This window comes from Neodiprion virginianus, chromosome 2 (genome assembly GCF_021901495.1).
Source record: "Neodiprion virginianus isolate iyNeoVirg1 chromosome 2, iyNeoVirg1.1, whole genome shotgun sequence".
Taxonomy (NCBI): Eukaryota; Metazoa; Arthropoda; class Insecta; order Hymenoptera; family Diprionidae; genus Neodiprion; species Neodiprion virginianus.
Genome location: NC_060878.1, coordinates 16101585 through 16245763, shown reverse-complemented (window position 1 = coordinate 16245763; position 144179 = coordinate 16101585). Strand labels below are relative to the sequence as shown.

Sequence of the window (144179 nt, the reverse complement as noted above, 5' to 3'; positions counted from 1 at the left end):
AACTGTCAACGTGGATTGCTGATTTGAAGACAAGTCAGTCAAAATGTAGTGTAAAAAAAAAAAAAAAAAATGCGGTTTGGCTTTTTGTAAATTTGATGACAATCTTAAACTTCCGAAATCACCACAAAAATTTTTGTATAGTTGTCCCTGTCAGACAAATTTGGTTAATTTTACCATCACCATTTTTTATGATGTATGAACCTGTCTTGTGATTAAAGCTTTCTGTTTTACTTTATGGGACTGATCACTATCGGGCGATTTAATTCAATTATCTCGTATTGAAATTCAAAATAATGCTTTGTTGGACACGGAAATAAAGTTTTTGAAGAATAATAACGGTTCTTATCAGTCTTGAGGCGATAAAAACGAGATCAAACTATGCATTACTCAGGTACGAAAGTTGCGTGGACCGGTAATATTCAGAAATATTTTGTTCTCCTCGAAAAGCCATTCGGGTTCCCAAGAGCTGCTGCACCTGACGGACCCCGACGATTTGATTCAACCCTGTACTTATTCAAGATGTCGACAAGGGTCGAGTGGCGGTCCTCCAGGGAAGGGAGGCCCCTTACCCTCAGTTTTCCTCCTTAGCCTTCACCTTCGCTTGAAATCATAAACAGACACTTCTCGGGTAAGGACCTACTTGTCGCCTGTTATCCTCCGAGATTTTCTGACACTTCCGAGGGCCGAAAGATGTGCTCTTTAGCATAATGAAACGATACGTATGCCGGACACAACGGTGCTCCTGGTATCCAGCAGCGCCCGCCAAATTAGGTGTGTGTATAATATATATATATAGGGCGTTCCACGACACGAATTTCACCAGTTTTATTGTATTCTCTTCTAAGTATGTCGGTGAGTGACACAAAAAGCGATCAGAAATTTTTTAACTTTTGACAAAATCTATTTTCCATTATTCGATTGATAAGTAAATTCATCGATAGCCATAATTAATTTTGATGAAATTTTCACAGTTTTCTTTCCTGGGGATCAAAAACTTCAGATCTGAAATTAGCTCGCGAAATACGAGAAAATGAATTAGAAAAAGCAATGAAATTCGACGCAAAACGAGGGCATTTTATCGAGAGACAAATTAGATCAACAGAAAGAAGAAAAATCTCCAGCGTTGAAATTTTGCGATCTGTATTGAAATCACGATAAGCGATTTCTTGTTGTTAATCTTTGTCTTATCTTTTCAGTCTCATTGGAATATTGTTTATTTCAAATCCATTTGTTCATACCTCTGTAACTAAATCCACGCGTATTTTTGCTGTCGGCTAAAAATTTTCTTCTATTCACCCAGACTTCACGATATGTAAAAATTCAAATTCTGTATGGCGGAGTGTGATTTAGTCAACCTTGCATTTTTAGAGAAGCACATTTTTAGTTATATTCTGTGGATATACTAACAGAAAAAGAATGTTTAATATTAGGCTGGTGTTAGCTACGTAGAAATGGTTTGAGAGTGCCATGTGACTCGGCCAGTTGAATTTTTTGCCCTTCCTCGCGTGTTGAGATCATTTCTGGTTTAACAGTCTCCAACGTAACATATAAAGCAGTAATTTCCTACACATTTGAATTGTAATACCCTCATTCCTAAACGTTTTTGCAGATTCTATCGGTAATTATTTTTTTCACGCATTATATTCAACTTAGGTCTTTGTCCCCGAGAATGTTATCTCTTTCTCACAATCTCCGCAGGGTTAACAGTTTCATGAACTTTATCAGCTGTTACAATTAGTTTTATCATCTAAGAAGAATGTCAATGTTTGAAAAAAAAATCATGTGAATAATCAAATTTGACTTTAAGAATTATAGATGATACGTTTTGGGTCGTTACAGCATTTACTTTGCCATTGTGACAAATTATTTATACATTTACAGCCAATTCAGAACACAGTATTACATGCAGCATTGTTACAGTATTTTTGTACTGCAATTGCATTATACATATATAGATATATTTATATGTAACATGAGGTTAGAAGAATGAAATCAACCGCTTATGGGGCCTTGAAGATAAATTCGTAATGGTTAATAGAATATCATAATAACTAAAGTTTCGTGAACATCAGCCGCAATTTTCTCAATATATCGGAGTGATTAATCATATTTCAGATTAGACTTATACATGGAAGAACAATCACTTAAAGTCATTTCAATTTGCTTGAAATAACTAAGACATTACAAGAATGGCTCCAACTGGGACGAGTCATTTCCGATGATGTATGTTCGTATAATTGTAATTTTTAATTCGCGAAGTACTTATCACGCAGTTATCTGATTTCACATTGGTCAAAGTAGATAAAACTTGATGAGGGTTAAATCATTCTGGTATCCAGGTTCTCGATTTCAATTCATTTGAAGTCATTTCTCTTTGTTTGATCATTCAAATTGGTGGATTCATTTTGGAGTTATCGTCGGATAAAAAAAGGTGCATTTCCAAATAATACAAACAAATTCTTGAATCGAGTTGGCTGAAAAGTCAACCAGTTCTCAGATGGAAAAATCTGTATCGATTATGACCACGATCATCAAAATCCATTTCATCGTTCTTGGGTTATCGTTCCCCAAAAGATTTCCATCTGGTCAAGAGAAGGAAAAAAAAATGGTCAGGGGTGATTTTTGAGATCTCACAGCGTGGAGATCTAATAAAAACATAACGTTATATTTTTGGCATAATTACAATTGTTTTCCTTCTCAAAAGACCTCGAAGTTGAAAATATCGATGCATTCAAATTCGCACTCGGAGCGAAAGGATTATTCTAGTCAAGCGATATTCGTTTGATTGAACCAAATGCTATAGTCAAATGCGGAGAACAATATAACTTAATTCAATAAAATACTTGTGACAACTTAATATAGAATTGAATAAAGCCTTTGAATGATCATGCTGACTCTGAATTTATTCAAGATAACACCGCGCCAGTTTCTTGCGATAATGTGAATTTTGTACGCAGAAAATGCGTGATTAAAACGACTGAAAGTTTGATTGAACGCACCTAAATTATTTTGTTCAAAAAATATGAAATCTTTGTGTCAAAAACAACCTGACTTTGTTTTAATTCCTGTTATGTTGAGTCAAGATTATTAAATAATGGCTGAAGCAGGTTATGAGATTTGTTGTTACAAAAATTTTTGGCATTGACTGAACATTAGTTATTCACGCGCATCAAATTTATTCTTCGAATGATCTTATTCGTAATTCGGTTGACTTGAAATTTTGTGGGATTCACCCGATATTTGATGGGTCAAACCCGTGAAATTATTGTTGTATACGTAGAAGTATAAGTTTTATAGTCAATATCATTTTCAATTTCAGTGACTCGACCTTGATATTGTCTTTTCTTCGGTTAACTTCCCCGTTGGCTACCCGGTTTCATAACTATCTCTGAAGCTATTTCCGTAGCGAGAGAGTTCACCGCCTAGTGGCCGTTTTTAGTACTAGTATACCGATGTTTACGGTGAATATAGTCTTTACTTTTTTCAAAGCATGTGGTGTTTCTTTTACCTGGTGAACAAATTAGTGCAACTGATTCAACCAGTTACGGCAAACAAGCTTCGGTTAGATCAACAAAGCATGGCATTCAATCGGTGTAAATTTTTTGTTGGCTAAATTCATGTACTTATTTTCTTGAAGCTCCTTATTGTTTCTGTCAACGAACATGCGACTTGGAGGAATCAAAACATGCACCTAAAATGTAATGAAGTGATTTAACTCAATTCCGGAAACACTTCAAAAGGTTCACTCGAATCAATATTTCACTTAATCGCGACAAGAAAAGCTTTTGTTCAATCAAGGAATTCGCTTGACCAAATCATTTTGCCAAACTGACTAAACAGAAATAGCTTTATTAATGTTATCGTATTTGGAACAAATGAAGGATACTGTATTGAAGTGAATGGAGTCGAACAAAATCTATTTTGTTGGTTCAAGAATACCTTTCCCTCCGTGCAGCTTATTTTAATAGACTGCCTAATTTTCGTTGTAAGGTTGATATCACAGGTTACTTCTCGATGGCGGAAAAGAGCTCGGAACAATCCTGATTAGCACAAGCTGAAAGACCGTCGGGTGAATAAGACATTTTCTTTCATCACCATCGCTAGCTCTGAAGACACCGGTTGCACTGTGAATATTTCGAACTTGGGAAGAAGGAAATATGAAAGCGGGAAAAATGTTAACATCAACTCGAGTAGTCGAGAGCCGGCAAAGAGATGTCACACAGAAACTCGCGTCTCGCCTCCAGCGTTAGCAGCAAGGACGAGAGAGCACTTCGAGTTATTAGAACCAGAACAATGTGCGTCCCGGGTGAACATAATTCCGGGACTGGAGGTGCTGCAGACGTCCAAACATGAAAGGGTTAAGCGAGCTGCGCGGCAAGTTCGTACCTTCGTTTTCACGTCGAGAGGGGAAACCCGGCTCTCTGTTTCTGCACATCGAGCTTGTCCTGCAGACCCCAAACTTTACAGGATTCCCTTAATTAATTACCCAAATTAGATTGCTGCATGGACACGCAAAATACTCACAAGATGCGTTTTCCATACTAATCAGGTAATTTTATACGTTTCCAGGCGATGCTCTTGCGGATAGTTTTTTCTTCCTTTTATTCTTTTCGACTATTTTCAGACTATTATGAACTAGCCCAGTAGGTCCCCAGAAGCTTTTGGAATCCTATCTTCAACATCGAGAAGAAAATAACAGTCTCGTCATTCTATTCATGCTCCGCAGTCATATAACTGACCCGATAATTGGTGTGGTAGGATTTTTTTTTATATATCTTTTCGGTTTTGCCAGTCTAACTTGAAAATTGAACTGAAACTATGCATTAACTTTTTAGGATCGATCTGCAATTGGATGTTCTACATTAAATCGCATAGTCTAAAACGCAGGCTGAATGTAAAATCTGAGTAAAATCTAAATGCGTCTAACGATCTTCAAGATTCTATTTTTTTTTTCTAGAATCTAGAAGAATTAATATTTCATTTTAAAATTCGGAAACTGTTTGTCTGTTGCAGAGATATCAAAAAGTGATAAAGTGTGCATATCTGGAACGGATAAAGATTTGTTGGATTTTAAAATGCAAATTCAAAAATTCATTCGTCTAGTTTTCAATATTACGAAAAACAAAATCCTGAAAATCGAAAAAGTGCTTAAATTTTACTCTAGTTTTGTATTTGACCGGCTTCTCTTGGCGCCACACTAAACAAGGATAATTGTAAAAAGGAATTAGAAATAGCGACGGCCAATATCTTTTGTTCTGGACTATCGTAGGTACTATTGAGAGTCAGTCGAGGGGATCGAATCGTATCACATCGTGAACAATTGGATGCGCTGCGTATGTGTGGGGAGGTAACGGATGTGACGTCAGCGGGTGCAATTTCCCGCGCAAATAGCAGTTAACCGCCAAACCCGAAATTGTCCTCAAATTGCGCGTGCCCATCTGCCTGCACGAGAACCGAGCAATTCATACCGGATCGATAATATCCGTTTCATTTCTTCTCTGTTTTTGTCTGCGAGTGTTGGATTTTTCTGGGTCAGAATGTGAGAATGGTATTTTTTCGAAGGTGAAAATTCTTGTGAAAGAAGACCTTGGAATGGAACAATGATTTACGATTTTATGTTGCAGAGTTAATTTAATGGAAGACTTGGGTGAAATTTTGGACAAAAAATGGTTCTTTGATTCTTACATAATTAAAAACAGCCGTACAAAAAATCCTTCACACCGATTTTTAGGTCACGGTATTATATGCTTCGAAAAAAGTTTCAACCACCTGCGACGACAATGAATGCGCAAAAAACCTTTCGAAGAAGATTCTGCTCACCACTGCCGAAAATTGCTTGCTCACACGCTTGAAACTTTATTTTCAGGCCTGTATTACCATAATCCGAAAATTAGTTGAAGGATTTTTCTATAGGACTAGTAGTAACGATTTTTAAAATTTAACCCAAGTCTCCTCTTAAGCTTTGTTTAAATCAGAAAGTAAGTGAAAAAAAAATGAATGAGAAATGAATCGAACAAACACGTACTTATTCTCGTTTCCAAGGCAATCAAATCTTGCCTTTGACCTGTTGTTGATTTGAACTGCATTTTTGAACGTCACTCCGCCAAATTGGGATTTTTTCATTCCATTGTAGTTGTTTAGTGTGAATCTGTACGAAGCATAGCCAAATTAAAATTAGTAATTATATATATCACAATTATAAATGACCTAAGAAAAAATTTAATCAGAAATTATTATTATGTTCTGTAACAAGGGTGAAAGAATCACATTTTTATTTAGTATTTATAGCTGAATAAAATAAAAATCATGTTTGTAACTGAAATTTTGGCAATGCATTAATGTTTCTTTAATCGATCCAATTACAATTTTGCAACATCATCATGCTATGTACGAACTTATGCGAGTATAACTACATACATAACGTATCTAGCAAGTATACCCATTACAAATGCAAATTGAATTTATTTTTCACGTCGTCAGCTCAATTACAAAACATAATTGTAAGTGGTATTTAGTTTATTTTGGATTACAAAATGCAAATTACGTTCGTTTAACAATTGCGATTCAAAAATGCAATTTATATTCCACTGCGGTCCGAATATAAATTATACTTGCGATTCGTGATTCGTAATTGACTGATTACAATTTTCCCGATCGCTGGCTCAAATCACAAAAAAAAAAAAAATGCAATATTTGGGACTGAATGTTATCTGGCTAGACAGTGACGTAGCTGGCTTGTGTATTAAACGTTCGGCATTAAATATTTCAGTAATCGGGTAGTACGGTTAACCAAATTTATGGTTACGTAATCACGGCCTCTGGGTCGTCCGTGGTAGAGGCGGAAGAGTCAAGGTGTATAGTCGATGCAGCCGGTGACTTCGATTGATAGCGTAATCCAATATTATAAATGGCCCGAGGAGAGGAGAAGGAGAGAGAAAGTGGATGCAGAGAGAGGAGAGTATAGTGGAGGAACGAAGGAACGAAGGAAAGAAGGAAGCAATTTATCACTCGGTCCTGTCTTACAGGGTTAATCCCTCTCTTATACCAGGAGGCAGTAGGTACTGATTTATTCCTCACTCGATGATTAATTGATTTCTAATGCAATAATATTTTTGACAGCCCATTACTTTTATTACTCTGTATCAACTTCTTTCCCCTCTACCTTCCTGGCTCTGCAGTGTACCTTCAGCTATTTTCGTAAATCTATACAGATATGAATACCGTAGCATTTTTCCTTTTTTTTTTTTTTTTTTCAAGAAGTTATTTTTTTTTTGTTGATTTTCAAGCAGAGCAGTAATTCCAAATACGAACAGTAATATTTTGTCACACTTACGTTGTTGATTGATAAATATTTTTACACTGTTTCTACATTGCAACTTTGCAAAAATATTGTAGCAATATTGCAAGTACGTATAAAAGTATGTTGCGTTTTGTGTACGAAATGCTTTGTACCTTACAAGAGTTACGTTTTCGAAATATTTCAAACATTGGAGAATTATCTTGAAGATTCTTAACTTTTCGAGTCACGCTGCTGCAATGTTTGTGAAATATTTCAAGCTCCGCAATCTAACGTTTCTGAAATATTGTAAACTTTGCAAAATTTATGTTGCTACAATATTTTGAAATATTTTCAACCACGCAAATTAAGTTACGTTTCTGAAATATTTAAAAATTTGCAAATTGAGTTACGTTCCTCAAGTTCGGTAAAATATCCTGTATTTCTAGCTTCCAGGGTCAAGAAATTTGTTTGATCGGGACTGCTGGCTGCAGATCCCTGAGAGGTGCTGACGTCATTATGAGAAACAGCGTTAGGTTAGGCTTTTTTTAGGGGCAGAGGCTTTCCGGATAATAGTGCCTCGTTTTCTTGCATACTTCTTATGTAATGGGGCGAAACGTACGCCCAGCACAGAGGATTTATCGTGAGCCATTTTTCGAGGCCCAAGATTCACCGGAACGACCGAAGCGCGGGAAGCAGCAATGGAATCAGCGCGTTTTTACACCTCCGACAACCTTTGATCTCGAAATTTATAATACGCGTCGTGATGCATGGCCGTGAATTTCTTCATCCAAGAATAATATCCGCCTCTTCAGCTGGGTGCGTCGGAAGCGTCGCGTTGTTATCGTTTTTCACGAGGATAGAAAAATTGCCCCTGCAGAGCAAGAACAAGAGTAAGAGAAAGAGGAAACGGAAGGGAAAAAACGACGACTATGGAACGTTTCGAATTTGTTCTAATGTTCTTTTGACACTGGTGGATAATGTCGCATGAAAATATATTCCATTCCCTGTCATTTGTCCCTGCCCTTACACGAAGCGATTTCTTATTCCCCCAGCTAGGCAGTATCACTCAAACTTTAATTCGCACACACTATGCAGATGGAAACATAACCTCAACATTTTTTCTTCCACCGAGTTGAGCCGCGGTGGTCGCTTCGATCTTACGATGTAATTTAAAAGTCTTGCTTTATGTTTCAGGGTGAAATAGAGACAACGGTTACGGAAACAATGAGGAGAAATTGCCAATGATACATCAGTCAAGAAACACGGAGTCGCGGAGTCTTCACTGGAGATTAAGCAGCTGCAACTCACCATTAGTCTTCATAATTCAAATTCCTCATCCGTAACCCTCCACATTTACATCAGTGCTGGAAGAAAATCTTTGCTCATCTATAACCTTTCAAAGAAGAAACAATCGAAAACCAAATGAAAATTTTAGGCCCCATTCTTCTTCTAGAATGTCCAAAATACTGAAAGTCTTCAACGAATTTGAATCTTAATTACCTTCACTTTTAGATATTGTTAATCTTTCTTCAAAAAATGTCACCGTTTTTAAGCATTTAGAAAAATTCTGCCAAAAATAATCTATATAGCGATTTCGCGTTTTTACTAGTATCACTGGCGTAATTGGTAATTATTATAAATTGCACAGTCTGGGCATTGCAAGATAAAACTGAAGTGTAAAAATCGCTATTACCTTGATTTCTTAGTAAGAGACGCGAAAACAGCTGAGCTCATTCAGAGGGTTCAGAAAGTTTACGAGAAAGTTACGTCGCGCGTCTCCCGTAGATCTTGATGTCCTTGGAGAATCAGGAAGGTCATAAGTTCGTCGATGATGTCATCGGATCGTCTTTAAGGTTGTACCGTGCGAGTTTGGCCCCTGCGATTAGGTTGGGCTAGAGTGAGGTGAGGTTTCCTTATTGCCTGCAGCGTCGTATCGGTATAATGAGTCCTGCAGGACCCTGATGAAACCGTGAAACCGAGTCCGCCTCGCGCCTCATGCATACAGTTTCCCACTTTCGTGCATTATGTATGAAATGAGACGCGGTTGCATAAATCTAAACTTCTTGCATAAACTGATAAGCAACGCCATCTGGAGCCGCGCGCAAAGCGTCTTGGGTAGCTTGCAGTCGGCTGCTGCGATAAAGGCAAGTCGGGGATACCTCGTAATAAGAGTCAGTATTAAACGATGTTGAAAAATCAATCAACCAGGGGATCAGGAAAAAATTCTTACAAATTTCTCAAAGTTTTTTGCTTGCAAGATGTCTCAAAAATATACTCATCGTGTTTCTGAAAAGTTCTGAGCAGCAATCACGTGTCACTTATGTTAACGTTTAAATTATTCTGATTTTCCATGAGAGATTTCTGGGACTTTCTGGAACTTATATTCTTTCGGCAATTTGTTCTGTATGAAAAAACTGAAAAACTCCAGTGAATTAACTTTCTTTCTATTTCTGGTCAAATCGACTGAGGTGCAAATAAAACGTGAAAAGTAGTCGGAAATTTTTCAAAAATGTTAAAATTTTTTCCGTACAATTGTCAAAATTAACTTTCTGCATGAAAATTGAGCTATCGATTTTGTAGGAAATTAGTTGTAATAAACAAAATTTTACGGCCAGTTTCGGAAAGAGAAAGAAAACTGAGATTCCTTCAGCAAAAAAGGTGCTCATCGTCACCGATTCGGTGCCACTGTGTGTTCAACAGTCAGGAATTTCTTCTGCTGATAATTTGCAATGTCGATAATTCATGTATATATCTATGTATACCTTCGTAGGTATATGGGCTAGAATGGCCTGCTGGCAGACGGGATGTGTACAAGGGTGGATTAATGTATCGGAGTGGCGGAATGGATGCACCGTTGAATGCATTAATTGTAATCTCGATGAATTTATCCAGTTGACTTAATGGAATGGTATATCGTGCACTGGATTCAATCCCACACTCAATTATATAGCTGAGTAAACGCGATAGATTTTCATCCCCGACTCAAAACACCATTTTAATATTCCACATTTTGATTGGAAAATAGATTGCAATTCTCGGAATGCTGAATGACGCATAAAAGGTTCAAAAAAGGGAATCCGCCGTTTGCTCAAAATGAAGCTGAAAAATTTAGTGATCGATATGCGGAGAGTAGCCAATGGAAAGCTAGAAAATATATATAAAAAATACGGTTGCATTGATGTTCGAATAAAATTTGAAGCTACATGTCCGAACCTCGGGATAGTAAATCAATCTTGGTCGCAACATTGCCTTCTGCTTCTAGTTTCCTTTAACTTAAGGTGCGTTGAGCGGAGGTGGAGAAAAGGGAATTGCTAGAAAGAAGCTATGGGTTGTTTGCGCTTTGTTGACTTGACAAATATTCCTCGGAGTAATGGAAAAACAGAGGAGCGGAGAACGAGTAGGTGTGCCCTGCAGCACCGGCGACATTTCTGTACTGACCTATAGGTACGGATACCGGATAAGTAACTCGAGGTACACAATAGACGGCAGACAATACGAGTTGCTGGGAAAACACTCTGATATTTTTCTTTCGATGGAAAAAGGTCTCGTATTTCAGCCGGCTTGCTCATCAGAGACGTTACAGTGGCTCATACCTTGTCCAATTAATTGCCTCTTCGTTATGGCTCGAAACAATTCACACGAAATAGGTTTCATTACTTAACTTTACCAAGTTTTCCACTCGGCGTATTTAATTAGCGGATATATTCGCAGGCTATGAACGCTCGAAATAGCGCGAAACTTTTCTCTTAAACAAAATGAAAAAGCAACAAAGCAATTGGGTGCGTAATGACTATATTCAATCTTGAGAGAAAAATTGAATCAGTAGAATCAATTGAAGCAATATTATTCCGATGTTGATCAGGATACATTATATTGACATGTTTTCGATATTCCTCTTGGTATTCGCTCATTTGCCATTGACAGAATTCAAGCTGAGAGGAAGTTAAGCAACCGTGACATTGAAGCCGCAATGTTACATTTGCCGTTCGAATAATCAATCAGTTAGGAAAAAATCTCGTTACCAATAATTCCTTTTCAATTGGAGTGGAAAACTACGTAGTGCTTTTGTGAATTCTGTGATTGTTTCCAGAGGATACTTCAATATAAAACTGTTTTCGCTCATTCAAAGCATCGATTGGTTTACTTGATTCACTTAAGCACCCGAATCATTAGATACAGTCAAACTAGTCAATACGCGACAAGACAAAGAAGAAATGATTCTGATCTAAAGAACGCGAAACGATGTGATTCTTGAGTTTTTGTCATCATTGCAGACGTCTTGCGTAACAATAAAATAGTGGGATTGGTGACAGCGGTGGGATTTCGGTGGCGGCAGTTCTGCCGAACAGAAACGATGTTAATTGAAACTTTAGGAGACGCGTTGAAATTACCGTAATTACGATCTACTGTCAGTGGCGTTGTTCACCAGTTGCGGTTGTATCGAGAGTCCGGGGGGACAGTGAGAAACGCGTGGTTTTGTATTTGCATGTTCCGTTATACCGATCGGTCCCACTGCTGCCACCACTGTGTGCACACCTGCTCATTTATGTTTTATCCGCTCACCAGCGGCGAACATTTATACCGGTGTAAAGTGTCATTTCATGCCAGTTGTGAAAAGTTGGGTGGTGCTCTGGATTAATTCGGACAGTTACTGCGAGTTTACCGGACATTGTAGCTAAAAAGGCCACATGACAGCGATATCAAAAAATAACATCTGACTTAATTGAAGCCATTTTCGTACGACAGTTAACGACTCTGGGCAGCTTCACATTTCTTTTTGTCACCCTCTGAAAGATTTGAGAGACCAACCAAAATTCATCTCGTTGTCGATCGAATGATTGACCTGCCCGTTTTTTATTAGTGATTTCATGAACGCTGAAGTCGTCAGCTGGTTGAATAATCTTCATCCGATTCGCTTGAGAGATCGTGGTAAATGTGAGAACATTGACTGGCGAAAAATAAGACATCATTTAATAATATAACAAATATGAATACTCAATGAACGACTGTCGCATGGTAAAGTTAGTCAAAATGATTAAAAACTTCAAAATTGGTTTTCATTTAAAAATTAAAATTCTCTATTCGTTCTTAGACCCATGATCTATTTCGCAGTTCAGTATACTTGTTATTAAACAAACTGCGAAGATTGTGTGTAAGCGTCGGTTATTTAACCCTAATAGGTCACATCTTAGTAGAATCGCATAACGGTTACACGGGGTGAAATTGACCCTAGCTGCAAAAAAGTGGTATCCTGCTTCAACAATGCAGGATTTTTTTTCTTTATAATCGCTCTAAAGGCTACTGATACCCATAAGCAATTTAAACTAACAAAGTTATAAAGTGAGGATGTCGTTTTTGTGAACGTCGATTATCCAAATTGTCAACTTTTGGAATAATAGGAATAATAATAATAATTTTTGCCAGTTACGTCTCTACGCAATTGTCGTAGTAGATTAGTTTTGCCAAATTCATCAGGACCAAAAAGTTCTATCTACCAGCTTTTAAAATCTTTTGCTTTCAGTCGATGAATTTATACTTGAATCCAAAAAAGTGAACCAAAAAAAAATTTCAGCAGATACGACCTTATCGAATTAATTGACATATATTCTTACGGTTAAAATCAGTAGCAGAAGGTCGTATTTATGTTTGCATACGACTTGTTGCTTTCAATTAAACTGTTATTCAATTTCAAAATTTCTGGCCTTATTTTAAAAATTGCTGTACCCATGCAGTACATGCGTCAAGGACGTGTGATATATGCAGTTAGAACTGATAATTATTCTCTATTTAGTTGGTCAGAATTCATTCAATTTCTATACATATTCAACCATTTGTTTGATTGCAGCATCATGTCTGATGGTGGGTTTACCCATTTGATTCCGCATCCACTTCCTATGGTTTTTGATCGATCAGTCTCTTACCGGAGGTCATCCTTTAAATATGCGTTGCACTTTTAAGTGCAATTTGCGCCACAACTTTTCAACTTTCTTCGTGTTGTTTGAAATAGCTCCCTATATCTGTGAATTTCTTGATGTACAAAACGTGATTGTTATAGCAGCATTCACCATGTTTGGTATGGGTTCCAGTTATACCATCAGTCCCCCTTACATTTTACAAATGACGAGTACCAATATTCGTCAAATTACTTTGGTCCTTCCAATGGCGAGTCAATCACTGAAAGTATTTATTTGAAGATTGTTACATTGATCCAACTTACTCAATTATGAGCTGGTACATTATATGTATTCCAGTCTAACCTTCTTCACCACGACATTACTTTATACTATAATACTAGTGCTGTGCTCTGAGACATCTAACTAATTGAATTGGCGTGGAAGGTACAAGGAAACTGAGCGGTCTCTAACCTTTTACACGGGATCTAATCACGTCAGAATAGCAGAACTGATACTGAAACCCCGTAATGGTTCCCGAATGGTGAGATATGCGCAGGAATGGAAGGATAAACTGAATGCGATCACCGAAATGAAAACTCTCCGAAGTCTAGGAATGATTTTTCGATTAATATTGATAAAATGGAGCTCTGGACAGCAGCGAATGTTATCGACTTATGAGATCTAGTATTCTCGAATTATATATTTGGAAATAGTGATGTTCAGTATCTTTACAATGTTGGTTATCAATCCTTGTCACATAAAAAATATCTCTTTTGGCAGTAATTGTGAACAGTTTCATATCAACTTCAATCAGGGTATGGACAGAATCTTCTGTAATAATTTTAATACTTGTTTTTTTGAAATACTTGGACCAATTTATTTCTACTGGTGTCACGTGGTCTTTTGTAGGAGTTTTATTTTCGATTAATGTCAAGGCTATCACCATTGCTATTGTTGTGGGCTTCGAGCAGGGAGGAAGAGGCAGGGAGACGAAACTCCGTAAAACAAAGTTGGGTCAGATATTGACACAGAGTTATTTCTCTCAAAACACAAAATGGCCTTGTAAAAATGTAAATACACCAACCTGGATGTTCCGGGCTCCCGATCCGTTGATCCCTGGATTCTTCCGGCACTGCCACAGGTTTGACGGATGATTGAAATGTAGGATGAGATAAATTTTTTTTGCGTTGCCAATATTTTTTGGCTGATTATAATATTTTTCAGAATAAGCTATAAAAAATATAGTAGACATAAAAAAAATACAGTATTTTATGGAAGGATTAAAAAAAAAAAGACAAAGGTATGTTCGTCACTTATTTATTCTTGTAAGAACCATATTTTTTTGCACTTCTTGCATCTTTCAACAATCTTTTGTCTACAATGGAAGTGTCATATGCTTTATCACATTCAATTTTTAAATTAATGTAGATCAAAAGCTCATTTTTTACTAATGAGGTATTGGCTCTGTTTCTCTCTTCTCGCCATTACGAATTCATAATTGAAAACATTCTTTTTGTGAATACCGGAGTAGCGGGAACAATCTTTTCCTTTTTTTATTGTCAATCCAGAGCTTCTAATATTGTCTCACAGTCATGAAATGAAATCTCGTATTCTGAATTAAATTTTTTGATTTTGCATAATTTGCAAAATAAAGTATAGATTACAGCTAAGTAAAGAGGAAAAGAGGTCTTAAATACTGATCAGGGAGGAAGAGTACCGATTTAACATCAACGACAACTCAGGCCAGTCATTTAGCCAGCGATCAACTGTCACTTGAACTCAATAATAATAATAATAATATTTTAGAGGACCGAACATCAAGTGCGCTCAGCGCAGTGAAGGCTTGTACTGAATGACTCTCTGCTAATTTCTGGCCCATTTTTGACTGGTAGGCAGGCTTAAGTTTCATCTCCTCATCTCTTTCTTTCTGGCTTCAAGATACTGATAGGTACCACCATGTCCTGGATTGAATATCTGACGTACCAACAAGATCCTAAAAATTATGCATGGTACCACGATGCCCCTTCAGTAAAATCTTACAGCAATATGGGGATTCTCTTTGTCGTTTTCATCTTGTTAGTCTTGATCTTGATTTATCCCAAAAACGATAAAGGTGTATCCTGAAGAAACATTTAAAGATTATACTGCGGCATGATCAGGAGTCTTCCAATTATCGAGGCCTTAGGCGAGAATCGTTAGGCTTGGCTTTTCATGATTCAAGAATATTAAATATTTTGGCACCGAGAGAATTTCGTGAATTCCCCGCATTCAATTTTAGTAAGCCAGAATCATGATTTTATGCACTTCTTACTAAATTGCTATAAAAAAGTCTGGCATGCATCGGTGCAGCTCGTACGCCATTTTGCAGCTGATCGTAACTTTGGTGAATTTATGTCGTAATGTAGGGAAAAATTTTCGATGAAATTTTTTTTTTTTTTTTGTTTTTTTAATTACAGATCACTTCTTTGCAAAGAAACGCTAGTATTGCATAATAAATCCATGTATTCATTATGCGTTGCTCATTACTTTATCCGTCTATCTGAGAATATTTCAAATATCTTCAACACAATTCTAGACTAGCTTCGTATGTTACGGAGGTATTGATAATGAGATATGAAAATCACAACAGTTGAATGATTCGCCAAGCCATTTGTTGCTGTTTCGAAGACTTGAATTTCTATTTCTGACAAATAGAATATCACGAATCGTAGAACTTGTGGATGTTCGCATTTATTTTCTGCTTCGAGTGAGTTATCAGTGAAGGACTAAACCTGATGTAGTATTTTGGACGTTCTGATCGTTTTTCACGTGGCGCTGGTTTTTCGGGTATTCCATCATCCATGCAATAGTATTTCCTTCGCCGCTTTATTTTGCTTCAACTGCACTATTTATTTACTCCAGAAACTTAGGGTTCTTAGTCTGACTGCTTTCGAGCGCATCTCACTTATCCAATGCACTGACTCGACTGGATCGATATAGGATTCTCTGAGAGAAGAAGCGGGGATGTAAACCTGCCAAAGTATTGACCACGCAGGCGCAGAAGGTATAATGTGCTGCGTTCAATGTCAGAAAAGGACTACGTATCTGTCGCAAGCTGGCAAAGTCTGATCATCAAACGAGGACCTTTTTGATTTCTCAACGTCGGGTAGGAGAGACTTCAGGAATTGATCAAGATTCATTTCATCATTGCATGTTCGTGGGGGGAAAAGGAAACTAACTAAGTGGCCAGGTCAGTTGATGTTTCTGTACCTCTTGAAATACGTGTATCATCTATGCCAGACGAATCTTTCGTACTTCATCATTCGCTGGTTTACGGTTTTCAAATCATTCTCAGCATCAATGTCAACCGTGACCTTATTTGCTACGATATTTATTGGTAGCTTATTCCACTTGAAAGGTATTATGAAGATCTCGGAAGCTGATCTAATTCGTATTAAGCCTCCCACAGTCAACTATGGTGGGCGCCATCTTTGTTAGTGGATAGCAGAGTTTACTGGTGGTCAGCGTACGAACTTCTTCCGTCAGGAGCGTATAATGTGTAACATTATTTATGGGACCTATGGGGTTCCAAATGTGCGAATTTCTTCTTTTTTTTTACGACTTCATATGCTGAACATTAGTTCTTCGGTAGCAAAGACTCATTCAGTCGTAGTGAGGTATAGTTTTTTGCTTCTATTTCTGTGAAACTCTCTTCTCTGTAAAACTACTTCATATCTAACAGCACGATTAGTACAAGTAAACAAGTCAATAGCGAACGTGTTGATCATTCATAGTAACATTTGCCTACACATAGATATGTTATTATTCAACATAATATATCGAATAATGGTCTTACATTTCCATTAATATTTTACCATAGAACAGAAGTAGAACAAACTTATGTTTGTATCCAAGTATACAGATTAATTACTGGTTAATTTTTAACTTCCCGTTTCTGTTATCAGAGAAAATAGTAAGTTATTGTAACCACCCCGCAAATGAAAAGCTTAGTTTTCACTTCATCTCGACATTTCGAGATATAGAGAATCACCTCCGACCATTTTCGGATGGACGTCTTTGTGTGTGTACGTATGTACTTATGCATGTGTTCAATTTTTTTGTCCGATCATATCTCGAGAACGAGTTACCGGAATTTAATGATTTCGGTTAAAAATCGTTCAAATCGTTGACCACGAATCCGAATTTGTAGATCGAAATTCGAGTTTGATATTAATATTTTTTTTCTGTGAGCCTGGAACGTTCAGTGTGAGAACGAGAAGTTGGAGGGCTAAAGCCGCTTGTTTTATTCCACTACATTTTTTGTAGAGATCACAGTCTTTTTCATAACTTATTAGTAGAAATAAATTTTACGATCATCGCCATATCATGGTTACAACAAATTTGCGAAAAATGTTTTTACAAATAGTTCAACAAAAATGTTATGAACATTATAGCGTGGTCCTTCAAAATGATCATCTTTAACCGACTCTGGACCTCCCAGAACGGTTCAAATAATAAAAAAATTCTTCGAATATCGGAGATAAACAAAAACACTAAGCAATGATAATCGATCGCTAACTCCAAGTAATGATTAATGCGTTTGAATTGAGAATAACAACTGATCGATTTTCAACTAAATTAGAAATGATTTATCACTGTTCTTATTGTAAATATTCAAAGAATTTTTCTGCCAAGGTTTGAAAGATTCCAGGAGTATCAACGTGCAAAGTTATGATTTCTTCTTCATTCTTCCGCTATAACGCTATTTTTCATCATCAGTGATTATATCATCAGTGTCTTCTGCCCAAATTCGAAACTCACAATTAATTTATGCTCACAGGCACACTACGAGTTGAACTAAAACTCTATAATGTTGAATTAATTTTTTTCTCATTTTTTTTTGTATCCATCTGGGGGGTCCACAGCCAGTTCAAATTCGAAAATGACTTTTTTAAGGACCACCTTAATGATTATATCAAACAATGCTACATGTTTTGCTTCTTATACTATCATGCCGATGGCCCTCTCAAAATTAAACGTGTACCCAAATGCATCAATTGACCTTCAACGTTGGTGGCCATGTAAAATAAGAAACAGTTATCTCGAAAATTGCTTTCCAATATCTCGTATGAGTCATAATTTGGGAAAATGAGATTCAGAAAATCATGCGCATACGTGGTATGTTGAGCTATGTCTACTCATCATCAAGAATGATCACGAAGATCTGTATACTCACTAAATATCATCTTCGTGCCATTTCCATACGTGCACAGTATCATCTTTTGGATTGTAGTTTTCTCACATCATATCATTTTTTAGCTGTTACTGTATACACTCTGGACTGCCTCAAAGAGGTCGCTGTATTCACTTTGTACACTGTTGCAAGACATTGCATTTTCAACTCAGTGCTTTCTTGGAGCCTTTGCTGGATTCATTTTGTGTTTTTTGAACTTCCAAGCTGTGTTGAAGCCATCAAGCGGATAAGCTACAGATTTCAATCATGTTCTGTCTACACCTAGCACAGCAGTCTTTTAAAGATCAAGATAGCTTATCTAGAAAATTAAAAACAATTCTTCATTACACTTCCGTGAAGTACGGCTGTTACGCGCTTACAAGTAATTGTATAGCGCATAACATTTTATTACTCATTACATATAATATATGCAAGTAAACTGTAATATGAACTTTTTTACTTTTATATGTTACTTCAATTCATATCATAATTGGGATAATTAAAAAAATCGCTTGTACTTGCAATTCCGAGCTAGTGCATTTTTGTAAATGCTGATGCTGTAATATTTTCAATAGCAATATGTCCAATAATGATATTAAAATATTTGTCACCAGTTTCTAATGAACAAATATATTTGAGGTACTGAACTTGTCTGATAATGAAGAATCCGCTTCCTACCTGCTGTATATAATCGATTCATACAGCGTCAAATTTGGCTTACACTCGTATGGCTAAGTAAGTGACGTCTCACCTCGTACATTTCCGTAAGTGATCAAGCCCAGCTTTTACACAATATCTTATCTTGTTGCAGATGATGCAAAGCAATTGGTACGAATTTTTTTACACTTTCCTTTTATGGTATGATTTTTTTTTTACTACGCATTTTCACAATATCGCCTGGCTTACAATAAATGTGCATTGATTGCTCGCATCTCCTTCATAAAATTCGTAAATAATAACAAATCGTTATAGGTGACAGAATTAATTATTGCACGATGATGTTTAAAACATCGACATATATGTATTACGTTTCTTAGCATGGTAAATGGTTAAATGAAAGTATGCAATGAATGTGCGACAGTTCTCATTTTTCATGTCCTAATCCCACCTAAGAGTACAAGAGGCAATCAAGTATAAAGTTATTCGAAACTGATACGCATGTTATAAAACAACTAGCATGATGTGAGAAAACCACTATGACGATCTACCAAATGATATGAGAAATATAAATAATTTCACATATTTTGCTGGAGTACTTAGCTGCAGGAACTTACCCGAATACTGTGACATCGATTCTTCGTATCAGCCATACATAAATTGTTTGGCACTGTCGAAGCTTGGAATGGCTCAACGCACTCAAGCTGTGTTTGCGGTGTATTACACGAGCCATGGTGAAAGGAAATAAGGTGTTTTCTTGCGCATTACTGTAGCTTCGTAGCTTCGGCCATTAAGAACTGCCTCCAGATGACGTCATTTATATTTAACTAATCATCTGGGAGCTATCACGTGACTCTGCTATTGCGCAGCTCTGTTTAGAGCACATCTTGTTTCTTTACACGGCTTACACCATGGCACGAGTTGTGCATGGGTATGCGTGTGCACTATAGATAGGCATATAAGATTAGACCCCGAGAGTACGGAGGTGGCCCCTTGGTGAGCGCGAAAGCGCAGCAGAAAAAGAAAGCTGCATATGGGGTCCCCTCTATCTCTATCTAATCACGCATGCGCACTCAGCGTTTGTCTAGTAAGAAATTGAAAATTAAATAGTAAAATGCTATTCATAATTTTTAAGACAATTTTATACAAACATGAATAATACAGACAAGTACATACCGTATTATCATATACTGTAATGAAACGTAAAATATAAGAAACCTGCATTAACAATAGGAATCAATCTATAAGTATGAAATTTTTATGTTAGGACTATGAACTATAAATACAATACTTACATGTAAAAGTGCGTTTGCAAAATGGACTTGGTCGTGCTTAACGTATAAGGCATTTTTTTGTCATTTTGATTGATACTCCATCAATTCAAAATCACATAAAACAACATTTGGTAGCAACATGGACATAAAACTCAACGGCGGAGCAAATACGTGCCTCGCGCATGCGCGTCTATCAGAAGTAGGGGGGGGGGGGGGGGGGGCTGTATGCAACTTTCGTCTTCTCTCTCGCTGCTGACTTCTCAGCTCTGTCGCGCGGTCTGTTGTTATATGTCTGTGATGTGCACGGACGTGGCCCACGGAAATTTGCACTCAACTGTGATTCGGTCTCGCCAGTTCAGACAGCGCCAAGCCGAAAAGTTTATGGTGGCGCCATCTTATATCAACGAATTTTCGCGGTAGAAAATCTCAGTATATGGAGCCTAACCAACAACGGAGTTGCAATTAACCTATTCGTGGTGCTGTTTTGTTGTGGATGAAATAGATTTCAGTGGTACTTAAGTGCCGTGAATCGTTAATCAACCGAAATGCTATCGCAGTCGGATTAGCGGCAGCCATGTTGACATTGTGAGTGTGTGAATACGTATGTGGGTTTTTTATAATAATTTTTTTCAGTACTTTTCACGTAACTGTGATCTGATGCTGCTACTTTACCCACGATACTTTTGAATGAGGCATCATTTCGTCACAAAACATTCGAAAAGTATTCTCCCGTCTTCGAGAATTCATCCTGCGAAAATTATTTGTACACGTGCACATGTGGTACAATAATAAAAATAAAAGACATGCCTAAGATTGACTCTTAAATCACCATGAAGCCATCAAGCAACGCTGACTCGGTGCGACGTTTTGTTCAATCCATTGCAGATCTCTTGACCTTTACGATACCGAACACAGAACTCGAGCAATGATTCTAGAAGTTAATGTGACGACGTGAATTAGTATCATGAAATTTTCGTTCCATTCGATTTTTCATATTGTAATATTTTCAATTATGAGCATGAAAAACAAACTTAAAATAATGTGAAACTTTACATTTTGATGAATATAAATTCCGTTACACACAAGTTCAACACAAAAAAATGAGAAAAATCCTGAAGGCCTGGGAGTAAAGGGGGCAAAAAGAATGGACTGCGTGTCCCAATGACAAGTTCTGGATCATGAAATTTTCATCCCACAAAATTCATCTTGCAAGTTTTCGAACGATATATTCGTACAGTAACATTGAAAATATTTATTTTTCAGACATTCACGTATAAAATGGAATCGAACGGCTTTGTCTTGCTGTCACAGTGGAGGCAGTGTCTGGTAGCTTGTGGTGGGTTTCCAGCAATACGTAAATTGGACATACAACAATTACAGTCCGGGATCTGATCAGTTCGCGCAAATTTCGCATCATCATAAACTCACTCGAATTTCTTGGGATTAAACGAGAATCAAGTAATTGATATCCATTCAATTTTTGAGTACCAAGTACAGGTCAACTCTTTCCTTGTTGCAGCATCAACTTTGACATTGAGTTCACCAATCGGCCTTTTTTTCTGCGACAAAGACTTGACGATGTATCATGGTATCAGCCCCAAGTTAGAAATCGGCCTGATAATAATTGGTGTAATTCTCGGAGGAGTCTATGCCGATGCTAAAGGACGCAGGTGATCTATGATGATGTCATCATTATTCGTGTTATTTCAAATTGCCTGCTATATCTGTGTATACTTCAAAGCAAGAGACGTGACTGCGATAGTGATCATAATTAAAATTGGCCTGGGCTTTACAAGCGTTGTCGTACTTACTTGGATCTCGGAAATCACCACCACCAATATACGGCAAATGGCAATGGTGCTTCCATTGTCAATTTACTCCGTCGCAATATTCAGTTGGACCTTAACACTTGAACAATCGCGACCAAAGTTTCAGACGTTTAATTTTCGATCCGGTGCTTGTGTTTTGATCCTGTTCGCATGTCACACGTGGGTAGTATTAAACTGTCCTGAGACACCCTATTACTTGAACTGGATGGAACGGTATGAGGAAACAGAACAGTCACTGTCATTCTACACAGGATGCAAGCACGTCAGAATAGCAGAAGATATTCCGCAACCATTAAACGATCTACGAGCGCATAGGTATCGCAAACAATGGCGAGGAAAACTCGGAGAAATAGTGAAAATGGAAAATTGTCGAAGTCTGGGAATTATTTTTCTTCTCATAGTAGTCAAATGGGCCACGAAGCAGTCCTACAGTGAGTTACTCCTTGCGGAAGTGGCTAAGAAGATTCCGGTTTCCTTGACCGTCGCTTTACTCTTGCCGTTAGCGGGGTTCAGTATCCTCATGATGCTATCGATCAATCTATTCACAAGGAAAAAATCTTTGTTGGTAGTAACTATAGTAAGCTTGATAGCATCTGTAATTAGCATATTCGTGGATGAGACTTCTCCGGTACTTGTGATACTGATTTTCGTAAAATACTCAATTCACTATATTTTTGTCGGTGTCGTTTTGGCCTACGCAGGAGTATCATTTTCAACTAACATCAAGGTTCTCGCCATTGCTTTAATTATGATCTTTGAGGTGCTCGCAAGGAACACATTCTTCTGGATCGGGTCTCTGATAGAGAGAGAGAACTTATGGATCTATTCTGAAGCAATTACACTTAAAACTTGCATTGACATTGGGACACTTCTTGCTGCTGGTATTTTAATCGTGATCTTCATTCCAAAGACCATTAGGGTGCAGTCCGATGATATGTCGAAAGATTACGCGGTTGCCTCGACGGCAGATTTGGAGTTGTCGAGACAGTAAAGAAAATCTCACCTTGGTTCCCTTGATGTCAAAATATTTTCAAATTTGTTTCACTGAGAGGAGTTTCATGCCTGATTGTTGGATTTCGATGTGCCACCATAGTGTGCTTTTATTGTGAAAAGTTAGCGTGATGACTTGTAGATAGGTTAACTAGCTGGGAATTATTAGTTCAGTCTTTTTTCGAGACGTCTGAAAAGTCGTACTATTCAACGGGACGACATATTGAAAAATGTCCATGACATTTTTCCTCTAACTTTATATGTAACGTATGAAAAGAATTGGCAAATTAATTTTGATTCGACATTTTTTAACTTTAATGTATTCATCGCGTTTAATAAATTCTTCTTCGATCTGAAATGGTCTTCCAGGACACGTTTCACTATGATGTATTTATTTTCACAGTCATAGATAAAATAAGTAAGGTGTCATTACTCACGTCGATCATCCTTACTGAACCAATTACTTTATAAATATTCAAACCTCATTGACAAAAATTCTTCCAGCAATTTTTGCCACTGCTCAAATTGTGTATTACTTGTTAAGAGAATATTGAATTTAAGTTAAATAATAATAGCATTGGATAACGCAACATAAAAATTATTCTTTCTAATTGTAATCTATTTGTATCGAATATTGAACCAGTTTGGGGAATAAAAATATTTTCAGCAGCCTAATACTGAGAATAATCTGATAGTCAGTTATTGTACCTACCGTCTTGGCAAGATTATACTTTCACTGTAAAATTCGTAAATGAAATTAACGTTTTGAAAAAATTATTTTCACAAGAAAGGGGCAGTTAATACCACACAATAGTATGTTCCTTGTTATTATTTTGCCATAAATAATGTTGTCACTCTCATTTTGTTTTATTGATTATCCTTGAACGCCAATTTTCGATTGCCCACCACTACGGATTGGCTTTAACGATCAGTCCGAAATTTAGCAAGTATTGTACTCGGAAAGTTCGTTGAAATGAACCATCACTCGACCCCTCTTGTTACTCAGATTTTCACTTTGCTTCCTTCATTCACCTCTCTCGGTGTGTATACGCTTTGAAACATTGGCCAATCTTTCAAATTGTAGATCGTTTTAGTTCCATAAATTTCTTCCGAATTCCATTTCAGTATTTAAACCCATTCAAAAGTTATTAAGCAGTTCCGTGATTTCGGTCCACTGTGTATACCTGTAAAAGAGAAAAAAAATGAACAATTAGCCTAGTCACTACTCAGAACGTTGCAATAGCCAAATACAAACATGACTCACAAGACACTTAAGGCTATTATTCTTGACCTTACAATTAATCTTACTAACTCGATCGTAGTGCTGCCAAAAATATGCAACGTTTATGATATCAATCTAATATGTGAACACAAAGTATTCAAAGAATGATTAAATTATTATTTAACGAACGAGAGCGGTTCCCATTATCGGATATAATCGTGCGCACGGACAAGCTCACGATAAGTATTTGATTTAAACTGCCAATGATCGTAAAGCACTTTCAGACTAACGCATGACATTACAATATTAAATGCGTAAAACAAAAATTTGAAATGGCTCACATAATGTTATCTAATGCTGTAATATTTTGTTCACTGAATGCATTTATGAAGGGAAAACATTTTCATCGATGTAGGAGATTTGATCGGATAATGTCTGTGCAAGGTTTGCATTTTGATACTTTTGTGAACTATACAAAATTGCAGATTACTGATGGCATTCGATATAAACCTTATTTTTCCAATTAAATCAATCAAATTACGCTCGCTGGCTTGTGAAATATTACGATAATTTGATGTAAGTCACCGACTCACATCCAGGTCTGGAGGAGGATTTTCAGAGAGGATATTTTGGTGTTAAACGAACCAACAAGAGTTTTTCCAAGCAACTAATAGACCTCATTCTGGAACAAACAATTAATGCTGAGACTGCGAGGTGGCTAAGAGACTTTATAAACTTCACAAACATCATATCAACTCTTAGGCGTTTGGCAAAGAGTTATAACATTCGATCTACGGTATTATGTCACGTCTACAAATAAACTGGATTACAAAAATTTCAAGATATCGTTGCAAATTTGGAAGTGTATCATAGTAAAAAACAAAATGTTACTCATCTTCAGAATTTCATGGCTATATTGAAAAAATGTATTTACCCTTTCGATCCAGAGTTGGACTATAAATACCTTTATACCGGACATTTATACCGGAAAAGCTGCCACCAAGCCTGTAGAGTATTTCTTTTTTGATGTAGATAAGCTGGGAATGAAATGCGAGAAGCTTTTATTTCTGAACGTGTTCTGGCACCTGACAGATTTGAGAAGCGGATCAAGAGAGTCAAAATTTATAATTTCACAGCTGAAGGTGTGAAAAGAGAAGGTGAAACTTGGAGATAAAGTACAAGAAGTGCGAATGTCGAGAGATTTGTTTGGCCGTATGCTAGGACTCTCAATTGAGCACAACGTCGACATTGCGAAGATTTTATTGTATCACATAATTCCTACGCCATTGTCACTATTGCATTTGGATGGTTCGATTTGTAATACTGATACATCCACGTTCATAAAAATTTCAGAGCAAGAAGTTAATAGTGCAGTACCAACCTACATTGATGTACAAATATTTTCATATTTGAAAGTTAAAAACATTAGTTTTTACAAATTTCAACATCGATTCGGTGGTAAACCAAAAAATCAGCCGCATCACAAATTTTAAAAAATCTTTTGTTACATCATACTAAACACAGCCACCGAAGGATTAAGGATATCTCAATTTTGAAATTCTTGAGATTAACCCTTTTTCGAAATTTCAATATCGTTGATGCAGTAGTAAAAACTTTTTCAGCCCAACCCTTTCGCGGTGCGTGGGTTATTTTTTAGTGAAAAAATGCAAGAGTCTCGGAAAAGAGTGAAATCTAGGCCCTTTTTTGAACCGCCCTACTCCACATTCTCTGATCGCGAACCGAAACCCGCCCGAAAATCCAAAAAATGTACCATTTTTCGTTCATATCTTACAGAAAATGTACCTAAATAATGATTATTATCAAGACCTGTTGATTAAATTCGATATTTTTCATTTTATTTCAAATATACCTTAGCTAGGTCTTATTACTCGCACGCAGATATATTATATTATATTATATATATATACCTTTATTCTCCTGACCTCTACCTCCAACGCTCGGTCCGCCATCTTGAGAAAAGGTGCTCAAATTCAATTTTTGTATAGTATCTCGGTAATCGTTGATCCGATCGCGATAAAGATCAATATAAAAAATAAAGCTCACTGAATTCTCTATAAAAAAAAGTGAAATTCATTTCATTCATATCTTCAATAGTATCTATGTAATACATCGGTAAACACAGAAACAATTTTTACTTATACGCTGTGCTCTCGAATCTGTGTTTCTACGAGTTCAAAATATCATCAAAAATCTATGGGCAACATTTTTAAATTCTTCAAACCGAAAGTGAAAATAATGTCTGCGGAATAGTGTCTCACAATAGTCCCTGGTTATACCTGGGACTGTTGCGTGACGACAAAACCGGAGGGGGGAACGAAGGGCTCGAGGGTCGAGGTAGCCTCTCAGGCCTGCTATAGTTTAAGAGCTGGTGACCACTTTCATTATTTCACGCCATGAAAAAAAATTTCCATTTCGTCATACTTTCTTAACATCGTTGATAATTAGTCCTAGAGAGCGCGGCGGGACTGGCGCAAAAGGTTAAAAAAATCAATCGAAAAACGTCATATTATAAGCGCTGGTTGGGGTGTGGTCATGATATTTGATATTTGATATCAAATGATATGATGAATGATAATGATAAGATGATAAATGATATTTTAATTTGAATGGCAAAAATAACGTACACTTGGTAGCTGGAAAAATAGCGGCAGATAGCGATGAAGATACGCGAAAATGTGTATAACTTACGTCACGCCGTAAGGACTGAAACAAAAATAAATACTTGCAGAAATTCATCCGCATTCTATATACAAAAGGGCTGAGAAAAATCTTGACACGAACATCGTAAATGATAAGGAAAAAGAGCCTAAATCTGCGCAGATTAGAGAACGGGCGCTACAGTTATTTTCGATTACCAGATTTCTATTTCGTAACATTTTTATATGTATAGCAGGGTGAGCTTACGTATTATTAATTATGACTTATAATTATATACTATTATTCATTATTTGTTACTGTTATTTAGCAATATTCACTCTCAGGTCGCGTTATTCACAGTATAATCCTAATATCTGAGTTCAAAATTTTATTCTGAAATACAAATGCGCATGAGACTGTTTCACTCGCACTCGCAATTGGGCGGGGTCTTTATCTGACCTGGCGGGGTGTTTCAATCGGAATTTTGTTCTGGAATGGACAATTTTGCTTTTTGGCTATGTATTCAACGATAATAAATCAGGTTAAATAGTGCAGTTTGTTAGGCAGCGTTAACTCCCTCTGGCACCCACTTTTAACCCACCGTCTGGTCTGGAAATTGTTTTACTTATTTGGAACATTATTAACTTTAATACTTCAATGTACCATGCTGATGCAAATGTTGTGACTAATGTTTGTTTCTCGCTCTTAAGGGGGTATTCTAGTGTAGAGGCATGAATTTGAGGTGTTTTTTGAAGTGCTATAAACAAAAAACAAAAAATATTTTTACCATCCATTTTTTTATCAGGCGTTTATTATTATTTCACGATTACAAAAAAAAAAAACAAGTCAAAAAATACAAAATTGAAAGTGCTATGAGTTGTTGAAGTGGGGGCTACAAAAAAAATGGCGCGCCAATGTTGTCACGATTGCAAGCATTTTCAAAATCAGAAAAAAAAAAAAAGATTATTAATCTAAATAAATGCAGCTATCGTACTAACTAAAAAAAAGTCGAAAAAAAATTTTTTTTTGCCAAATTAAGGCTGTCCGAAAAAATAATACGTTTTTTTTAACTTTTTTGGACGTTTCTGAATTTTTTAAGAATAGTAAAAATTATTATTTCGTTATAATAATAGTTCGTGCGATAGAGACATGTATTGAGAAGATTCTCACCAAATTTCAAGTAAATCGGTTCAATAGAACTTGAGAAATCATGTCAACCGTTTTGAAAAATGTAGTTTTGAGAAAAACGCGTTTAAAGTTTCGAGTAAAATTCGTTCCAGCCGAGCCAGTATTGAAGACGTGTCACTAAAATGGCTATATCTCTGAAAATAATTGAAATTTTGACTTGTCCTTTTAAGGACACATTCTTGAAAGGTTAAGCTTTGAAAATATAAAAAAAAAAAAAAATCGATTTTTTCAAATTTCTACACTAGAATACCCCCTTAAAAATGGTAGGGGCGCTAAAATAACCCTCGAAGGAGTGTCAGATACCGCATTCACTTGTTCCTACGTTGGAAGGGAGAATTTGTGAATTTGTTCTAGCCTGATGGTGTAATTGTAAGCTGTGACGTAACCCGTTGCTGGCTCCCTGACTACAGGGCCTAGCGAGTCGCATAGGCCCACCGGTCCTCATTTAGTGCGTTGAAACAACGCAGGGTGGCGCTGAAGACGCGTCTCGTCCTGCACCGTTCGGTCCCTTGGCCGCAAATTATAACCGTCATCACGCGTCCTTCGGTGACTGGACGCCATTCTGCCGTGCTATGGTGAAGAACAAGCTGCTCCTCGTGAACTCGTCAGATGTGATCAAGTAACTGAGATCACTTCGATTTTTCAACATTGAGTGGAAGAAAGTGAAGGCACCCAACGAGATTTTACATCATTCTATACTTGTCGGGAAGGAGGCCGAAGGGACATCTGCGACGGGATCAGGTGAGTTGTTGCTCGTATACTCTTTCAAACACGTGACGCTTCGGCCTGAAAAATATTAAGGTCTTTATCACCCGCCGTGTAAACAATTTAGAATGATTTTCAGTATCAAGATCACCTGTGATGTTCTTTCCTGTAATATGTATTATTTCATAACATCTCATTCCGCGTAAAGTAAATCATCGAGAGCACATAAATGAGTCGAATACATCGTGAGCGTGTATAATAAATTGTATGGGCAGATCCATTACTTTTCGCCGAAAAGTTTCGGGGGTGGGTCACCGATTTGACTGTCGTTTTTTTTTCTCGAAAGCAGGTCAGAAAAAAGGTGGTCCTGAAAATTTGAGCTCGATGCGCCCAAATTTGGCCGCCGGAGAATTTTTTGAAATTTGAACAAAGTCGATTCTTCAGTCATTTTCAAAAACTTATATCTCAGCTTCTACATGACTCAGAGATTCCAATCAAACGGGATCCTTCTATGTCAGCCTTATATTTTCAAGAAAAAAATAGTCAGTTCAAACTCATATCTGGCTTAGCTGGGAGCTTCCAACTGGACTGCTATTTTAATAAAATTTTTCTTATTTTCAAAAGGCTCTCAAATCTACATTTTTGGAAATCCAAGGATGATTGATGGCTTATATTTTTCGTTAAGGTATATTCTGATGATATCTGCCATATTTTTGCTTGATCGCTTCGATTTCACTGACACGTTGCCACATAAAGTAGGTCAATTTTTGAAATAACGCTGTTTTTGAATAGCTAGAACTTTTTTCTATCAACGCAAAAACCTTTGAAATTTTCACGGATTATACTTTATTGTATCCCTAAACAACCGTGAAAATTTCAGGTTTGCCTTAGAACTGGTTTCCGAGCTATAACATTTTTAATAATTTTTAAAAATGTCTAATTTTCGATATAATATGACATTTTTTGTGGTTTATTATAAGTTTCGATAATTTTACGCTCCCAATTAATAGGTACTTACTCGAAATTCGATTGTAGAGTAGGGGGCAAAATAAACCAGCTAAAAAAAAAAAAAACTAAGGAAAATAATTATTTCATCTGACTTCTTCTTCTCGTTGACAATTTTAAATACTTGATTTTTCTACTTTTATTCAAATTTTATATTTTGAGAAAGTTTATGAAGTATTTAAGAATTACTACACTCATAATAAAATAATCGGTTAGGTTAAGTGTGATAGTTCTTAAATACTTTATAAACTTTTTCAAAATATGTAATTTGAATAAATGTAGAAAAATTAAGTATTTAAAATTCACAACGAGAAGAAGACAGATGAAATGATTATTTCCCTTAGTTTCTTTTTTAACTTGCTTATTTTGCCCCCTACTCTACAATCGAATTTCGAGCAAGTACCTGTTAATTAGGAGCGTAAAATTATCGAAACTTACAATAAACCACAAAAAATGTCATATTATATCGAAAATTAGACATTTTTAAAAATTCATAGCTCGGAAACCAGTCTTGAGCCAAAATTGAAATTTCCAGGGTTGTTTAGGGATACAGTGAAGTATAATCCGTGAAAATTTCAAAGGTTTTTGCGTTGATAGAAAAAAGTTCTAGCTATTCAAAAACAGCGTTCTTTCAAAAATTGACCTACTTTATGTGGCAACATCTCAGTGAAATCGAAGCGATTAAGCAAAAATAGGGCAGATATCATCAGAATATACCTTACGAAAAATATAAGCCATCAATCATCCTTGGATTTCCAAAAATGTAGATTTGAGAGCCTTTTGAAAACAAGAAAAATTTTATTAAAATAGCAGTCCAGTTGGAAGCTCCCAGCTAAGCCAGATATGAGTTTGAACTGACTATTTTTTTCTTGAAAATATAAGGCTGACATAGAAGGATGCCATTTGATTGGAATCTCTGAGTCATATAGAAGCTGAGATATAAGTTTTTGAAAATGACTGAAGAATCGACTTTGTTCAAACATCAAAAAATTCTCCCGCGGCCAAATTTGGGCGCATCGACCTCAAATTTTCAGCACCACCTTTTTTCTGACCTGCTTCCGAGGAAAAAAAACGACAGTCAAATCTGTGCCCCACCCCCGCAAGTTTTCGGCGAAAAGTAACGGATCTATCCATGTATATGTAGAGACCTCTCGCGTAACATTCATTAGCGCTACTACTGCTCTCTAAACTGTTCACATTCAATGTAGCTAATTGTTTCTTTACTGACGTTAATATGCTGATAGGGAGAAAAAGAATTCCAAGAAAGGGGGCTGAAAATTCAGGAAGGGAAACCTCAAAGAGAGTTGTCCTCCTGCCTCAGACGTGTCTTTTTATGTTCCACGATGTCAGTGCTACTTTTTTATTTCGTTCTGAATGGGGATGCCAATATGAGAGTAGTAGAAAATGATCATTCTATTTAATATTTTACTGTGACTAGACTAGTGGACGAAATAGAGTAAACCGAAACCCATTTCAAAAATGCCGATTTCCACGGTGGAAAATAAAAAAGGTTTTTTGAATTACCTTAAAAATTGGCTCCTGCAGGTCGAATTTAGTGGAGCTCTGTAAAAGATGACTTGCAAAACAGCGGAAACTGTGTTTTTAGAATTCTCAATATATCCTTCAAGCTCCTGTGGGGCATATTTTAAATTCGATCTTCAATTTTTTAGCAACTAATAAAAACGTCCTCGAAAGTCTCAGTGCAACACCGAGCCTAATTAAAAATTCACAGCTTAGCCAAATTTAAATTTACAAATAAAACGTCGCACAGGATCGTGGAGGATGAATTGATGACTCCCAAAAGTCTTGGTTCTTGTATTTTCTATATTCCTTTCACTTTCAAACGGACCCACCATTTTTTGAACTGTCTTTTGCAGAATTCCACTTGACAGACGTAGAAAAGTCAAGTTTTAAGATGATTTTTAAACACTTTTTTATGTTTCAAAGCGGCAATCCGCCGGTTCCAAATGTTTTTCAGTTGACTCTGTTCCGTACATTAGTCTAGATAGTATCCGTACAATAAAACATACAATAAAATGATCATTTTCCACCGATTTTACCTTAGAACCGCCCCTATGCATCTTTCATTCGCTCGTACAATAATATTATTCATTTTTTTTTGGCAGCAATTCGCGTACACAATGGAATCAGGCGGCAGCCTTCAGTGGAATCAGTGCCTTGCAGCGTTTGGTATGTTTCCAAAAATACTATGCACAGTACAAAGACGTGCGACGCATGCGATCTGAAACGATAGATATTCCTCGTGAACTTTCTTAAAATTTGTCAGATTTGTAAGTGTCATTCGATTATCTTTCTATTTTTCAGCATCATCTCTAATGTTCTATCCAGCCGTCGACGCTGTTTGGTTTAGCCTGATGTCCACAAAAAGATATTTCGAAATCATTTACCTCTTGTCAAGTGTCATCCTAGTCATATGCGGTGCGATTCTCGCAGCAGTTTGCTCTGATTTTTATGGACGAAAAAAAACTATGTTAGCGTCATCGTTCTTCACCTTATTCAGAATTGCACGCTCCCTCGATTATTATCTTTCGGAAAATTCGTTTGAGATCCTATTTTTCATTCACTTGTTTCATGTCGGTTTCACCAGCACTACTATTCCTCTTTATATTTTGGAAGTTACTGCCACCAATATTCATCAAATTGCAATGGTACTTCCACTGGTAAATCTGATAATCTTACAACTTATTGCGGTATTATTTGGAAACGTTTTCGACAGTCTTGAGCCACATTCGATTGCATTTAGTGTTTGCATCTTCGTCGCAACATTATTTTACATTATAATACTTTCACTGTGCCCTGAGACGCCCTATTACTTGAACTGGAGAGAAAGGTACAAGGAAACTGAAAAGTCTCTTAGTTTTTATACCAGATCCAGGTACGTCAGAACAGAAGAACCGACACCGGAATCCTGTGGCAATTCACGAGTGACGAGGTGTGCGCAAGAATGGAACCAAAAACTGAGGGCAATTACTGAAATGAAAAACATTCACAGTTTATGCTTGATTTTTGTGTTGGTATCGATAAAGTGGGGCATTGGACAGCGGCACGATGAATCTATTATATTAGCAGTGATGTCAAATCTCAATGTTCCATATGAAATGCTTGTAGACTCTTCAAGTTTCGATCTTCTGATTGTAATTTTCGCAACAACAATCTTCATTATCTGCATGGCGTTTGCTATAAGTCTTTTGTCGATGAAAATATCCCTGTTGGCAGCAATCGTTATCAGTTTCGTAGCAACTTTGATCAAGATATGGATGGAAGATCCTGTAATATTATTTATTCTCATTTTTGTGAAATACTCGGGTTACTTAATCTTTACTGGCATCACGTGGTCTTCTGTAGGAGTTTTATTCTCAACCAATGTCAAGGCGATCGTCATTGCCATTGTCGTGAGCTTCGAGATGCTGATAGGCACCACCGTGTCCTGGATTGAGTATATGTTGTACCAAGAAGATCGTGATTATCCATGGTACCTCCATGTACCTCCTGGAGCAAATTCTTACGTCGACATGGGGGCTCTTATTCTCGCTTTCACCCTGGTCTTATTATACATTCCAAAAACGATGAAGGCGCAGCCTGAAAAAACGTTCCAAAATTATGCTGTGGTGCGAGCCGGGGGTTAGACGATATCAATCCTTGATGTAGAAGAGATGGGGCCCAGCTCGCCATTGTAAAAGAATAAACCTCAATTTCATCACCGAGAGAATTTCAAGGACTGCTCCCACTGGATTTCACTAAACTGTTATGATAATCTCGGGTGCTTCTTACAAAATTACTATCGAAGATTCTGTTATGCTGAGAGTCTGACGGCGCTGCCCACTTGCAACTAATAAGGTACCCGAGAACTAATATTGTTGAGACGTGGTAAAATTTGCGTCCAAGCTTTTCATTTTTGTAATCGGAAACAGTTTCTTCCTATTAAATTGCAAGTAAGTTTAATACATTATTTTATTGTGTCTTGATAACTAATTTTTTCGTCCTCCCCAAAATGTCCCCATCATCCCAACCTGAATTATACCCGGCTGCTTTTACGCTATGCATGCCGGATAAAACTCTTACTTGCTTCCGCATTTTCGTTGCACCATTTAATTTATAATGCCAAGAAGTTATAGGCCGATATATACAAGTCGGTGAAGCTACTATGACTACCCCTGTGACTCAGCGATTTGTTCGAAACTTGTTATGCTTTTTGAATGGCACAGAAAAATTTGCAAGCATCTCTTTGGTACCGACGATACTTGGTTTTCAAACGTGAAATTCAGTCAAGTGTTTCAAAGACGAGGCCTTTCACAAAACATCATTTCCTACGGAAATTGTAGGGGTTCGAATCATGTGTTAATTTGTGTTATTCGATTGGTTAATAGTGCAGAGGAAAAATCAAAGGCAACTTAGAATTAGCGAAGGTAAACTGATGTTTTGATGACTTTTGCAATACAACGATTATTCTGAATTCCAGAATTATCCTCTCAAATTTACATTCAGCGATACGTGACAAATTACGTTTTCTCATTTTAGTGCTGATTTCCATCTTTCAGAATTTGAACCTTTTAAGCAATAAAGTTTGTCTTATGATACCAATAGACTTATTTTAAATAAAAATACAAGTTTCCCTTGGCGAATTCCGAGTGAATCTTGGCTAGACTTTCGCTTTTTCAACCAAGGTCAGCCGAGTACCAATACTAATTTATGTAGTTCTTGAATTCAAGCAGTTCACCTGTAAAATAAATTTTTACCAACTGCCTAACTACCGATAGTAATTTTTTGCAAACGTTATTCGTTTCTCTCTTATATCTCTCAACAGTTGTTCGATTCTCTCGGTGCGCATTTTTCCAAAAAAATTGTAGCTTAATTTAAGGGGTTTTATTGCAATTTTAATAATTTAGATCGCAGTACACTTCAAACTATAACTATAGGAGAAATATTTCTAGCATTTTTGTTCCTCTTTCTATTCTTTAAACGCGCAAACTTCTTTTTTTTTTAACTGTATTCAGGGGTCTTTTAAATTGCATTTTTTACCTGCTTTATATGAACAACTATCTTTAGTTTTTTATTTTAATAATGAATTAAGTCAAGTCAAAGAAAATTAACATGTTAATCAGTTATACATCGCGTGACTAATGGTTTAGTGACGTATGCGGCAAAAAGGAAAATTTTGTGGTAAAAGGGCGTAAAACTTCTGTTTTACGCTTTTCGCACGTGTACTCAAAACGCATGTCTACACTAAAATTAGCGAAAAAAATTGTTACATCTAAAGGGCCTTATAATTGGATAAGCGTTTCTAGCACCAATATATATTTTCAATTATCACATTTATAAATGGTATTTTTTTAAAAAAGAATTAAAAAATAAGGTCACACCTGTCATTTCCGTGCATTTTTCGGAAACAACACGAAATAAAAAGAATCAATAGAAACAGTGAGCTTCCTCCAATAATCATTCATGGCCTTTCAAACAAGGCGTATTTTAAATAAGGTGTGAATATCAACGCACGACACTTTTCTACTTTTTACGATTCGATCGATCTACCTTTTTATAAATTTCTCTGTTCACCTTTGCTGAGATTGTTTGAATAAACACATACATCTATACTTGAACATTTTCCATACAACTTGTGTTCCTTCCTCATTGAATAAACTGGTTTTCCTGCATTTATTATATTTAAACGTCTATAAATTAGGTTTAAGGTTTGTATACGTGAAAGGTGAACCCCATAAGTAAGGTTACAACATCTACATTAAAATGAGCCAAAAAAATGAAGGTGAAAGATTTTTTCTTCGGTAAATACTTTCAGCAACAAAATGTATTTTTATTTGTCACATTTATAGACGGTATAAGGACGATTATCTAATATTTGCTCTCTGGTAAGCAGACTCTTACCGATGGGTAATTTATTTAGAAATTTCTTTTTTTCAAATTTTAGTTCTTTTAATAGAAAGAATTTGAAGTTTAAAAATAACGGTTGTATGCCTTCAATATATTCAGACGGTTGATAAGCATCAATCTCAGAGTGTGTGATCGATTCATTGAATGTCACAGATTTTCGTGTTCTAATGATTTTCTCCACGATAATACGTATAGGATGCAACCTACTATTATTCGGTAGACGTGCAGATTCAATTTCGCTTTCTCATACTCAAACACGTCATCTTGCAATCTCAACAACGGTTCAAGCTATTGACAGAGGCATGCAGATTAAAACACGTTTTTCAATACGTCGGCTGTAGATTTTGAAATGCACAGTATTTTTATATACTAATGATTACAGTTTGTGTATACACACATATTTATTTACTATAATTACAATTTGTTTTCAGCTTACTCGTTATCAATCGAACGAGTAACCTTATACGATATTTTCCTGAAACACCCCCTCAAACCATCGATAGAGACGTGCGGGTTCGAACCTCGTTTTTCCAATATGGTGGCGGTAAAGTTTCATATCTACATTTTCCACCAATTATCATTTTTTCTTGGAAGATATCGCAGAACGTAACCTCCCTCACCCCAAGTTTCGTTCGTAAATGAGATCATCACCACCTATGCAGACTCATCAATCTCAGAACAGCGTTTGAGAATTATCAGTTCAAAATATCGTTCAAACATAAAAGTTAAATTCATGGCTGACAAGGAACACGCAAGTTTCATCAGAACGATGGAGATCGCGTACAACAAGGTATCTACGCTAGCTCTTTGACACGAAAGCTTAGAAACTGCCAACCATTGGATCGATGCTGGTGTGGAAAACGTGCAATTACTACGGAATATTTCCATGCGCTCGTGGCTACAAGTGAGCGAGAAACAGATGATGCAGCATACGATCACGCTCCTACGATCTTGGATAGAAAAATTTCAAATTTATGGTAATATCGGCAACGCTGCAGACTTCAATCGCGCCCAATGGGCATGATGTCGATAGCGCTTTCACCAGTCGGATCCGGACAAGTGTCGTCACAAATCTGCTGCGCCTCGATTTGATCCGATTTTTGGCGAATAGCAGTCTCAAGGGGAACGCCGTTATGTCGTACAAATTAAAGAACATGAAGAATGAGGAAGAAATCGAGGAAGTGACGCGTTTCACCACCACGAAGGAGATGATTTTTCCGACAACTGACCTCGACCAGTGGTTCGACAATAATGACGTCAACCGTCTCATCACGATAGTCGAAGAGTTCGAGCAGCGTGACTCTGGGTGGATAATGGTTGAGACTGTCAATTCCGCTGTTAATTTCAACAGCGGTCCATGAACATTTATAAAGCTGCAAAATGAAATTCAGCGAATACACGTCGTGGTGAATATCATTAACATCGACGAACACTGCAACACCCGTGTCCAGCAGCTATCCATACTGCAGCAAAGAAGTGCAGTACGAGGGGATAAGTTTTCCCCCGCCTTTCACCGGTATCTCCAAGTTTAGGGTACAAAATAATTCATCCATCAATGTTTATGGGCTCAACTCAAGTGAGGTAGTGCTGCTATGTTTGAAGAGGGGAACCTGCCGAATGTCCCTCTTCGATACAGTTGAAACTTTGCAGGGTGAAAGAAGGGAGAAAATAAACCAACAAATATTTCGGCTTATCCCCGTTGACTTAGAGCCCAATTGTCGTGTCATGATACCGCAAAATTATTATGTGACTGCTGTTTATGTCATTTTCAAGAAGTGTGCTCCTACCAAAATTACATCCGAGATTGGTCGAGTGCGAATAAATGCAAAATCGATCTGCCTGAGGACGAGAATAAAGTTTTGAAATTTGAAAGTTATCGGGATGTGGAGCCTGTGCCATTCGCCTTCTATGCAGATCTTGAATGCATTCTCGAGCCTATGGTCGATGAAGTGCAAAAGCAAGTCCCACTGTGCCTTTGGTGATTCTTTGTCTCGATTCCGCCCGAACGGCGGTCCGGACTGCATTTTGATGTTCATCGACGAATCTTGGTCTTGAGCCATGCTCTTCAAAGGTTATTTAAATAAAGTTGCACCGATGAAACTGTTGAGTATGAAACAGAAACATCGATTCAGAGAGGTGGAGGTCTGCCACGTCTGCGAAGGATCAATGGCGCCCACTTATGTAAAACACCGTGATCATTGCCATTTTACTGGTAAATATTGAAGTGCGGAGCATCAAGGCCGCATTCAAGACCGACAGTTGCCGATCGTGCAAAGTTTATTAAAAAAAAAAACCATGAACGCGCGCGAGCTGACATACTATCTTACACTGCGACCAAAACCCCTGGGGCTACCTGGTGCAAATGTGATCACATATTTGTCTCTTCTCACGACGAAATGCGACATTCGATAGGTTTCATACGTTTATAGATTCTTACAGCTTTCATACAGGCCCTGTATTAATGGGATCGATAGACGGAGAGCCGAAACATACCAGTTATGATATTTCTAACATCAGCGAACACGTCAGTTCGATCAAGAATTTTCAATGACTTTTAGACTTTAAGACTCGATATATGACATACACTTGACCTGAACTGTATCAAGTTCCTGACACTTCTAATTTTACAGTGTCTCCGTTAGTATTCCCCGCCACTACGTGACGCAAGTAGTCACGTGCTCACTATGCCGGCTTCCTATTGGTTGGATCTAGGTTAGACATAACGCAGAGAGCATATTTACGGGGGATGGGGGGTGAAGGGGGGTAGAGGAAAAGACAGCAGAAGATCGCGCGTGTCGATCGTTCATGCTCGGTCGATAATGACGTAACGTATTAGTGCGGTATACGATCAAATTTCGTAAGCGATCCGTCAGCTGCGTGGCATGCAATGCGAATGAATAGACGGAAAGTATATCAGAGCCAGTGTTGAGAAGCAAATATAACAAATAAATCGGTTTCACGTACTAATTTGATTTTTTTTTTTTGAATTTTCATCAATTTATGAGTTACTTTGTTTTTTATTCATACTTGACTATCATTTTTAGTTGGATAAGTTTAGGGTCAGTGTCACCCTAATCTAGCAACAGTGTGATTGCAGGGAGATGTGGAAGCTAAGAGTTAAGTTTATTACTCGGTGCAACGTATCTCGCTTCATATATTTGAAGTTTTGATCGAGCTTGTTTGTAGAGTTTTAAGCTAGCTAAATTTCCGCAATTATTCGAATATTCATCATAAAATTTCGATGTCAACACCAAATTAAATTTTTGATTAAAGTTTATCGATCAAAACTCCAGGTAAATCTTGTTTCTAAATCAGGCACTGTGAAATAAAAAATTTGATCAACAAACGTCACAAGGGATAAGACTTGATTGTTGAAAGCTGTATAAAATCAAGAGTGAACATGTAAGAATTATCATTCATCTTGTGAACTTTTACTTCAACGGGACCAATATTTAATCACATGAAAATGATCAACACACATGAAACTTTGCTGTTAAAATTGTATCATGATAATGTTGCCGAAAGACTCGACTTCAAATTCTGAATGTATAAGAGTTTTAAATTTTCCTAACAGGATGTTATAAAAGTACTTTTGATGCATCTTCAAGCTATAGGAAGAAACCTGTGGACAAATTTTACGACGATGGTCGAAGGAACCACGCGCATTAAAATCATCAATGATTCGCGAGTGATTTACCGATGATTTCCAATATTGAAGGATAAATTGAATTCTACTAGACTTCAAGTGGTTCCTAAAAGTTTCAAAATGTTCGGTATATTGCCGATTTCCAACTGATATTCAATACTAAAGTACATCTTGAATTCCAGTGATTACTCGTGATTTTTAAGCAATTCCACAAGTGAATAGTCCATCGATGCTGGTCTTTGATTCCGAGTTCGATCGTTCATATTTGAAAAACTAGCATTCTATGCGCATGTCACACCAATTCTGATTTAGTCGACGCTTTTAGTGTCGAAAGTCTGGGAAGAATGTTTGAATGTTCAGACTAAACAGAAAGAAAAGATTACGTAAGACAGAGCACTATACATTTCATGCATGCTCCCAATCCAAGTTATGACTCACTGAAGGGAGGCCGAGAGTCAGGAGGTGTATGGACGAAGATCGATATGTGTTGAAGATCCGTTTATTATGATCCAGCCGGTACTCCGTTCCGATGCACACTTGTAATGCCTGTAATCATGTAATGTAACCTGTAATGGCTTACATAGAATACAGTATAATATTCGTTTTGACACAGCGTGCGGTAAGTTCGTTTTACCGTGCCTGCGGAACGTGCGGTAAGTGAATATTACCCTTACAGCGACCTCTAGAATTGTAATAACATACTCATGCGCACTGTGTATTTACCAGATTATAATCGATGTAAACAAACGTGGTGCTAAGGAGCGAAGGCGATGCTCGGATTACTAACATCGATTACAAAAGGTCATATTAGCTTTTCTTTGTGTGCCAATACCACTTTTAACAAATCTCATCGCGAACTTACCGCAACTTGTGTCAAAAAATAGTATACATAACTCGTGCGTGCAGGTATCACCTACTTCCCGCACTTGTCACTTAATGTACTATTTCGGGATGACAAGGCCAAAAAAGGAGACACCAAGTCCAGCAAATTATACGTGTACGGCTACTCATTTCACAGACTGTTTTCGAAATGTAATGTTTGATGAGAACCTAGTTTTCTGTATAGTCCAACCCCTGTCCTTCGCTTTTTGCCAGTTTCAGCTAACTACTGTAGGTGCCTGTTCTACGCTTCATCGGTGAATCCACACGAGAGAGACAATAACATGCTTTCATCTACCTGACAAACAAGATATTAAATTGATGATACTTCTAACTTTACACATATTTTATGTTAAAACGTATTGATTTGTAAATACCAGCTGCCGCCACACATTCGTGACTCTTGGCCTTTGCCCGCCATCAATGTTACGACGTACGATTTGCTACGCACTTTGTACTCTGGACTGATTTTAGCTTCTACAGTGCATACTGAGCTAAGCGATGTACCGGGATGTAGGTCATAGGTGCGCGACTTTTGCGTGCAACCTAACTATATATAAAAGACATATCTGTCAGATTATGTACGTAGGAAACGTAGGTGCTCATTAATATTAATAGCTAATTAATATTTGTAGACTCCTGGGTAAAAAGAGGTAGATGGAAAACGCAATAAACGAAGCAGACTGCAATTTAAATTCATTTTGAGGTTATAATGTGCATTTGAAAACTTTACTTGAATGAAATTTTAGGAATTTCAATAAATTTTGACCAGCATGATATACTAAAATATATAAATTATAATACATTACTTAGCTACCTGTGGTGTTTCGGCTACGGCGGGATTTTCGTTTTTATTAAAAAAACTTTGCCACTATACCGAAATCAATTTTCGATACATCGTTAATAGTCCAGCAGTTAACGTTGCCTTTTGCAAACCAACGTCTGTTATAATTTCACAAAACCACTGCTTGTACGAAGATACGACAAAAAAGGACAGAAAGAATTGGATCGCGTATAAACACCATGAGCTATATATGGGGAATTTGAAACGTGGCCAATCAGCTTCTCAACAGGGCTGTTCAGTTTTCGCTACAAAAGGCAGTTCAAGCGTTCACATGAAGCGGCTTTCTGTATCATAGAGATGTCGTTTATCCTCATAGAGAATCCTTATACCAGGGGTCAAAATAGCGAGAACGCCTAGGATCAACAACCGTATTTATCACTGATTTGTATATCTATATATACCAAAAAGCGTATGTCATAGATATTATAAAAATAACGACTGAAGTTAAAGATAATTCTTGATCAAACTGACGATTTCGACGATGTTGGAAATACTATAACTAGTATATTTCGGGTCTCCGTGCATCTATCGTTTTGACATATTGACAGGGCTTGGATGAAAGCTCTCAAAATCTATGAACGTGTAAAACTTATCAAATTCCATCGTGCACGGGGTAATATATATATATATATATATTTATGTTTTTCAACTTGCCGTTATCGGCGACCGCCGATCTTGATGAAAATCTGGTCATCCGCAAAAGTATTTCGCGGTTATTATTGGATTATTAGCCCACAGATGTTTCAAAATCTGGCCGTGATGGAGTAATTTTGACACCGGTTTCGGATTCAGAATGTTCAAAGACCCATAATTTTGGTTATCTAGTCTGCCGTACCTCGAGCAGAATAAAATACCCTATAAAAAACAAAAATATGGGGATAATGGAGCAAGTCTGACACTGAATTATTATTTATGAGAAAATCTTCGGTAATAATATAATACTTATCTTCAATACTTGTTTTTGTGCTATAATTGGTCCCTTCATTTTTATTGGTGTCACGTGATCTTCTGTAGAAGTTTTATTTTCGACGAATGTCAAGGCCATCGGTATTGATATTGTCGTGAGCTTCGCGATGCTGAGAGGTACCACCATGTTCTGAATTGAGTATCTGATGTTCCAAGAAGATCGTGAACATCATCTTCGGTACCTCGATGTACCTCCTTCAGTAAAATCCTACGTCGACATGGGGACTCTTATTGTCGCTTTTACCTTAGTCTTGATGTTCGTTTCGAAAACGATCAAGGTGCAGCCTGAGCAAACGTTTGAAATCTATGCTGTAGTAGGATCCGGAGATTCGATGTCATCAAAGCCTCACAATCAGACGAACGTCGTGGAGCCCAGCCCGCCGTTGTGAGAGAAGAATGCAAAATTTCAACACTGAGAGAATTTCCAGGATTAGTCGCACCAGATTTCAGTGAAGCATGATGCTGCTCTCAGCTGCTTTTTACGAAATTCCTATCACAAATTCTCTCATACCAGAGTCTGATAGTGCTGCACACTCGCAACTGATTAGGAACCCGAGAACTGATATTATTAAGCATGGTCAATTTTGTTTATACAATTTTTATTCCTGTGATCGCAAAAAGTCTGTTACAATCAAAGCGCAAGCACGTTCAACATGTTTTTTCGTTCTGTCTTGACCATAAATTTTTTCGTCCATCTACAAAAGTTCCCATGATCACAACTTCAATTATACTCGGCTACTTTTGTGCAACGCCTACATTTCTCTTATGTTCTAACCGATAAAATTCGTATCTGCCCCCTCGTTTTCGGTGTAACATTTTATGTAAGATGCTAAAGAGTTATCTGCCGAGATATACAAGTCAATAAAGTCGAATAATTATCCGAAGCAGTTGTTGATATGTCGGAGATTCGAATCAAAACTCTGCGGTGATGTTTCGGTTCCACCGGTGATCATACTTATTAAATGCCAAACAAAAATCTACAAGCATCCCGTTGGTATCGACAATACCTTGTTTTCAAAGGACATATCCACTCAAACAATTCGAAAACAAGAAATGTCAAATGAAAACATTGTGTAAAGAATTGCGAGGATTCGAAAAATGCGTTGATTTGTATTACAGCAAAAAAAAGTCCTATTTCGAAATTTCCAGCTGTACTGGTCCACTTAACTGACTTCTTTCAAATATGTGAAAGAAAATTGACAAGAGATTATGAAATCGGAATATAAATATCAGTTTATCTTAGCGAATTCCAAGTTAATTTTGGTTTGACTTTGGCTCCTTCGATCAAAGTCGATCAAGTGTCACTATTAAGTGATGCCTTTCTTGAATTCATGCAATACAATCTGTCAGTTAAATTTTTGTGAAATGCCTTGTTTTCGAATTATTCGGAAATTTCTTTAGCAAGGCAATGAGTGCAAGGGATGATGTTCACCCTTAAGGGATCACGTGCAATTGTCGAAGGCAAAATTCAAGAATTTCTTTCATAACTTGAATCCATTTTTTTTTTCACGAAACAGAGCGTAATTTCATGATCCAATCATTGAACTTGACACATCATTTTTTTTTTTGTCAAGATATATTTAAAAATTATCGAGGTTGAACAATTCTCCGAAAAAGTTTTTTCTTCGTGGTTACTACGATGACTGGAGACGCCTTACTTGAAAAACACACAAAAAAAAAAAAAATAAAAAATAATAATTCTGTTAGAAGATATCAACATCTGCTGACTGAACGAAGGATTTTTCGAAATTTCGATTTTTACCAAAATTGCAGTGGTTTTATTGAAAACTCGCTTCTTTCGTTTTACAATATTTTCGTTTTTTCTTTCAATAAAATCGCAAATGTTAATAGAAAAAAAATCTCAGCTTCAATCAGCAAGTGTTGATGATGTCTTCTAATAGTTTAACTTTTTGTCACATATTCAAGATTAGAAGTTCACAAATTGTCGTGGTCACCGCAAAAAAAAGAAAAAAAACAAAAATGAAGAAATTACTTGCAGAATTGCTGTATCTTGACGTCTGAGTTATTTAGAAGTGCAGTGCGGTGGTTCATATTTTCTGTTTTATGGTCGAATTTGTTCTGTACCTGGTTACAAGATTACAAAACATGTTGCTTCTAAATGTACTAGGGATATTAAAATTTAATGAGGCAAAGATATTCTAATTGTGATCGGCTAAGCATGTATAGGAGTTTGAAGGCACGGAAATTCTATTGAGCCTAATTTTTTCTGGTTGGTGGGAATGCTTGGTTCATACTTGATTGTCGAACTTTCTCGATGAGAGATTAGGATATTTAATTCTTGCGGCACTTACGTTGGTAACAAAGGTTCGCTTTCCTTTGGAATTTTTGGCTGCTTTTCTTTCAAGGGGATCTTATGCTACCTGACATATAAGCGGAAATAATCCGATGACGCAACGCAACTAGTACAGAACTTGGACAAAACAAAAGTCATAGATAACTCGCTGCCATGGTCGAAGGTTTTGAACTACTACAGATATAGCTTAAAATACGAAAGAAGTTGCAGAAGCAGTTTCAGAGAAAATTATCAGAGAAGTACAAAAATTGAGGTAAATTAGAGAGAAATACTTATTCGTTAACTACGAGGTCGCTAAGAAATCCGAAAGTAATCATTGGAAATCATGCAGTCATGCAACGGCTTAAAGCAACTCATTGTCAGAGCCGCGGAGCGTAATTTACAAAGACATCGGCATCAGATGGTGGAATGAAAGAAATAATTAAGGTACGTGAGACAGAAAAATTCGAGCAGCTTCGTAACGATACATTACAGAGGCTAAGGCCTTGCCTCAGCCAGTGATTCAAGCACTCACTCACGAAGGTGGAATTTACGAAAGAAGGATAATAGAGAAAACGGTTAGCGATTATTGGGAGAATTTAGCAGATTTTGCTATAGCAATAAGCGAGGAAGGAGCGATGCTATCTCCTAGCAGATTGAGCCTAGAATGGACGGAGGTCGAGGTTCCATTTGTCGATTTCACCTTTGTCGTCCGATGGTTCTTTTTCCTTCTTGATTGGTCGTTGGTATCGCATTATTATGAAAATACTCCGAAAATCTACCGTCAAAAATATTGTATTAAAGAAGAACTTACACAAGGTCCGGGCAGCAAAGAACCACCAAGACGGAGTGTCAAGAAATTGAAAATCTGGGTTTAATCCTTGAAAGAATGAGTAGCTACAATATGAAAAGGATGTATTGCTTGTGAGGAAGGACTAGAGTGCCCTGATCATTTTTCAGAAATTTTACAGGCTGACCAAAAACTGGCTAAAATCAAGGCTAACCAAAAACTGACTCGTGAAATATACCCACTACAATTGAGATGCTTTGCACTGGCTTTGCATCTTTACGTATCCAAGGCCTACGATCATGTTCATAAAAAATTTAACCTAGCCTTTCCTCATCCAACGGCCCTTACTGAGCCAGGTTTTATAAATAAATCGTTTGGAACCCTGCAAAATAGAGTCCAAGCATAACAGCGAAATGACAAACGTACAATTTGCTCCATCATGCTTCATGAAATGGGTATTAAAAGAGGCACTGAAAGAGGTCAGCATGGTATAAGTAGCGGGGCCATGTAGATATGATGACTGCTATAATTCCTAGTGATTACCTTCCTGTAGTCAAAGATGCCTTAGTATTAATGATCGTCGGGGTTGATTAATCATGGAAATTATCGATAGGTTACCTCATCCATGGAATTGATGCAGAAACATATGCAAATCTTATTACAGAGAGTCTAAATGGCCTCAAAAAGATTTCTGTCCAAGTGACATATTTGACTTCAGTCGGGCCACGTAGCGATTCATCACAAATCAAGGTATTGGGAGGATGTGCAGACTTTCCAGATCGTAAATCGTAGTTCCCTGATCCAAGCGACCCTTCCCAAAAAAAGTCTATGTACCTAATATTAGATGCATCGCATATGCTAAAAGTAGCACATAACTGCCTTAGTGATTTCCAAATCTTGTTACATGGTGAAGGTAGAAGAGTCGAGTGGAAGCATAATCTGGAGTTAGCGAAACTTCAGAACTGGAAATAAATCAACAACTTCTTACATGAACTTCGGAAAAACATTATGAAAGTGTGACTTACAGCTCCAACCCCCAACAGTTGTGTAGCGTTGCAGACGCAGTTGAATTTTATGTGACGTTAAGTTCCACTTAAGGCAGTTTGCAAATAACGCCGGTACTGTGCCATTCTTGCACTGTGTCGACTGTGTCTTCGACTTTCATAACGTAAGAAATTCATTCCGCCGGGGATTCAAGGCACCGTTGAAAGCATAAAATGAAGAAGTTTGGTGTCCCGGAATGAAGAAAGAATTGAAGTGCGTTTTGTAGCTGACGATTGTGTACTCCAAACCAATTTACAAATCGGGGTGTTTGATTATTTTGTGAAGGGGTTACATGAGTAGGGAAATTTCAAAAAATCTATTTGATTTTTTTCGTATTTCATCTAATAGTACAACATGTCAAGCAAATTTCTCCCAAATTTCAAGCCAATTGAAGTAAAAGTCTAGAAAACTTTTTCTGATTATTTGGCTGACTTTTTCAAATTATTGTATAAAATTTGTATAAAATATCGTTCAAATATTGTTCTTTCATATGACTTAAGTTTGATTCAAATAATTCTTATATTGTAATTAACAAAAAAATAGGGCAAATATGCTTTTTTTAACCTTCGAAACCCATGTAACCCCTGAAGGACGAAGAGTCTCAATTAAAATGCTTTCTCACATATAAGTTGAGCCAAGATGATCTAGAGCTTTTGTTTTGTGCTGTGAGATAGCGAAGTGGTTCGTGTCTAATCGTAAATTTAACAGTTTTGTAGTTCATTTCGGCGTTCAAGCGATTACTGATACGTCAGCAGGTTTCATCATGTAATGGAAACGTTGAAGAAATCGCAGTGCTAATACCAAAAGGGCGTATAATTTTTTTTTTCATTGCCGATCGTTCAGTAGTCTCTTCTTCAAGCTCGATATTAAAGAAAAATTTTAGGTAGTATGTTTTTTTCATCAATATTTAGCTTGAAAATAAGTCTACGTAACGGTAGGCAATGAAGAAAAAAAATTATAGGCCCTTTTGGCATTAGCACCGCGAAATATATAACACCAAAATTTTGCATGTATCATCTGGAAAGCAAAAAGAAGTGACATTAAATCATTGTGATAAATGAATTTATATATGATGAAAAAAATACTGGATCACACTGCAGATATGATTTGGGTATTGAAGAGAAAAATGCTATTGATGACCTCAAACAATTTTTAGCTCTTGCGTGAACTTTGCCTGCAACCGCTAATGAGTTCTTGGAATACGTCGTCGATTACATAGCCGGATTTATCGCAAAGAAGCTAAAAAAAAAAAAAAAAAACGGGCATCCAGTGTGTTACGTATGTCGCTCCTCACATCGGTGAACTCTCGTGGTAGATCGAGTACACTTCATGCACGAGTGTAATTAAAATATGCTTCGCCGTAGAAAGATTCCAGTGAGAACAGAGAGTCACTGACGTTTCGGCAGTTTCACTATCAACATACCTTTGTAACACCAGATTGCAACTGGAAATTCATCCAATTCAAAGAAACAGCACGTACTTTCAACTTGTCTGATTTAATCAAATTTTACACTTCAGGAAACTTTAGTTTCCGTTATAGAAATAATCCACAAGCAAGTTTTGACTTATTTCTAAGTCCCTCATCTCACGATCAGTTCGAATCGCTCCATTCGTAACTGTCCCAAACTCATATTTTTCATTATAACTACCATAAGGCGTTATTCTTACTTTATCCACGCGCTAGACAAACTGACTTGATAAGATTACTTTGGAAACAGAGCGCATCATTAGTAAGGGGATTAAAACTCCACAAGTCATTCGACCGCCAAGCCGCGAAAAGTCAACTGTCTTACGTTGAAAGTCGGTGGAGAACGAGCTGCTCCCCCCTTAAGCTCGTCAGGTCTGATCAAGAAACGAAGACCGAGTACATCATTCTATACTTGTTGGGAAGAAGGGACACTTGCAACGGGATCAGGTAAGTCGTTGCTCTTATACTTTTTCAAACACGTGTCACTCCGGTTCGAAAAATATTCAGGTCTTTAACACTCGCCGTATGAAGACTTCAGAAAGATTTTCAGTATCAAGATGACCTCTGACGTTCTTTGCTGTGATATGATTTCATAACATATTATTCCGCGCAAAGTATATTAACGAGAGCACATAAATGAGTTGAATGCATCGTGAGAGTATATGTTTATATACATGTATGCATAGAGGCTTCTGGCGTAAAATTCATTAGCGCTACTCCCACTCACGAAACTGTTCACATTCGACAAAGATTATTGTGTCTTTAGCGACGTTATTATTTTGACAGGAAAAATATTCAAAGGAAAGAAGCTAAAAGCTCAGGAAGGAAAACCTCGAAGTGTGTCGACATCGTGCCTCAGACGTGTCTCTTGGTGTTCTACGACGTGAGTGCTATTTTTTATTCCGATCATCAGGTGAGTTTCAGTGTGAGAGTAATAGAAAATGATGATGCTATTTAATGTTTCATTGTGACTAGAGTAATGGTCGAAATAAAGTTGGTCAAAAGGCATTTGAAGGCTGCGGGTTTCTGCTTTGAGTCGCGAAAGTTTTTTGGATTACCTTCGAAATTGACCCCTGTAAGTTCGTTACATTGTCAGTGAAGCTCTGCAAAAGACAATTTACAAAACGGTAGCCACATTTGTAGGCGAGCGGAATATCCAGAGTATATGAACCACAACTTTTTCGAATTGTCAATATACTTTACAAACTCCTACGCGGCATATTTTAAATTCAACCCTGTTTTTTTTAAAATATAATACAAACGGAAAGTCTCAAAATAACACAAAGTTTAATAAAAAAAAATCACACCACAGTCAGATTTCATTTTATGAAAAATCTATCCTATAGAAGGTCGGAGGATAAATTGACGATTCTCGAAAGTCTTGATTTTTGTATTTCGGATATTTCTTTCACTTTCAAACGTGACCACCAATTCTCAAACTGTCTTTTGCCGTACTCCACTTAAGCAGACGCACAGGAGTCAATTTTTGAGATAATGTGAAAAACTTTTTTTTTGTTTCTGAGCGGGAATCCGCCGCTTCTGAATGTATTTCAAGTCAAAGGGGAACACTAAATGCAACGATCACTTTTCACTCCACTTACATGGGCCTACCCCGTAAACACCGTTGATACACTTATACGATAACGTTCTTAAAATTTTTTTCGCAGCAATTTGCGTACACGATGGAGTCAAAAGGCAGCTTTCGGCCATCACAGTGGAAGCAGTGCCTTGCAGCGTTTGGTAGGTTTTCGAAAATAATATGCATGCGATAAAGATGTGCGTCACGTGCCATCAGAAATGATAGTTATTCTTTGTAATCCTTCCTCGAGTTTAATTGCATTGTACGTATCTTCCAATTTTCTTTCCATTTTTCAGCATCATCTCTAATGTTCAATCCAACCACAGGCGCTATTTGGTATCACCTGAATCTGCAGTCCACAGAAAGATATTTCGAGTTCATTTACCTCGTGCCTAGTGTCATCTTAGTCACAGGCGGTGCGATTCTCGCAGCAGTCTGCTCTGATTTTTGTGGACGTAAGAAAACTATGTTAGCGTCATCATTTTTCGCTGTACTTGAAATTGTTGCAATCGGTGGATTTCTTCCGCAAATCTTAAGAGAGATTCTGATCTTCGTTTATTTGTTTCATCTCGGTTTCACCTGCACTGCTATTTTTCTTTACATTTCGGAAGTTACTAGCACCAATATTCGCCAAACCGCAATGGTACTTCCACTGGTGACTATACAAATGATAGGATTTTTTGTGCTATCGGTCTATCAAATTTTTGACAGTTTTCGGGCATATCAGGTTGCACATGGTGTATCTATCTTGATCAGAACAGTATTATACATAGCAATAATTTTACTGTGCCCTGAGACGCCCTATTACTTGAATTCGAGAGATAGGCGCAGAGAAACTGAACTGTCTCTCAGTTTCTATACCGGATTGAGGTACGTCAGAAAAGCAGAACTGATACCGGAACCCGGTGACAATTCGCGAGTGGCGAGGTATACGCAGCAACGGAAAGACAAACTGAGGGAAATCACCGAAATGAAAAATATTCACAGTTTCGGAATGATTTTTTTGTTAATATTGATAAAATGGGGCATTGGACAGCATAACAATGCATCATTTATACAAGCAGTGATGGGAAATAGTGGAATTTTTCATGTTTTGATTGTTCGTTTCGCATCAATAGTCTTCACTATCATTCTGGCTATGGCTATAATCCTATTTTCGAAGAAATTGTCTCTGTTGGCAGTAATTGTCATCAGTTTCATGGCAACTCTAATCGGAATTTGGATACAAGCTCCTGTGATAATTTCGTTACTCATTTTTGTGAAATACTTGGGTCACTTTATCTTTACTGGTGTCACGTGGTCTTCTGTAGGAGTTTCATTCACGACGAATGTCAGGGCCATCGCCATTGCTATTATAGTCAGCTTCGAAATGCTGATAGGTACCATCGTGTTCTGGATTGAGTACCAGATGTATCATAAAGATCCTGAATATCGTCCCTGGTACGTCGATGTACCTCCTGCAGTAAAATCTTACATCGACATGGGGACTCTTGTTGTCGCTTTCATCTTAGTCTTGATTTTCATTCCAAAAACGATCGAGGTGCAGCCTGAGGAAAAGTTTAAAAATTATGCTGTCGTTCGATTCGGAGCTGTGCAGTTATCACAGGTTCCGGCGGGAGTCGCGGGGCCCAGCCAGCCATTGTAGAATTAGAATCGAAAATTTCATCACCGAGAAAATTTTGAGGACTGGGTCTACCAGATGTTACTAAACCGTTTACCTATTCTTAGACGCTTTTCGTGAAATTTCATCATTTTAATAGTCCCACAGCACTGCACACTAGTGATTAAAATGGTACCCGAGAACTCGTATCGTTAGACATGGTTAAATTTATTACCACACTTTTTGTTGCATAATCGAAAACGGTTTCGCCGGATTGAATCGTAAGTCAGTTGAATACATTTTCTTATCGCGTCTTGATCATCAATTTTTTCTTTCTCCTCACAATGTCTCCATCATCCAAACCTCTATTATACGCGGCTACTTTTGCGCAATGCACATTCATGTATTGTGTAATACCCGGTAAAACTTTCAGCTGCTCCCTCGTTTTCGATGCGCTATTTAATATGTGATGCCAAAAAGGTATCAGCCGAGATATACAAGTCAATACAGTCGAATAATTAGCACAAGCAGCCGTTGCTGTGTCAAAAATTCAAATTAAAGGTTTGCGCAGAAGCTTCAGTTGCCTGGATGAAGCTATCCCCATGTGACCCAGCGATTCGTCTGAAACTTGACATAATTTCTGAATTGTACACAAAAAACTGCAAGCATCACTTTGGTCTCAACGATACATAGTTTTCAAACGTCGGATACGGTATAGTGTTTGCATAACAGGGCAGAAAATATCATTCCTTACGGAATTTTTGGTGATTTGAATATTGTGTTAATTGTATTACTCGACTGATCTTGGTTAATGGTGAAGAGACCAAGTCAAAGGTAACTCAGAATTTGCGACGGAAAACTGATGTTTTGATGATTTCTGCAATACAACGATTATTTCGAATTCCGCAATGGTCATCTCAAACTGACATTCAGCGATGTATGAACAATCACGTTTTCTCATTTTGGTGTTGATTTCCATCTGTCAGAATTTAAACCTGACATGCAATGAAGTTTGTCTCACGATACCAACAAAACTTCTATCAAATAAAAATACAAGATTTTGTTGGTGATTTCCAAATGACCATCGGCTCAACTTTGGCTCCTTCAACCAAGGTCAGTCGAGTACCAATACCAATTTTCGTATTTCTCGAATTCATGCAGTTCATTTCTGAAACAGATTTCTCTGAAATGCCTTATTTTCATTACAAGTTAGTCTCTCGTTGTTGACAGTTCCTTCTCATAATGTCCGTATTTCGACCATGTCGCAATTCCACACGTCTCTTAAATTTCGGAACGTCCTCAACTCGTCAACTGAGACTCTGTTTTTCCGGACGTCTCTCACGAGTGCAGTGTTTCACTTTCTACCTCTCATCTGATTATTCAGGTCGCGTCACGTATCCACTACTGAAATTTTTCTCATCATTCTGTGCTTGTCGAGGAGAAAAAAGAATAGTGACGCACGTAAGCCAGACGAGTTCATACCGTAACGACGTTTTTTTGTCATCCTCAGTTGCGGGGTACCGTCGAATCTTCGGTGCAATTTCCCAAATCGACCTCAAACAATCGGTTGAGGAGATCGTCGGGCGCCAGATTCTCATGTAAAGATTTTTAGACAGCAAAGGATCGTTACGTTACGATCATAACCGGAGAATTCGGTCAGTGAATTAGCTAAGCTCAGGTACTAAGGTCGGTCTGGAAGAGTGGTAGTATTCGCCAGCTGGAATTATAATCGAACGAATCAGGTCAAGTTAGAGAAAATTCATGTCAACTTGATAATCAGTTTCGTGGTAAACAAATCTTTTTTCTGTTTTTTGTGCCATTCGCTACGGATTAGTTCGAAACGCATAACCACACTAAAATTGACGACAAAAATTATTGAAGGTAAAAGGCCTTATAATTGGTAGACACGCCCTTTCGGGACCAAAATATATTTTTCTGCATCGCACTTACAGGCAAATGTTGTTTCTTGACAAATGAAAAATAAAGAATAAGGTCACATCTACCATTTTTGTGTTTTTTGCGTGAACGACGTAAAAATCTTTGAAACATGAGGATTCGCTGATTTCAGGAGGAGTATCCAAAAATTTTCATCATCTCAAAAAATAATATCAAACGCAACGACATAAAGTAGCCTACATACGACCTTACGTTTGTCTTTTTCCTTCCTTCGTCATGAAATAGGTAGTCTTATCAATAATTCAGGTAAGCCGCCTACACGCGTGCGTCAGAGGAATTCTCGAAATATTTCCTAAAGATCAAATAAATGCCCGAAAATACTGGAAGGTATTTTTCAGGATAACACGTTCGACGCGCACATGCAGTGCAATGAAACCATCCATCGAATAGTATGCGTTATAGGTAGGATGCCGCAATAATAGAATAGCTTATTTTTTAACTGTAAACACAAAATAAGAGGGGACTGTTACCTACACCCGTGTGAAGACTGGGGGTAGGAATGTATGGGCAAATTCAAAGACGCGAAACATTTTTTCTTCTTCTTGATTGGTTTCTCTCTCTGGAATTTGTTGTAAGTCAATCCAAAGGTTTGCCAGACTTTTGCCAACTCTCATGGAGACTCTTTTCAACAAGTGTCACTACTTCAGTTTTTGCGTCTGAATAGAGGAGACTGTAATTTATGCTTTCGAACAGAGCAGTACTTTTAATTTGTGCATTCATTTAATGCGGTTCTCCAAAGTTCTCTCACTTTTGTTAAACGCACAATTTGTAAGAATCCTTTCATGGGAATTCATACCATCTCTTTTGTAAGACCTAGTTACATTCAGACCTTTGCGTTAAGCCAAATACTTTCATCCTTCGTTATTGTGTACTTCAAATTTAATCATTTCATGTCGTAAACATGTTGTTGTAATGTTTCTAATCCAATCATATCAATAAATAAACATCGTGTTACTGTGTTCTGAACTTTGATTTCGTAAGTAACTAATTTAACCACCGATCCTAACAAAATTCATAAAAGTAATTTTCAAACCTCCCATCGAGCACGCAGACCTAGTCCCAGCCCCAATCATCGAAATCAATGAAAAGCAAGTGGAATCGTTTTCAATACCAAAGTTCATTTCCTCTCGACACGATCGTAAAAAAAGGTTAATAAATGCAAATAACCGAGGAGGCTAATTTTCATTCAGTGTGTAAGGGGGACCCAGAAAAGCGTAACTTGAAATTGTCGACCAAGATTTCCTATGAGCTTCATCCACCAATCTGTTTTTTTTTTATTTTTTTTTTTTTAATAGTAGGAGGGACACTGGGATCATTAATAAATAATACGAGATTTGACGATTCAAATTGAGTCGATAAAGTACATGATCTAGTAGTAATTAGTAGCTATCAAATTTTTCTTAACTCGAAACTGTAGTTGGACGAAATAATTCAGCAGAGCTTTTGCCAAACGGTAGATGACAAGAGATCGAAGTTTACTAAAATTAAAGAGATCCGCAGCAGGATCGGCAGCTTCGCTAATTCAGTAACAGTAGAAATTAGTCAAGTACGGCAGGCTTCTGATAGTTAGCTTAAGATACATTTAAATACGATAGTTTGCAGTAACTAATTTGAATGAGAGCGTATTGAATGATGTAAATTGCGGGAGAGCTTATTCAAGAGGAAATTGTTGGTGAAAGTCGGAAACGATGGATTACGATACTTCAAATTCGAGAGAGTTTTCAAGCCGAACGTTGAAAGCGAATGCGAGAGATAATTTTGACGGCAAATCTGACAGAGAACTTACGAAAGGAAGAGGAATCTACGATACAGGAAAGTAAACGATATACGACTTACTTGCTGTAGAATCGAAGATACCTAATTGTAAGTAAGAAACAAGGGTACACCCGTTTATTTGAATAGGTGATTGAAATGTTATACATGGTTGAGGATTCGTTTTCTTGGGTGTCTTTTACACCGAATGCAACGCCAAATACTGCATAAAAATCCATGTAACTTTAAGATGTTTTCAGTCTGTGAAATTCAGAAATAATGAAGGTAGCGTAAAATCCATACCCTTATTTCTTCAAAACATCATTTCGAACTCGAATAAAGAGATTTATATTTTAAACTCTGTTTCACGACTTGTGAATCGTTTTTTTTTTTTTTTTTATTTTTAATAAAAATGCGCTTTTGTCGAATATCCGCCAACTTACCTCATCCTTATTCCCCGTCTTCCTGTGTATAAGCATGTATTAATTGTATTATTTAGTTTGATTCGGAATAAATTGGACAAATGTTTTGGTATGCATAATGAACATTACCAATATTTCGTATTTTATTTTATATCAAATATCTAACAGTAGCCGAAAACAAGTGTCATATTCATCCATTCATCCATTCGATCAATCACTCATTCAAAACATAACTTATTTATTAAAAGTTGCATATCAGTTTGAAATTGTCGTGGTGAATCGCCCTCCGTCAGTTTAATTTGTTCCACTACCATTTGTCATTTATTTGCACAGTCTCTCTTTCCGTTTTTCTTTTACGTTGAAATTTGTTCTGACAATTGGAACTCATGCGGCTTAATTCGCAATGCTCTTCGCTCTAAGATATTAACTGTCGAAGATGATGGAAAACACATTTTTATTCTTCTTCTCTACGCCAGAGCGTTTAAACTGCACGATTCTGATTGAACGCCTATACCAATCGACTTCAAGTTTAAAACACAGGTATTTGGCATCGAAATCTAGCCCTGCACAACAAATTTTGAATTTTGAACAGTAACGAAAAAATCATATCATGTAATATGTATATATACGTGACAGCAAAAATTGGCAAACGGATATAGGTTCGGCACATTCAAACCTTCGGACTTGTGTTATTGTTTATTATCATTGACATCTGCATTACGGGCTCTAGTGATTGCACAAAAGATATCCTTCAAGCTAGGTGTAAATCAAGAATCGAACCAACAATGATGCGATATTCTCTAATCGATGCAAATTTGTAAAACAGCCTGAATATCAGTGAGAAACATTTGTGTCACGCACAAATGCCCAGCAAGAGAATGTTCAGGAAAAGGTTGTTCGTTCGTCATGAATCTGATAAAACAATATTGACCAGATATACAGGAAGAATAGTCATTATGCCTCAACTCATAGGGAATTTTACGTACGTTGATTCTCATCAGATTACATTTATTCACGTAACATGTAGAAATGAATTTATCAGCCTCAACCTTTTCATTTCTACCAAATACATGACTCATTTGTTTATTGATTTGTATGCTTTGGACAGCATACAAATAATGGGGGAACGCTCCGACAATGAATTTCATGGAATGCTATTACCTTAATCGCTCTGACACTGCCTTGCAACAGGGTACTTTTGTATTCGGATACTCGGTGTAAAATTGACGTCTGATTGATCCAGAAGTGCAGTGCGGTGGTTCATCTTTTCTGTTTTATGGTTGAATTTGTTCCCCCCTGGTGACCAGACGGCAGGTATGCCTATCAAGAGCTGAAGGGACGAACCATTGCCAGGCACGTAGGCTAATACCAAAGCGCGGACCATGGAGAGAGACCTTGGTAAGATTTGACTGCGCGGCACAGAGCGCATGCATACACGACGTGTTGTGTTACTTTGGGCCAGGGCGTAAGTGTGGTGGATAACAAGTCTCCGCGGAATCCAGGATAGTAGGCGATTGTCCTCGACAAGAGAAATTGCCGACCGCTGGAAGCGGATTGGTTCGTGCTTCGATATAAATGAAGAAATAAAGAACGTTTCGTCATATCTAAATGATCTTGATGCAGAAAGTAAATATGTATAATACTTGACATTCTTGCCGCTTCAGAGCAGAATATAACGGCCGACGAAGATGATGATAATGAATTGGAAATTGAAATTGAGCGACCAGAAGAGCAAGACGATGACGAACAAGAGTAATATAGGGCCGCATGCTTGCTATTAATAATGTAAATAATAGGAAAAAATCCCCCTCGCATTCAAACTTGGATTGAAATACATTTACGAGAAATTGATGGTCAATAAAAATGTAATTGTAATAAACCGTACTATGTATTGGATTTCACAGTTGACTCAACGTTTTCATATATGTAAGGCGCTTCCCTCTTTTTGCGCTCTATTCTGATTCAGAACAAATATTCAGAAAGTTTTATGCTCTCAAACTTTTCTTATAACTCCAAATGTCATTTAGAGCAATGGAAGCAAGATAATTGCCAAAAATCGGTGTTTGTGATCTTTGACCTCGATTATCTTGGTTCGCGTAAACGGGATTTTATGAAACTTTTGAGCTAACTAATAAAATGTCAACAAAAAGAAATAAGTAAGTTCATAACTTATCATCTTCTATTCTAAGGTCGAATCCTTATTTGACTGAACTATTCTGAGACTTAGTTTTCAGTGCTTAATTGTAAGATCTCGATGCAGATTAAAAAAATATGTATCAGCAACTTCGCCATACTGTCGATACCAACACGGTCACATTCCGGATATCTCGACTTCCAACATCAAATTTAAAAATATTTCGCAAGCACTCTTTGATTCGTCTCCTCTAGATCCCTAATCTTACGATCAGTTCAAAACGCTCCATTTGCAACTGTTCCAAACTCACATTTTTCAGTACGGCTACCATAAGGCGTTATACATGCTTCTGCTACGCGTTGGACAGACTGAATTGATAAGATTACTTCGGTAAAAACCGCAACGTTAGTAGGGGTCTCAGAACTGCATCAGTCATTCGGCCGCAAAGTCGCGGAAAGTCAACTGTGTTGCCTTGAAAGTCGATAACGAACGAGCTGCTCCTCGTAAGCTCGTCAGGTCTGATCAACGAACGAAGACCACTTCGATTTCTCTACTTCGAATGGAAGCGAGTTGAGGCACTGAACAAGTTCTTCACATCATTCTATACTTGTCGGGAAGAAAGGGACATCAGCAACAGGATCAGGTAAATTGTTACTCGCATCGTTTTTCATACACGTGTCACTGCGGTCCGACGAGTATTCAGGTCTTTATCGCTCGCCGTATTAGCAATTTATAATTATTTATATCATAATTTCAGTATCAAGATGACCCGTAATGTTCTCCGCTGTGATATTATTTCATAACATCTTATTGCGCGTGAATTAAATCATCCAAAGCACAGAAATTAGTCGAATTCACAATTCAACACAAGCGTGTATGCAGGCCTATGGCGTAACATTCGTCAACGCTACTACTGTTCCGGAAACTGTTCACATTTAACCATAGATTGCCACACCGGGGTCCTGGAGACCCCGGAGTAATTTTCAGATGCTGGTCCTTGAATAGCGGGACGGGGATGAGCTTGGAACTGTAACGTAAAAAGTGTTCGGGGTCTCTTCAAATAGTGATACGGGTCGGTGCGATCAGTTGCCGTGGATCCACTGAGCAGCGATTGTTGAAGTGGATCCGGCCCAGTGTGGAAAAAACGTAACTTTCTTGAGGATGAGTACTACTTCCAATTCAATTCATTTTATGTTCATAATATTATACGTTCCTTCCGCATTCTCATTATTATTTTTTTTTTCCCTCATTAATCGAAAAAATTGTAAAAATCGAGATGGACGCTTCATGATTAGAGCTCTGTATTGACCGCTTGTGTATCGCTCGATTCGAGTTGAAGATCTACCGAGTAAATATTTGTAGACAATGAGCCATACAAATATTACCAACGTATTTTATAGTAAAAACATGTAGACCCAGAGTAAAATATGCAGCTGCGAGGAGGTAGAAGCGCTGCTTTGGTCTCGGCCATAAGGAGAGCGCTTTGCCGCTTCTAACTTGACCTAGTATAACTTTGAATAACGTAAATGGTTTGTCATTGTATTGACTGAGAAATGAACCTAATAAATACTTTATATTATACGTGGATATTCATAAAATTACGTTTTCCCTCGAGCCGGTATTTGATTTCTGAAATTGTTGAATGTTTTTACAAATGTGGGGAATCGTGGGGCACAAGAACCCCCCTAAAAAATTTGCCAAAAGCAATTTTTTTTTTAATTGCCATTGCCAAATTTTCATGACTTTGATATACTTACCAAGTTTGTGAGAATACGTGACACGATATACCCGTGGCACGATAGACCCTCCGAAAAATTAGAAGACCAAAAAGTTCTAAAGATTTAGGAAAAATTACATTTTAGGTAAAGGCCATTTTCTCCATAATATAAACCTTTTTGTTCCTAAATATTATTAGGTTGACAATGTCTCATTTCTCACATGTAGAATCAAAGGATGCAGTGGTATTGAAAAAAAAGAACTAAAGCTTTTTCACCGTTTTTCGGAGGGTATCCGTCGTGCCCCAGGGATTTTTATAATTTTTTGTTTCTTTAATTTGTCAATGCAATGATGGATTTGCTCGAGATAGATTATAATAACTTGTACCCGGTGCTCAAAAGCCACAAGAAATAATTAGTGGCTTAGGGGGTCCGTCGTACTCCACGTTTGCCTACGTGTAAATAAATTACGCAGAGAACTGGTAGTGAATGTCATACACGAAAACACATAGATTGAAGCAAAAGTTTTAGGTGCAAATATAGAGTGTTCTACACCATCGTGAAAATGGCCGAAAAAGTGAAAGTTGGAAAATTTTTCATATCGACGATTTGCAGTTTTGTTCATACTATTGAAATATTCTCTTGTGAAATTTTGTTTTCCATGTTTTGAAATGCGCCCATCAAGATGCTGGACGAATTTAAGGAATTGGGCTACTAGGACGGGTGATATAAATTCATGTCGAATATGTCAATTTTAACTGTAGTTGTGAAGGAAAATCTGAATAGAGTTCCTGAAACCCCGGTGTGGCAACGACGTGAGCAAAAATAAGTGTGGCAATCTAGGGTTGACATAGATGATTGTTCCATTACTGTCGTGATTATTCTGATAGTTAACACATTCAAAGGAAAGAGGCTGAAAGCCCAGGAGAAAAACTCTCAAAGAGAGTCAACTTCATGCCTTATACGTTGGTGTTCCACGGCGTCAGTGCTGCTTTTCATTTCGTTCTTTGGGGGGGTTCCAATGTGAGAGTAGTAGGTCATGATCGTTTTATGTGATGTTCCATTGTGACTAAACTAATGGTCGAAATAGAGTAAACCAAAATCTGCTTTGAATGACAAAAAGTTTTTTGAATTATCTCAAAAGTTTACTCCTGTACGTCCGTTTCAATAGAGCTCTGTAGAAGACACTTTACAAACCAGTAGCTACCGATTTTTGGAATTCTCAATATATCCTCCAGGCTCCTAAAGAACATATTTTAGATGCGACCTTTTATTTTTCATCGACTAATAGAAACGTCCCCAAAAGTTTCAAAACAACACAAAGTCTGATATAAAAATAGTAACTGAGTTAAATTTTATTTGATGAGAAATCCGCCCTAGAGGAGCTCAGAGGATGAATTGACGATTCTCAAAAGTCTTGATTTCTGTATTCCGGACGTTTCTTTCGCTTTCAAACGTGGCCACCGTTTTTCAAACCGTGTTTCGCAGTGCTCGACTTAAACAAACGCACAGGAGTCAATTTATCAGACAAATTGAAAAACTTTTTTGTGTTTTTGAGGGAAAATCTTTTGCGTCTCAATGCATTTCAGTTCACTCTGTTTCATTCATTAGTCTAGTCAAAACGAAACGATGAATAAAACGATCATTTTTCACTACTCTTACATTGGCACGCCCCGTAAACACCGTTGATACACTTGTACGATAATGGGGATTAATTTTTTTCGCAGCCTTTTGTGTACACGATGGAGTCAAGCGGCAGCTTTCGGTCATCACAGTGGAAGCAGTGCCTTGCAGCGTTTGGTAGGTTTCCGAAAATAATATGCATGCGATGAAGACGTGCGTCACGTGCCATCGGAAATGATAGTTATTCTGTGTAATCCTTTCTCAAGTTTAATAGTATTGTACGTATCTTCCAATTTTCTTTCCATTTTTCAGCATCATCTCTAATGTTCTATCCAGCCGTCGACGCTGTTTGGTATCACCTGAAGTCCACAGAAAGATATTTCGAGTTCATTTACCTCGTGCCTAGTGTCATCTTAGTCACAGGCGGTGCGATTCTCGCAGCAGTCTGCTCTGATTTTTGTGGACGTAAGAAAACTATGTTAGCGTCATCATTTTTCGCTGTACTTCAAACTGTTGCAAACGGTGGATTTCTTCCGGAAATCTTAACAGAGATTCTGAACTTCGTTTATTTGTTTCATCTCGGTTTCACCTACACTGCTATTTTTCTTTACATTTCGGAAGTTACTAGCACCAATATTCGCCAAACCGCAATGGTACTTCCGCTGGCAACTGATCTAATGATAGGATTTATTTTGCTATCGGTCTATCAAATTTTTGACAGTATTCGGGCATATCAGGTTGCACATGGTATATCTGTCTTGATCGCAACTGTATTATACATTGCAATAATTTTACTGTGCCCTGAGACGCCCTATTACTTGAATTCGAGAGATAGGCGCAGAGAAACTGAACAGTCTCTCAGTTTCTATACCGGATTGAGGTACGTCAGAAAAGCAGAACTGATACCGGAACCCGGTGACAATTCGCGAGTGGCGAGGTATACGCAGCAACGGAAAGACAAACTGAGGGAAATCACCGAACTGAAAAATATTCACAGTTTCGGAATGATTTTTTTGTTAATATTGATAAAATGGGGCATTGGACAGCGTAACAATGCATCATTTATACAAGCAGTGATGGGAAATAGTGGAATTTTTCATGCTTTGATTGTTCATTTCGCATCAATAGTCTTCACTATCATTCTGGCTATAGCTATAATCCTATTTTCGAAGAAATTGTCTCTGTTGGCAGTAATTGTCATCAGTTTCATGGCAACTTTAATCGGAATTTGGATACAAGCTCCTGTGATAATTTCGTTACTCATTTTTGTGAAATACTTGGGTCACTTTATCTTTACTGGTGTCACGTGGTCTTCTGTAGGAGTTTCATTCACGACGAATGTCAGGGCCATCGCCATTGCTATTATAGTCAGCTTCGACGTGCTGATAGGTACCATCGTGTTCTGGATTGAGTACCAGATGTATCAAAAAGATCCTGAATATCATCCCTGGTACCTCGATGTACCTCCTGTAGTAAAATCTTACATCGACATGGGGACTCTTGTTGTCGCTTTCATCTTAGTCTTGATTTTCATTCCAAAAACGATCGAGGTGCAGCCTGAGGAAAAGTTTGAAAATTATGCTGTCGTTCGATTCGGAGCTGTGGAGTTATCACAGGTTCCGGCGGAAGTCGCGGGGCTCAGCCAGCCATTGCAGAAATAGAATCCAAAATTTCATCACCGAGAAAATTTTAAGGACTGGGTCTACCAGATGTTACTAAACCGTTTACCTATTCTTAGACGCTTTTCGTGAAATTTCATCATTTGAATAGTCCCACAGCACTGCACACTCGTGATTAAAATGGTACCCGAGAACTCGTATCGTTAGACATGGTTGAATTTATTACCACACTTTTTGTTGCATAATCGAAAACGGTTTCTCCGGATTGAATCGTAAGTCAGTTGAATACATTTTCTTATCGCGTCTTGATCATTGATTTTTCCATTCTCCTCACAATATCTCAATCATCCAAACCTCTATTACACGCGGCTACTTTTGCGCAATGCATATCCATGTATTGTGTAATACCCGGTAAAACTTTCAGCTGCTCCCTCGTTTTCGATGCGCTATTCAATATGTAATGCCAAAATGGTATCAGCCGAGATATACAAGTCAATACGGTCGAATAATTAGCACAGGCAGCCGTTGCTGTGTCAAAAATTTAAATTGAAGGTTTGCGCAGAAGCTTTAGTTACCTAGATGAAGCCATCCCCATGTGACTCAAGGATTCGTCTGAAACTTGACATACTTTCTGAATTGTACACAAAAAACTGCAAGCATCTCTTTGGTCTCGACGATACATAGTTTTCAAACGTCGGATACAGTAACGTGTTCGAAAAACAGGGCAGAAAATATCATTCCTTACGGAATTTTTGGTGATTTGAATATTGTGTTAATTGTATTACTCGACTGATCTTGGTTCATGGTGCAGAGACCAAGTCAAAGGCAACTCAGAATTTGCGAAGGAAAACTGATGTTTTGATGATTTCTGCAATACAACGATTATTTCGAATTCCGCAATGGTCATCTCAAACTGACATTCAGCGATGCATGAACAATCACGTTTTCTCATTCTGGTGTTGATCCATCTGTCAGAATTTAAACCTGACAAGCAATAAAGTTTGTCTCATGATACCAAAAAACTTCTATCAAATAAAAATACAAGATTTTGTTGGTGATTTCCAAATGACCATCGGCCTAACTTTGGCTCCTTCAACCAAGGTCAGTCGAGTACCAATACCAATTTCTGTATTTCTTGAATTCATGCTGTTCATTTCTGAAATAGATTTCTCTGAAATGCCTCATTTTCATCATAAGTCAGTCTCTCGTTGTTAACAGTTCCTTCTCATAATGTCCGTATTTCGACCATTCCGCCACTCCGTACGTCTCTTAAATTCTAGAACATTCTCAATTCGTCAACTGAGATTCTCTTTTTCCGGACGTCTCTCACGAGTGCAGTGTTTCACTTTCTACCTCTCATCCAATTATTCAGTTCGCGTCACTTATTCACTACTGAAATTTTTCTTACCGATGCCATGCATCCCCAATTGCATTTGGCGCCTCATTTTGCTATGGTTATTATTTTCCCCATAGTAGAAGAAATTCACAGTTTTGCTATAAGTAGAATTTCTATGGCTTCAGACAAATTAAAAACTCGTTATGATATTCGAGTCAGGGATATAAAATTTAATCCCGGAGATTTTGTCTGGCTCTTTCAACCTCGACGACAGAAAGGACGATGTCCAAAACTACAAAAAAACTGGGAAGGCCCTTACTTAGTGGTTAACCGGATCAAGGAATTATAAGATCCGAAAAAACCTATTTCTTCTCTGATATAACTCTCCTCGAGTTCTGTTTCATTACTTCTGCTGATATGTTTGCCAGTATGACATATTTGAAACGATACTCAGTCACACCTCTGCGTGTCGACCTTGAGGGCCGTACACATAATACGCCAGCGCGCGAAAAAGATAATTTCCGTCGGGAATCATCTTGATAATTCTCGTTTGCATGTTTATTTTTTGCGTGTCAGAAACAGATACCTATAAAAATATTTGTCAAAGACTGTCATAAACAGCCGATGACGGCTGTCAAAGGAAGTTTTGTTTGCTAGATGCTTTTTGTTTTGTTTTCGCCATCTCACCCCACCGCCAACGTCATACGTATACTATTGTTATTATAATCTTGTTCATACTATTGTTATTATAATCTTGTTCATACTATTGTTATTATAATCTTGTTCATACTATTGTTATTATAATCTTGTTCATACTATTGTTATTATAATCTTGTTCATACTATTGTTATTATAATATTTTTCACCTGTTCATTTGTTCGGAACTTTTTTATTATATACTAAGGATAAATAAAATGTAAAACTTGTTTTTGTGGTGTAGTTTGATATCCAATATAGGCCCCAGTTTGGAACGCAATGTTGGCCCCGATTTGTCATCCAATATAGGGCCAAAAGAAAAAATTTATATTGTCCCAATACTGGTGACCACATTTGGGCCTACATATCGTTGCGGAAAATTAACTTGACCCCGATTGTCGCCCAAAAAAATTTCTACACGGGACGCTGGAGCGACGCAAGGGAGTACGCTCGCAATCGTTTGGAATAAAAAACGCATGTACTTCCGAGTCGGAGATGCGCCGAATGATACAAAATTTGTACCGAATTCAATACGATGAATGAAAAACACTGTACAGTTAACAACAAGTGTAATTAATAAACATAAAATTTTTTTTACCGATCAAAATAACTACGTTTTCTACACAGCACATATTTCTGTGGTATCCAGCCGATATCATTCCGACCTTTGATCCACAGATTGGATTACTTATATGACGCGAGTAAAAACTGACCTTCAATCTGTTGTTCCTATTTATCGCAGGTCGTATGTAATACACAGTATTACTTCTTCTTATCAAACCCGACATGTACCAACTTTTTATCTCTGCACGGAATTTCCGAGAAACGGGCGGCGTTAAAAACAATGCTCGAGTTCAGAGAAGTGTTCGGATAAACGGGGTTATCTTCTATCTATAATTTCTTTCTGCTCCTTCGGGTCACACATGGAAAGCTTTAAATACCGCGCATATCGACGCCTATCCATAGTCGATCACCGTTCAGTAAGTCGAGTATACACTTTGCGAATTACAAGATGAAGTTGGCGTTTCTGTTTGTACTTTTATTGAGCGTGCTTCAATACGCTCATGCAGCAATTTGTGCAAAAGATTTGAGAAGCGGTGGCCCTCAAAACTTTAATAGTGTTGCTGCCATGAATGCGGAAAACAGAAAAGGCGGACGTAAGTATTTATTTTTCATTGACTTTGGACGAATGAATTGTAAATAAAAAACAACATCTATCCATCTGTTGCAGGATACCAATTCCAACACAATGGGTATTGTTAAGTAACAAGCGCGTCAAGAGAATTTTGTCCGCAAGGTCAAAACGATACCAAAAGTTTATCGATGTAACTGCATATTTGTATCAATAAACGGTAGTAAAAATTGACCAACCTTTTTTTATTTTACCCTCATCGTTGCATATACCTATATTTAGACAGCTGTGAAGTAAGTTTACCAGTTACCGATACGTTCAGACGCAATTATATTAACCCTTTTATAGGTAATCAAAAATTATAAATTGACGGCAGAAGCTGCGAATCTCGATGACTGTAAAACCAACTGCTTTAGAGGGTTGACACTAAAATTTCATTTTTTGGTCATTTTATAATCAAGGGTTAAACGGAAACAAACAATACAGGTCAATAATTGAAACACTTGCCTGAACGACGGGGAATATGAGAATTCAGGGAACGAGCGACAGGAAGAAAACATTAACGTCTTATTGTTAAAGAAACTGACGTTCCAACCTAAAGTATCGCGCATATTTCATGTCAGCCCTGTTCTCGATTTCTGAACAATTCAGTGCTCCGGAAATGAACACTTGGGGGAGCACATATGACTGAAGGGACAATACTCGTTGCCGCAACACGCTTGTTGTAACCACATAGATCTGGTTTCTTGGTGAGTTGTTCGTAGAATGTTATGTTGCATTATACTTTGCGTTCATTGTACAGAATATAAATTTCCATTGCATAGTTTTAACGTTGCGGACCAAATTGTCAGATAGATGTTCATAAAATTTGCTACGAAGTTTGTATGCAAAGAATTGACGAGCTTATCCCGTGAACACGTGAAATGGAAAAACTGTTGCATGTTTTATTCAAGAATAATCCAATGTACGGTGAATTTGATGCAAACTGTAAAATTATTGTACGTTTAAATAATATATTCTTTCGTATATCAGGATATTTGTAGCAAATATTGTGCAAGAAGAATAATAATATTTATACAGAAAACAAAATTATTTTCTGTATATATAAGAATATTTGTAGCAAAGTGATTAAATAAATTCAATCATGGCTCCAAAAAATACTTCAACCGAACGAATGCGCAAGCACCGCAAATTAGACGCGGAAGATCCCGAACGAAAAAATCGAAAATTAGATTCGCTATTCATGTTTAATTACGTCGAAGTAGACATAATTTTAGACGCGTTGGGAAATGTTTGGTTCAAGACTGTCGATTTGGCTCGGGCTCTCGAAATGGAAGATTTTGCTAATCAAAATATTTATGAAAAAATACTACGCTTCGTACGAAAATGTTACGTCGTTTCCAAATATGCATCCAAAAACGACGTTCGTCAACGAGGCTACACTCGCAATCGTTTCAAATAAAAAACGCTTGTACTTCCGAGTCGGAGATGCTCCGAATGAAACAAAATTTGTACCGAATTCAATACGGTGAATAAGAAACACATAATATGTAAAGTTAACGACAAGTGTAATTAATAGATGCAAGAGCTCCTGTAATAATTTTCATACTCATTTTCGTAAAATACTTGGGTCACTTAATCTTTACTGGTGTCACGTGGTCTTCTGTTGGAGTTTTATTTTCGACGAATGTCAAAGCCATCGCAATTGCTATTGTCGTGAGCTTCGCGATGCTGATAGGTCTCATCATGTCCTCGATTGAGTACCAGATATACCAACAAGATTCTGAAGGTTACCCCTGGTACTACGATGTACCTCCCGCAGTAAAACCTTAAATCGACATGGGGACTCCTGTTGTGGCTTTCGTCTCAATCTTGAACTTCGTTCCAGAAACGATCAAGTTGCAGCCTGAAGGAACGTTTAAAAATTATGCCGCAGTACGATCCAGAGATTTGGAGTTACGAATGGTGTGACGATAATACGGAATTTGAAAAGTGTGCGCCAAACTTGACCCCCATAATGGTAGCTGATGTTGACTAGTTCCGTCACACAGCCACCTTGATTCAGGTGTCAGACGGAAGGAAAGGCCGAGAAGACGAAGACTACGGGAAGACGCCCTGCCGAATAATCCTCAATTCCCCGTGGCAGTCACCTAATCTTCATTAATCCCATTTTACCGAATCTACCACATTCTCATCGCTATTCAAACTCTCCCGTGAATAATAACATGTCGTTAAATAATAAAAACCGAAGTTACGCAGTCGACATAATCGTGATTTTTGCAACCTGTGTCATCGTTGAGTCAACACGTACACGACGTGGAAAAAGGTGGTTTACCTCATCCCAAAACTTCAAAAACGATGTCGAAAATCATATGATGCCATCGAACACCAATAACGACTGCTTAATCACACGACGAAGCTGCTGCTACATATAGAACAAGGAGCTGAGTGATTTACAATTTATTTCTAATTTTCAAACTATTCCCGCTATTATAAAAGACGATTATACATACTGACACGTGTTAATTCCCTCAATCTACCGAATCTTGAATTCTGGTTGTGTGATACTTGATCAATTGTAATGATATTCCACGGCGTATTTTACTCTGTGTACGATTGTATGAATAAATGTATGAGTGTGCAATATTAAATGCAATGAATGTGAACAAATGGTCTGCTATGAGATGTTATTATTATTCCCGAATACTTCCGTTTCTTATTTTTGTTAGTGGAGGAGTAATGAAATGGATGATCGAATGTGCATATATTTATATGAATAACGAAGGTTGGAAATTGAAATTTAATGAAATGAGTAATTAAAAGATTCCAGACAGAGCTCTGTCTGTCTCTCAGTCTCTCTGTCTCTCTGTCTCTCTGTCTCCCTCTCTCTCTCCCTCTCTCTGGTTACCAGTGTATACCAGTCGTGTGGTTACGCGTGATTAATCGTCAGGCAAAGACGCCAATATTTTTTAGGTATCATGGTGTATAAGATTTTGAATAATGAATCTCCATCTTACATCCAAAATATGTTCTTTATCCTTCCTCCTTCACTTCGTCCTTCTCTAAATTGTCACAGAACAAAGTCTTTAATACTTCTATCCACCGAACGACTCGAGATTTTCTATTTCGAGAACTCGAGACGTTATTTGCATTTAGTATCTTCTTTTTCCGTCAAGACAAAAAAGTGAACAAAACGGAGCAAAAAAATAACAATGGAAATACTTATCAGTGAGAATCTTCTAATTTCTCTAACCCGAAGAAGCCCATTAATTGTCTAACAGGGACACTAATACGATTAATAATTGAGTCACGTACGAGAAACATGAACATCTCTGAGCGGCCTATATAGTCTCGTGGTACGCTCAAAGCCTTTGCGTCGAGCTAAGAGATTGTATTCCTAAAAATCTCGTTTATTAGTGTTACCTGCTACACGCAAATATTTTATATTTCTTTTTATTATCACCAAATTATCGCTTCTCGAAAATTCAGGTAAGTTGCAAATTCTGCACCTTGCTTCACGAATACCGAATTAATTGTACCCACAAACCAAATATAGCCATTGATTACCTTATCTTTCGACCAGAACGGTCTTCAAAAATTTTCGCTATTAAACGATCCCAAACGTGACATTTATACCCATTAATCAAATTCACAAGTAATATTTGTGCTCCAATAGTTACAGATTGTTGTTCAATTGTAACCCATTGTCGTTATCTCCGATAACCTTGACGATTTTAGTACTTAGTGTACGTGGAGTAAGTAAAGTTGAAAATTGTGACATTTATTGTAAAACAAAAGAATGTTATTCATCTAGTAAATTGATTGCTATGTTTACGACGGGTTGCCCAGTCTCTATTACATTGTGTCCAGATTTATGAGAATGGCGGGGTAGTTGTTGATTCACTTTATTTAATATATTTACAGCATTGGGAACGTTATTTTTTTCCAAAGCCAATTTTTCATTCTGTCGATCAACTTGTTTCAAAAAACGATTCTGCGTACGAATCTGACGATACGTCGATGTCATATCGTCTTCAAAGACCATTCTGACCTTTGAACCACAGATTAGATTACAGCTATAGCGCGTATGACAGACTAACTGTAATAATTACGTGTCTGTCAACAAACTATTTTTGCATACATAAGCAAACGAAGAAATGTCGAGCGAAATAAAAAAGGAGCGCATGAAAACTACGTCGACTGAACGAATGCGCAAAAACCGCAAATTAGACGCGGAAGATCCCGCAAGAAAACATCGAAAATTAGATTTGCTGTTCGTGTTTAATTGCGTCGAAGAGCCATAATTTTAGACCCATTGGGAAATGTTTGGTTCAAGGGTGTCGATTTGGCTCGGGCTCTCGAAATGGAAGATTTTACAAATCAAAGTATTTATGAAACCATTGATAAAAAATACTGCGCTTCGTACGAAAATTTTACATCGGGTTTAACTTTATATCGTACATTCCGAATATGCATCCAAAAACAACGTTCGTTGATGAGGCAGAAATGAGATTCTTTATTATTCGTTCGCGCAAACCACGCACAGAGGCTTTCGCCGAGTGGGTCTGCGCCGAGGTTCTGCCCTCGATTCGTAAAACGGGTAAATATGAAATTACCGATCTGAATAACAATCCATACAAGGAATTGAACGATTTTATAAATCAACAGACTGACGAACTGAAAATTCAAAATAGAGAATTGCTACGAATACTGAACCTCAAATATGAACAATTGAGCACCGCAATTGCAACCGTCGCTCGAGTGAATAGACAAATTTTTAACATGCGTCCAACGTGCATCGCTCCCGTTAAAAATGAAATGAAGGACGAATACGTTGTAATTTACAAAAAATTTAAAACGCAAGAACTCGACGACATCGAAGATCCCGAACTGTTGCACCTGCCGTATAACGCGTGTCGCCTGCTACTAGACTCGTTGAAGGAACGCGAAAACGAGGTCAAAAAACGTTACTCCACGCTCAATCTTTTAAAACAATTTAAACTTCCCAACAGTGTAAATTTTTTCAATCACGTTATTGAAAAAATAGATGAGACCCCGTGTAGAAAATTGTTTAGGCATCCCCAATTGAAAAGAGGCCCCTTCTAGGCATCACCAGGGTATGAAGGATTAAGATTCTCGACCTCGTAGATAATGTAGTAGTTAATTTTGGTGAGCGGTCATTGAATGTATTACGTATATTTTCCTTAACGTTTCAGCCCGGGTAGGGGCCGTCCTCGGAACGATCAATTTTTTATTTAACTGTCAAGTACATAAATTCCACCAGTAAGACATTAACATCCATGGATATACTAATATTAGGAGTTATTATCTATTTTACATTGGAGAGAACATTCAGTATATCTATTACGATTAAAAAAGTATATAGACCTTAAGGAGTAATTTACCTTGTATAAGAAAGAGGATTAAAACACTGGTCAATTTCATAAAATTCAAAATAGAGAGCGATGGTTCTTCATATAAGATGATAAAGACATTGGCATTTTCTCCCATTGTTAAACAGTGTAGGTGTATAAGGTTTGAATATTATTAAATATTAACAATGAGATATTCACAATGCACAAGTCAAACGATTAAAATGGGTTAAAGGAGGGGTTTAAGAAAGTTAAAATAGTTAAAACGATGCCGACACAATAATAATTGTGACATTATCTCCCAGTTCTCCATATCTAAACAAATTTACTCAACCGTTTGAACCAACTGGTAAACAACAACTACTGGGCAAATCACATGTGATCCCCAGTGAAGGCGAACAGGTATAGCAAAAAGTAAAAATAATGACAACGTAGGGACATCAAATTATGTACAACTTATAGTTAAGGTTAGACAATGTGTGACATGTGGTCGATAATAAGCGGTTTGTAAATATTGCTAAGATGTTCGACATGTTGTCCAAGGTTAACGGAATTTGAATGCCATACAAAATTGCACATTTCTAATAATAAACGTTTATAATAATTGGGTTCTTCACCGAGGATGTTTACATTATCGTAGTTAAGAGATTGTTTTTTGTTGATCACATGTTTAGTTAGTGCGGTATGTCGGTCCTCTTTCTCTTGTACATGACGTTGGTGTTCTTTGAGCCTAGTATCAAGATGGCGGCCAGTTTGTCCAATATAGACTTGGTTGCAGTCTTCGTACGGTATTTTGTAGACAACATTCGATCGTTTGCCCATGGGGATCCCATCTTTTCCCGAATCAAAGACCAGTCGTGAATCTTTTCGGATATTTCGGCGGAATAGCGACGATCTCGCGGGAAGAATGACGACGCTGCGGAGGGGAAACCAACGAAGATCCCTGCATCGCGGGAATACAAGGCGGACGCGATTCCCGCTGGCGGCCGGCACGCCGCAGCTTCCCCCGCTCGGCGCGCCTAAACCGGATTAAGGCAACCGCAACAGACCGTCCAGCGACGAGGGAACACCACCCCGCCCAACCACGGGACACCGTAGAGCTGCGCGGAAGACGACATCGCGATCTAGCTTCCAGTTCTGCGCCGCGAAGCGACGACAGGTGCGCGCCAAGCTGCGCAATCTCCGAAATCGATAACGGATCAATCGTTACGCATTCTTGGGGATATGACGTGACGAAGGGAATAGCGTAGCGAGATCGGCGTTGCGGCCGATCGGTAATTCCAAGGCACTCTAGTTCTGGCGATCGTGGGAGATGGTCGCGAGGTCAATAACGTGGTGATCGTAGCCTGAATTGCGCGCGATGAAATAGAGCCAATTTGGAATGATTGAGAAGGTTAAACAGAGTCACGGTTTTGAGTCGAGTCGCTATTGTGTCGACTTGAGGGCAACTCAAATTCCGTTTCCCGGGGTCACGTCAAACGGTGTAGGTCGCGAATTGTCGAAAGAGGGAGCGTTCGAATTCGCGAATCGCGTTAGGGCATCTCGAGGAAAGGTGAACTCGGATGCGTTGCGACGAACGGTGGCAAAATATAAGTACGCAATCATGATTTAAGGTGCTGATTAGGATTGTAACTAGCGCGGCCAGCACGGCCCGTCATAGTTCTCTTGTTGTTAGAGACTCCGCTCTTGGGCGTATCAGCTGAGGTTGCGATTAGCGCGATACCGCAGAGGACGATCGTGTTCAGCGCGTCGAGGGAGATTTAGGTTCCAGTTTTTGCGCGGAGGTTTATTGTTAAGTTGACGATTAGCGCTATAATTATTCGAAGACGGTCGTGGTTAGCGCGGCGGGTCAGATTTCGTTTTTGGTTTATGGTTTAGCGTTGATTATTCAAGGAAGCGACTAGCGCACGTAGTCTTACGTTCTTCTAGAGTCAATGTTTCCTTTTTTTTTTTTTTTTTTTATAGCTTTTGTTTGATTTCGCATCGCGAGTAGCGAATGTTGAGATATATTTTTGTTTGTTATTAGATCCAAGCATTTGTCCCTGGATCGCGAAGAGCGAATTTAGCATTGTTATTTCTCTTGCTTTGCATTATCGCTGTCTGGAAATATATTATTTTAATTTCATATTAGCTTGGCAAAATAACGTGTTGATGTGGAGTATCTCGCGTTCACTCTCCATAAAAATTACCCCTTCTCTCTCCGCGGTACTGAACTGCCGAGCATATTTGCGAAGTATGACGCATTGACGATTTCGAGGCGTGTTTATCACGCCAGGTGCCCAACAACATTTCGCAATATTGTTTTCTTGATCCAGGTTACATCGTGGACGCCAAATTATTGTGCATGTGGTAAGTTCTCGGTCATTTTCTCCGATCGGTCCAGGTCCGGAAAATTCTGCGTCACAGTATATATATATTTATTAAATAGAAAGTAAAATCTTCTATTTCACTGAAAGAAAAAATCGGATATTCAAAATCTTGAATATAAATGAAAAATCTCGAAAATCTCGGTAACATTTTTTGACTCTCCCACTACCCTCTCCCCTACTTAATTATTATTTATAACAACAAAACAGACCGATTTGCGAAAGATAATGCATTTTTTGTATGTTTTTGAGATCTGTATGCCTCATTATACCAGGAATAAATGAAATAACAAACTTGTTTTTGTGGTGTAGTTTGATATCCAATATAGGCCCCAGTTTGGAACGCAATGTTGGCCCCGATTTGTCATCCAATATAGGGCCGAAAGAGAAAATCTGTATTGCCCCAATACTGGTAACGACATTTGGGCCCACATATTGTTGCGGAAAATTAACTTGACCCCGATTGTCGCCCAAAAAAATTTCTACACGAGACGTTGGAGCGAGGCAAGGGAGTACACTCGCAATCGTTTCGAATAAAAAACGCATGTACTTCCGTGTCGGACATGCGCCGAATGATACAAAATTTGTACCGAATTCAATACGGTGAATGAAAAACACTGTAAAGTTTAATTAATATACATATAATTTTTTTGACCGATCAAAATAACTACGTTTTCTACGCAGCACGTATTTCCGTGGTATCCAGCCGATATCATTCGACCTTTGATCCGAAGATTGGATTACGACTAGTCGTAGTGCCATCGCAGCTCCGGCCACACGAAATATCAACCCTTGCACTCGAGGCCTTTTTCGTTTGCGTGAACAGCAACTCGAGTCGATTTCGGCCAAATTAGGTAAACGTTTTACCGGTACTTTAAAAACATTTATAAACAGACAAGCGTATACAAATAATAAAATTTCACCCGTTTATTCATCCATATGTCGAAAACAACAAACTTTGATAAGTGCCGCATCGGCACCGCTCGAGTGGAACGGGTTAATCCCGCGCAGTAGTATTACAACGATATCATTCCGACCTTTGATCCACAGATTGGATTACTTATATGACGCGAGTAAAAACTGACCTTCGATCTATTGTTCCTATTTATCGCAGGGCGTATGTAATACACAGCATTACTTCTTCTTATCAAACCCGACATGTACCAACTTTTTATCTCTGCACGGAATTTCCGAGAAACGGGCGGCGTTAAAAACAATGCTCGAGTTCAGAGAAGTGTTCGGATAAAAGGGGTTATCTTCTATCTATAATTTCTTTCTGCTCCTTCGGGTCACACATGGAAAGCTTTAAATACCGCGCATATCGACGCCTATCCATAGTCGATCACCGTTCAGTAAGTCGAGTATACACTTTGCGAATTACAAGATGAAGTTGGCGTTTCTGTTTGTACTTTTATTGAGCGTGCTTCAATACGCTCATGCAGCAATTTGTGCAGAAGATTTGAGAAGCGATTCCCCTCAAAAACTTTAATAGTGTTGCTCAAATGAATGCGGAAAACAGAAAAGGCGGACGTAAGTATTTATTTTTCATTGGCTTTGGACGAATGAATTGTAAATAAAAAACAACATCTATCCATCTGTTGCAGGATACCAATTCCAACACAATGGGTATTGTTAAGTAACAAGCGCGTCAAGAGAATTTTGTCCGCAAGGTCAAAACGATACCAAAAGTTTATCGATGTAACTGCATATTTGTATCAATAAACGGTAGTAAAATTTGACCAACCTTTTTTTATTTTACCCTTATCGTTGCATATACCTATATTTAGACAGCTGTGAAGTAAGTTTACCAGTTACCGATACGTTCAGACGCAATTATATTGACTCTTTTATAGGTAATTAAAAATTATAAATTGACGACACAAATTGTAAATCTCGATGACTGTAAAACCAACTGCTATAGAGGTTTGACACTAAAATTTCATTCTTTGGTTATTTCATAATTAAGGGTCAAACGGAAACAAACAATACAGGTCAATAATTGAAACACTTGCCTGAACGACGGGGAATATGAGAATTCAGGGAACGAGCAACGGGAAGAAAACATTAACGTTTTATTGTTGAAGAAACTGACGGTCCAACCTAAAGTATCGCGCATATTTCATGTCGGCCCTGTTCTCGATTTCTGAACAATTCAGTGCTCCGGAAATGAACACTTGGGGGAGCACATATGACTGAAGGGACAATACTCGTTGCCGCAACATGCTTGTTGTAACCTGATAGATCTGGTTTCTTGGAGAGTTGTTCGTAGAATGTTATGTTGTATTATACTTTGCGTTCATCGTACAGAATATAAATTTTCATTGCACAGTTTCAACGTTGCGGACCAAATTGTCAGATAGATGTTCATAAAATTTGTTACGAAGTTTGTATGCAAAGAATTGACGAGCTTATTCCGTGAACACGCGAAATGGAAAAACTGTTGCATGTTGTATTCAAGAATAATCCGATGTACGATGAATTTGATGCATTGAGGGAGAACGACGAACAAACTGTAAAATTATTGTACGTTTAATTAACATATTCTCACATATATAAGGGTATTTGTAGCAAATATTGTGCAAGAAGAATATTTACACGGAAAACAAAATTATTTCCTATATATGTAAGGATATTTGTAGCAAAGTGTTTAAATAAATTTAATCATGGCTCCAAAAATTACTTCAACCGAACGAATGCGCAAGAAATGTAAATTGGACGTGGAAGATCCCGAAAGAAAAAATCGAAAATTAGATTCGCTGTTCATGTTTAATTACGTCCAAGTAGACATAATTTTAGACGCGTTGGGAAATGTTTGGTTCAATACTGTCGATTTGGCTCGGGCTCTCGAAATGGAAGATTTTGCTAATCAAAATATTTATGAAAAAATACTACGCTTCGTACGAAAATGTTACGTCGGGTCCAAATATGCATCCAAAAACAACGTACGTCAACGAGGCTACACTCGCAATCGTTTCAAATAAAAATCGCTTGTACTTCCGAGTCGGAGATGCTCCGAATGATACAAAATTTGTACCGAATTCAATACGGTGAATAAGAAACACATAATATGTAAAGTTAACGCCAAGTTCAAGTAATATATACAATTTTTTTGTGGTATACGGCCGATATCATTCGACCTTTGACCTGAAGATTAGATTACGTCTATTGCAAGAATCGTAATGCCTTCACAGCTCCGGCGACACGAAATATTAATCCCGCGCAGCAGTATGACGACGATATCATCTCGGCCTTTGATTCACCGATGAGATTACTTATACGCGAGTAAAAACTGATCTTTGATGTAGAGAATAAATATAGTAGATTGTGCACCAAGGGAGTAAAATGGCTTACTCCCGAGGTGCACACGACACCTTATATACCCCCTGCCATGTTTTCCGAGCTTCTCTGCTCGGGAAGTTGCCACGTATGTGGAAATTTTGTTCTAGGCGAAAAGTGTTTGCTACTGGACCGCGTAGGTCCGGGGGGTGCAACCCCCCGCAGTTTCCCTATATCCACGGTGAATGCAATAAGGTGTAGGAACAAATATTAAAAACTTCCACTTTTAAGCCCTGAGAATTCGAGGAGGGAATAAAAGTCGTTTTTACTCCCTAGGACTTGAAAGTACTACTTTACTCCCTGTTCGGAGGCATCTAAAAGCGAGAAAAACATGCTAGTGGTATATAAACGAATTTAACGCGGGTGAAATCATCTCTCATCGCATAGTTTCATTATGCCGTATTACGCTTGTATTATCGGTGACCTGTTGACACCCGAGTAACAAAAAACGCTTTACCACCAGTGCGAGAGAGATACATCGTTGTCGTTCAATTGAACTTTGCGCGTTAGTTTGTATGAATTGACCGGCTTATCCCGCGAAGAGATATCGAGTCCTTGACCCAAAAATTGTCAAGGAAATACCTCCCCGAGAAGAGATATTCTCGGTGCCAGACCCGAAACTGCCGAGGATATCGTTTCGACCGCTCGATTTGTCCCCGCAAAAAAACAATGACCTCAAAGATCATTTGACCCGAAATGTTTTTGATAATCGTGACTACGTTGATTTTTTGCAATCTTGTGAGGAATCATTGAAATCCTACCGGAAGCCGTCGTTTAGTTTGTTTGGCATTTCAGTTATTAAGATATATTATTGTTGTTTTTTTTCAAATTTGTCGACTCTCTTCACAATGTTAAGGATAAGGAATCAATACAAACATATAAATGTACGTAAAAACTCATACAAATCGATACACACGGTGATGCAAAATTCCCTCAATTTTTTCTTCGCCCCACTACAAAGCAGGCAAACTTGATCCGTCTGCCGAGATCGCAATGGCCAGGCTCGTGCAGCAATAAAAGTTGTGACGTTTGAACAGTGCGGAAAACTGAATTCGAAATTCAAAATGGCGGATCCAATAAAGCGACCGAAAAGGCAAATTGACTTGATTCCGGTAAAACTATGAACTCGGAGTTTTTAATCAGGTCACGAGTTACGAATGTGAACTTAAAACTCAGAAATTCAAATTGGCGAATCCAATATGACGACTGGAAACGCAAATGTCACTTGATTCAGGTGAAACGACTTGCTGTCACCCGACCCAAAAGTCACAATCCCGATCGTAGCAACTGTCCGAAGTGTGAAGATCCCGACGTGACCATTTGTCGGTAGGGTCATTCTTTTGCTTGGTTCAGAATTACGAAGGTCATTTTCCCGAATGCTTAATTCACGAACGGCTATTCTACCGCCGCTGTCTTAATCCCGATTGTGGCCTTCTCCCGAAACAATCAAATTCCCGCCGAGCCATTCATCCGAATATGCCACTTGTCCGAATCAAGATTTGTATCGTTATAGAACTCGTGGTTACCGATGAACAGTAAAAAGACAGTTGATAGACCAAAAATTTCCAATTTACTCTACAGTCACCTCGACTCAAGTCCGTTTTTACATTATGTAATTTGTATTAAAAGAACTAGAGTCGATGGGACTGTAGAGTAAATTGGAAATTTCTGGTTTATCAATCGTTTTGTTACCGTTCATCGGTAACCACGAGTTTTATGACGATACCAATCTCGATTCAGACAACTGACATATTCGGATGAATGGCCCAGCGGGATAATTTGATCGTTTCTCAAAAGTTTCGTTTGGGTGTAAAAAAATTACTGTGAAAAAATGAGCCCTTAATATTAATATTAAGAAAGTCTTCATCGCATTTTTTTAATTCCCATAAGAATAACATGGGAAAATATATTCGCTTCTTCTAATTTTTATACCTTTTAAACGACCAATCGACTAAAAAAGCGCTATTCTGATCTTTGTGGAGAATTAAACGTTCTACAAAAAAGGTCTGGAAACATTTTTTGATTAGTTCACTCGTTCAAAAGTGATTCAAGATCAAAGTTCAATTTTTCAAAAATTTGAAATTTACCAACAACGTTGCTGAACGCGGAGTCGCATTAATTGGAGAATATAACTGCTGCCCAACTAAAGATGAAAAACAGTTGCAGTATTTATTACAGGTTGTTCGCGACCATCGAAAACGTTTTCCCCATTGTTATGCGATGAGGACTATCGTAATATTAATATTAAGGGCTCATTTTTTCACAGTAATTTTTTTATACCCATACGAAACTTTTGAGCCTGTTTGGGAGAAAAAAATTTTTTTTATATACATTAGGGTGTTTGAAATAAAAAAAATTTCGATTTTCCAACGGGCCACACCTGAAATAGTTAGTTTAGGTAGAAACAAAAATTGTGGCGAAAGATGAGCATTGTGGGTTGAGTGGAAGATCGGGCATATTTGATTTTTGATCTTTTTTTCCTTTTCATCGAATTTATGATGGATAATTGTTAGTAAAATTTTTTTTCGTGTTTACAACTGCCAGCGGATCAGTTTGTGTCTTAAATGAGATGCTCCTGGAACTCTTTAGTTGATATTTACTAGGGACGTCTAACGGGTTTTCTGATTATTATTCAATTCAAGTATATGAAAAACATTTTCTCACTCAGATTTCAATATTTTATTCAATACTGACACATTTCCCATTACATACAAACGAGTACCAGGAGTTGAGACGAGGGTAACATACCTTCGGCAGTTTTTTTTTTTTTTCTTTTCGAGATGAATCATGAAACAATCGAGATATGGATTTTTTTTTGTTTCGTTACTTTTTTTTTAGTCCCTCCCCCCTTTTTTTGCAATTTTGTCCAACAAATCTCGAATTTCTTGAGCAAATACAGTGACGTTATACAGTGACGTTTGTTGACAATAGTGATATTAGCTTATTCTTTTGACAAGTGGGATACTGCTGAAGATGAAATTTGACCAAATTTGAAAAAAAATTTTACTAACAATTATCCATCATAAATTCGATAAAAAGGAAAAAAAAATTAAAAATCAAATGTGCCCGATCTTCCACTCAACCGACAATGCTCATCTTTCGCCAGAATTTTTTTTTCTACCTAAACTAACCATTTCAGGTGTGGCCCGTTGGAAAATCGAAAATTTTTGAAGTTGTACTTCTTTAGGCGCGTTATGAAAAACTGATGAGAGTGAAATTTCAGGATGCGCGCGCATCACTGTAACACAAAACTGTAACACAAAATTAACAGGATGAAGTTGCCCACTCAACCGAATTCATTAAGTCTCGAAAAAAAGCTAAATATTTATCCACATGGTTTTAGTTTTTACAGTCACAACACGTGTTTTATTCTCATACAAGTGCGAATTATATATGTGGCAATAAAATATATTCAGTAGTGATTTAATTCGAATATTTGGATTAATATTATTTACTATTTGTGAATATTGGTGAAAAAATTGTGCTAAAATACTTTTTCAAGTGCTCCAATATAATTGAGGTTAGTTATCCGTATGTATTATTTATTGATATAAATTAAAATATCATTATTTAATATAATTAATACTAAATATTATTAAATTATCAATGTCGAATATTTATTATTGGTTTTTTAATATTTACAAAGTAAAGAAATAAATTTAATAGAACATTTAATAAAAAGTTCGTGACAAAAATTTAATAGATTATTTAAATATAATGTAAGACATCCGTTATTTGTTTTATTGTTTTTTTTACATACTTCTTTTCTTTATCATTGTGTGACAGAAGATTTTGACATGTTGTGTATTTTTTAATGATGCCAAAGAAGTATAACTTCTCACGCGCGTACATAAGTACACGCACCCATTTTTTTTATTTTGAAACACCCTAATATATGTATATATATATATATAAGTATACCCGTTTCATCATATATTATTCTCGGTGCAGTTTTATCTCTGCAATTAATCATGTTCTTTGTTTATACATGTGATGAAAAATTCTGCAATTATTATTCTACTGTGGTACTGATTTGGCAAGGGAAAGTACAAACACCCTACAAGCACTTAAGTAGCGACGGCCCTGAAATTCACACGTGGCAGTTTCATTGCAGTAGTATTGATATCTGCTGGCATATGTCGGTGGTTACTTGTAACGTTAACGAAGATAGATCTCTATTTCATCGACCGCCTGTAAGCCTCCTACCGTCGATAAAAACTCTATATTCGTTGTGGCTGCGAATCATTCACACTGCGCCCGTTTCGTCAGTTTATAGTGATCTGGCTCGCGTAGTACTGCCACAATTCGGAATGTAATTTCGTTGCATTGCCTTCGCATTGCAGTAGTTGGGATTGACGACGGCATATGATTGGTGATGCTTTGTTTTACAGCGTCGTAGAAACAAAACTGGAAAAATGGTGTTCCGGGGTAAATGATTTGTGACAAAAGTGATTATAATTTTGTATCGCTTTGACGGCTTATCAACGATTGTGACTGTGAAACGAGGCATTGTCACGTCGTGACCTCTTATTTAGTAGGGTTTCCATAATTTGGAGATTGCCATTCGGATATCTATATGTCACCTCAAATCTGGAAAAAGATATACATCGATGCTCGTGGGTATCTTTTATCGTTGTATCAAACGTATATCACTACAGATAATTGTCAACATACTTGTTAAAGTTTCTTCAGTGTGGTCGTTACAATTAAAGCGAACATGTTGTCGCGCATCGATCTGCTAGAAAATTAGTTGAATTAGTCTAAATGACACCGTCTATAATATGTATATTGTCCGTAATTAATGCATTTTACGGATTTGATACGTATTTTAGAAGATCATTTAGATTTTATGTATACGAGTGTTTTATCTGGATAGTAACACGATTGATAGCATCAATAGGCCGTCTCTTAAAAATATTATTATTTTTTTCGGTTCTTCAAACGTGCCGAGTGTTTTCGAAATTATGTAGTTGAAAGCTTGACGAATTAACTCACGTAATTATGCGTGTTACGAAAGATTTTGCGTGAATTAGTCGAGTCAGTGACAGTACATAACTTCTCTACAACTCATGTATTTACGCGAGTCAGGAGATTTCAAGTCATTCGTAACTCGCGTACAATTTCCCATAACTCGCGTAAATTTGTACGGGTTTTACAAGGGACGGGGCACTCGGTATTTGTATGTGGTTGATATAAATTCGCCAATGACATACGATCATCAAAATATCACTAGAGAAATACCGAACGACTCGGCTCAGTTCGAACATCAAACATTTTAAGTTATAAATCTCGTAACGCGATGGAAAACTATGACTGTAAAAAACTATAACAATGACATCGCATTTTGTCGGAAAACTATAACTATAAAAAAAACTATAACAATGACATCGCATCATCTTCTGAAAATCGATTGAACGGTACATACGCAGATAGCCGAGTGTCGTGTTTGTGAACCGCCCATCATTCCAGCATCGCCAAAGAGTTGTTTGAACTGACATTGACCGCGACAGAAACAGGCATTGAACTTCTGCGCAATATTGAAGCAAGCATACCACCGATCCCACAAAACAGAGATGAGACCTTCAAAATTTCAAAATGTTTCTCTTCATTTCACGTATCTGCATGTAATGACGCCCACAACTTGGGATCACCCACACGAAGAGTATCAGGCGTTCGAATTGACGTCCCTGTACTAACGGAGATGAAATCAATATTGAGTTTCATTTTTTCCGTCTTTTTATAATATTTCACTATTTTTCTCACCATATTCGCGATTGATTTCATCTCGTCCGGTTGAAGATAGGATAAAACTAATCGCCTCACTGTCTGCAATTTGAAGTGACGAGACGTAGTTTGGTATCCTTGTAGTAATGGAGATGGAACCAATATTGAGGTTAACTTTTTCTATCCTTTCATAATTTGAAACCGAGGATAACAATCTAAGTTAATAAATTTCAACTATCTAAGTTTCAAAAGTATCATATAATCCTGGAGCTACACGAAAAATGTACTTCGAATTTTATATCTAACGAGAAGTCCTTACTATGCTAACGAAATGATATTGTATACATCCCGAAACGATGGAAAATTTAAGCCTCGTGAGCAGACTTCTAAAAATCTACATGTCAATTTGTATGCTGTGAGTTGTTCCAACAGCGGAACGATCCGCGCGCCTGAAACAGGCAACTGGAGTTACATCTTATATCCACGTTGAGTACCGTAAAGGTATATATGCGGTGTGATTGATATTTTTTCTCTGATATTGACTTTCCGGCTGAATATTCAAAAAAAAAAAATACAGCGCGGGTCAAAACATGGATACGAATTAACAAATTTTTTTATTAAGGCATTCATAAACTTCAATGGTTTTTTTATTTCTTTTTCTTCGCATCGAAAATGGATTCGAGAGGTTGTCGAAGGCCGTTGCAGTTGTGGAGGCAATGCTTTACACTTTACAACATTTGCAGGTTAACTTTTATTTTGATTCGAATTTAGAGCTAGATCGACGTATTATCTATTACACGATGTATCAACATTGTAAAGTCATGATTATTGGGACACAACAATTAATGTGAGATTTATAAACATTTGTAACATTGCGGAAATCCTTTTCCTCATTCAGACTGAATTTCGCACATAAAACCCGAGGGTGAAATAGAATACAGTGGTTTCGATGATCGGAAACAGGTAATGGGGAATAATAAAATTATATTCCTAGGTAGCTCATTTTAAGGTATTTATTAATTATATGGAAAAATAATAACTCAAGCTTCAGAAACGATGCAAATGAAATATACAAATGAAGAAGTTTGTGGGAAATTTTTGATTTTGGAGAAGAATGTTGGGAAAAAGTGGCTTGTAAATATAACAAGTAACTCGAGGATTCATTGGTGCTATCATTTGAAAAACAGAGAATAAGATGAGCAGTTATTAAGAGCGGCTCCAGGCATCTATCTAGTGAAATGGGATAACTAAATCATTCGTTATCTGATACCTTTGAATCAGCCTATCTATTCACAAAGGCGTATATTTCTTTGTCATTGTTTGATGGGGCATGCTTGATTCATGTACATAGCATAAATTACAACCAAGCGATAATTTTTGATTTGCGTGAATTGAACAATCATTTTTCAATCTTAAGAAAATGATCTCACTAGTAGTACATCTGATTGTGGTATCAAACCTTTTCTTAGACAGGTCTAAAATATTTTTTATATGATACAAGAATTTTCACCCATTGTTTTTATGTTTGTGATCGGTACGTAAGGAAACCGTTTTAGCGATGGTAAAAGCGAGTCATGATTACGCATGCGTGGAGAACAATAAACAGCATTTTTAAGTTCTAGAAGGTAAAAGTGGTCTTTTCTTTACTCCGCACATGTACAGTCGCAAGCAAATCTGACATTACGAGACTCTAACCTCAATTTCACACTTGGTGAAAAAACCCGTGATATACTTTTGTTATATGAAGCACTGTGTGTAGTAAATAGGCAACACGGTCTCTTCACCTTGCATATTTAAAATTTTTTTATCAAGAATATCAATTTGATCTTCATCTGAGTTTTTCCAAAGCTGTGCACGGCTCACTCAGTTTCCAGATAATCACTTTTTCCATAACTTAATAAATTAACCCCGAAAATTTTCACATGTCGCATTCAGTACTCGGACATATATTTTCGCAAATATTTGCAACAATAATGGATTTAAAAGGCGATGTACAGGCATCAAACCAGCGGATGCAATTTCTTGGAATGTTTGGGGTTGAGCTTCCACCCTTATTCACACAACCATATACCGATATGGTCAATAGATATACACGCATGTTCTGAATACAGTTTCCTGTACCAACATTTTTACCGATACTTGGTCAAGACACAAACCCTTGTCTAAGATGTTCGAGGATGAGGGATATCCCCACTCTAATTGACTTTATCGATCAACGGATCATTTGCTCGACGTTATCGATCGTCGGTTAATTTCGTAGCTCTATCTTACCGAAAATTTAGGAATTTTCCTCACCTTCGAACGTTCTGCAAAAGCGTTTGCTACTTTGCCAGGTGTCGGTAAAATCTCGATACAGGTATCTGTATCTAAAACCGGCCTTGTATATCTATTATGGCCTAGCTTTCCGTCGTTTTTCCCCACAATATTTACTACTGACTGGTAATTGTTCATTAGTTTCACCGTTTAATTGATGGTTAAATTATGGTGAACAACCAACTAGATAATTTTCAGCCAGCATACGGTCAGACAAAATCTATGGACGATCTACATTCTACCTGCAGTAGGTCACTCTCCTAATTTGTATATCGATCGAACTGTTTCGTGAACATATCGTCAAAACGTTGCGTCTAAAAGATTGTAAACGACGATTAATTTTCTTTGTAAATCCTCAAAAATGTTTCTTATCTTTTCTTTAAATATAAATTTTAATGTAATTTTCTAGGATATAATGCAATTCATCATATCGAATTTTAATCCAGTAAAGTACATCAACAGCGTATGGAAAAATGAATAATCACCTGGAAGAGAAATAAAATAAAATTATGTGACGTGGCTTATCCCAATCGGAAGCCTGTAACGGGTAAAAAATTTTTCCTCCGTTCAAACTCTTTTGCCCGTATTTGAATTCAGTTGACAAGAGATCACAGGACCAATTAAAATCGCACAAAGTAATCCTCCGCTGACCGGAGCGAAACCCGCCTTAACCGTCTCATTTCCTCGCCCTCGACTCATTTCAGCCCTTTTTTCACCACCGCGGAAGAAAGTCGACTAACTTTTTCCCGCTGTACTCATGCGGTCAAATTATATTCCAAGAAGCTTTGCCAGGTTCTTTGCAAAGTCAGACTTGCGGTTTTATAGCGAGTTTGACTGGTCAGCCTTTTTCGATTCGTCCGAGCTGAACTTGTCACCTTTTCACCAAGTCTAGTGAAAACTTTTTCCACAAAATGAACGAGTGAAAAGTACGCAAATAAGCCAATGATTTTGTTTCTAGATTTCAAGTCCATGAAAAAATAAACGAACTCTATCATAAGAGATACATATTGCTCGCACTAATCGTTGTTGATGAATAATTAAATATTACATTGATATGGAGTTCAGGAGTCACTGAGAAGTTATCTCTATCAGGGTAATCAGTGAATCATCGTGAACTCTCTGTAAAAAATGTTTAAAATTTGGGAATAATATTTTGATTCACGATGGATTTTCGATCTTAGTCTTGAAATAATTCCTTATCCTGAGATCTCGACTTTCCTGTCAACGACTATGGGGAAAAATGTTATATTGTCAGGAACTCTGATTGTCTGTACTTTCAACTAATCTTTAATTTTGGATAATTTGAACACTTCGTAAAACGCGGTAGATATTCACAATCCAAAGTTTTCACACCGGATCTTTTCAAAATTAAAATTTGATGAACCTAAAGTATAAACATCTCCGAGAAAATCTTCATAATCAAACACCGAGTTCATGAATAATATACCAAAGAAGATGTTTGAGAGATATTTCAGAAGATGATTTTAGTGAATTCAAAATTGATCTGAATAAAATCACTTTTGTCAACTATTGAAAATTTAGTAGGACTTTCACCAGAGTCCATTAGAACCTTCAAAAAATTTATCATCATTATTCTGATTGAGCAGCACTCTAAAACAAGATTTGTTTTTGGTCAGCATCTGGCTTGACCCAAATGTGAGCGGAATTTAATTGGAAAACGGGTAGCCTTGGCGGAAGTAAGATAAACCATCATAGCTGGCCTAGCTTCTGACAAATTGTGACGCTGGATGAAAGGCTGGGATAATTCCAATTAGGGTTGGCTATTGCTGTCGAGCAAAGGCGGGGGAATGAGATAAGGTTATTTATTTGCCGGGCTAATTTATCTCGGATAAAGAGAGCTTAACTCGTAATACGGAGTGGATGAAAGCCGCGGACATCATGAGAAAGTCGTACCAAGGCTTGGTTTCGAAATGAACCGAAAACTGTTTTAGGCTTCGAGTTTGAGCTTGTGGTTACTTCGTTTTGCACGACCACTTTTTGACTAAAGCCCAGTAGCTTTTTCCCATATTAGTTTATTATTACAGAGCTTTGAGCCTCGGAATTGTCTTGTATCAAGGAGGTTGTTTCGTCAAAAATTTACATTTTTTATAAATTTTCAAATGAGAGTCGTACATTAAGTATTTATCTGATTATCTGTGTGAACTATGAAAATCTTTTTAAATACACAGATACATAATATACCAAAATTATGAACATTGATAATCTTACTATTATATCGATAACTCATTTCATTCGCAGACTATTTCATAAAAAGTCACTGCTGATTTCCTCTTCCGATTGTTTTTAGATTGGTCCAATGTTAGAACGATTTGTTTCGAGCATTTTCCAAGGTTTTGGATTTACAAAATTCTATGGTTTCAGAATTGAAAATTTCAAAAGATGTCCTGAAAAATCTTTTAATCTATCTATTTGAGAAGTATTCAATGCCTATAATTTGAAAATACTTGTATCGATAGAATATAGATAGATAGAATACCAATTGATAGAAGGATCAAAATATCGTTAACAAATGACGTGAAAATCTGATTCGTAGAATCATCAAAATGTATAAGGTCCAAATATATGTAGAACATCGAAAATATATAAAATCGAAATACAGAAAGACAAAATACAGAAAGTTCATAACATAGAACGGCAAATGCCAGAACCTGTGTACGATTCTATATCACCGAGACGAATGCTGACGGTTTTACATTTGGGTATTCTATATTCTAACCTTACTATTTTTTTATTCCATCAATCTACAATTTTCTACAGTTTTCATTTCTGCAAATTAAGTTCGATATTGTGGTCTTTCTATTTATTAATATTTCTATATTCTTACCCCCACTCTTACTCGATACATTGGAAATCAATCCGAATCACACAATGAGGTAGAAACCAATGGGAATCAATCGAAACAATAAGTTACGATACAAACGTTACGTACGCGCACGCGTATTGTATATTATTTTTTGTAACACTTGCACGGAAAGCTCGACTTCGCGCAGTGTGGCGGACGCGCGGAGTACCAGATTCCCCAGAGTTCAGAAACTGTTGGGAAATATCACACAACTGTTAGGAAATGATATTTTCCTATTATCGTGCGCAAAGTTCGATTTTGCGCACGCATTTGCGTTTGCAAAGTTTCCCATACGCTTTGAAGAGCGTGCGGGAATGTATAAGAACGTACGCACGATGTATAGTCACCCGTGTGAACTTCGCTGGCTCGAGCGCCGGCTTGCATCCCGTCGTCTTTGTCTTCTTTGGTAGACCTGTCGAACTACTCGTACGCTGCGTGGGTGTACCCACACTCGCTACGCTCGGGCGACAAACGTCGCTCGTGCGGAAATCACCTACTTTGCGCACTCGTATCGTAATTCATTATTTTCTAACAGTTTTCTGAGCTAAACCGGTATAACTAGCGCCATCTGGCGTGATGACTCATGACTACGATCGCGTTCGTTGTATTGCAGCAACGTGTATTCGTCGGATTAGTCTACCACGTTTACAATTTTCTCATGTCGAACTTTTCCTTACAGGTGTAAAGTAGTCTAACCCGAACGTAGACGTACTGCTGCACACAGCGGACGTGATCGTAGTCACGAGTCATCACGCCAGATGGCGATAGTTATACCGGTTTATTTCAGAAAACTGTTAGGAAATGGTACATTACGTGACAAGTGCAGGATCACCCGCCCGCGCGAGTTATGTATATTATTTCTTGACACAAGTTGTGGTAAGTTCGCGATATGATCTGATGAAAGTGGTATTGGTACACAAAGGCAAGCTAATATGACCTTTTGTAATCGATGTTAGTAATCCGAGCGTCGCCTTCGCTCCTTAGCGCCGCAATTGTTTACATCGATTATAATCTGGTAAATACACAGTGCGCAGGAGTATCTTATTACAATTCTAGATGTCGCTGTAAAGGTAACATTCACTTAACGCACATTCCGCAGGCACGGTAAAACGAACTCACTGCACGCTGTGTCAAAAATACCATTTCCTAACTGTTGTGTGATATTTCCTAACAGCCTGTAAACTGTGGGGAATCGGGTACTTTGTGCGTCCGCCACAGCGCGCAAAGTTGAACTTCCCGTGCAGGTGTTACGACAAATTTGTTTTGATTTCCAAGTGAAGTGTCACTTCGTCTACCTTGCTACCGCCAGAGTACGAAGTATTATATAAATAGTAAACACATTGTTCATACCTCGGTGGAGCTTGAGCACTGTCATCTTGAACTATCGAGTGTGTGATCACAGAGCGAGCGAGAGAAATAGAAAGGGTGGGAGGGAATGGCTAACCGAACGGTGATGATCGGTGCCTGTGCCTTCACAGTCCTCGCGTCCGTTCCTCTGAAGCCAAACCACTTCTGCTTTTCGGTTTCGCTGCGGTCCGTCGGATTCTGTTAAGTGCCGTTCAAAGATAACTCACGGTGTCAAAATTCGCCATCCGAATGTTTTTTCGACACTCAAAGTTTAAAGTCCGGTAAAACAGATCAGCGGATATCAACTTAGTAAAGTCGAAAGCTCAAATTTTTTACACTGTGACGCTTCAAGCAGTTCGATTGAAGCTGAAAGTCGTCGAGCTTTTTTCAGAGTTTGTGAAAGCTGAAGATTGGATCCTGGAAATACTGGCATAAACCTTGGAGCTGTAGAGGCGTTACTTTCACCATAATCACTTCGTTATGATCACTGCGGTGATAATAACTCCGTTTACCATTTGTCAAGTCGGATTCTAACTCGACTGGAGCAAAACTTTTTCCTCTCCCTCCGAGTTAATTTGCTCCTCAAAGTGAAGCGGCGTTATTCAGATTGAATCGCGGAAATTTCTTATTCTTTTTCATCAATAACTCATTGTCAGAGAAATTGTAACAGAAACGATTAAATTTTCCACCGATCGTTGGTATTGTTTTGTCCGTCACGATATGTTTCGTTTTTCGTAATCCAGAGTTGTGTTGAGAATGGAATAAATTCAAATCCTGTTGCTGATCGTCACAGTGCTAAAATTCAAAATGCAGTTAGAGTGAAGTGCAAGTGCCTCGAATTCTCGTGCTGAACGGATTATCCTCTTCTCTTCGGTTACTTCAAAAAGTGAGTGTTTTTACCCTCTTTAGTATTCCTTTTAATGACTTCCAAATATTACGATAAGAGCCTTTGGTTAACAACTTCCAGCAACCGTAACATCGAGACGAAAAGCTATTTCGTAATTTCCGAAGACGAATATTCTTAATTAGACGATTGCAATTAAAATGTAAAAATATTGGAAAACAGATATCACTTATTAATTTTTGATCCATTCATATAGTACAGTTATTAAAATCTCTTGGGGATGTAAAAATTATTCGAAGCAATGCATGTTTCCACAACGAATAGCTCACTCTCTAAACGTTATACATTTAATATGCAATTCCTTGGCAGCTATTAATAGTTGGGATTTTATCTATATTCACAGAAGTGCTGCCAAGGAATAATAACTAGGACACTTGACACTTGAACTGATTGTGAATTCTTTTTCCTATTTTACCGCCTCAGCTGATGAAAAAAACGCTCGAAGCACGGTTTTATGTCTGACGTTGAGAAAAGCCAATGCCATGTATTATGTTATTGAGATTGGATTCCACACACAAGTCACTTTGTTAGCTGAGAAATTACAACGAAGACACAACAAATAGTATCACTTTTCCGAACGTTTTAAAAAGTTACCTGACAATGAATTACAAATTTTTTTGCTCCAGGCATTTATAAATAAGACAGTGAAAATATTCAGCGAAATGAAACCATCTGAAGTTGTTGAATAATTAACTGTTTACGTGTAACGGATAATCAACTAATTCCAAAATACAGCAGGAAATTGAGCCGGAAATTACTAAACGCTTATTATTTCCCAAGTGTAAAAAAGCAAAGACTAATTTTTTAGCAGTTGTTAATAGAGGGTTACAAACCAAAAGAGAAGTCTTAAATAGTCGAACCCAAGTTTGTTGGTTGCGAAGGAGAAAGCATGAATAACAAGAGTCGAAAAGTATCCTGATTTGAAACAGATGTGGAATTTCATTCAGTTCTTTTTTTAGCCAATTAATCAATCATCCCTTCACCGAATGCGAAAATTGCGCAATGAAGGAATTACGTGAATACAACAAACGTTGGGAGCCTTCTCGGAAATTGTTTTGGTAGAAATTCTCGAAGCCGAAGGGATGAATAGTCGAGCATTGTATCCAGGTCCCCACTTTTCCCGTTTTACTGTCTCTGTCATGAATCATTGGCCGCTCCAATCTTGTTATATTTGAGGGCATCCGAGCTTCGATAAGAAAGGTCAGGACATTTTGCTCGTGAAACGAGCTGGAGAAGAATGTACGTGAAAGAAGAACAATAAGGGACAAGAGACAAGCTCTAATCTCGGTTTGACGAGGTTGACGTTATTAAGGTTGTATTGCTATGATCCGTTTTTTAGGTAAAGTTTGATCTTTTCGTGAGGAAAGACAGAAAAATCCGAGTTTTGCTTCGAAACATAAGATAATTTTGTACCAAATTTTTCATCTTACACCCATAAAAGATAACTGAGGTTATTGCAAGCAATTTGGTTTGACTTCTTTTATTTACGTATGCAATGGCATAAGTGAATTAATCTTTCGTGATTTTCACATATGCTGTGTACGTAATTTAATTAATTTTCGCTTCTCTGTTTTACATGTAGACAAAAAATTTCCATGAAATATATAACCGATGTTTCGAAACTTCAGAAGTTTCTGAAATTCAAAAGTTCGTCTATTTAAATACGAAATTTGATTCCGAATGAAGATATAATACACTCATAATCTATAATCAAGCGTATCGCAAAAAATTTCGAGAATGAAATTGGATCCCTTTCGTATTCATCATTCGGCTAATGACAGATACAAATTTCTGACTCAAGACGCAATCAGCTTGGTTTTAGTATAAGTGAATCGTCGCTTTGGTCTCCGAAATTTGAGAATTTGGGTCTAGTCCAAAAGGAACTGATTGATTAATCACGCGGTGTAGTTGAAACAGAAAAGCAAAGAGGATTTACGGTGCCGTTTGACATATTTGATTCAGATTCTCGAAATTTGAGAAACCGTGTTCGGATTAACGAATGTTTTTCAACAAGGAAACTTCTGTCCTTAAACGCTGCGTGTCGTAATTTGGGACTTTGCTGCACGCTTAAAACGCAGCCTGACGAAGTTTTCAGTTTGGAATATAAATCGGCCTGTATAACGGCGGTAAATTTTTTCGACGGATCATTGCGTCAAAATAGGTTATTTATCAACGCCTGAATCTCAGTCCGTCTTAGATCTGATTTTATTTATTTTTTTCGCATAGACTGTCGTTGATTCATCGCCTCGTTTCGTGTTTTTCGAATTCTCAATGGTTGTTGGCTCTCGGACGGTTTTGGATACTTCAAAGAGGCGCGAACCAGCTTCACTGTCACGATGCTAAAATTAATACCTGTTCCAATATACGCGCTGACTCTGTAATTTCATTTATATCTTTACGCCTTTCCTACGCAACTGCAAAGTCCAGTCACCACTGTTTCGTTTATCAGCCTTCGTGACCTCGAGCTAATGCGAATCTCGTATTAGCTGATAAACCCAGCGACCAATCGCATTTAGTATCGTTAAATAAATCGACTTGTCCATGCTGATACTTCAGAAGTTAGATGACATCTAATTTTCTAGCTTGCCTCCGTCAGTACTTTAAAACTTTTTCCTTCTGTCAATTTTTTTCTTGGTGCATTGAATACTGCTGAGTAACTTTGCAACTGTGTTTAAGTTACTGTACGAACAAGGAACTTGAATTAGATGTTTTGGCCAGAAAAAATGCCCTATTCAGAACTCAAATCAAAATGAAAATGAGTCAAGTTCACAAGAGTAACACTTAAGGAAGTAATGAATGATATTGGGGAAATAGATGTTCATTTTATTGGATAACTCATTGTCAATAGAGACTGAATTTCATTTGAATTCGACTATCTACTTTTGAGTCAGCATCGGAGGAAGAAATTTCTGTTTGCATTGTAATAATTCAGAAAATCGTTTGGCCGGTTTTGCTCAAAATTAATCGATTTTAAATTGAATTAATATTTGGACAATGCGTTTTTGCGATTCTGCTGGATTGAAAAGTATTCATTTTTGGAAAAAGACTTAGGAATGGCATTAACAATTTCACTTGAACTTGATTATTTGTTCTGGATCGGGAACGATTGCATGCAGTAAAAATGTGAGAATCCGGTCAAAACCTGACCTTCATAATTTTCAGGATAATTAAAATCCCCTGAAACCACCTGAGTTGCAAACCCATTTTGGTGAAAAAAATTAATAATTCGTTTGTTAAAGTATTGCTAAGTCTATTTCAACATTTGCTTGGCCGAAAAATGAAGGGTTTCAATATTAAAGTAGTAAAAAACATCGAGAAATAAAACACGAAATGTTGAGTCGTTCGTGCTTGGCGGGTAAGTAATTAATTCATACACGCGCATAAGTTGTCAACAAAAAAGTTTTTGTTTTGTATTTGGATTATTTATAACGTCGGGAGTATGCAAGAACGTATAATAATATTAAGAATTTACACTACGTGCATCTGTTGAAATAGTTTTTGGTCAATCGACAATTGATGAAAAATTAAATTGCTTTTCTTCGACTGATTTTTCAAATTGTTTAATCTTGGCAGTAAATCCATCGATTATTTCCATCGAACACAATTTTGCAATCTGCAAGGTGTATACGGATTTAGAAAAACTTTTACAATAAAAACTAATATTCAGGGATTCTCTCTTATAGTCAGAAACTAGTAAAATTGAGTGGGATAATGAGTTAGGTAAATCAGATTTGTCAGTGAGAAGTGATGAATATATGAAATTACCGATTCATCATCTCTATTACTGTTTAAATCGTCATTTTTTTAATTAATTTTTTCACTTAATTGCAATGAAGTTCTCCCTTAATATTGTAGAAAAGTCAGTAAAGTTTCTGCACAGTATGCCTACAGTGTTGAAAAAAGATTTATCAAATTTTAAGACATTGAAAATAGTGATATCTGAAATGCGTCAGTTTTTTGTTATGAATTGAACAAAGGATAATAAATTTCGAAGAACTATTTATTTTACATGAATAAATTGTATCGCTTCAACATAACTAAGCCAATCTGAGGGATAATATTTTAGGAGATTTGAGGATGAGTGAAAAGCTAATCTTCTCTCGAATGCTCTATCATATTAACCAATAACAAGATTTTAAGAAACTTTACACTTGTACGCTTTGTTGAAATTACAAGTGACTTAATTAAGCAATAGTTTATCCCTAAATACGAACACTTTATGATGATAATGGATATGCAATAAATCGAAAATTGATAGCAAAACTCTCTCCGTGTAGTCATTATATCTATATTTCCTAGGTTTTCATGTACAACGTTTGCAGAAAAATATTTTAAAACCACTCGCATTATAGCCAGTCTGATCTTGGTCAAGCTACATCAATTTAAGAAGCATCATTCACCGACAAACGATTTCACATTGATTTGGATTGAAATGGTTGAAATGCATTTTTATTAAGGACCTGACGAAAAAAATACCCTAAGCAGTTTTATCAATCAATAAATAAATTAATTACCGAAAAACGTTCGGGTAAGTTAATCAATTAAGACACCACCGAAAATCGATTGAAAATAGAATCATTCCAATCGGGGTGGCTTAATGTATAGATGTGACTATTACGACCAGATGATGAGGGACAACGAATTCCCTCGAGTCCCAATAGAATTGGGTCAGTTCGTATGGATTTTGAAATCCCTGGCGAAGACTAGCGGCAGATCTACGAACCAGCGATGCCAACCTACCAGACGAATATTTCTTTAAATGCCGCCAATGCAATTGTTTAGATTTTTTATTTACATGGTACCGCAATAATTATTCATATTTCTCATTTTCTAGAGTGATGTTTGACGGCATTGAAACTCAATAAATACAAAAATACATAATATGTATAATTTGATCGCTTTATAACATCGAAAATTTTCCGAGAAAGATACAGTGATAATTACCGAACGAAGTAACATAGACAGATTCATATCCTACAATCCGAATTGTAAGTATAAAGAATATAAAGATATAAAGAACTTTCATTTACGTAATGTTTTCTTATTTAATCTTTAGAACCACCAACTTGTCGAATAAGTGCGTTCGAAAATTGCAGACGCTATCTAATTGGTGAATTTTTTCTCAGGAACCTCACAATTGGTTGATTTTTCGTCAGTAGTTTCGATTTCACCGACCATTCTTAGAGCTTTCGCTATCAGTCTCGAGATTTTATCAGAGATCTTCAGATTTTATTCAGCGTCCGGACACAACGACCATATTTCCTGATGAGAAAACAACTTTTCTTTTTTCTCTGAACGGACTCTAATTTCTCTAGATCTAGAGAAATTTCCTTATGGTTGATAACGCTGCTACGAAGTACGATCTTCCGCAGTCCACTTATCACTCCGTCTACTGGTGGTGACTATTACTTGGCTTCTTCGGTGGGCTGAAAACCAGCTTCAACTATCGGTACCACGTCGATACTATTATCGGTACGAAGATGCTCTACTTGGCAAGTTATCGTCCCACCACACTGTCAGAGGCTCGAATTTTCTAGTCCACACTTACACTTAATTGCGCTCCAATTCCAATTCCTCAATTACAATATCGAAGCGGTTCATTCAATAAGTTGTCAATTTAGATAGGTTATGTTTCTTGTGATTGTGTGAAAATTGAAACTGAGTGATAATTTGGAATTCTTTGTAAAAGATAGCACTCGGTTTCAACGTTAACACAATCATGACAAACATAACCTGTTTAAATTGACAACTTTTCAAATGGACCGCTTCAGCATTGTAAGTGAGAAATAGGAATTGGACCGCATTCAAGTCTAAGTACGGGCTATAAATTCCAGTCAGAAACATGGCCGAACTGCTGAGCGCCGCGGGCCCTGCCAGGCGACCTAATAGCAGTTAACTTGCAAGCCCTGATAGCAACGCCACCTATTTATTGTTCTTTTTTACGAACTCCGCGAGGGAAAGAACGGTTCTCACTTCGCCACTTCTCGGCTAGCTACTACCGAGACCTGACGTGCTTTCGTGTATCGTCAAATATCTTTTGTGTACCAACATACCTCAAGTATCGTTTACTTTCTAATTTGGATTATTCGTTTTGCTATTCTGTATTTCTTATTTACTATTGTGAGCCTTTCAATTTGTTGCAGAATTGCAATTATCGCCCCGGTTTTTATTGTTATACTACATGGTACATCTGACTTTCTGGTGAGCGTAAGTGAGCGCATGGCGAGTGCGTGTGAACAACGTCGTACCTTATTAAATTTCGTCTATTTAACGATGATTTTGCGTTTTGTTAATCTCTATGTCAATTTCAGTCTAGGACATTGTGTTTAAATTTTGTCAGTTTTTGTTGGATTACTGACCGTGTGCGTGTGTTCTTTCTTTTGAAGAGGTGGGCACCACCTTAGACGCGTCTTGTTATAAGCCCGTGTGTTTTCCGACCTACATTCTACCGCGTCATATCTTACGAATATTGTTTTCCCTCATTTATATAACTCAATAGTTTGGTACAAAATATCGAGTTCATATTTTTACCGTATCGTCTTGTTTTCCAACGCATTAATCATGCTTGACGTAATTTTAACAGTGGTAATGTAAACAGTATTATTATTTTTGTTCTATCATGTGTCGGTCTGTAATTGTTATTGTACATTTTCTTATATTATTCTTATATTGTATTTGCTTTGTCTCTCCCCACTCCTCCCGCGACCTTCTGCGCCGTGAACAATGCGGTACGTCGTGTTCTGTAATACCGACGTTTACGGTATTGCCACAATTTTGGCTTGTACAAGGTGGTATAGTCAAAGTCTGCCTTATCCATCCCGTACGAATTTCTGTTTTACCCACTAACTATCTGGTTTTTTTCTCATCCCCCCTGCCGCCTCATGTTCCTGTTTACCGGCTGAGCGTATCGTTTGGTTAGGTTAATTTTTTTGATTAAATTTTGTTTCATTCATTGACATTTTGTTTGCGCCGGGTTTTCGTCTCGTTGGCACTTAGTGCCTGACACCCGACATTGATTCTGAATCTTGCTTCTGTTTGCTTTATTTTTATTTGGGGGCCCGATAGCACGCCTGTGCGATCCTCAACTTCCGCGTAGGACAAGCGCAGCGGCACGTTACAAAGTCTTGATCTTCCGTAATTATGCTGCATCCACATGGCAGAATTTGATTAGTATTGCGATCGCTGAAACTGGCCATGGATCACAAATATCTGGTTACCGTTTTCTGGTGTTGCTTCAGAAACTTTTCTAACGGTTTGATGCGAGTGAATGTGACTTTAATTGAAACTGCTCTATAAGAGAGCACCGAGATATTATGTAAAATATTGAAAGTGTGTAATAGAAAATACACGATTTTTTTGACTTATTGGCCTTTAGACGTGGTTCAATAATTTGTAGATGTATGACTGGTTCGAAACCCAAGTAAGAGCCACGCGTCAAGTTAGAAAACTGACTCGCGTGCATAGAGGCAGTTTAGAAGCTGGTCCCGAAATCTCACATAGCCAATTTCACGCCTCCGGTTAGTCACTCGATCCGAAAAGCAGACCGCAGACTTCCGGACGAAACTATTAACCCCAAATACCAAACAATGCTCGGTATGTGTGCTAGAGTCACGTCTGTTTCCTGCCAATTAAAACATGCGGGTGTAATTCAGACACGCGATGCGCAGTAACAGCTTGCCTAACCCTATTTGAAAACACTTTTCATCCTCACGAATCTGACCAGTAATGGAAACACTCACTGTTAGTAGGCTAAAACAGTCGTGGATATACCTAATTCTATGATTTTGGTAAAAGGTGAAGAAGATATTTAAATATCGAGTCTGGTCATGGATTGCTGTGAATGTCCATTTTCTACCCCTCTTATTCTTCGTTTAAGGCAAAATGGCGGCCGTCGCAACATCGTGTTTACACAATCAAGTTAGGTTACCTGATAACAGAGAATCAAAGTCCACGTTGAATGCTTACCGTCAACGAAATTCAACAAAAAAATACCGATAGTCATACCCAGTTTCACGAATCTGGCGAAGAAGTAAGAAGATAATATTAGATACTGAGTCGATTCCCGAATTCTCATCTTCTTCCTCGTTACAAGTAATATCGTGGAATTCACGTTATCTTTGGATGTAATCAACTACAATTATTCGGAACGGAATCAGAACCCATGATTAGTAATTTTTGTCCATGAAACTCATTGACATCACAAATATTTTTTGATGTTCATGTATTATAATTTCAAGGTAAAGTAATACGAACTACACTGCATTTACCATGTGAAGTTTATTAAATGAAGTGTAGATTAACCAATTTACTTCAAACAGAATTAAGGTCCACGATAAATTCTTGTTCTTGAAATTCATTGAAAGAAATGGTCTCGATGATGCGTTTTGAGATTGAAAAATAATAACATACACAGCAGCGATAGGTACGCTTCTTTTGGATTAGACTTGGCGGCTTTGTACGTCATGGCAACTAATTTGAGTGGCAAGTGGTAATAAACTTGGGCTTTCGCACTGTGAATAATCTTTCTCACTTCGGCACGGCTCTTTTCTCTCGCTCTCTCTCTCTCTCTCTCTCGGGCCTTGCTACTTGTTCTGCTTTTTCGGCCTCTGAGTGGCAGCGCTGTACTTATGCCCGTTTCTAACCCGTTGTTGGAAAGTTAGGCAGACACGCACGCAACCCTCTAACGTTTTGACACTTTTAGACACTTACGGACAGCCGACAGTGAATTAAATTAATTTAAACTTTTCCAGCTTAGGAGTTTTTGATGGCGGGGTAAATTCTCCGGCCCTTACTTATTCTCGAATCCACTCCTTACCCCGTTTCTTTCTTTACCGTTCTAACAGTTGAATCATGTAACTTACGAGTCGCAAGTTTGATATACGAACCTTTGTCATCTACTCGTAGCCGTTTGTAACAGAATTTGTCAATTAATATTTTTACCTTCTTTTTTCCACCGTTTTCGAATCACTTTTTCCTCAATTTTGGTTTTGAACCAGCGGAAGCAAAACTTATCTAATAGTGTTCCATTTTACATTTTTGAAACTGGATCACTGTACTTTGATCATTTTTCTTTCTCTCAATCCAAGACTATTTTGTACAACTTTTACGCAATTGAATCGGATTGATCAATTTTTGGCATACAAATAAAGGCAAACGCGAGGCATAAATTACGCCTGAAATTTTGACGGATAATATAAATAGAGTGATGTTGGACGTTCAAGAAATTTTTTTTCTCAAACCGCGCGTCATATTTCCCCTTAAGAAAATGTGCGCAGGGTGAGTTTCGACTGATTCGAAACATTCATCATGTGTCTGGAAACATATTCTGCGAGCTCTTTTCGTTTGCAGTAACATTAGGCGGATCGAAAACTGTCAGATTTCGATATTTCACCAACATTTACTTTGCGTTACATCTTTATGATAAATGATCGGATCATCTTTTTTCACAAGAAATTGAAAACAAGCTTTTCCCAACAAATAGAATTTTCACAGTCAACGAAGTTCGGAATGTCAAAGAATTATATGAAATTCAGTAGTGAAATCAAGCTTAGAGGCTGACATTTTTTTTTTTTCAAAAGACTCGGCAATAGCGAAAGGAAATGTAAATTTGTTGCATGTGAAGAAAATCCGCGGTTAATAATCATGGACAATTTTTTAATAACAGTGAAGTTGAAAGCGAGATGTGGGGCGATGAATTTTCATCCGATCATGACAGGCGCTATGCAGGGTGGAGACGTTTTATTTTAATACTCTGACAAGCGACGTTCCCTGGGGGCATTCATGTACGCTCGCATCGTGCCCCGTCTGCTTGCTGACGACTGCTAATTGCCATTCTTAATTTTCCATTCTCATAACTCGTCGCCCGAGGCATCGAGCTGGAGTACCAATTGCGAATACATTTTTCGCACGTCACGTGCTCGTGAAGTAATAAAAGAAAAAAAAGAAAGTCAAATCAGGGATTGAAATGTGAATCTCAAGTTTATTGAGTTGAATTTCGATGAAAGAGTCCATCATTTATGTGAAAAATATTATAGGGGATTCAGCTCAGCTCGACCACCCTCCAGATTTCAACACTATCGATATTTTTTTATTTGATTTTTTTTTTTATCATACGTGAGTACACCTTTCCTGATTTTTTAAAGAGTTTTTCTAGATTTTTCAGCGGCTACTTCAAAACGTCGTAACATTGGATTTGCATTGGAGCCAATTTCGCGTGGGGAAAAAAACCAACCGAAACCGATTTAAAAGAAAGAAATGATATTTTGAGAATGTGGAGGTTTTCATTTTTTTTTTTTTTTTTTTACATATCATTAGAATCAAAAGCTCATAATCTTAAGCACTGACTTGTAGTCATTCATTTTTTAGAGAATGAAAACCTAATTATGCTTCCCTTGTGAGAATTTTAAGTGATAAACATTTTATAGTTAAATCTTTTTAACCGAAGAGTGAATGCAAGAGAAATTTATTACTTCTCAACCATCAGTTGTGCCATTTTCAGCAAGTGCTCAAAATTTTTGATGTTCTTTACAACATTTTTTGAATAAAAAAATTCGAAGTGTCGATGGCCAAAATCGGATTGTTAGTCTAATCTTTTGAATAATAGTACGATTACTTTGATGCAAAAAATATGATGCATTGAAGTGAGGTGTTATATCGAGCTTCTCACTAAAACAGAAAGAGAATGTGATCGAGTAGTAAAACTGATTATGATTTTTTGGGCAACACTTCATCGTTATAGAAAATCTGTCTCTGGTAACTTTTTCCTGTCATGGGACAGATTCAATTACCAATCAAACGCAGTAAGCATGAAGAGCTGACGGTAGAAATCGGACGAGTTTTCAAAGCAAAAGAAGTGAACTTTTTTTTCTCAACAATAAAAGTGATGAGATCTTCGAAAGTTTTGGCTCTCAGGACTCGGCCCTGTATCCGTCAAAAACGGCTGACTCAGGCGTCTGCTTAATCGTCCGCTCGTCGGCTCGTGCAGACAGCTTCGAACTTAACCGCGTCGGCAAAACGTCTCAAACGTCACTCAAATTTGACCGTGCGTACGCAGAACGCCTGTTAGTCGGTCCATAGGCATGGATGAGGGAGAGCAGGAGAGCCAAGGAGAGGGAAGAAGGGATGGGAAAGGACGAGGGCGGTGCAAATTGAATCCCGCGCAAGACGTGACTGCCCCCCGGGAACATTGGGGGAGGCTCGCTGAAAATCAAGACCCGATTTCCGACACAATGGATATGTAATAGTTGTATCGTACAATTTATTAAGGGGTAATGCGGCCTTGTAATTTATTTAACAATCTTTTCTTATTGGCTAAATGCTTCCTTAATTATTTAAAAATTATGCCCAAAAGTTTGTATGCGACGGAAAATTTTTTACATGGTTCGAAAAGTCGATTTTTCGAGTGAAATCACGATGCCAATTTGCAGGTAATTTGAAAGCTTGGTTTGAATGCTTGCTTAATTATTTAAAAAATTATGCCCAAAAGTCTATGTGAGAGAAATCTTTTCACATGATCCAAAAAGTCGATTTTTCGAGTGAAATCACGATGCCGATTTGCAGGTAATTTGAAAGCTTGGTTTGAATGCTTGCTTAATTATTTAAAAAATTATGCCCAAAAGTCTATGTGAGAGAAATCTTTTCACATGATCCAAAAAGTCGATTTTTCGAGTGAAATCACGATGCCGATTTGCAGGTAATTTGAGAGCTTGGTTTGAATGCTTGCTTAATTATTTAAAAAATTATGCCCAAAAGTCTGTATGTAAGAGAAAATTTTTTTCAATGGTCCAATAATTCGATTTTTCGAGTGAAATCACAATGCCGATTTGCAGGTAATTTTAGAGCTTGGTTTGCATGATTCTTCAATTGTTTAAAAAATTATGCCCAAAAGCTTGTATGCGACGGAAAATTTTTTACATGGTCCAAAAAGTCGATTTTTCGAGTGAAATCACGATGCCGATTTGCAGGTAATTTGAGAGCTTGGTTTGAATGCTTGCTTGATTATTTAAAAATGGTGCTCAAAAGTGTGTATGTGAGGGAAAATTTTTAACGTGGTTCAAAAAGTATATTTTTGTAACACCTGCACGGAAAGTTCGACATTGTGCACTGTGGCGGACGCGCAAAGTACCCGATTTCCCACAGTTCAGAGGTTTTAGGAAACATCACACAACTGTTAGGAAATGGTATTATCGTCATAGTAGGCGTAAAGCGGGATATTGAGCCCGGTAAGCAAACCGGTAAATCCTGTTTACGCCTACGTAGGACGAAAAATATTTTTCGCACCACGGGCGTGCTACTTTACGCCCTAGGTACGAAAATACCTATTTCCTAATAGTTTTCTGAGCTGAATCGTGGTAACTAGCACCATCTGACGTGATGAGTCGTTGCAACACCGCCTCTACGTTCAGGTTAGACTGCGACAAGAAGGCAACAGTCTTTTCGCCTCGCGTATTTGCAAACTCGACTTTGGCTCGTGTGCGTGCTCACCTGTGACTCATATTGCAAACTTACGTTCGATAAGAAAAGACCGAGTTTGCATCCTTGTTGCACAATATACTATTTCGAGTGAAGTCGAAAAGCGTTTTTCTCAAATATACATTTTTCAAGGCAGGCGACCAACTAGCATCTACGATTTTCAACCGATCGACTCCAAATGTTAATTTTAGATTTATAATAATATTTTCTCGCGAAGTACGTAGGATTTTTTCAATCGATTGAAATTCAACGATTTTATGGCCCATTTGTGGCTGATTTGCCCCAAAAAAAAACAGCTCCCTCAAATTGACGCGATTTTTGTAAAATTTTTTATTTGGGAAGAATTCTATCTACTTCACTAGATTTTGGCATCTTATTTTAAAAACTTTTACGTCTTTTCTACTAGATTAAAAATTGCGATCTACAGGTGGTCGTCCGTGGAGGTTATCCACAAAAAAGGAATTTCCATTCATCAGCCACTCCACCGCTATTTTGTTTGAAAATAATGAAAAAAAAATTTCTTCTTGTACTTCAAGACTTATATTAACACGCATAATAAACAAATTGAAAAAATATCAATTAGTTTTTCTTAGATAAATTTGAAAAAATAGCGTGGACCTGGGTAAATCATGATGCTGAGTAAAAAACCACGTTTTTTTCGTTTGCATTGTTTTCTCTTACTGAAAATTAATAATTATCATCCATTGTTCGAAATTCGGTATTGTTGGAGTGGCTTTTTTACCCAGGTATCCCATTTTGCTCTTCTGCAGCGCTCGAAAAACTTCACTTTACAGATATCCCGTTTCGCCCTAGCTGCCTTATTTTGTCACAGGTAGCTCATTGTGATGAAAATATAAGCAAAATTGGGGTATTGTTTTTTAATTATTTGGAGACGATTTGGGTATCAGTCCTGAAAAATTTGTCAACATCCGGAATGAGGACCATCCTAGTGTGTACGTATTAGGGTGTCCATTATGTTAGTAATTTTGGATTTTTTCCGGTTGCGCCCCAAAAATATGTTCGTTTTATAAAAAAAAAAAAAATCCCCTATGAATATAAAAACTTTATGATTTTGAATTTGAGTTTGTGAAGTATAAGAGAGTTTTGAGATTCAATGTGTTTGTTTGTTTCCATGTTACGTTGGATGTATAAACATTGTTCTCAATCATCAAGTTGATTTTTTCAGTCAATTATAGTATATGAAAAAAATAATAAGCATCGAAAATTTTTGTCTATTTTACATTTAAAATTTCAATCGCCCCCCGCGTTTCATTTTTCGGGAGGCATCTGATTTACTATTTTTCTCCTTCCTCCAATTGCTAAATTTTTTAATACTGTAGGCATCCCATTTTATCTCAGGAATTTAATTTTTTTATTCTACTCCTTTCCTAAATCATTAATTTTTTGGATTTCCGATTTTGTCCAAGGTATCTGATTTTGCCTCGGCACCACCATTTCTAACACGTTGCTATTTTGATTTCTCAGCCAATTATAAAATTTCTCAGGTATCCCTAAGTACCATTCGATATCTGTGATTGACATTGTTCTGAGCAAACTGCACTTTCGAAAATCATTGTTAAAAACCGCTCCATGAGAAGCCCCACGGATGCGACATATTTTGCGATTTATATTTCGTCGAGATCGCGATCGATACATGATGTTCGATTCAAATCAACCCGTTCACTTAAAAATGAACGTATTGACTAAAAATGTCTTTATTTGAGCAAAGAAACACTTTTTGGACTATTTTGAAATGTGGACATGTTTTAGAAATTGCTTTTTTTCTTAAAAATTTGTGATTATCGCGAAATATGAAAATAATTCTACAAAATAAATAGCATCAATCTATTTGTCAGAAAATTTTACGCTTATCTCATATACTTGACAATTGTTTAATATAGAAAAATGGTGTAGAAAAAAAGTGAATGGGTTAAGTCATCGTTGTTTTGACCGGTAAAAAAAGAATAGTATATCTGAAATTTGTATACTAGATTCTTGTTATGGTCAAGTGATGTGACCCAAGTAGAATAACGTGGTATGATATTGTCTTGATAACTATCAGTAGCATTTTTTTCTCTTGCGGTCTACGAATTTCGTTTTGAAAATTATACAGTGAGTATGAAAGTACCGACAATGTTACATTACATGTATAAGTTTTGTTCCAACCACCAGAGAGAAAATATTCGGTAAAACAAAACATTCGAACCGGCATCAAATAATGGGGTAACGAATGATAAATATTTCAGATCGCGTGCAAAGCAACGCGGTCCGTTTGGAAATAGGTCGATCCGCTAACTGTCGGTTGAAATCAATATTTCAATACGTCAATTGTGTAACAACGAAGCGGATAGGTCAGTAAGTCTTTTCAATATTGAACCAAATTAAATGCCAACGTCGATGCCTACTGACAAGCTAAATTTTCCTCCTGAAGAATCATTCGTGCTCGATTAACAAATATTTTTCAACAATAGTGTCTCAAGCTGGATGCTTAATTTAGCGCAAAAATTTATAAAAAAAATTATCTTCGCAGAAAATGAACGATTTCACTAAGAGTGTTGCAAAGCTTTTGAAAATTGAGCGAACAATTGGACGTGAGATTAAAAAAATTCCATTTTCGACTATCAATTTTTGTTGTTAATTCCTGATTGAAATGTAAAATTTTGGGAAAAAAAGTATTTTAAAGTGAAAAGTTGATAAGATTATTGACGTTATATATTATTAAAGACATGCCACATTGTGTACGAACGAATCTGCATCCGAACTTTTTCTGCTTTACACAGTTAATTCCATCAGAGTCGAAGAGAAGGAATAATAAAAAGAAGAAAGGCAATGGCGCTGAACATTTTTTTGCGCGCAGGGTTGAATTGAATTCTAATTAAAAGACGCGTTGGAATTTCAGCTCGAAGAAGGACAGTGTCTGAACAAATTAGCGTGGGTAATCCAAAGTAATTAAATCCAGCAGAAAGCGAATTAAGTTGCTGGTCGTGCTGCGACAATTGTGAAAACTAATTAGATCCTTAGTCGCAGCCTTGGGGCCAGTTAACAAATGGCCGTCGGAAGCTGAGCACAAAGCTGCGAATTGTTCGTGTTTTTCGTCTTGTTTCCCGGTCAAAGGTGAACCCTATAAATATGTCAGGCACCTGCTGATTCATGGATGCGTTGTGCGGAGCAGAACTGTGAAAAGCTGAAAAACTGGAAAGAAAACGAAACGAAAGTACTTTATACCTTCGTCTCGGTTTTCTTGCTGAGGTGAAATTCGCCCTACCGAAGCATGAATTCCAAGGAGTTAGCCATCGGCTTCAGCAATTGCCGACGATGTAATTAGGCTAAAAGCTATTGCGTAAGCCTATTCGTAATTGCTTCATTTTAAGAGCAACCCGCAAGCTCTTTATTCAGCAATTTCATTTTTATTTTTTTTTTTCGATCACAAGAAGTCCGTCATAGCTATGATAAAAAAACATCCCACTTCCCTTTTTCATTTCAGCACTTTTATTCATAAATTTTCACCCTGGGATCAGAAACTATCTTAACAATCATCGAATTTCTTTGCAACAAATGTCGAAGAGCGAACACGAATAGAGAACGGGAATTTTTAAGAATTGATCAAGGATGTATAATCGAATCGAAAATCTTGACGAACACAAGAATGATTTCACAAAAGTCCAGAGTTCTGTTCCAAGGCAATGAAATGACATTTTCGATTCTGTGATCGATAATACGAATTTTTTCTAACAATATTGCGTTATCATGGAAGGACTGAGTGAGAACTTTGTTTTATCACGAGACAATATTTAAAACCAGTGAATACAAACTAAAAATCGATTATCCACAGTTTCAAAGCGATTTCATCATTGACTCGTATTCCGAATATGAAAAAGGTGTCGTTTGTTTGATTTTATTAGACTTTAGTTAATTTTGTGCTCAAAGAAAATTATTGTCAATCAATATACAGGGAAAAATTTTTTTTAATCAAAATTTAAATGGAAAGACCTTCAGATCTACTTTTCAAACTACGTTTTTATTGTTCCACAATTTTATTAGTGAACATATCGATCCTTAATATCGAATAGCGAAAAAAATTGTCAAATAATTTAATCAATGACGAAGTGAAATAATGAACATATTTTTGTACTTTCTTTAGTAAAACTTTTAAAAAAAGGGAACATAGTTGTTCATGTAGAATTTCCAACTATTTTTTACAGCAAAATTTTTTTACAAACAGATTACACAGAAACTGAGAGTGTTCAAATAGCGTAGAAAGTGATGAATGTATAGAGTTGAGTCTGATTCAGTGTTTGGCAGAGACGGAACAATCTTCATAAATTCAGTTAAAAATTAATGAGGAATGTCTTTGCAAGCAGCGTTTTTTTTTTCTATCCTGCGCTTCAAAGTTCGATTTGAAAACTGTAGAGATTTCGTCCCTAGCCATTACAGCCTGATAACTATTCATTCATTATTTTCCAGACTGTTGTGCGACTCTTCGGCATATAATTTAGTTAGAAGTTTTCCTTCGGAATGAGTTTCACGCCGAGTGTTCTCCGTACAACTGGGAAGAGACACTTTCGCCTACTTGCGCTTGTAAACCGGGGTGAGAATTTCTCCCCATTCCTCAGTCTCGCTTCTGAAATTCGTATCCAAGTTTCTCTGATTTCTGAGGAGCCCAACTCGCGAGACAACAAGTTCCATCGAGTGATAAATCACTTGATAACAACATCCGTTCACTGCCGGTTCGGCATGCTCCCATGTTTCCGAAACATTATTGTTAGAAGCAGAAACTTTCTCTGCTAATTTGATAATCAACATTTTGCTGATTGCTCGACGAAGAAATTGAGCAGTTTTTTAGTGATCTCGATAATCCGTCTCGAGCTCCAAATAATAATGCTTCACTTTCTATATTCATTGAAGTTCGAAGTCTTTTACGTGAGATTCCGGAGGAATTCTTGCATTCGGTAATTGTCAAGTGTACAATTCAAGTTCCTGTGATGAATCCAATTATGGATTCAATGAATTAGATCAAGTGATCAGCGTTGTTCGGAATGTTTAGCCTGACGGTTCTTTCAAGCAGATGGCCATCCACAAGCCCGACCACGTAAAACTAATATCAACTTTTTATTTAATTAGTGCGTTTAACTACCTAGTAACATGGTATAGCTCTCTCGGTTAATTATTGGCCGTTCGGTGGGAGTTCTGGCGGTGTTTTTTTTTACCCCCACAAAATGAGACGGTCTTAAACAAACTCTTGGTGATTGGAAGTCCGCCTGGGTATCGTGCGTGACCGATTCCCTCTACGGATGCCTTTTGGGTTTTGCTTTCTGCCGTATTCGAAGTCGGATTTTTTCCAGGAATCGTGTTTATCCCCTTGAAGCATACGTTTTTCCTTGCAGTTAAATTCGTTGGAACTGGGTATATATACGGGTTTTCGAAGTCGCTGATTTTGAAAATGGGGTCAAAATTGAAAATGGTGGATCTAATATGCCGGACTGGAAATTTTAATGTGGTCGGAATGGCTCGAAAATGCACACTCAGAGGTTTTTTGAGTCACCAAGTACGATTTGATCCGCCATTTTGAATTTCACAATTCTGACGGCGCGGCGGATTCGTCTTCAGCGACCCCGAAAACCCCCGAGGAACAAATTTCAAGCGAATAGGATTGATTTTCATATTTTCAGTCCACCACATTGTATCTGCCATCTGAAATTTTTAAATTCTGACTTTGGATTCGTTTTTCACAGCCCCGAAAACCCATGATTACCGAGTTCCACTTTTTTCGTTCCCATACCCTCCCATTAATTACATTGATTCTGCAAAAACATCAATTATGCAACAAAAAATGACAGCGATTTGTCAAAAATTGAATATCAATCTTGAATAACCGATTCAAAAAAGGTGTCATATATACATATGTATGAGACGCTGTGCCGCAAAGGGTTATATCATGAATTTCGTTACGTTGTTTATATACAGAATGAATTCCTATTGACAGCACGCTCTGTCGTCTGCTAAAATTTAATACGCATGCGTTACAATCCGAGAGCAGTGGTTTTCCAGGATAACCAACCCTCGTAAATTTAAATGACGGTTCGCTGCCATGAACGTAACCTCAAAAATGTTCACAGTTGTCGGTGTTGAGCATAACTGCCAGAGGTAACTGACAAAATTTTTGAGGTTACGTTTATGATGGTTGGTCACCCTGGCAAGCAACTGCTCTCGAATTATGGCGCATGCGCATTAAATTTTAGCAGACGACGAAACGTGCAGTAGTTAGGAATTTCCGATGTATATTTATGGCACACAATATCACAGAAGCATTGGTTATGCATCATATTTTCATAGTGCAGCTAAAACGTTGGAGGAATGTAGAAGTTTTATGTGGGAATTTAAGGGTAGCGCTAACCTGAGGGCTATAGAAAATTTTTACAGCGCTTGGTGCTTCAATGCAAGCGAAATAACGGATGGAAAATAATTGAAAAAATAAAATCCGAATACTGGAAATCTCCATTTTATAACAAAAATAGAAAAGTTCAACTATCACAAGAATAACTCCCTTGCGTCTTTGAGTTGGCTGAGATTTGTAAAACTGTTTACAATCCAACATATCGAAAACTTCAGAAACGTCAAAGTATCCTTTAGACTATTACGAAACTGATTTTCGATAAACATAGATTTAGTTTACTTAACCCTTTCAGTCATGCATTTTTCATCTGCACCGATTTCGATGAAAATTGGTATTCGGGGGTTTTCGGGATCGCTGATTACGAATCCAGCATTAGATTTTCAAAGTTCAAAATGGCGGATCCAATATGGCGGACGTGAAATTCCAAATACTTATCAATTCTTCTAAAACTTTGTAGTCAAGGGTTTTCAGGATCGCTGATTACGAATCTGGCATTAGATTTTCAAAGTTCAGAATGGCGGATCCAATATGGCAGACGTGAAATTTCAAATACTTATTAATTCTTCTAAAACTTTGTAGTCAGGGGTTTTCGGGGTCGCTGATTACGAATCTGGCATTACATTTTCAAAATTCAAAATGGCGGATCCGATATGGTGGACGTCAAGTTTCATATCTTATATCTTTCTGCTCAATATTTTGGCCTGAATTTAGTCATTTGGGGGATTTTGGAATGGCTGATCACAAATTTGAAGTCATAACTTCATAATTTCTAAATCCAAAATGGCAAATGCCATCTTATCTTTCTTTGTCTATATTCGTGTCTCTCCCTTAGCCCTACCCGGAACTAACGACGAGGACGTGGAGAGCATCTAGTTCCACTCTTTTGTTTGTTTTATTCCGTTTTCTTGTTTTTTGTTGTTTTTTTCTGTTTTTTGTGTTTTTTTATTGTTTTTTTCTTCTACTTGTTTTTTTTTTTTAAATATCTCTATTATGACGCACTCATGCACATATATATATATCAATGATAATGATAAGGAACCACGGATTTTAATTATCTCAAATTTCATTTCAAATTAACTGAAATATTTATTTCTAATGTATATTCGAAGGAATATTCCTGATAAAGGAAGATTTTACGTGATTGAAATTTTTATTGTCACATTGCCCAATTGGATCGACTATGGCGGATCCACCATTTTGAATTTTCAAAATCTGACCTCATATTCGTGATCAGCGACTCAAAAAACCCCTAGATACGTATTTTCAGAGGCCTTTGTTCAATACTAGAGCTCTGAGGTGATTTTTTAAAAGGTGGGACCGTAGCGGTCCCACTATGACTGAAAGGGTTAGGACTTCTTGTTTTTGCAATTGATTACGTGTTTCAAGATTTTCTGGAACGATTGCATCGAATCATTCAAAAAGACAGGTCGACTGAGAAAATCGTGCATGTTTGGGAACATTGACAATTTTGCAAAATCATAGTTTTTAAATTCACTAGATTTTTGGAGCAATCTGCGTCAATGGTAAAGCAGTTTTCTCCGGCAAACTGTTCGAACCTTCGATTCTGAAGGTTCTATTATTCGGTTGTTCACTAGCTTCTCCAGCATAATAATTCCCCACGTTCATTTCACCCCTGGTGATATCCATCCGAGGCATTTTCCGTCTATTTCGCAAAGTTTGCGAATAAATCGGATGAGAGGGAAGGGGGGGGATTGTCGTTTCAGGTTGAAAGAATATAAAACTTTCGTCTTTTCTCTTCTCTTCACCCGTACGAATTCCAACGCTACGGCAGAACGCTGAACTTGCGTATAATCTTCTCGTATCTTTTTTCCCTCGAGGCAACTTTATTAGGCGGGAATTTTTTAAGTTTTCATATTCTCGCGCGTAAATGCACCCCGTTTTTCTCATACTGGTAATCCAGAACCTTATTCCTGAATAATTCTGCCAAATCTTGGTACACACCTTCGGGATCTGCTGCTTTCTTATTCCGCTTACTTCGTTCATCATCCCAGAAAAACAGGGATAAACTCCGGTTATCTTTGTTTATTATTTTCCAAATCTGAACTTCGAATAACTGCATGCGTATAATAAATGAAAACTATATTCAATAGCAAAGAGTAACGAATTTTCGTGATTTTGCGGAATCGAATGACAAAAAAGCGGAAATTCTCCACCTTTGATACATTCTACCGGTCATAGAGTCGAACTTTTGAAATTATGTTACAATCGAATTCCGATCATGCAGCAGAAGCTGCAATAAACTGAAAATGTACAAAGTTGCTGTGTAAATTCACGATACCGAGGTCTTCTTATTAAATTAGCAATTATCACCTTTTTATTTTCGTCATCTTCATTCAATGATCACCAATTTATATTCTGCGATTCTCAAACGTTCAAGCCCTAGATTTATTTCCTCACGATTAAAGTCCAATCTGCGATTTAGAGATGTTTCATCGTACAATCGTGCTTTTTTTCTCCTAAATTTGGAACGTGCCGAAGTTGCTTTTCACGTACTGAATAATTCAAGTAACTCTCAACTACGCGTAATTATAAATGTCTAATAAAAATAATAGCAATGGAATGCGATCCGAGGAAAATTCTGATCGTACTTCAGACCATACAAAGTTGGAAATAAGATCAGATAAGAGCCTTGTTTTCATGCCGCTTGATCGATTGATTTGGCGTAGCTTCCATAACTAGCTGTCTCGTTACTTGGCAGAGTGCTTTTCAACTTTTTCCCACCAGAATTTCTTCCATCAGCTCCTCGACTCAGGTTATTTTATTCCCGTTTCCTCCAAACCGAAGTTATAAGATATATAAGCATCTTCGAGGTTGTACATTATGTATGATTTATCGGTAAAGAACGATCGGCAAAAAACGGCAAAAAGAGACCAGCAACGAAACAAAAAAAAAAAAAGTAAAGGAAGAAAAAAAGGAAACAAAACTTGCACGAATGTTTATAACTGTTGTAAACTGAAATTAAAGTCGATAAATGAAATATGCCGAGACTCTCGCATACAGTTCGTAAAACTTTTACTCCACGTTTCTTACCTACGTTGTATGTATATGTATATATATATTTGGACTATTACATCGGTTCTGACTCAGCCATCCAGCCTTAGAAAATAAAAACTAGTTTTTTCTGTGCATTGATAAGCAGTTTGGACTTATTTTTAAATTATTGTTCAGACCGACATGATTACATTCGGTAAAATATGCGATGTATAAATATGTCCAAATTTTCCCTGAAAAAATTCACGTCTCTTAAACAGAATGTAGTGTTTTTATGTTTCGCTGAACCAAAATGTACTTTTTTTTTCGTTAAAATGTCGTGTCCTTCTTTCTACGGCGAGCTTCAAGCTGCACAAGGCTTGACAAAAATTGATCTAAAAATTGTGCATGCATAAAGTTTTCAGCCTGTTCGTAGATGAAAAAATCACAAACCAAGAAATCTTAGCTGATCCTCTTGGCGAGATGTTCACTTTTTAATGAGTTTTAAATTATTTTTTTCCAAAATGGGGTGCCAACTTCACAGAGGTCTGCATAACCCAGGACCAACTCCATTTCCATATTTTTCATAGACTTAACAATGCAAAAAGTGGTTTATATTGAAAATTAATTGAAAAATTATGGAAATTGAATCCCTCGCAAAGAGAATCAGCTGAGATTCCCCGTTTTGCGTTTTTTTCACCCGCGAGTCGGCTAAAAACTTTCTGCACGCCCAATTTTTGGATCAATTTTTGTCAAACCTCGAAGCTCACCGTGTTTCATAAGAACTTGTTTTTTCGTAGTGGTATTCGAAAAAGACGAGGGTCAAATAAATTCCCTCTTTCCTTTCGTAATTATTTTTTTTTTTTTTTTTTCGCCCTCCTTGCAATCCTCTCGTAATATATTTTGTCGGCTCGATGTGACCAGTTCGCCGGGCTTTGACGGTCGACGTATAAACGTCGGTCCCCTTGCAACCCGTCCGGTAATATATAGGGGTCGATACCCCTGGGATGGCTTGAACGCAGGCGGGTATGGCCGAACTTGTTCGTTATAGCTACAACATACCATTCCATAAGCCACCGATGTACGAAAATTGCCTTTTTAATCTAGATTATTCTGCAAGGGTACAATACACGCCTACCTGCTCTGTTCGGCTCCTCTTCGTGTCGTGTACCTTCATTTCGACCCTGCGCCAACAAAAAACTCTGCCTTAATCAACCTTTTTCAACCCTTGTCGCAGTGACCGTTCGCTAGTCCTGCTAATTTATGACTGCACACTGAATTTCCTCCCGGCTCGAGTAACTAGAAATAAGATAACTTTTACCAAAATCGATGAAAAAAAAAATAAGGTCGTTTACTCTCAATGATGAATGGAAGTTTGATTGATTACACCGCTCGATAAAGAAAAAAAAAAAATTGTATTTTTGGCTCTGGGTTGAGTTAATTGTTTTTTTTATTTTTCATAAATCGAAACAACGGATAAATATATAAACTCCTCTTAAAGTTTGCTTTTGTGATCTTGGTAGATATAATAATGATTTAATAATTTCGCTAGAGCAAGTCTACAGAGATATATGTTGAGTCATAATTACTATGTTTCGAAAATGTTTAATTTTGCAGGAGAGTACTATTTCAGAATTGAAGAAAATCTATGATATCAATGGTATAAACCGGAAAAACATTATTTTTAAATAAAAGTGATCTGAATGCGATATTAAAATTTGTTTAATTCTTATTTACAATAAATATTTGTAAAAATAGGTGATTTTTGTCAAGAAAAGAAATATCGTTGTGGTTTCTACATAAGCAAACTTCATCTAATAAAACTATTATTTCTGTTATTAGTTAAGTAGAAGAAGTCAAGATTTGACGTCTAGAACTCAAATTCAAAATTTATGTTGACCGATGTTATACGTATCGAAGTAATCGAGATTACTTTACAATTGGACATTCCTTTATTCATCAGATGAAAGTTTCTCTATGCTGGGAAAAAAATTACGGCACTTGAAAATAAGCCCGCTAGAGGCGCTCGAGTAACTAACTTTGTAGATAGACATTCACGTCTAGTTTTATGTTCAAGTTTCCACCGTCTTAAGGTGCGTGTAATCCTTGGTTATAGTCAGTGGTTAAATTGTATCATCGCGAGATGTGTGCGACGAATATAAATGTTTATTCTTGTATTACTCTGTGATGTAATAGCCATAACTCTTAATATATACCATATCTTTTTCAATAATAATTCTCTGTGTGATTAATTCTAACTTTCTAAGATTCTGTAATCCAATTTGAAAATTAAACTGATTAAAATGTTGCATAATTTTGTGAAGAATATACCATTGGAAGTAGAAGTAACGGTGAAATAAAGCCTTGTTTTCGAAAAATAAAATTTTCTCTAATCATTCTGTAGTTTTTTTACTGCGTTTTGAACAGTATTTGATTTTCATGAACTTGTATTTTCACATTCTCTGCCCCATAATAAAATATCCCAAATATACAGAATTGTTCCGAGTTCATCGGGAAATGTTAGAAAAATTTAGAAAAAACTATCGATTGCATTTATTCGGGGAAAAAACTTTCACGTATTTATTTCGAAACGCTGCAATACTGCAAAAACATCGCTATAATGATAATTCTATATTGCAAATGCAGTAGAAACATTGCAGACTAATTGCCGACTATAATATCGACATGAAATTCTTGTGGTACGATGTTGCAAAACAGCTAAAAATTCTACAATGTTTTCGAAATATCTATTTCAGAGTTTACGAAGTTACGTTGTCGTAACGTTTCCGAAATATATTAATCCTTGCAAATTCACATTGTTGCAATATAGCTGCAACATTACGAAATGCTACTGGAGTATATCAATCCTCGTAGAGCAACGTTTGCTGCAATGTTTCTGGAATATTGAACGCTATGCGAAGAAATGCAGAAAGGGTTGAGAATCTGGAACTGTGAATCGACAGGAGAAGAGTGGGCGGGCGAAGATGGCCTCTAAACATCCTTTGGTGTTCGGAACGACCATACTTGGTACACGCGTCAAGGGACCAGAGGGTTAAAACACCCCTCGGTGAGTTTGGTCTGAGTGCAGGAGTGAAATATCGCCCTCTGGGAGGAGACCCGAGAAACGGAGGATCCTGCAAGATCCAAGTCCATGTCAACCGCCTGCGACGAAAGCCCTTAAAATTGTAACGACTGGTTTATCGGAGTAACCAAGAACGTGCAGGAAATCATTGCAGAAGCTTCTTGGTTTAAAGTTCAGAAACTACCGCGCCTGGGTCTCGTGTTGAAATTCAATTTCTTTTTTTTCCGTTGCTCCTTTTTCTTCCTTCTTTTTTTTATCATTCATGTGCATACCCCACACAGCGACGTAGGTGCGAGCGCACCTAATTGTTCAAAGGTTTTTTTTAATGGGGAAAAATAGAGGCAAAGGCAATGCTTACTGAGGTGCGTAAGCAAAGGACGCCGTACGGCGCGACGTTCTTCAATGTGTACATATTTTTTCTTCTCTCTGCATTGCGTGCCGCCATAAGACTTTGAAAATCACCGAGTATGTTTCGCCCGTGTTTCAAAGTACCTACTCCTCTTCGATTTATTTTTTTTTTTTTCTTCCTTCCGTTTTCTTTCAATCTTTGATGTTTTGATTCTTGGAATACCGACGACGGCACAACGCAGAGACAATTATTCACCAGCTTGGGAAATTCCAGAGCGATAGTTCTAGGATTTATCACTGAAACTTGAAGTATTCTTCACGTCACAGCGGAGCTTCAAAGTACCCATGTATAAAGTCGCGGATTCAAGAGGATCTCGTTTAACGATTCGACTTACCAAGTAAAAATACAGTTTTAACGTCTCCGCGAGATCAGCGTGTGTTTTCCATGAATGAAAACTCTTTCATTTCACATCGCGGTGTTTTTGCAATTATCAGACACTGTTTGTTCAAAATCAGTATAGAGAGTATCGATAATGAGTGTGACCGAATTTTACAAAATCCAGTGAAGGAAAAACAAAAATATAGCTTACGGTTCTGGTGGCAGAATCGTGAGTGAATATTAGACAGGATTTTAGCCCGTTGTCCAAGGGAAACTGGGGGACTTTAGGTAAAGCTTGCGCCGATCGAGATATTCAACGTCATAGTCAAGAACGTCGTGCATTTCGCTTTACACAAGCGGTGAAGCGTCGCCTTCTGTTTCATACGCGCATAATTTATCGAGGATTTTGAATAAATTATTGTGAAAAAATATTATATCCATGCAAAACTATGCAGAGTGTTGAAAAATAGAGAAGTGAGTTGAGAATTCGGTGAGCTTTAAAGACGCAAGCTTGCGAACAGCTGTAAAACGGAATGAGGATTTTACCACAAGCCGATCCGAAGGGCGGATGAACGGCTGAACGGCTAAACTATAAAGCGAGTTAGGGAAATTAGCAACAAATTGTGGGCCATCATACCGGTTGGGAAATATGGTGGCGGCCTGGTTGTTGGAGAAATGTGTCTCGGTGGAGCAGTAGGTTCCCGGTGAATGTGACACGTCGTGCTTTCAAGTCTGCACCTAAGGCAGCTCGCATACTAATAAGCTTGTCAGTGGCTGAATGCCCGGCTTTAGGTTAGGCATAATGGCGATTCCGTTACAAGGGACACGTTTGGTTGAAGGTAAGTAGGGATTGAAAAAAGAAAAAGAAAGGTGGAGGATAGAGGCGACAAACGTAGCTTTCACTAAGCCGTCTTACAGGGTGCGTGTAACGATTCAAATATCCGCGCCTCAAATCAACACAAATATTAGAAATGAAATTGACTCTACGTGTCCGTCACGTGGTCTCCGTTTTTGTAATTGTTCACCTTTTTTCTAGGAGACGGGCTCTCTCACTGCTAAACTATTATAAGAGCACAATTTGCCGAATTTTGCTTGTTACAAATGTCGTCTATATTGTGAACAATTTTAAGTTTGATAATAATTCCATAATGCTTTTCTCACAAAAAATATTTAAACGAAGACATAGGTTTAATGATCACTAAATTAGTATGAAATTCTATGTTAAACCCGTTGATGTATCTTCGAAAAGGAAATAACTAATTTACGATTTCAAGGGACGTCTCACCATTAATAATATCGACTGATTTACGGTACTGGTAACAAAAAGATGAGTGATTATTAGTGAAACCATTCGCACATTTATAACGACAAAACTTTGTGGAAACATATAAAATTTATTGTCAGAGAGTATCTAACGATTCAAATTGAGGTGAGACAATTTACGTGGATTAAATTAAGAAATACGATCTATTAATACAATTCTTAACGAAAGAGAGACGATTTACATTTACAATTTTACTTTATGCACCTTTCAACCGGTAATTTGTGTAATGTACGAAGCTAATGATTGAGTGGATGAATGAATGAACAAATAATATGTTTTTCGGCTATTTCTATAAATTTATACAACAAAAATATCAGGAATCTTTACAATTCTCACATTCTATAAGATAAAATATGTTTTTTATCATTTATTTTTTGAAGACTTAAACACACATTTACAAGGTTAAACCTCAGATTAGACGTTAGATTGTCATGTTGCGAAAATATTTCAACAGCGTAGCATCGCGGGATTATAAATATTTTTTAAGATGTATCATGCCACGTATGTCGTGCTGCACTTTCAAAATTTCAGATCATTGACACTGGTGTGTTGAGTTCAGGTTTTTTAGGACTTGCATTATTTATGTTACAGTACTTTGACCCCTAAATGTCAATCACAAATGCTTAATAATACTGCAGTTGTAAAGTACAAAGTACTTTTTGCATACGCAGACGGGGAACTTGTCTTACAATGATATACCAGAGTGGTTTAAAATTTGGTATGGTTCTTCTTTATCCTGGAATAGAACAAAGTACGAATGGGATTTTTGATACGAAGCTTGAGCTCATGTCAGTCATATCCAACGATTTTTAAATTCACCATATTGCTATCGTTAAGTTTCTCATCGCCATTTGAAATGTTTGATTTTTCGAATTAGGATAGGCATTGCAGGCCTAAATCACGTATCCTTCGTGCCATTTCGTTTATTTTACACTTTTTGAAAATATAAATGCCAGAATTCAAGTAGATTTGTTTCATCATTCATCGTGAGAAGTAATCATTACGAGCAGAATCAAAAATGCAGAGTGCCAACGTTTTGAGAAACCCGAGAATCAGGGTTCAATGTTCTAAAAATCACATAATTACTTCAAAAATCGATTTCCGTGTATACCAAAATTGAAAAATTCTCCGAATCCAATAACATCGAACAAATCTCGTGGCCAGGCTGCCTTATTCCTTCGAGTCCAATCCAGTTTGCAATACACCTTGAGTGGGCAGCTTGTGCAGAAACACCACTGGGAGCCAATATCGGGACAGAAATGTTAAGGTCAGGGTATTTATGCCATGTACGTGGCTTGCCGACCGTCAAAAACAACTCCCGTTGGTCGATCGTCTGGCAAAAGGTCTGCAGCACTGACCGTTTTGGTTGGTACCTAGTGACTTATATTACTCCATAGTTACGGTACCAAACGATTTACGAGTCCTTCACCCAAGACGATTTTTTGCAAGAACAAACGCATCTCGATCGGTCTAGTGATCAAAGTAATCAGAAAAATGTTTGATCCGTTTCCAAACTGTGTCATTTGTCACGAACAATCACCTCTTTGCTTCTATTCAATCGCTTCAGCTTGAAAGTTCAGTCGATCTCTGAAGACTCCTGAAGTGACTTTTCACCATTTGTAGATATTTTGATGTTTCTGATTTTACGGAATAGTTATTTTGCTGGCACGGTTTGGTGACGACTGATTCTGATTCAAGATTGCGCAAAACAGGATTTCTTCTGTCAATCACCGATGGAACGAAGACGTTTATGTCAGCATCTGAAGTCAACTGGCAACTACAGCACATTTCCACTATTACAGTAAGCTTTCCGAAAAATCTTCTTCGCAGTCTTGACTTCAGACTGTTAGTTTGAAGCCTTCGCTTTGAAACATCTCGTGAGCCAAAGCGAACGGTAAGAGGGTCTGTAGCTTACTTTCGGATTCAAAGACGGTATAATGAATAGAGGCCGAAGATAACTTTCTCCGATAAGGAGCGTCACGGTAGTTGTCCGCTTGCAGCCTGCGAGAGATCGTTGCGATAAAATGTAACCCCAGGTTTCGGTATAGCAGACTGAGCAAAGCTCTTCCTAAAGCTCAGCGCAGGCTTGACGTCGACTTCTTAAGATAGGTACTCAACCTTGCAAGCTCCACAGGTGGAAGTGCGTCTCATTTTCACGTAACATTATGACGACCATGCGAAGTATCGAAGGTTTGTCAACGTGGTCTGGACATGTGATTAGAGTTGGATTTTATGGCAGATCGACTTCGAGATGTGGTTCGGAGATCTTTACAACATATTGCTGAAAGTCTGAGCGTGGACCAAACGGCTCTGAGCATGAATACATCATATCGCGTTCCGAAGTAGCGGTTGTAATAATTATACCTGAATTTATTAGGGGGTTGAAAGTTCCGGACACGTGCAGTGGCGCGAGCTTTGCTGGGCTTGCGTAACTAAATCCACGCGCTGAACACACAAGCGCAACACACGAATACCGACATTTCGATAATTATCGCTGGCTAACGAGATGTTGCTGAAAAGCGTACTATTACATCTGCAGGGTAAAGGAACAACGGGCAGAAAAACAAAGGCCTGAAGCTATAAAGAGGGCTAATAGCCGAGGCTAGTGCTTCACCCCTTCGTCGTTTCTCATTCCCCGCTTTTCTGTATGTGTGTGTGTGTGTGAAATTACGTGTGTACATGCAAGGGAGAGCATCGCATGCTGATTACTGGATAGCAAGTCGGTGTATCTTGTAATCTTAAAGGGCTGGCGTGAACGGGGAATTGGTCACGTGGCTTCCTACTTAATCATTAGGAGCCATTAAGCCTCGGAGAAAATTAAGTACAACGCACAACGCGATGTGATCTTTAGCTCTACCAGTTGGCAAATCGCCTCTGAAACACTGGCTAATGCCACCGCAAGTTAAACATTCACACTTTTTCACACCGTGGGGGAAAAATATTCGGTAAAAGTTTTCGATCGATAAAATACACGACCCTAATGACCCTGACTTGGAGTTTATTCACCCACCACAATACCCTTAACTTTTTACTTTTCGTTACCTTTGGTGACAATAAAAAAAAAAAAAAAAAAAAAAACACATCTTGCACCTCGAAAATCAAACTCTCGCGAAGATCTCGGAGACGGCTGGATGAAAAAATTTGAAACTCGCAGGATTTTACAATGAAATGATGGGAATGAAAAATTACCATGTCCCGTTTAATTTCAACTTCCAGTTCTATCGGAAATGAACCGATTCTCAATGTTCAACCGACAAATCCATACTTTTCCTTCTTTATCAATTTTTCCAATCAAAAATGAACAATCATGTTTTTTGAAGTTTGTTTATTGATTTTGAAAAAAATGTATCGTCTGTCCGCCAATCGATTTGTCCGACAAACTCCCGCGGTGATCTCGGAAATGGCTTGGAAAATTATCTAAAACTTACAGAATTATACAAAGAAATGATGAAAATAAGAAATGGCCACGTCCCGTTTAATTTTAACTTCCGGTTCTATCGAAAATTAATCGATTTTTAACATTTTACCGGTAAAGGTATACTATTTTCTCCTTGTTACTTTCTCTCAGTAAACGATTATGTTGTACCCAGTTTATGTGTTTATTTTTAAAAAATGTATGAATTTTTTGTCTTCCAGAAATTTTTTCTTCGAAACTTTTTCACTTGGCTTTTAAGTCATATCAGTTTCAGATTTTTGATTCGGCCGTTTTTGAGATCATCGTGGTATTGAAAAGTATCGCAAAAAAACTGTTTTTCCGGCTTGATTTTGGTGAATCTTTATTTCTCTGCCCGGAATTTGAACTCTGATAAAACACCACCGATTGATTATTGTAACGTAATGTAATTTTTGATTAAAATTTGGCAATGAATACACAATTCAAGAATATTACGTACTGGTGCCTGAAATAATAATGATGGAATGGAGATTGTACACTGAGAAAAATTTCATTTGTTATAGTAACTAGAAAAATTCAGTAAAACAGATATCGTTAAAAAAAACTGTTTGAATATTGTTGGAATAACAGAAAACGAGGTACGCGTAACTCTTTTGCGCTATTGTCGATTCTTGTTTGGTAATTGCAACGCAAAAAAAAATAAATAAGGCTTTATCATCATTTTAATATTGCGCAAGCATTAAATTTTCGCAACAGTTGCGAGAAAATATAGTGACAATGATCATAATCAAAAAGAATAGTAACGGATACTAGACTTTCCGGTAACAGCTAGGAAACTAATTTTCATTTTCTACCTAGAACTATATTTTTGGATTGTGGTAAAAAACAAAAATAGTTCAGGGGTAACGCCACTGTAACGGTCCAAAAAAAAAGGTTTTTTCACGAATTTTTTGCTTCCAAAATTGAAGGTAATTGAAAAAAAACTTTTAAGGGTCTTATCGGGCATACATTAAACTTTATTATCAAATTTTTTTACAGCAAAAAAAAAACAAAATGGCGGTTCCACAGCTATCTTCCCGGGGCATGTTTTGCTTGCAGGGCTCCGCGGCACGCAGCACCACTGGTGCACTTTTGAATCTAGAACAAAAAAAAAAAATCTACAATCTAAAGGGTTATAGCTAGAGAATGTCGATCGAATTTTAAAAATTATCAATTTTTGTGGATTTGGCGTGCGTTTGAAAAAAAAAATTGATTTTTGACGAAAAAACGGCTAGTTTTTTGTTAATAAAAAATCAATAAATAAAGTTATTGAAAATCCCGATCGACACTCTCAAGATAATGTTAATGTTCACATCTGGTCAAAATTTCAAGTAAAAAAAATGAAAATTGTTCGAGTGATGCTGCGTGCCATTTTGAAAAACCGTGTTTCGAGAAAAACGCGTTTAAAGTTTTGCGAATAGTTTTTTATTGGAAAAAATAAAAAATAGAAGGTAAAAAAAAATTTTACCGTTAGTCTGCAATCCCAGCACCATACATTTGTCCTTCGATGGCCAAATTTTCGTCTTCTTCGTCTTTCCTGGTGGATTTTTGGAGCGCGCGCGCACTTTTTGCCGCGTCGCTCAGAGATGTCTCCGCGTGTGTAATGCGTTTGGCGTCGGCTTCGATGCAGAAATTATATAACTGTACACAAATTTCCACCTCCAACATCTTGAATATTTGCAAGACGTTGGTAAGGCCGCCATTGAATGTGCAAACAGCGATATCCATCGCGATATGTAGAACAGTTTTTCCGCTTGAAGATGATTTGGGGGCCAAAAAAAAATTTTTCTCGCACGGGACCTTTTTTTCCTTATTCTAGAGGGTTTAAACTATTCTTGAAGCCAATAAAAAAAAAAATCGATTTTTCAAAAAATTCACAGTGGCCATACCCCTTAAGGACTGAGCGGTAATCGGAAATGAAAATTTCTCTCAGTGTATTTATGGTTAAAATCAAGTTCTAGAAATATAGAAAGGACGACACGCGGTTCTCGGATAATAGATTCGTTAACTCGATTTCCGAACTAATTACCCAGCGAAGAATCCAGAAAAGAAAGCCAGCTCAAATCAATTAATTACGGGCTTGCCGTTCAACTCAGTTCTTCATATAAGCCATTGAAACAAGCGTTTTCATCTGTTATCTTCACTCCATCGGACACGGCGTGAATTGCATTGGTAGGTAGCTTGTGATTTTTGCAGATCGCGTCAATTCCAACCGCTTAGCGGTCATAAAACCCCGATGCCTCGAGCAGAATTGCCAGATGCTGCTTCAAGACAGTTTGAACTTTATATACCGCGTTGAATCTTAGTGTTAGTGTCGAAGCGTGCTGGATTTACTCAGAGCCGTATAATCCTCGGGATGCACCATCATGCCGAGTCCCATTTACGTATATCGGTCATTCCATGCGAAATCAGCCAATCTCAGCCCTCGTATCATTTATAATTGCGTTCGGACTTTTTTTTAAGGTAATAGTAGCTGATCCGAGGCTATGAATTTATTGTTGATTTTTTTTTGTACCAAATCACGATCCAGTTACCAAATATTCAAACATCCTTGATGTTCAATTTTTTCAAAAATTTTAAAAAACCTTATTTACTATTTCACTCATTTTATGGTCGGTTTCATGGTGGATTTTTTTTTCAGTAATTCAATCACTTTGAAAATTATTGATCCGTGGTGATCAATGTTTAACGTTTCGATAATATAAAAAAAATTTTGTAACATTTTTTACTCTTTGAAAGCACGTTGATATCAGACCGAAGGTGAAATTAATTTTTTAGAAGTATTCTCAGAAATTTTGAGAGGAGATAACCTGATTTATATTCTAATCGATGAAAATTACTAGAGCATTTGAAAAATTGAATAATAATTAAATTAATGAAAAAGTTGATTGCATGGTGATTAAAATGGGTGATACAATCACTGTACACTTTTTGGACATTTATTAAAGTATGAATAATTAAAAAAGAACCTATGAAACTCGAGAGTAGTGCAAACTGGAAAAAAAAAAAGCAAAGAAAAGTAACAAATAAATTGGGGGGTTTTCATACTACTGCTATTGTATAAAAATTTTCTAGAAAAATTGAAAATCATGATTACTAAAATTGGTTGATTTTTCATGGAATACCCCATATACAATTCTGAAACTCCTTCTGGTAGCCAGTTGTAATGACTCATCTATGCTGTCGGTCCATCAATTTCAGGCTGACAGTATACATTACTTAGTAATTACGAAGTATCGTTTGCTTTCTAAATCGCAATGCTAATGGCATATTGCCCCAAAAGTTCCGAAGGCTCGTGGTTTAGAATACGAAATATTCGGTGATATCGGATTCGAGAATTACAGCATTTCATAAGATCTCCTAAAATTTTTACAGATCGTTAAAAATTTCATCAGACTTCAGAGATTTCGAACGATTTTATATCTAGTTGAAAACATTTCGCAGGATAATTGAGCGATATCAGAAGATGTTACGAAATATCAAATGATTTTACAGCACTTCACAAGCTATTGAAAACGTCTCGAATATTTCGCAGAATTTCTGAGATTTCAGAAACCTTTACGAACTTTTATGACATTTCAAGACTTTTGCAAATTTCAAATATGTGAAGTTTTTACAAGATTTTACAAAATTCCTCAAGACGTCCAAAAATATTTCATGAGGTTTTAAGGCCAGTATCCTGGTCTGGAAATTTGGAAAAATCGATTTTTTTAAATTTACTGTTCAAGAATATTTTGGCCCCAAAGCCAATGTCGAATTTCCAACAGTTAAAAAGTTATGAGCACTTGAGTAAAACAATGCATAGTGTGAACCTCAATAGTGCCTCAATAATTAATGGTGAGAAAAATGTTCGTTATATCTTTTATAGACAGCAACGTCAAAACCGAGGTCAAAACTTCAAACGCGCTTATTTCGAAACTACTTTTTTCAACCTGGTTGGCATCAAATCTTGAGTTGTATTCAATCGATTGACTTCAAATTTGGTACGACCTTCATTACATATTCCTCTATAGCCCAAACTTCGAGTATTGCGAAATTGTTATTGCGACTGTTGGAAGAAAAAAAAAAAAAAAAATTCAAAACATTGAAAAAATGATGGCAAAAAATCAACTTTGACTTCAGTCATCAGTAAGAAAAATTATCTTCACAGTATAATTAATGTTGTGCCATTACGTAAAATCTCATTATTATTGAGATTTCTGATCAGCGTAATCATAGAATCAACTCTTCATTGCAATTCATGTGGCGGAAATTTGACGTATTCAAAGTTTTTTTATTCAAAGATTCGTTTAGAATAACGTCATCGATGTTTCGGTTGTCACAGGCTTCAACACAGCCTAAGCTCGGGTGAGTTCATTCTATTGATCCATCTAATAATTTGACATCTTTTTTGACTAGATTGACAGTAATATGATTAAAAATTACATCACCGTCATTCGATACAAATTTTGCAAATTTCAATTCATCTGGTGAAGTGCACGTATTTTGTGCAAAGGGAGATTTTACGAAAATATTTCCATAATGAAAAAAGTTTGACGGTTACGTTCACTCAAATAATAATTTTCGAAAAATCCCTACCTAAAATGAAAACGTCTGTCCTTTTAAGACAAGCTACTTTATTTTGATTTATTTTTAATATTCTACGATTGATCAGAAAAAAGAGGATTCAATCAACTAAATGTCATATGGACAGTTTTGTCATTAGTCAGTAACATTGCCATAGCACATACATTTTTATCTCTCTGTAAATCAAATGGATTGATATATATAAATGAAAGTTTTATTTTAATCATTTGGAATTGATTTTGTATATTATACACCAATTTGCATATAATTGTTATTTTCATTTCTTTACTTTTCGTAATTTGTGGCATCCTTTGAAATCTGTCAAAACTCCAACCCTCTGCCGAAAGAATATCACACTTACGTACGAACGCTTTTCGTCAACATTGAAATTCTCCAATATGTTTTACATAATCGTGTGACAATGCATGCTTAAATTTTTCCCATAGTTTGTCTACTTAAACTGGTGAGAAATGTATCATTCTCACGAAACATTAGCAAAATATTTTTCGTCAATTGAATTGAGATTAAATGAGACGTGTCTTTTTTAGGAGGGGATTGAATTTTCTTCCAGGTGACGAAAACCACTTAGTACCTAATAAACTTACGATACTTACGCATAATGACAGAAAAATAACTTGAAAAGATTGAACTACTAATTGACTTCGAAAATAAATCAATCCTAACTCATTTGTACACACATGCTGATTATCAGTTATTTTTACAGTCAATGAGAATAAGGAATAATTTTTGCTTAATGGAACAGTTCACAATTTCTTCAAATTATGAATCGTTTTCTTTGCTTCACCGTTTCATGATGACATATTATATGCAAATGTATATGACATAAGAGCAACGACAAATGAATGACTAAAATTCTCGCAGAATATCTACGGTAGAGGTTGTAATTTTAATTCGTAGCTTTTATAATCCTCTAGGATTTTTTTAAGATCCATTTGACCCATTTACTCAAGGAAGTTTCAACCGACGCCAATTAGAAATGTTTGGGCTTGGGATTACTGTCGTACAATTTATCAGCCATATATGCCGGCTGAAAGAGTGTCGAAATATCAGCATCATGCAATATCAGTAGCATTGCAATTCCGAAATGGTAATCACCTTTCACCGTACAAATAACTTTCAACATATTTCTGATCTACTACAAACACGTGAACGTTCCGAGAGGCGGTTTAATGTGGTCAGTACATTAATTATACCCAATGAAAATCGTAATGTCGAAGAGAATGACATTCAATCCATATTTAAATTGTCCATAAATGAATGCCAACTGGGTATCTGAGACTTTCGATTTTACGGTTCACGAATTATGTCAACGAAAGTCGAAATGGAACGCAAAAATAAACCGTACGCGTACGTGGGGAAGAAAACGTCCCTACGGCGCGACGTCTCATTCGTTGAATCAATTGAAATTGACCTTGTATGTGTCCTGCCCCACCTCGCATTCATCGATTATTGGTGAAGGAATAGATAAATGGAGGGGTTTATCAGGGAGGAGGAGAGGGGGGGGGGGGTAATAGCTTTATATTCAAGAAATGTGACTGCGCTGGCCGTTCGAATGAAGTTTGATTGTTGCAGCTGCTCACGGCTGATCGTTAAAAAAAAGATAATCTACGTCTATTGTAGAGGGACGAATTCTTTTACAAATGTGGTTCAATATAAAGCTGATAGCCTCGCTGCCAGGGCAATGGGGTGAGTTTTATCAACGTGGCTCAATCTTTACCGGTCTTTGCTCCTCATACTTTGTGTGTAGAAATGTTTGGCTCGTATCGAAGAACAAATGAGATTAATTCGGTTCTGGTATTTGCTGGAGATACGCAATTCCAAAATTATTATCCAGTGACTTTGAAAACGTTACTTCGAATTTGCTGTTTCAGCAACGCTTTCTACTCTTACAGGTATTTCGACCGTCACTGTCGGACTTCTGATTGCGACGTGGTTTTTGGCGGATGGATTTCGGAAATGGTGTCACAAGGAGTGGAGATTTTTGAGAAGTGCTGTACTGATTCCTGGACCACCGGCCCTTCCGCTGATTGGAAACGCGCTGAAGTTTGCCTGCAATGGGGATGGTAGTACAATCGAAGATGTGTTTGTGATCACATTGACTTTTTTTTAACGTTGTATGATTGTCATGCAGGTTAATTCATAATACGAACCGATGGCGAGTTTTAAAAATTATCCACAGTATAGAGGTTGAATGTAGAAATAAAATAGTCTAGAAGAAAAAATGGGGCCAACATTTTTGTGCTATTTTTATCAGGTGACATATTTTTACTGGCCATATTTTACGTATACAATAGATGAAGGCATAAATCGATTCCTTCAATAAGCACGTAACGCATACCACATGTTTAATTGCGTGAATGGTTTCATAATGGAAGTGAGAAAGGAAAATTAAAACTTGACCTTCTGAAGTCAACTGCCTTCCGAATAATCAATTTATTATTTATAATAGTACGTTGAGATCGCGGTCTTATTTTAACTAACCTGTCTCCATCTCAGTACGAATCAAGTTAACAGGAGGAGACCGGACCCGGACTTTGGATGCACATCGTCACGTATTATTTTTATATTACACACATTTATTTAACTTATTTTTAGAATTGCTGAACCGGATAATTGAAGTATGCCGGCCTTACGACAATCCATTTCGGGTTTGGATGGGACCGAAACTTGTTGTGGTCGTGAAGAATCCTCGAGATGTTGAAGTGAGTACTGCACCAACCTCCGTAAATGCCAAATATCACATTTCACGTATCCATCCAGTCATGAGCGACTATGATTGTTTTTGATTTCGATTTTTGATGATCTTTAAAAGAAGCATATCGGGCGTTCTCCTGAGCTAACACACAGGTTTATTTAGGTAGTCATGAACAGCAAAATTACATCTCATAAACCATACGAGTACCGCTTCTTGGCTTCTTATTTGGGTCCCGGAATCGTCACTGAGTCAGGTAGGTTTTACGATCAACATGTTCACTAGTTATCTCTCACTTTTCAGTCACATTTAGAAACATAGCAGCGATCTGACTTTGCAAAATTTGATAGTTTACCACAGTAACAGTTTAACACAGGCTACTATAAACTTAGTTTCCGATACTGCTACAATATGCCTGTAATATTTCAACTGCTGCAGTATTCTGATTTTCTTATAGCGTAGGAATCAAACTTCAATATATCTATAATAGCGATGTAGGAATATTGCAGCGATGCTGCTACAATAGTATTGAGTGCTGTGTTAGTCAAGCTCAACATGTTTGGTTTCTTAGGTTCCATCCACAGAGCACATCGCAAAGTCATAATGCCGATGGTGAGCGGGAAGTCTTTGAATGCATACATAGACTGCTTTGATCGGCAAAGTCGACGGTGCGTCGAGTGCTTGGCGGGCAAAGTGGGCGAAGGGGAATTCGACGTAATGCACTACATGGACGATTGCACCTTGGATATGGTTTTAGGTGAACTAATGAACTTTCTATAATTTTAAGCTAAATAACTTATTCGTCACAGAGTACCGAATATTTAAAGAAAGAACAAGCTCTTGTTTGTGTTGGGAATGCGCTAGAGCAAGAGAGCGCCCAATCCCTCGACCTAAATTATTCAATTCCCTCGGAACTACAGTAAAGGTTCAGACTTCATGTACGAAGAATTCGAATGTGTTAATACCGGTATAGGAATAACTTATTACTCATACTCGGTCACATAACTATTAGAATAATCCACAATTCGGACGCCTCATTTCCAACGAAGGTTACAGAAACAACAAGTCAAGTCGAGCAACCTAACCAGCTAATCATTTCATTGCAGAAACTGTCATGGGAACTCCTGGCACAGCTCAACATGGCGGATACAAAGGCCTCATAAATTGTTGTGCGACGTGCGTTCACTATTAAAACAATTTTTATCTTGGGCATGTTGCACTTTAACTTTCTGCTGGTCAGTTGAGACACAGGGGTTCAGATCTTGTAATCGAGTTCAATTTTGCAGAGCAATTGCGCTAGCTCACGAGAGGACGATGAAGGTCTGGCTGTATCCGGATTGGCTTTACACCCGCACGACTTCCGGGCGACAGTTCGCCAGTGCTATGGGAGTTTTGCAGAAATTCGCGGCGACTGTGAGTGCGGGTCAATTACTTTGCGAATCCGAAAAGAAAGGAGGTACCCACGCAAATTCGTGATTGCATTGATTGATTTTCAGCTTGTGGCCCGAAAGAAGAACGTACGCCACGAGCCCAAGATTGATAATGATGGTTCAGACAAACTGCGAACAGCCGTTCTGGATCAGTTGATTGCTCACAATGATGAAACAGAGGAAATGGACGACACTCGCCTCAGAGACGCGATATCAAACATCTGGATGCCGGTAATTTGATTAACGAGTCGACAATTCGACAATATTTGTCATCAAGTTTTTTTCGCTTCTAATCAAGCACCAGACTAAGCGAAAATATGAATCCATTTTCAGGCACAAGATCCAACGGCTCTTTCCTGCTCGTTTTTGTTCATGATGTTGGGAATGCACCCAGAAGTTCAGGTTCACATTGTCACCGTCCCTCGTATATAAGTCTGGGTGAGACTTCTCGTTTACTTGGTTTTTTCCCTCAGGACAAGGTGCGAGCAGAAGTAAACGAAATTGTTGGGAACGAAGATATGACGATGGAAAAAATATCTAGATTGACGTACTTGGAGTCAGTGATCAAGGAAACTATCCGTCTATTTCCCGTTGGCCCCGTTATACTGCGCGAATCAACGGCTGACTTTGAATTTGGTGAGTACGAAGGTCATCCCGTCTCAGCGATTATGATCACGGAATCGATCTGTTGCAGAAACTTGCAGTGTCCCAAAGGGTTGCACCCTGGCAGTTATACTCTACGAGATTCACCGCGACCCGAAGTATTGGACGGATCCAGAAAAGTTCAACCCTGACAGATTTACACCAGAAAACTCGGCCAACAGACATCCCTATGCTTTCATACCTTTCAGCGGTGGTATAAGAGGTTGCGTTGGTGGGTCACAGAGATTTGCATTGCGTAGATAATGCGATATTCCGAGCATTAATTCCTTGTTGTCTTTCACCTCTAGGGCGACAGTATGCAATGGTATTGGTGAAAACTTTAGCTGCTCGAATCGTTCAAAAGTACAAAATTGGCTGTGATGGATCCCTGGACACACTGCGACTCAAGGCCGGCGTGTCTATCAGGTCTATCGATGGGTACCGAGTTTCGATCACAAGAGCTTGATCCTGCCTGGTTCCAGTTAGCGTCTTGCGTAATGTAAACAATTAAAATGGTGATACTTTAATATATGTGATATAACATGTGAATATATTTTATCTCCGAACTACGGCAGCGAATGCTTCAGTTTACATTCTATATATTATGGTATAGTATGTAATATGGTATGAAGAATGGTCTCGTCGTTGGAATCGTTGTTTGCAGCTCCACGAGACTTACTTTGGAAGTGGTTGAGACTAATGGCATATAGTTTCGGTAGCTTCAAGGTTTTACTCAGCCTCAGTACGGGAAATTAATATATCATTTCAAAGTAGGTGATTATTCTGCAATCGACAACACACTCTCTCGGGACGATTGAATTGATTCGCTATCCTTGCGTGATTTGGCCAATATGCTTGCATTATTTGATGATAAGTTGCGATTTCTCATCCTCTCCGACATGATCGAAGAATAACTTGATTCTCAATGACATACGTTTCTTGGTACAATCAAGAGTCGCACAATGCTATCGTTAAAAAGAAATGTAGGCTTTCACGATTTACAACGGGTTAAAATATAGGATTTTAGAAGGCTCACATTTCTGGTCAAAACCCTTTCCGAGGGCGACTACAGTGAATTCATCGAAGCAACGGGAAGTGCTATCGAATCAAACATTAAGAAGTATGGACCTTCATTTAATAGTAAGAAAAAGGATAATGGATTTGCGGCCTCTATCGTACTGCATCATCAACGTGTAGAAGACGGTCAGTGTAACGTTGACCTACTTGCCTCCAGCTTTAGTCGATGTCATTCATCACGCCAAGGTCGGTCATAATTCCTTACCTCGTCAAATCATGTGATTTTTGGTACAGTAGCAGCAACTAAGACTGATGTTGCTAATGATTTGAAGCCGCTTGATCCAACCAGCGATCCAAGCCTCGATGAACAACACCATTAGGTATTCAGTCATCGCGCAGCATTTTTAGCTTTACCACTTTTGATTACAATGCGTAAGTCACTTCAGGCAGGATAGTTACTAATCTTTAAAGCGGGTGATAGGTGAAATGGTGAGAGTAAAATTATAGACCCTTATCCCAACTTAATGTTGCTGTTAGGATATTTGATAAGACTGTGATTGATAAAGTTTCGTGACATCTTATGAAACCAACTATTAATGGGTGGCATGGATTCCTGCCAAAACGATTTACCGTAATTAATCTTTCGATATGTAAAAGTACTATTTCTCATGGCAACAGTGCACCAGAGCACCATGACAGGATTAGCGAGTGGTGCTGTACGAACAGCCTGAAATTGAACCTTAAAAAGTGTCAGAGTATATGTTTCTCAAAATCCAGAAACGGGCTCCTATCGGAATACAACATTTGGGGTCACAAATTGATCCGCGTGACTACTATTGAGGATTTGGATATTGCGTTTCACAATGCGTTGACCTTCGCCCTACATATAGGTGTGATAGTGGATGAGGCAATGAGTCGTTACATTTTATTACAAGATCCTCATCCGACTTTAAGTCATCCAAAACAATCACGATGCTCTACTCAGACCCCCTTCAAAGATTTCATATCGTATCAGAGGCCTCCAATAGATTTCACGGGATTTCGAAAGTTTTCCCGAAATTTAAGGGAATTTAAAAGATTTCAAAGAATTTCGGGGCATTTCAAAAGATTTAACGAGAGTTCTTCATATATTTCCGGCAGTTTCATAATATGCCAATAAATTTCTTCAGGTTTCGGGGAATTTCAGCAATTCCCAATGATTTGAGGGGATTTTACGAGTGCTTTGGTCGCATAGCCTGCTTGTAATAGCGGCGGATGAAACACATTGAATTAGCTCCACCTGGAAAATAAGATTTCCCAGCGGCTGAGCAGTCGGAGAGTGGATAGCATGCAGTTGGTTCAAGGAAAGGGGAAAGCATTGCCAATATCCTGTTTTTTCCCGGTGAATCGGAATTAAATATTTGCCATGGCGGCGGCGAGGCGATGGAGTTTCCCAGCGGAGCGAAGCTTTTTCCTCTTCGCCTGGATTTGTTTTTTGTTTTTCAATTTCTCCTCCTCGATCGTCGTTGACGTCCAACGCGGTTGAATCTATTCCGCCTGCAACTCTTATTTACCCGCGAATAAGTTCACCGTTTTTCCGTCATTTTCTTCTGTATTCGCCGCAATATATTTTTGCGCGGGTTTTAATTGTACCACGACTGTAATTAAATTTCGAATCGGGATGAATTTTCACCACTGAACTTCCACTCCCATCGTCCAATTTTGGAAGTCGCTCGATTGCGAAACTGCCCTCCGTGCAGGTGGCAGAGATCGGGATACGAATACAAATCGCTGTTTAAGTCTGCCTTGAGTCTGGTTCTCCTTCTTAGGTTCACTTTCGCTACTTTTTCAGGCCTTTTTCGAGCCTGTCGTAAAAGCCGTCTGCCACTCGTTCAGCCAATTTTGCCTCGAACTTATCGACCCGGCTTTGAAATATCCGCTAAACGTCTCTGCCATTTTTATTATGACACTTTGGAGAAAGTCATTGCCCTGAAGGTGAAGCAGCCTCACCTTTGGTGATAATCGCCTTAACGATTTGCTAAAATTTTTATTGTTAGGAACTTTTTTCTTTCAATTTTGTTTACGAACCATTCAAATATTTCACCATTTTATGTCGCTTGAAATTGCTTTATTACGCCTTTGTCAGTCAGTTCTGGTTGTTTTCGACTTTGCGACTTCTCATCGAATGAATTCATATTTAAGTTCAGTCCTGAAAGGAGAATCTCGAAATTTCGCAGCACGGAACATTTTTACAACGACGCAAGGAGGGGCGGGGGGGCGGGGCGGTGGAAAAGTTTTGGATCAGGAAACTTGTGAAGTGTAACAAATACCAATCACTATTCTTCTGGTTATGACAACCGTTATACCGTTTAACCGATAATGGTCGGGTTTGTTCGGTCGGCGGAAACAACGGCAAGAGCTGCCCAAGTTATTTGGAACACTGCGTTATTAATAATGACGTAACGGGATATCTCATGTGGCAGGCTTATACACGGGCTCTTATTATAGCTAACGGCGGAATATTAGTTCCCATCAAATACACAAGCTAGGCAGCCATTGTTTATATGGTTGTAACGTAACGTACAATAGTCTAGGGATCTCTGGATTGCCATTTTCCCACCCAGCACACAATGCCGCTGAAACATTGACAGGATATTTCTGTATTGCAATTTCAGATGCTGTAACATGGGAGCAATATTGAGGTTCCATGCGTGCGCTGAAAACAATGTAGAAAATTGCATCGATCTTTAGATTTTTCATTGAAACATTGCAGTAACGTGATGCGTAATATATATATGAAATATTTAAACCTCGTAGAGTTACGCTTTTACGATACTTTTTAAACATTTTTGCAATGCATCGAAAATATTTGGAACATTGCAAAGTTACGATGGTTCAATATTTCTGTAATATTTCAAATTCGAGGCGAGGACATCCTGTGGGTCTCGTGCTCCGATGAGGCGGCGCTGAACTGACTGCGCTGGACGGCCCCAGCCTTGGCACCGTAAAAATTTTGGAAAGAGAGTAACTGCCCAGGCTTACGAAGATTGTGATCCTCATTCCTGGTCTACCGTTGGAAACGGGGATCATCATGAGGAGGCTGAAACGCCAAAACGCTGATCTCCAGACCTACCTTGCGAAGGTGTGGGACAGGAAGGATGGACGCACGTCCGTTCATCTGGTGCTAGGCGTGGACGCCAAATCCAGGGATGTTCTCGAGGCGAAGGGACATTCTAGGAAGGAGAAAGGACTGGAGGCCCCATGCAGGATAGGTCAAGGTAGCGTCACGGGAAAGGGCAACAAGCAAGGGCAACGGAGCCCCTCTGCGTGACTGACCTGGTGGAAGACGTTGTCCCCTCGGGTTCAGAATCAGGGTCAGGGGCACGAGGGATCTTACTAGAAGGAGAGGCTATGCCATTAGGCCCAGGGGTTTTCGCCCAAGGACCCATGAGCTTAGTAAAGCCAGATGAAAGATCTTATAGGCAGGTTCCCAAAGAACACTGTCGAGTACGAACCACGTGCCGATGGTGCAGCCAGAAGAGTACCAGATAGCTGGGGATCATGTGAATAAGGGGGACGGGAGACTTGGTAACAGGATACTCCCATCCCCCATGACGGCGAAGTTGACGTTCCACCGTCCAATGACCGCGAGGAGGATCAAGTTTTCGCCGATTAACTTGCAACACTGCAAATCAGCTTCAGGTATTCATACTACATCGGGCAAGGGCACCATAGTCTATTTTGGCCATGAGCGGAAACCACTGTCCCAACAAATACCAATTTAGCCACACTTTCAGAATAATCGAATCCCACAGAGAGACCTGCGTGAACAATCCAGACGAACTGCTCTCACCATAGGGACTCGAGTGGTATAGAGACAGGTCTAAAACAGAAACGGGCACTGGGGCCGGCATCTGGCATCTGGTGAGAATTTTGCTCGCCCTGGGACCCACGGCTTCAGTGTTATAAGCCAAAGTGTATGCCTTACTAGCTTGTACCAGGTAGATCTTGAGTAAAAGCTAAAAAAGGAAGCACATATGGCTTACATCATAGGATCATTGGTGGCATGGGACTGCGTCACTGTACTAATACGGTTGGTACAGGACAATCGCGTGAGCCTTATATGGGTGCTGGGACACATTCGTATTTAGGCCAGCGAGCTGGCACACAACCTAGCCACGGAGGGCGCCTCAAGTTGGACAAGCGACGAAGGCTGCCTCACTGGTATATCTCCAGGGTACGTGAGGTACCTATCCTGGAACCGGACGGAGGTCCACTTTGTGAAACTCTTAAACAGAGGAGCGAGCATGGCTCACATAAGACCCCTATTACAAGGGCCATCGCAGGATTTAGAAGCCACGCTTAGTAACCTAGACAGGACCAAACTGACAGACGCGATGGGTCTCATTACCGGGCACTAGTATACGGGTACGCACCTCATGCACCTGGGACTCAGTACGGAGTCCCAGTGCCTCAGATTTAGGAAGAAGTTGGAGGCTCCCTTCCACCTGATCGCGCAGTGTGGCGGACTCAAGGGCCCACGCAAGCAAGCTCTTCGGTCACCTACACCGGCGGGGAGAAAATCGAGGAAATAGTGGTGGGGAGGCTGCTTCAGTTTGCGAAGCTAGTTGGCACGTCATTTTCTACACTCTAAGGTGCTCTAACGGACCCGGGAACAATGGTCTAGCAGAACTGCGCGTCTGGTCACCCCCATTTAACAACGACAACAACAGTTTACACTAATCGACGTGATATATAATTTTCTTAGAATTCTTTTTCGAGTGCGTCACAGTTAAAACAGACAAGATGTCTAAAAAAACATTTCTTATCGAGGTTACGTTCACTGTAAAATTACGAAAATTTTGGTACATGTGAGGAACTCTATTTACCATCACATATGATAACACATAACAAGTTCTGACAATCATTGAGTATGCGTAACGTTGCAATAATCTAGCGTCGTTTTGGGTTATTAAGATTAAGATAATAAATACCCCAGCACGTATTTTTAATACACGGAATCACACGTAAGATTAACTAAAAGTGATCAATAGTTGCCTGGATATGTATATGTTTGTTAATAAATATATAATATACATATAGAGGGATAAAAAAAGGCAGGAATTGCTACAAAAAATATTTTTAAATATTTTAGTATTCTTAGCTATGACGCACCCAGAAAAGAATTCTGTAAATATCACATATTATGTCAAGTAGTGTGAGGCACGTGTGCGAAAATTTTGGTGATTGTACCAAAATTACAAGTTGATAAAAGAAAATGGAAAATAAAACCCTTTCGTTTTTGATGGTATAAATTTTTTTCCGAGTTGGCAATTTTCTTACCAATGCACTATAGTGATATCTCCAACATATCAAAATATGAATTTGTTTCGATTTTTCCAGAATAACTTCTCACTCTCTGAGAGTAAATTTTTACGGGCTGAAAGTTGGCGAATCGTAATATCTTGTCGATAGCAACTACAAAAAACACAATCCGCGCAGACACATCCCACCCATGTTTATCCCCTATAGCCTTCATCTATGATGTTGCTTCATTGTATCTAAAAAATCCCAAGCATGTTGCAACAACGTTTATGTGATGTTCTTGCAATATGTTCTGCAATACTTACCATTTCCCAAATTACAATTAAATAAGAATAATCAGTCACTGATAGTTTCAATTGGTATTCATCGTAAATCATCGCGAATCATAATTCCAGACCTTGGTGCTGAAAATATGTGAATTTATACCCGCAGGAATCGAATCTTGTTCGTCGGAAAGAATCGATGTCAGTGATGGTTATTAACTGCTTTAATTAAAAGGTAAAGCAGTTGAGAGCTGCTCACTTTTCATCCTATTATCAAACGAACGTTCTCTCCTCTTATCAGTTTAGTCGGCAATTACAGCTACCTTCCTCTGATATCGATTCACTCAATTCATCTTCCACTTTATGTAAGCACTCCATTTTACCAGCAATACGTCTTTTTAATGGCCCAAATCACAGGGGTAACAAATTTCACATTTCTAGACAAAAATGTTGAGGGTGCAATTATCATAAATTTTTATCCAATGTATTTTGGAATTCTCGTTATTGATAATTCGATGAATTTATACGGTGATGTACCTGCGTTGAAACACAATGTTGATGATTAATCATACCATCATCGCGTTACTCTGTTGCCGGCAATGAAAATAGAAAGCCATGTTATTACCCTGTTTCGGTATAATCACGAGGCGTTTGAATAATGGTTAAATTATTCAGGACAAAGGAGATCTCTGTCTGTGGGGCCACTGCAACCACTGTGACGTGTTGAAATTCAATATCATCGTTCCCGTCTCTTGTTATACTGAACTCTACTCGACAAAAACTGCATTATGGATAATGTATTGAACTAACAATCACAAAGAGGCCAAGCTTTGGATTCTAATTTTGAATTGTTTTAAACTATATCATAATGAAATTATCTTTCGTTTTTACGATCGATAAAATTGACGAAACTGTTTTCATTGTAAAAATAGCACACGCGTGATTCCGAAAATAGCATCACCCTGCAGGAATAGAGAGTTTTTGTTTCAGAATCGATATGAATACCGAAACCAGAGTTTCTACACTAAAATACAATTGGACAAACAAATAATAGGAATACTCGAGAAATACAAAGCATGTCAGATTCGATTTCTTTCCCTGATCGTCGTTGCGGTCGTGACAGAAAAAATCATTTGGTCCAGTTGAGTTTGACCGTCGAAATGGTCCGACGGGGTTTCTTTCGTTCTAACAGTTTCCGGGTGCTTCGGGTTCAACTGGATCAGCATCCGGACCTTGAATTACAATGAAAGCGCCGGAGGTACAGCAACGTCCTTTGTCCGTGAAACATTATTGCGCACGGCTAGAAACTTGTGAATTTGATTTGAGTTTACCGATAGCCATCAATTATCATGTGAAGCTGCTTCTATTCTGAGCTTTATACCTACAAGTTTTTGTCGAAATAATCTGAAGATTCTTTGTTGAGAGACTTGAAGTTGAACTTAGATTATGGAGTAAGTTTTTATGCAGTTGTTAGTTCTCTTGAAGTTGGGTTTACGCTTGAGAATGGAATCACTTTAGACTATGTGAATTTACATGAATTCACTCTCGAAGTAGCTTGAAATCATTTGAACTTGACCCAAGTCTTTTGAATGTAGTCCTATGAAATCAGTTTGAGACACTTCAAATTATTTTAAATCATTTTATCAAGTCAAATGGCATCACTCAAAAATGATTCAATTTATCGACTCACTGGTACAGTCATTTGAAGTCAATATTCAAGTCTTTTATCTTCATAAAGTTATCCGCATGCCAAGTGAGTTCTTATATCAATCCACTTAATTCCATTTGAGGTCACATGCGGTACTTTCTTGAAATCATGAAAATCACCGAAAATCATCTTTTGAATTCGTAAATTAGCTTCCAGTGGAATGTTTTCTATTCAAAGACTCACTGTATGTTAAGTCATTTGAAATCAATATTTGAGGCCTTCATTACCTTTGAGTCATCCGCGCGCCATTGAACATACGTTGAATCATTAAAACTCATCTCAATTCTGTACTCAAGTTTCTTTAACCCTTAATAATAATTTGTTAACAAACAATCAATGTGTAAAAAACACTATTTTTTTTTAGAAAAAACTTATTGGATTAAAGTATAAAAGTTATTGGTATAAAAAGAAAATCCAACATGATAGATAGCAAGCTTAAAATTTCAAAATTTTGCGCAACATTCCCCCCCCCCCCTATTATACATGAAATCGGTGATCAAGTATTTTTGATGTTTTCTTTGTTAAATGTGTTATCCCCCCCCCACCAAAAAAAAAAAATCAGCTATCCTCGAAAACCTTTAGTTCACTGATTATTTTTATTTTTCATGCAAATGCACCAGCAAGCTAAATGGACTTGAGTCGAGATATTTCAAGTCATCACAGTTTTTTGACTCACGAAGTCACTCAAACTCTCACGAAATAATTTGAGGTAGAAGGAAGTCACTCGAAAGTACCTGAAGTCATCGGAAGTATTCTGAATACATTTGTAAGCCACCCACTAAAGAGATCATGATGGTTATACATAGATTAATAGATGTTAACAATCCAGAAGAATAATGATAAATCATAGTTTGATTTTACAGGTTAATTAAATATTTCTTTCATACAGCATGAGTTCGGTTTCAGTTTGTTTGCATTATAATTCAGCGCTTTGAAAATAGCTTATAGTTTAATGAGCTTTTGAATTATTGTACCAACGTCTTAAGAACCTGTTGCGCTCGACCGAAGATGTGGCTTTTATGGAGCTTGAAAATTTACCTTGGCTAGGTTTAAAACGAGCTTGCGCAACGGACCGTGTTTTGGCGACTTGCAGAAATTGCTGCTTAGTTTCCAAAGATAAAGTTAGTCCGCGACTATATAACACGTGTCTTGAATTCCGCGATAAATCCTATTTATTCACAGTGGAAGAAATTTCTGCGGTTAACGCGAAAGAAATAAAAATTTGGGTTACAAAAACAGATTTTCAACTGTTTTCAGCAAATTGGTACTGTAATATTGGTGTGGCATTGTTCATCATCTTAACTTCTCAAATCCGATTAAGCTCGTTAATTCAAACAGAGCTTTTCACGTGAAGTTCAGCTCTTTTTTTTCGGTAATTCACAAACTCAAAGACATTATCGAGTTCTGAGTAACCAGAGTATTGTTAAGCTGTCTGAAGATTTCATTCCACGATACAAAAGCGTCGCATAAAAAATCAGTCAAAATATGTACAGAATTAATTTAGCGGTTGATCCAATTACGAAACTCACTTTGACCCAGTGCTTGATTAAAAAAAATGAGAAAGTGAATTCTTGGAGATACTGAAATACAACTTTGACGCGATTATACTCGAAGCGTTCAGTCAATTGCTGTTAATAAAAAGTAAAACTTTTATTCTCTTTAGTCTTTGCAACGAATCGGTATGAATTCGTTTGGACGAGTTCCAAATTGAGTCAAGATTTCGAAAAATTTCAACCGGTATTTCCAAGCAATTTAATAGCTCGACCAACTCGATCCGGGAGCTTCGCCGCGTGTATTTTCGTTATTGGTACTAATTCCAGGGAGGAGTAAAACCATCACCGCAGACTGAGAATGCCGAGGTCTGTTGTGTATTTACGTTGAGTCCATAGATCAAGAACTTTTACTCTGTTAGAAATTTACTGGACCTCGAGTGTAGGCGGCGCGGCGGTGGTAACGAATACCGGATGAAAGAGGAACTGGGAGAAGTGGATGAGCAGCGATTATTAGCAGAAACTACCGGGATTCTCGGCTAAGAGTAGCCAATTTGAGTTAGCCAACTGCCGTTGGTGAAAACTTGAGGCTATTTCGTAACTTGGGTCGGCTAACGGTGTGACGAGGCTATTAATACGTACCTTGCTCAAACTTCGTTTCATCAATTTTTCGGTAAATATTATGGGTAAAGAAGTGGGTGAGTTTTTTTTCTTTTTCTTTTTTTTTTTTATCTCATTTGGCCATTTTGCAGTGGACGCCTATCAATTATTTCTCTTACTCCGCAAACTCTGCACTCCTATTTCAAACTTATTAATTGCGGCCGCATTGAAGCAATCTTCATCTTACCAACTTCCCGCAGTTTCCAGCAAACACTCAATTATACCTTACAAAAAAAAAAAAGGTATTCGATACCGGTGTTCTTCTTCTTCGTTTTCTTCTTCGCAACTCACTTAGAGTTTGGCCAGACTTAGTTATTTCATACAACCCGTCGAGAATTTTACGTTAATCAGTTAGTTATAAACAGATATTTTTCACCCTCGCCAATCAAAAGCTCAAATTTAGTCATATCATATTCGACTCGTCTTCATGAAATATCAAATCAGCTCTATCAGACCTGTCTAGGTTGAAAAAAGTTTTCGGAATTCAGTTAATGATCTCAATAATGGCTACGAAAGCTCGAAAAATTACAACCGTCTTTTCTCAAGTATATTTTCCATAATGTTGAAACTTTAATTGACATTCTTTCATCTCGGACTTTCTTTCTCTTGATCCTATCCAAAACTATCTATACTATATTACATATACTATTATCTATCCTGAAGTCATTAAAATAGTCACCTTCTTCAGGTCATCGATATATAAAGCCTAATACTCGACTGAAGTCCTGAAGTCCGTTCTAACATGCTTTATTTAGTTTCCACAGTATTGAAATTTTCAACATTCGTACATCTTGAAATTTTTCGCCCCTCATCAAGTCTGAAAGTAATGGCACTATGCACTCAACCGTGAATGTCTTAAAAGTAATTGAAATTTCCACCTTGTTGAAGTCATCAGAATAATTGGCCGAAAGTTTTACTTGGGCTGTAGATCATCCCAGCATAATATATGTGGTTTTTCATGGTTTTTCAACTTTCATTCATCTTAGAGTTTCTCATCCTTTATCGATTCCAAACTACGAATGGTACTGTAAACGGCTAAGAATCGATTTAAAGTCATTAAAATTCTCACCTTCTCCAAGTCATCAGAATAAGTGGCGTTACGTTCCGCATCTACTTCGATTTCCAATGCATGTTCAAGTTTTGTGATGGTTAAATGAACGTGATGGGTACGAAGTCCTTTCTCATCGGTACCCAAGTCCTCGTCATCTCATTCGAAGTAGTCGAGGGGTTGCAGCCGTCGGTAGCGGAGTGCCATTCATCCCATTCATCGGCCGAAACACTTGACGGCGCGCGGTTTCAGGCGAGAAAGCTTGCAAGCCAAAGCGAGCTGGCTCCGTCGACCGAGACTAAACAGAATCCACCATCACCGGCTTGTTGGATCCGGCATACAGTTGCCACCTGGTAATGGAATTTCCCTGTTCATTCGAACAATGATACGCTCGCTGAGGAGCATTGTGAGAATCTGGCGTCACCCGTACGCAAAATGGCTGTTACAATCCTGTCGTGCTATTTGTTCCAAAGTCAGAAAGCTAAACTCCGATCTTCTTAGCAACGAAATGTTGCTTACCACCGAAGAATTAATCGCAACAATTCCAGTGGTATGTTTACATCTCTTGTACTCGAATGAACACAAAACAATTGGTTATAGTGTCTTGGAAAGTCCAAAAACTGAGCTCTGATTCTGGAAGAACTTAGCTCAAGCTTTTTTTAGTCGTTCAAAGTTTGCTTCAAGTTTCATCATTTTTTGGCTCAATGTTAATGGTGATCGCTTTTGCGCAGGGTCATAATCGAAAGACAAGAAAATTTGTTACTGCAATTATCGAATGATGGTCTTGAAAAGCTGACAAGTTTTAGAGTCATGTGAATTTACACAAGACCAACTTGAACGGAAGAAAATCTATTGCGAATGGCAAAGTGATCAAATACTGATCACTGAAGTATGCTTTTCATCGTCAAGTTGTGTGACAGATATACCGATAAGACTTTAAACAAGCGGTTCGTTCTCATGGATACGCGACTGCACGTGGTAGTCTCTATGAAAACGATGCTGAATAAATTGCAGAAAAGTCTTTGAGTCGATATCTGGTTGAATCCTGATAGCTGATTTTGCTCTCTCTCCACCGCCAGTTGCAAGTGGGTACCTGATATCTACTGCTGGCGTCAACTGCGCAGGAAACTTGACAGGACGGAACTCCGTTACTTTAAGATAACGTCGATAGATGGTCAATATTTACTTTCCGCTGTCGCGACGCAGTCGAGTATGGTGGTCATGAAAAAGATTTCACCCAACCGACTTCGCGTCTTGTGGCCTTTTCAAGTAAGAATCCTACTTTTCGAATGAGAATTCCTATCACAAAGAATAATTCGATTTCTATCGATAAGGTTGATCAAAAACAAGAAAAACTGCAGTACTTCGTAAAAACTTTTCCAAGCTATAAAACCAACGTCTAAACGTGCAGAAATTTCATTTCCACACATGTTCTTCACACGACCCCGTCGATTTTGATGGTTACCATCGATATCAGAGCCGCGTGCCGATACCTTTGATTTGGCTTGATAATATTCAGTGGACTGGAAAAAATATGACGCGTAGTGCGATCCTTCGAAAATTCGTCCAGAATGAGCTTGAGCTGACAGGTTAGGGTGAGCTTACAAAACTTTACTGCAAAAGCAGCATACCTCCGCTTTCCAGTGCATATTGCATATTATGCGGGGCGTTTAGAACACGCGGTGTTGGGTGCAGTTGAAGCACGAAGGATGTCGACGAATCGAAATATCGAATAATAACAGGTGCGAGGTGCCACCGAAGTAACGAGGTTCACATCTGCGACTGCTCTCGTCTACCTATTTCTGGTTCAGGTATGGGTAGCGATTCGTATAGCTGTGCGCAAGCATTTCACATTTCACAGCTTTGGCCATGAATGCTGAAAACGACGATTCCGACGGCGTTGATGTAAATTTTGAAATTTTGCTAGCTTCTTGATCCATAGTAGCGTTCATGCGTTTGTGAATTTCGAAAACAATAACATATATTGTAATGTTGATTATTCTGAGGTTGAATATTATCATTGAAGATCATTCCTCGCCTTGAACGAATTTTAATTTCAATGCTTTCGATAAATACGCCTTAAATTTCGAAACTGAAAGACTTCTTCAAACATTCTGTAAAACTTTCCAGTAACAACAAGCTTGGTAGAATATTTCAGATACGTTTTTGCAAACACAGTTGAAATACCTGTGTGTCAATAATCCAAAATCATTTTAATCGATCATTTTTTGCACGATTTTCGTGACGTTCAGCTATTTTAACCTGAGAAATCTATACTACGAGACTAAGTCATATTACGCCAAAGAAATACTGAATAGTACCGTCACGAAAATGGCGGAAATTCAAAACCCGTTCCACATTTCTGCAGCTCAAAGCTATGCTTGTAAAGATTTTCGTACACATAAATTAAAGTTGTCAAAAATTAGTTTAAAAATGAATATAATTGTCCGATGTGTATCGATTTTTACGAACATAAGGTACAAAAATTAGAAGAATGTTCTACTTTTTTCATCGCAATCAGGTAAATCCGGTAGAAAAAAAAAAAAAAAAAACATTCGACATTACATGTTATACCGAAACTTTAAAACAACGATCCAGTGCAACAGTCATTGAATTTTTGAAAATGGATTCTATGCGTAATCCCGTCTGGTTGCCTCGCGGCGCGCTGCAAGGCTACGTGTAGGTGGATACGTATTATTATGCTTGCCAATTAGCGAAATTGCATCTCGGGGGGAGGAGAGAGGGAAGAGGGAGATGGAGTGAAAGAGTGAGAGATAGAGAGAGAGAGAGAGAGAGAGAGAGAGAGAGAGAGAGAGAGAGAGAGAGGCTTCGGCATGTGGCCGGCACCACCCTCTCCCCCCATCCCCCTTTTCCACTGCTCCCCTCTCGTAGCCAACGCAGGTTTGTGCCTTCAATTTACCCATTTCTATATATATGATACACCCCGCCATATATGTATGTAGACTGCACTTGTGCATGCTACAGTATAATATATGTATATATAATGTATGGTACACCTAGTTGAACGCGGTCGGCTTAACTGCGTCGACTGCTCTACCGGAATTTATGCGATCAGACAAGGACGGGATGCCTCGGTCATCGTCAACCAGGAAACGGCTTCGGTATCGTATCTACTAGATCTGAACTCGGGAACGAGTAATACCAGCGAAGGTGATTATTGAAAGAGAAGAGGATGAAAACGAAAAATTAAATAATTTTTACACGCAAACGATGCTTGGGTAGTAGTAAAGGATTATGTTGTTCGTCAAAGTTCGGGAAAAGGAAATTCTGCAGATGGTGGGAAGTTACGCGACAGGCGTTTGTACTGAGACTTGTGCTCTTGTGAATTTTGTACTGGAAATTTCTTTGGGGTATGT

At 37.7% G+C, this 144179-nt stretch overlaps 3 protein-coding genes and 5 long non-coding RNA genes across 15 annotated transcripts; 6 read left to right on the top strand and 2 right to left on the bottom strand.

Moving 5' to 3' along the window:
* Positions 1-15057: 15057 nt before the first annotated feature.
* Positions 15058-16221, bottom strand: LOC124297015 (uncharacterized). Its single transcript, XR_006906500.1, has 2 exons — positions 15945-16221; positions 15058-15293 (listed from the first exon to the last, which is right to left on the bottom strand). It is a non-coding gene; the product is annotated as an uncharacterized LOC124297015 (long non-coding RNA).
* Positions 16222-16228: 7 nt separating this feature from the next.
* Positions 16229-23770, top strand: LOC124297013 (uncharacterized). Of its 3 annotated transcripts, XM_046747565.1 has the most exons (4): positions 16229-16402; positions 21580-21652; positions 21836-21986; positions 22058-23770. In XM_046747565.1, exons 3-4 carry the CDS (start codon positions 21965-21967, stop codon positions 23134-23136), a joined length of 1101 nt encoding a protein of 366 aa, XP_046603521.1. In that variant the 5' UTR covers positions 16229-16402; positions 21580-21652; positions 21836-21964; the 3' UTR covers positions 23137-23770. The 3 variants fall into 3 exon arrangements, with proteins under 3 accessions (XP_046603521.1, XP_046603519.1, XP_046603520.1); XM_046747563.1 differs by having other exon boundaries at positions 21836-23770; XM_046747564.1 differs by lacking the exon at positions 16229-16402 and adding an exon at positions 20574-20901 and having other exon boundaries at positions 21836-23770.
* Positions 23771-38863: 15093 nt separating this feature from the next.
* LOC124297016 (uncharacterized) lies at positions 38864-40749 on the bottom strand. Its single transcript, XR_006906501.1, has 4 exons — positions 40723-40749; positions 40356-40643; positions 39905-40012; positions 38864-39827 (listed from the first exon to the last, which is right to left on the bottom strand). It is a non-coding gene; the product is annotated as an uncharacterized LOC124297016 (long non-coding RNA).
* A 6767-nt stretch (positions 40750-47516) lies between these two features.
* On the top strand, positions 47517-63530 carry LOC124297012 (uncharacterized). 4 transcript variants are annotated; one of them, XM_046747561.1, is made up of 5 exons: positions 47517-48197; positions 48537-48663; positions 49418-49490; positions 49626-49665; positions 60884-63530. In XM_046747561.1, the coding sequence occupies exons 3-5, from the start codon at positions 49433-49435 to the stop codon at positions 62190-62192; spliced, it is 1407 nt and encodes a 468-aa protein (XP_046603517.1). In that variant the 5' UTR covers positions 47517-48197; positions 48537-48663; positions 49418-49432; the 3' UTR covers positions 62193-63530. The 4 variants fall into 4 exon arrangements, with proteins under 4 accessions (XP_046603517.1, XP_046603516.1, XP_046603518.1 ...); XM_046747560.1 differs by lacking the exon at positions 60884-63530 and having other exon boundaries at positions 47521-47621; positions 48001-48197; positions 49626-51653; XM_046747562.1 differs by lacking the exons at positions 47517-48197; positions 48537-48663; positions 49418-49490; positions 49626-49665 and adding exons at positions 57761-57896; positions 60636-60708 and having other exon boundaries at positions 60844-63530.
* A 1250-nt stretch (positions 63531-64780) lies between these two features.
* Positions 64781-66258, top strand: LOC124297014 (uncharacterized). 2 transcript variants are annotated; one of them, XR_006906498.1, is made up of 3 exons: positions 65128-65339; positions 65414-66063; positions 66139-66258. It is a non-coding gene; the product is annotated as an uncharacterized LOC124297014 (long non-coding RNA). The 2 variants fall into 2 exon arrangements; XR_006906499.1 differs by lacking the exon at positions 66139-66258 and having other exon boundaries at positions 64781-65339; positions 65414-65548.
* Positions 66259-68209: 1951 nt separating this feature from the next.
* LOC124297859 (uncharacterized) lies at positions 68210-75731 on the top strand. Its single transcript, XR_006906670.1, has 5 exons — positions 68210-68242; positions 72652-72656; positions 74391-74582; positions 74657-74905; positions 75019-75731. It is a non-coding gene; the product is annotated as an uncharacterized LOC124297859 (long non-coding RNA).
* Positions 75732-78756: 3025 nt separating this feature from the next.
* On the top strand, positions 78757-83088 carry LOC124297207 (uncharacterized). Its single transcript, XR_006906552.1, has 3 exons — positions 78757-78995; positions 80895-80899; positions 83076-83088. It is a non-coding gene; the product is annotated as an uncharacterized LOC124297207 (long non-coding RNA).
* Positions 83089-88767: 5679 nt separating this feature from the next.
* LOC124298074 (cytochrome P450 4C1-like) lies at positions 88768-129881 on the top strand. 2 transcript variants are annotated; one of them, XM_046749651.1, is made up of 12 exons: positions 88768-89521; positions 126441-126611; positions 127144-127250; positions 127406-127496; positions 127812-127997; positions 128347-128416; positions 128527-128653; positions 128737-128901; positions 129004-129072; positions 129144-129306; positions 129365-129544; positions 129621-129881. In XM_046749651.1, exons 3-12 carry the CDS (start codon positions 127203-127205, stop codon positions 129776-129778), a joined length of 1257 nt encoding a protein of 418 aa, XP_046605607.1. In that variant the 5' UTR covers positions 88768-89521; positions 126441-126611; positions 127144-127202; the 3' UTR covers positions 129779-129881. The 2 variants fall into 2 exon arrangements, with proteins under 2 accessions (XP_046605607.1, XP_046605606.1); XM_046749650.1 differs by lacking the exon at positions 88768-89521 and adding an exon at positions 126106-126234.
* Positions 129882-144179: the final 14298 nt, after the last annotated feature.

What these genes read in the sequence shown, in the direction of transcription:
- LOC124297013 (XM_046747563.1), top strand. Translation starts at nt 21,994, where the DNA reads ATGATGATGTCATCATTATTCGTGTTATTTCAAATTGCCTGCTATATC.
- LOC124297012 (XM_046747559.1), top strand. Translation starts at nt 59,863, where the DNA reads ATGCCTTATACGTTGGTGTTCCACGGC. An exon ending in ATACGTTGGTGTTCCACGGC is followed by an intron (nt 59,890 to 60,635) that starts GTCAGTGCTGCT and finishes TTTTTTTCGCAG; the next exon opens with CCTTTTGTGTACACGATGGA. An exon ending in GCAGTGCCTTGCAGCGTTTG is followed by an intron (nt 60,709 to 60,843) that starts GTAGGTTTCCGA and finishes TCCATTTTTCAG; the next exon opens with CATCATCTCTAATGTTCTAT.
- LOC124298074 (XM_046749650.1), top strand. Translation starts at nt 126,189, where the DNA reads ATGTGGTTCAATATAAAGCTGATAGCCTCGCTGCCAGGGCAATGGG. An exon ending in CTCATAAATTGTTGTGCGAC is followed by an intron (nt 128,417 to 128,526) that starts GTGCGTTCACTA and finishes TCAATTTTGCAG; the next exon opens with AGCAATTGCGCTAGCTCACG. An exon ending in TATCAAACATCTGGATGCCG is followed by an intron (nt 128,902 to 129,003) that starts GTAATTTGATTA and finishes ATCCATTTTCAG; the next exon opens with GCACAAGATCCAACGGCTCT.